The sequence below is a fragment of the Antechinus flavipes genome, chromosome 4 (genome assembly GCF_016432865.1).
Source record: "Antechinus flavipes isolate AdamAnt ecotype Samford, QLD, Australia chromosome 4, AdamAnt_v2, whole genome shotgun sequence".
NCBI classification, from domain to species: Eukaryota; Metazoa; Chordata; class Mammalia; order Dasyuromorphia; family Dasyuridae; genus Antechinus; species Antechinus flavipes.
The window spans coordinates 26,908,136-27,044,224 of record NC_067401.1 but is presented as its reverse complement, the minus strand read 5'-3'; the positions used below and the strand labels follow the sequence as shown (position 1 = coordinate 27,044,224).

General features: G+C 46.7%; 3 protein-coding genes across 8 annotated transcripts; all 3 read right to left on the bottom strand.

The window, feature by feature from the left end:
• Positions 1-14,498: 14,498 nt before the first annotated feature.
• On the bottom strand, positions 14,499-56,821 carry MYO1C (myosin IC). 3 transcript variants are annotated; one of them, XM_051992194.1, is made up of 32 exons: positions 56,727-56,821; positions 36,852-37,010; positions 36,617-36,732; positions 36,136-36,334; positions 35,911-35,991; positions 35,286-35,465; positions 35,043-35,141; positions 34,689-34,802; positions 34,533-34,604; positions 33,678-33,797; positions 33,398-33,480; positions 32,689-32,794; positions 32,430-32,510; positions 31,980-32,071; positions 28,011-28,105; positions 27,814-27,860; positions 27,237-27,317; positions 26,875-26,980; positions 26,179-26,296; positions 22,834-22,947; positions 22,676-22,752; positions 22,000-22,068; positions 21,699-21,783; positions 20,970-21,129; positions 19,685-19,768; positions 18,585-18,678; positions 18,330-18,385; positions 17,635-17,770; positions 17,264-17,334; positions 16,732-16,829; positions 16,183-16,282; positions 14,499-15,901 (listed from the first exon to the last, which is right to left on the bottom strand). In XM_051992194.1, the coding sequence occupies exons 1-32, from the start codon at positions 56,799-56,801 to the stop codon at positions 15,875-15,877; spliced, it is 3,195 nt and encodes a 1,064-aa protein (XP_051848154.1). In that variant the 5' UTR covers positions 56,802-56,821; the 3' UTR covers positions 14,499-15,874. The 3 variants fall into 3 exon arrangements, with proteins under 3 accessions (XP_051848154.1, XP_051848156.1, XP_051848155.1); XM_051992196.1 differs by lacking the exon at positions 56,727-56,821 and adding an exon at positions 55,269-55,394; XM_051992195.1 differs by lacking the exon at positions 56,727-56,821 and adding an exon at positions 42,376-42,487.
• Positions 56,822-59,945: 3,124 nt separating this feature from the next.
• Positions 59,946-76,368, bottom strand: INPP5K (inositol polyphosphate-5-phosphatase K). 4 transcript variants are annotated; one of them, XM_051992190.1, is made up of 13 exons: positions 76,059-76,368; positions 75,803-75,866; positions 73,381-73,488; positions 73,007-73,115; positions 69,929-70,045; positions 69,451-69,626; positions 68,805-68,916; positions 67,864-67,973; positions 63,543-63,729; positions 62,454-62,591; positions 61,964-62,047; positions 61,566-61,670; positions 59,946-61,348 (listed from the first exon to the last, which is right to left on the bottom strand). In XM_051992190.1, exons 2-13 carry the CDS (start codon positions 75,844-75,846, stop codon positions 61,283-61,285), a joined length of 1,356 nt encoding a protein of 451 aa, XP_051848150.1. In that variant the 5' UTR covers positions 75,847-75,866; positions 76,059-76,368; the 3' UTR covers positions 59,946-61,282. The 4 variants fall into 4 exon arrangements, with proteins under 4 accessions (XP_051848150.1, XP_051848148.1, XP_051848149.1 ...); XM_051992188.1 differs by lacking the exon at positions 76,059-76,368 and adding an exon at positions 73,638-74,047 and having other exon boundaries at positions 75,803-76,038; XM_051992189.1 differs by lacking the exon at positions 76,059-76,368 and having other exon boundaries at positions 75,803-76,034.
• A 761-nt stretch (positions 76,369-77,129) lies between these two features.
• PITPNA (phosphatidylinositol transfer protein alpha) lies at positions 77,130-115,775 on the bottom strand. The gene is made up of 12 exons (XM_051992193.1): positions 115,584-115,775; positions 111,601-111,631; positions 105,453-105,598; positions 102,883-102,974; positions 97,393-97,400; positions 96,571-96,645; positions 95,850-95,933; positions 94,447-94,524; positions 94,152-94,262; positions 93,160-93,282; positions 81,054-81,121; positions 77,130-79,758 (listed from the first exon to the last, which is right to left on the bottom strand). The coding sequence occupies exons 1-11, from the start codon at positions 115,601-115,603 to the stop codon at positions 81,077-81,079; spliced, it is 813 nt and encodes a 270-aa protein (XP_051848153.1). The 5' UTR covers positions 115,604-115,775; the 3' UTR covers positions 77,130-79,758; positions 81,054-81,076.
• Between the last annotated feature and the right edge of the window lie 20,314 nt (positions 115,776-136,089).

The following is a 136,089-nucleotide window of genomic DNA, read 5'->3' as shown; positions in this document are numbered from 1 at the left end:
TATAAAAAGAGGTGAAGAGTCCAGGAGAGGAACAAGATAAAACAGCTTAGGATTCTAAGTTATGGGGACAGTGCAAAGGGAGAGGATGCAATTGTGTGAGGATATACTAAAGTTTGGGCTGAGGGAAGAACAGAGGAAAGCCTACAAAGTCATAGAGTGATTGGGGAGGACATACCCTATTCCCAAGCCTGGCACAAAGGTGACACCTAATTGGCTAAATGCTTTTCAGATGAATGAATCCTGTCAACATCCTGAGCAGAGCCCAAACTAATAGGGAACTAATAAGGTTTTATCCTGAGGGAGTGCTTCTTCTGGCAATGATTTCCTCCCTACTGCAAATGCACTTTCTGTACTTCATGTCTCAGACCTGTTCCTTGCAATGATTTCTCTCCTTCTTGTGACACCTTCCTCAAGGTACCTGCTTTCTCCCTCCCTCTTCCAGAATAAACTCCACAGGTGACAGTTATTTTCTCTCCACTCAACTATACCCACAATTGGATTGCTCTCTGTTGACAATAATCCAAACTATTTTTGGCACAGACATAAAAATTTCTAGTTACTTAGTAGTAGCAATGTCATGTTACTTAGAATTCCACAAAATCCTCAGCATTTTCACACTGTTGCCTTACCAGACCTCCCCAGGAAGTTCTCAAGACACAGTGCTGTAGAGTTCCTTCCTTGTACTTGAGAAATTGACTTTTTGAACCCAAGGGTAGTAATTCATATTTGTTCCAATTAATTTCATCTTATTAAATTGAGTCCATAAAATTAAATTCCAGATCAATGAACTCTTTTTGGATCCTCATTCTATTAGTTGTGTCTTCACGCTTTATTTCATTCTTAAATCACATAAATAAGCTTTCATAAATAAAAATGGGTCTGAACAGGACCAAGGACAGATCCTTGGTGTGCTCTTTCAGAGACCTCCCTCCAACTTGCTTTGGATACATTCATAATTATTTGGGGAGTCTAATCATTCAGTCAATTCTGAATTCATCTACTATAATGAGGCTGAGGAAATCTTGAGATGGGCAAGGGGAGAGGGTTCTAATGTATGAGGGTATATTGAAGTTTGGGCTGGATAGACCAAGACCAGAATAGAGGAAATTGCCTTATAACTTTCCATTTTGTCTGGAGCATAAGGAACTTTATTAAATGCTTTGCTAAAATACAAGTCAATAGTATCTATAAATTTCCCCAGTCTAGTAACCATGGAAGAAAATGAAATAATGTCAGGCTGAAATGACCTGTACCTAAGGAAGCTATTTTGGCTCTTAAGATTTATTTTTTTTCTTTCCTAAATGCCTGCAATTCATCCTTTTTATTGATATATTATAGAAATTTTCCAGGCACCAGTGTCAAACTCATTGTAGTTTATAGATATTGCCTCTCGATTTCTTTAGGAATCAGAACCATTTTTTCCCTTTTCTGGAGCTTCACAGTCCCTCCTGTTCTTCATAATCTTTCAGATGGTTCTAACAATACCTCAGACATCACTCAATGACCCACGTCATTCATTCATTCAGTCGGACCTATGAACTAGAACTTAGCAAATTGTGGCCAAATGCTCCCTTGCCAAATAAGAATACTTGTCTACCATTTCCATTTCTATTAACCTTTATGATCCCAGACTAAGAGCACTCTCCTTGACAGACAAAACAGAAAGGAAAATAAGTATTGGAGAATTCTACATTGTCTGTGCAACTTGAGTTTCTAGTCACTCCATGAGCATTTTGCATGAGACTTTCCAAATTGGTGGATGTCTGCATCTGGGACTATCACCAGTCCATTCATCCCCCAGGATTATCGCTTCTTTGATTTTTCTCTTGACTTCGATAAAGGTGATTTTTAAAATGAGTTTTTGTTCTTCTTAGACTACCTCGGGTTATCCCAGGCTTGAGGTCACCTGATGCTGTTTTTATGAGAACTGTGTCACACAGGATCACAACATTTAAGAGTAAAAGAGAGCTGAATGGCCATCTCATCTAACACAGACACAAAAGGAAGCTTCACTATAATATATTGCATGAGAAATTATCCAGCTGCTGCTTGAACACCCCCAAAGAAGAGTAATCCACCACTTTTCAAGGCAATCTATTCCACTTCTGGACAACTTTAATTGTTTTGTTTTGTTTTTTCTAATATCAAACCTAAATTTTCTTCTTTGCAACTTTCATGCATTGGATCTGCCCTATTACTCCAAATAGAACTATATAACCTTTCCTTCAAATGAGAGCCCTCCAAACATTGAAAGATAATTCTCCTCTCTATTGATCTATGTACACACACACACACAACACACATATATATATCCTGTCCCATCATGTCATATCATAACAAATCTTCTTTTAGCCAGACTGAACATTCCCAGTTATTTTAGCCAGTTTTCATATGATATGAACTTAAGATTGTTCACTATCCTAGTTGTACTCTTGTAGTCACTCTCCAGGTTTTTAACATCCTTTATAGATCCCAGAGGGGAACAAAATATTCTTGATATAGATGCAAGGCAGAAACGAGGGATTAAAATTCCTTGGAGTAATGGAAAATTGGAAAGGAGATGAAATTCATAACAGGATTGTAGGCACTTAATCAGTATATATTGATTGACTGATTAATTAATTGAAGAAAGCACCTGAGTGATGATATGGGGAAGTAATGGTGTCTGGGCCAATGGCAGGTAGTAATCTTTGGGCCTGAGCCAGGTCCTTCTGATGGCCTGCTCCAGCTGCAATGGGCTTTGTGATAGGGCCCTCAGGGGCCACAGGAAATAAGACATACAGAAGATCTCCTCTCCAGTGGTCTTCATGGATTTTGTGTATACAATCTCATACAGTAATATGAACATATAAAAGCATGACAAGAGAAGCGATCTCCTGTCTGAGAGACAATTAGGAATGAGGCTGACTGAGGGAACAGCAGATTCCCATCTTTCACTCACTGTGAGTTGTGCACTTACTGAGTGGAATGACTTTATTCTTTCTCTCTCTCTTGTCTGTCTCGTTCTGTCTCTGTCTGTCTTTCATGTATAGCTGAATTTGTGTGTCACATGTACATATCATGTGATTCCAAGGAATGACTTATTAAAATCCAAGTCAATCAGTGAGTTCCCCGGACACTCCCAATCTTCCCTTTACTTTTTAATTGGAGATATTTGAAGAATTTTATGCTTGAGTATTGTCGGTCCCTTCAGGAAACAGGGAGAAGACCAGTAGGCCTATCTGAAGGGAGGGAGGGTTGTGGTAGATAAGGTTAGAAAGGGAAGCCATGTCCTATCATAGAGTGCCCAGTGCCAGAGTGAAAAGCTGACATTTTAGCCAATAAGTAAATAGGTGGTTGGGATTTCTTGACCTGGAGATGGTAAAAAGCAGCATTTAAAAAAAACCAACCAGGTAACAGCAAATCATGATGAGGACTAAAAGCAAGAAGGGGGAGTCTGAGGATAGGGAGGGAGATTTGGAGGTTATTGCAATCGTTAAAGAAGTGCCTGTACTAGAGAGGCCTTGCAAAGGAAGCCTTTCTTGTACTTGGTGATTGATTAGATATTTTGGGGCCATAGAGGAAAGTAGTAGGGCACAGTGAAAAAAGCCCTAGCTCTAGAGTCAGGTGACCTGGGTCCTAGTCCCCGCTCCCAGATGTTTGCTACCTGTGTGACTTTGGGTGAGTCATCTCACCTTTGTGTGCCTCAGTTTCCTCATCTGTACAATAAGGCTGTTGGAATGACAGCTTCTGAGGTCAATTTCAGTTTAAAATCAGAGTCAAAATTGAAAATGGAGGGAAAGAAATATTCAGCTCTAATTGCTATATCAGGCAGCTTAGAAAACAATAGGGATGAGCTAGAAAGGAGAAGACCAGCTGAAGGGGGTGGTGGTGGTGGTGGTCCTTTTATCTTTGCCATGGAAAATAATCCAGGTGGCATCAAGAGGCTCTACCTGAAGGGAATTGGGTTAAATGACTTGCCCAGGGTCACATAGCCAGGAAGTGTCAAGTGTCTGAGGTCAAATTTGAACTCAGGTCCTCCTGACTTCAGGGAGGGTACTTTATTCCACTGTGCTACCCCAGTTAGCTTCTTGAAAGAACATATTGCCATGACTGACATGTTTCATTTGTATAAGTCTATCACTTCTAAGCCATATTATAATGGCAGCATCCTAGAAAATCATTGAAACTGATTTTCTCAAGGCAATTCTTGATCATCTAATTATGATAATCTCTGGCAAATTTGTAAGACTAAAGTAGCTTCCTTATAGAACCTAACATTGTTTTTGAGCAATTGTTTTAATGTGTGCTCAACACATATTCATCTCAATAAAATAAAATAGGGACACCAGAATGCTTAAAAAAAAATCCTGGGCCTCAGACATTTAACACTTCCTAACTGTATGACCCTGGGCAAGTCACTTAACCCCAGCTGCCTCAGGGGGGAAAAAATCCATAACCAAATGAAAAGAACTGTTGGCCTTTCCATTTTTTTTTTATTACCTATGCCACAATTTTCTTCTTTTGGCACAGATAACAAAGATGACTAAAAATTCTAAAATAACAGTTAGGTATCATCTGATTCCAATGTAATGTAGAATGCTTAACTAGGTTTAAAACATAGGCCATAATTTGTTCAGCAGTTCCCCAACCAAGGCACCTATTTTGATTCTAGTTCTCTGCTATAACAAAAAGTTGTACTAGAAATTCATTGATACATATGATCCTCTCTCCCCGGCTTTCTCCCTTTCTCTCCCTTCCCCCTCTTTTTAATCTCTTTGGGCTATGTGCTAATAGTATTATTTTTGAGCCAATGGGTATCCACAGTTCAGTGATTTGGGGGGTATTATATTTCCAAATTGCTCTCCAGAATGGAGAAGTCAGAGCTCTACTATTGGTGCAGTTCCATCCTTCCAATTGTTGGAATACGGGAGCCACCTGACAGTAGCTGCTGGAGATCCAGCCCAGAACGGATCTCCTCTCGTGAGAGGATGATACAAGGAGACTGAGAGGCCGTTGCTGTTCTCTGAGAGGCCGTTGCTATTCTCTTATCTCTCTGAGAGGCCATTACATTATCTGACCTCTCTCCTCCTTCCTCTGCCTCAAATTTATCTCATTCCCAATCTGAAACACCTGTGTCATCAAAGGCTGCCCTGCAGCTCCTTCAGATGCTATGATCCACAGCTGTGAAGGCTCTGGGAGAATTGACCTGCCCCTTAACATCCAACAATTGACATTTTCCTCTTGTATCATTTTTGACAATTTGATGAGGTGAGATAGACCCTCAGTATTGTTTGAATTTGAATATTTATTTTTATTATTATTTGATATATTTTATTTATTATTAGTAGTGATTTGGAGCACATTTTCATGAGTACCGATAGTTGAATTTATTTCTTTGAAAATGATATGTTCATATTCTTTGGCCATTTATTTACTGTAAAACAGCTATTGTTGTTAAATATGTAAATGAATTCCCCGCATATCTTAGATATCATAACTTTATCAGAGGAAATTGCTATAAAGTTTTTTTCCTGTTAACTGTTTCCCTCCTAATTCTGACTTCATTGCCTTAATTTTAATTTTAAAATTTAGACTTATGTGTGGCAACTTTCTAATACAAAGATATGGCTCAGTTCTTGTATAGCATTAGTCAGTGTGTTCTGAAATTTGTCCCACCTTGTCTCCAAGGGATACTGTGATTTCTCCTTCCTTCTATGGAGAGAAAGGGAAGGTTGTACAGTATATTTGCCTCTTTATTTACCTATCTTGAAGAGGGCTGTTGGTCTAGAATTATACCTATCTGCCCCATGACAAATATTTGTTAGTCTAGATTACAATTCTGTGTGCTAAAGATAAACACTATTTCCCCCACCCTTTCCTAAGGGAAGGGTAATATTTAGCTAATGATCCCCACTTTAGTCCCTTCCTAATGAACATTGGTTATACAAAAACCATTATGAATTGCTAGTAACAATGATTTTAACCAAATAAGCAGCAAACAGAAGCTGGAGAAATTATATAGGATTAGGGAGGAAAAATAGAATATGCCAAAGTAAATGATCTTTTTCACTTGACAGCAAGAAAAAAGTACCACAGTTCCACCAAAGACAGAATGTTCTCATGGCAGGGGTTGAGGAGGGGAAGAATAAAGTAATTTGATTTTAGCAATCTCCAGGGTTGCCGGCACCAAGAATTAAGGGACATGTTAAGGGCCAACTCTTCATGTACTGTAGCTTCAGAGATTTCATGCCCACCATTAAAAAGAATCTATCAAGCTCACCTCTCCCAGTGACCTCTTGGAGTCTTTCAGTCATCTCCCAAAGTTCCTTCTCTATTCCCACAGAAATAGCCAGTAATATTCTGGAGGCAGATCAAACTGGCTCTTTATTTATTTATTTGTTTATTTTATTTTACTTCTTTCAAACTGGCTCCTGAGAGAAAACTGTTATATTTTCTACATGAGCTTTTCTACCTTGGAAATTAGAAAATACTAAAACTCAGAGCTTGAAAAAAAAACCCAACATGGTTTTGTTGACTGTCTCGACTTAAAAAAACCAAAAAACAAAGTGTTAATAATGTAAATTTAATTTAAAAGTATGTCATGCATACTTTCACCCCACAGAAAGCCTATTGTTAAACTCTTACCAGAGCATCCCAGGGAACAGTTCAGCATGGTCTCAGCCAATCAGAAGTCACATCTCCCTGTGCCTGATGCAGCATCTTAGGACTACTCCTCAGAAAGACTTTCCTAGGTTTTGGCAGAAATGAGGTTACATATAATGAAAATTTTACTGTCTCCATCCCTTATTTGGAAAAGAATACTTGCTCTATATATAGTTATGAAAGGGATCCTCTTCCATTCTCCTCTAATTTGTTTATGATATAGCCTTTTATGTCTAGGACATGTATCCATTTGGAGCTTATTATAGTATATGGTATGAGATGTTGACTTAAACTTAATTTCCTCCTAGCCTAGTTTCCAATTTGGGAAAATATTATTATTGTAAAGGGATTTCAACCACACATAAATCTGGTAGAGGTCATTCTCTGCCAAAATCGGAACATTAGTCACATTCTTCACTCTTCCTGCTTATATTTTCATCCTTCAGGAGGCAGAGAAAGAAATGAGGTGGCCTGCTATTCTGAACTTATTTGTGATTAACAAAAAAGACCAAGATGATGAAATGGAAACATTAGGAACTTTGGATGAATTTGATTCTATCTTGAGATTTCATTATAGATAAAGAGGATCAGTGTCTCAGCATAGAATAATATATTCCCTAGACTTCAGGAGAGTAGAATTCAAAACTTTCAGAGAAAAGATTGATATTGTATTATGGCTTGAAACTAAGGAAGATGGAGAGCTCATGAGAATGAATTTCAGGTTATTCAATGTTGAATAATTTAAATGATGAATGAAAAGTAGAAGCATCAAAAAAAGACTTGTGTGGCTGCACAGGGAACTCTCTAATAAGCTTTTTTTCTTTTAAAGGACACATGGGTAACTGAAGTCTGACTTATCTGCTTAGCTGAAGCAACTTCCCCACATGAAGAAGCTGAGAAATCCACTTCTAGGGGAGTCAGAATGACTTGTCAGGGACGTATCTTAGAAATATTGTAGGACATATATGGACATCCCATAGTTGGAGGCTCCTGAGTGGCTACAAAAGCATTCAGAAGGCCTATCTAGCTTCTATCTTTGCTCTCTTACCTTTCCTCTGCTCTGTTCCTTGTATGACTCCTTCACCCACTGTCTGGTGAGAGAAACTATTGCTCCATGACCAGACACTCATTCTTGTCCTCTGTATGTGCTTTTTTCCATTTTAGGTGAAGAGAGGGGTGCCTTCTTGACCCTGTGAATCTTGAAAGCTGGAGGATACCTCAGATTCTAGATTCCATAGTCTGGGCTCCAGAGCCAGTGTAGCTCTGAGGAATGATCTTTAGGACTTCTGTTCAACAGAAGAATTCATTCATGAATTGAGGAAATGACTTTTTAGCCTACTCTGCTCTGGGATGGTGGATAGGAGGCAGGAAATATTAATATGTTTTTTAAAATAATATTTTTGAAGTGAATATCCCTTTGTAAAAGTCAACTGATGGCAATCAATTAAATGGAAGTTGGACAAGTCAGTGGCAATTAATAATGAGAAAATGGAGTCAGTGAGGGATCAATCCAATAGCACTAGAGAAGAGCCACCTCTCCAGTCCTTCAAGTAAATACTCTAGAACCCTAGAAACCTGAGGGATGCTATAGCACATCTGGCTCTGATAGAGAAGGTTAAAGTGAGCATATCACATCCAGAAAATGAAGGCAAGAGAATAAAGTTGAAAACTAAAGGATATGTCTGACAATGGTAATGGTGTCATTCCTAAGGTACATAAAGAATCGATTAAAATTTAAAAGAATAAGTTATTTCCCAGTTGATACATGGTCAAAAGCTATGAAAAAACAGATTTCTAAGGAAGAAATCCAAGAGCATATCAAACAAATGCTCTAAATCATCAATGTCAAATTCAAAATTCAGAAATTGGGCCATTGAACCAAACATAAGGATCCATTTGGATGGCATATTGACTTAGAAAACTACATGTTGATATTATCTGTGTCTTATTATATTTTAAAATTATTTATCTTGTTAAATATTTTCCAAGTATGTTTTAATTTGCTGGATCATTGGGCTGAATGTCTATCATCCCTCAGCTTTAAATCTCAAATAATTAAAAAAATGAACATTAAAGCAACTCTGAGGCTCCAACCTCATGCTTTCCTCATTGGAAAAATTGACCAAAAATGGAAAATGGAAAATATTGGAGGGTTGTGAGAAAACTGGAACATGAATGCTTTATTTGTGGAACTATGACTTTGTCCAGATATTCTAGAAAGCAATTTAGAACTACGCACAAAAATCATGACCAAGATACAGCGCCATTATTCACATGTACCTTTTTATTATTATTATTATAGCTTTTTATTTACAAGATACATGCATGGGTAATTTTATAGCATTGACAAACCTTTTGTTCCAATTTTCCCCCTGCTCCCCCTACCCTCTCTCCCCGAGATGGCAGATCGACCAATACATGTTAAATATGTTAAAGTATAGTTCATACATATCTTTTTTTTTAATTTTTTATTTAATAATTACTTTATATTGACACTCGTTTCTGTTCCGATTTTTTTTTCCCCTCCCTCCCTCCACCCCCTCCCCTAGATGGCAAGCAGTCCTTTACATACATATCTTTTTTTAAAAAGAAAGAAAGACTCAGAGATTTTTTTGGGTAATTTATTGAATATTTTGTTTTTCTGTGGTTCCATGTAAAAATAATTTTTAACATTCATTTTTAAAACTTTGAGTTCTAAATTCTGTCCTTTAAACCCACCCTCAACCTATTGAGAAGGTAAGCAATTCAATATTGATTATACATATATAGTTTCCATATTATGTTTGTAAATGTAGTTTGCATGACTATGTTGTATAGCAGTTTTTTGGATTGTTTTTGGTGGTAGCAAAGAAACAGAAACTAAACAAGTACCTATCAGTTGCAGAATAGCTTTGAAAAGTTGTAGTATATGAATAAAATATTGTTGTGTTACAATGAAATTACAAAAGGACTAATTTCAGAGCAATCTGGAAAGACTCATATGAACTGATGCAGAGTGAAATGAGCAGAACCAGCAGGATGACATATACAGTAACAACAGTATAAATGAAAACATTTTGAAAGACTTGAGAATTTCCATGAACATGAAACATGAACAGAAACCCCATTTGATGGTATATGTTACCCACCTCCTGCCAGAGAGGTGATGGACTCAGAGTGGAGACTGAGACATACATTTTTAGACATAGCAAATGTAGAAATCTGTTTTGCTTGCTATTTGTTACATGGATTTCTTACTCTTTTTTTATTGTTTTTAATGGGATAGGGAGATAGGAGGGAGACAATACAAATGCTTATTAATTGAAAATATACAGAATAAATGGGAATTTATCAAAAAAAATATGGTAATATGAATGCTATGAAATACTATTGTTCTATAAGAAATGACTAGCAGGATGATTTCAGAGAGGCCTGGAGAGACTCAAATGAACTGATGCTGAGTGAAATGGAGATCATTATACACGGTAACAACAAGATCATACTATGATCAATTCTGATGGACATGGCTCTCTTCAACAATGAGATGATTCAAACCAGTTCCACTTGTGCAGTGATGAAGAGAGCCATCTAAACCCAGAGAGAGAACCATGAGAATAGAGTATGGACCACAACAGAGCATTCTTACTCTCTTTGTTGTTATTTGCTGCATTTTGTTTTCTTTCAGTTTTTCTTTTTCTTCTTTCTTGATCTGATTTTTCTTGCGCAACAAGATAATTGTATAAATATGTATATGTATATTGGATCTAACATGTATTTCAACATATTTAACATGTATTGGACTTCCTGTCATCTGGGGAGGGTTTGGGGGAAGGAGGAGAAACTTTGAAACAAAAGGTTTTGCAAGGGTCAATGTTGGAAAAATTACCCATGCATATGCTCTGTAAATAAAAAGCTTTAATTAATTAAAAAAAAAAAACTAAACAAAAAACTAAACCAAAACAACAACAACAACAAAAGACTAGGTTTTGCCAGAAAAGTATAATTTTCTTTTTTCTGTGAGGTGATTGGATTGATTAGAACAGTGAAGTATCTTAGAAGGAATCTTAAGTTCAGTGAATCATTAACATACCCCAGATGACAAGAGGGTAGGATATGGCTTTGATGACAAGACCATTTGGTTAAATTGATAATGACCTTAATTCAACAAAGATTTATTAAATCCTTTACTGAACAAGGTGCTAAGCCATATAATTTGGATTCATGGATCCTGTTTTTGAAGGCCCTCTGAGGGAGACAAGAGGAGGATTTTGAACTCTATTCTAAAATTCTATTTTATATATACATATATATAATTAAAATTATATTATAAACATCAGGATCTTGAACTCTAGGCTTAGTAGAGAAGGCAGCACCCAGTTTCAAGAGCTGACCTGTGGACAACTAGATGGTGCAGTGGATAGAGTGCAGGGGTCTGCAAGTCTAAATCTTATAGAGGACAGAGCAGGGGGGCAGGGGTCCTCAAACTTTTTAAATAGGGGGCCAGTTCACTGTCTCTCAGACTGTTGGAGGGCTGGACTATAGTAAAAACAAAAACGTTGTTTTGTGGGCCTTTAAATAAAGAAACTTCATAGCCCTGGGGGAGGGGGATAATCGTCCTCAGCTGCGGCATCTGGCCCACAGGCCGTAATTTGAGGACTCCTGGCCACCAACTAACTGCCCCAATCCATTTTCTTTTGCATAAGAAAAATTGTCTTTTAAAAAATATTTCATTAAACTTTTTATTCATTGTTATGGAAGATTATTATTCTGTAAGGAATGACCAGCAGGATGAATACAGAGAGGACTGGAGAGACTTACATGAACTGATGCTGAGTGAAATGAGCAGGGCCAGGAGATCATTATATACTTCAACAACAAGACTTTATGATGATTAGTTCTGATGGAAGTGGATTTCTTTGACAAAGAGAAGATCTAATTCAGTTTCAGTTGATCAATGATGGACAGAAGCAGCTACACCCAAAGAAGGAACACTGGGAAATGAGTGTAAACTGTTTGAATTTTTGTTTTTCTTCCCGGGCTATTTTTACCTTCGGTATCCAATTCATCCTGTGCAACAAGAGAACTGTTTGGTTCTGCAAACATATATTGTATCTATGATATACTATAATGTATTTAACATGTATGAGACTGCCTGCCATCTAGGGGAGGGGCTGGAAGGAGGGAAGGGAAAAGTCGGAACAGAAGTGAGTGCAGGGGACAATGTTGAAAAATTATTCAGGCACATGTTCTGTCAATAAAAAATTAATTTAAAAATTTATTCATGTTTTGGTTTTTTTTTTTATCATTTCATTTCCGAATGTATTCCTCCTCTGCTTTCTCCTAGAAAGCCATCTTTTATAACAATTAATAAAAAGAAGAAAGCCTATCTTTCCAAGTTGATTCTATCATATTTCCCTTCACACAGTTTATGAATCAACCAGATTCTGTAAAACTTATCATGCATGTCAACCAGGTTGTACTCACTGACAAGACCTCAATATTGACTCTGCTGCACATTTTCAGCCCACATTTTCTGCTGTGATGGCTGTGAACATGCCCACCTCTCTTTTCTATTTCTTGTTTTTGGCACTGTGGTTCAATGATACCATTGCTTCTGGGAAAGACATGTCATGCTGACTGACATATTTATTGTTCCAGTCACCATCCCTATGACTGTTCTTACCAGAACATCCTGCCCTGGAAACCATTATTCTTTATTAATTTCCTTATTTATCAATAAATCATTTATTGTGACCAGCAGGATGAATACAGAGAGGACTGGCGAGACTTACATGAACTGATGCTAAGTGAAATGAGCAGAACCAGGAGATCATTATACACTTCGACAACGATATTGTATGAGGACATATTTTGATGGAAGTGGATTTCTTTGACAAAGAGACCTGAGTTTCAATTGATAAATGACGGACAAAAGCAGCTACACCCAAAGAAAGAACACTGGGAAACGAATGTGAACTATCTGCATTTTTGTTTTTCTTCCCGGGTTATTTATACCTTCTGAATCCAATTCTCCCTATGCAACAAGAGAACTGTTCGGTTCTGCAAACATATATTGTATCTAGGATATACTGCAACATATCCAACATATAAAGGACTGCTTGCCATCTAGGGGAGGGGGTGAAGGGAGGGAGGGGAAAAAATCGGAACAGAAACGAGTGCAAGGGATAATGTTGTCAATATAATCATAAAATAAAAATTAAAAAAATAAATAAATCATTTATTGACTTAAACTCATTAAAATTATTTGTTAATAACCAACAGTCATTTATTAATTTATTCCTTTGTTCTTTTTCCTGGAATCAACTATTTTTCAAATTATCTTCTTTTATCAGGAAGGAAATTTTTTGAAGGCAGACACTATATTGCTTTTGTATTTGTATGCTGAGTGGGGAGCACAAAGCCTCTACAACCCATCTCTAGCTTTTTTGTATATTGTTATTTACACATTGTATCTGTCATTAGACCGTGAGCTCCTTGCATACAACGACTACCTTTGGCTTTCTTTGTAACCCCAGCCCTTAGGACAGTGCCTGGCCCATGGTAGCTCCTTAATAAGTGCTTATTGACTGTCTGCCTTGGAGTAAGTGCCTGATGTTTTCATTTCATTCGTTCTTTCCATCACATCTGATGAACATGTATTGTTTCACACCCGTAGTCTCCCACTTTTGCAGAGTAGGGAGATAGCTTCTCATCGCCCTTCTTTGGAACCAAGCTTGCTCATAATTTCATAGCCCTCAGTTTTGCTTTTGTTCTTTCCCTTCACAATATATGATGCATTTTCCTGTTCATGCTTGCTTTATTTTGCATCAGTGCATTTAGTTCTTCCTGTGCTTTTCTGTTCTCCCCGTACATTGTTTCTCATGGCACAATAATGACCACAATTTCTTTAGCAATTCCCCAATCAATATCTACTTTGTTTCCAGTTCACATCCGGCACAAAAGAGCTGCTTGAATATTTGGGGGTATTTATTGGCCTCTGGGGGGTATAGCAGTGGGATCTGTGTCCAAAATTATGGGCATTTTAGTCCCGTTCTTTGCACAATTCCAAACTGCTTTCGAATTAGACCAATCACAGCTCTCCCAACAGTGCATTATTAACGTGCCTGTCTTTTCACAATCTTTTTGACATGGATTATTCTCATCTTTTACCAACACGCTAGCAGAAACTTTTTTTTTTGCTGAGACAATTAGCGTTAGCTTGCCCAGAGTCACACAGACAGGAAGTGTCAAATGTCTGAGGTCAGGTTTGAACTCAGGTCCTCCTGACTTCAGGGCTGGTGTTCTACCCACTGCACCACCTAACTGCCCCAGAACTACCAACTAGAATGATTCTCAGACAGTGATGAACTCCCCACCAACAAGACTGCTGAAGTGGAGGCTGTTTGATCTGAGTTGAGCTCAAAATAACAAATGAACTTCATCTATGGATTGGATATGGCCATGTTGCTCCTCTGCTTAAGATGCTCTTAATGGCTCCCATAGCCTTTAGAAAACAGGAACAATTCCCTGTGGCACTTAAGACCTTCCACAGTTGGGTTTCAGCCTCCCTTCCCAAGATGATTCTTATTTCCCCTTGTACATTTTACGATTTAGCCAAATTGATAGACTTGCTATTCTCCATACATGGCGTTCTCCCACTTCTGTGCTTTTGCCCATTCCTCAAAGCTGCCCCTTCTCCATGCTGCCTCTTCCCCATCCCAACCCCCCCAAAGCAGGGTGTGAGCAGATCTCCTATAGCCCACTGGCAGAGAGACCCCTACTCCCTTCTCTTCCGGACCCCATCTAGGGAGAAGTCCTCAAACCCAGCTCACCTCCCACCCTGCTTCGGGGCTCTCCACAACCACAGGCAAACGTTTGCAAAAACATAATCGTTTTATTTAGTGTTGGTTGGGGTTGCAAGTGTTGGCAGTGTCCCCAGGATCCCAAGGGAGAGCACAGGCTGCTTCGAGGGCCTCCTGACCCTCAGTGGGAATGGGGAGTGGGGTGGAGAAGCAGCAGAGATAAGTGATAACCCCCCCTTTCCTTCTTATCCCAAAGTCATTCCTTATCCTACAGGATGAGGGTGGATTGGGGGAGGGGGAGCAGCAAAGCAGTGAACAGAGTCACACCGTGGACCCCAGGACCATTTTTCCCAACCCAACTCTCACAACTACCCATCTTGGCTACTGATTCTGGGGGGGAGGGGCTTTGAACAAGGAGCGTTTTCCATTGGGCAGGGGCTTCGGAATAAGCACCATTGGACCCCCATAATCACAGATGTGAGTTCAGAGGGGAGCTTGGATGGCCCCTACAATCCCTTTGAGTAATCCTATGATGCTGACTGTGCAGGAGAGGAGGGAGAAGCCACGGGACAAAATGATTTCAATATCACACAGGGAATAAGGGCCTTTAGAGCCGGGCCAAGTTCTCTCCGCTACCCACCCAAGCTGCCTGTCCCTCCCTTCTGTCACCTCCACCCTGGTCTGTTCAAGACCTCTTCCTCCCCCGCAGCAGGAGCCTCTCCCAGGGACCAGCTCCTGTGTGGGGGGGGTGGGAGTGGGGGTGAAAGTGCCTCGTCCTCCTGGGAAAGAGGTCTTGGGTGGGCGGGGCCTCACTAAGGCAGAAAGGAGCAGCAGACCAAGGACGGGTCCCAGCCCCTCGTGGCCGGGGATGACGGGCCTGGGTGGGACCCCGAGGGGGGGCAGGAAGAGGGAGGGAGTAACTGGTGCTGGGGCATGGAGGGGGCGGCTGGGCCCCAGGCCTCCTCCTCCTCCTCCAGCCCCCGACTGTTTCTTGGTGGGACCCCTGCCCCCCGCAGGGCTGGCCAGAGCACATCCAGCGTGTCTCGGTGGCAGGGAATGAGTAGCTTAAAAAAATGATCTCATATAAAGCATCAAAATGACTCAGCAGGAAAAAAACCTCAGCAAAAGGTGTCCTCCCCCTGGTTTGGCGTCGGTCACGGGGCTCTGCCCTGGCCCCCGTCATCCCTCAGCCCCGCTCCCGGTCTGGCCCCCCACGTCCACCAGGAAGCCGATGGGGGGCCGGGATCTGGGTGAGAGGGAGGGCTCCGGGAACGCGAGGCAGGCGCCACGTGGGCCCCCTTCAGACCCGGGACGCACCCAGTTCTCCAAGCATGGAAGTGAAAGTCTTTGGTTACCATGAAGGGGGATGGGGCAGCAGCAAGCGGGTGGGCGGGTGAGCAAAGCGGGCGTGGAGGGGCAGGAAGTGTCCGGACAGATGTGGTCCACCATCATCGGGAGTTCAGCCGGGGAGCCACCTGCAGGGGAGCAGAGGACCCTGAGGGGCAGCCCTTCTGCCCCCTTCCCGTCCCCGCGGCCCCTTTGGAGGGTCTCCCCGGGGCTGGGGGAATGGGGAAGAAGCCCCACTCATAGGTAAGGAAACTCAGCAGAGGCTCAGTGAGCGCTCGCGCGGGTACGGGGCTACTTGGGTTTGAGCCCAGGGTTCTGTGCCGATGTTCTGCGTGTGGCTCGGCAGCCACTTTGTGGAGCCTGACCCGTAGGCCCCAGCCTTGCCCCCGATCCCCAGCCCTTCACTCACCACGGCGAGGTGCCCATTCTTGGCCTTGGAGATAAGGAGCTCGGAGCCGGGGGTGAAATCAATGATGCCATCCCTGCCCGGACCCCCGGCAAAGGTGATGCTGAAGGGGGAGGAGCAGGGCTCGATGAGACTCAAGGAGCGTGGGGGGCCCCGATTCCTGCCTCCTTCCCCCCCATTCCTGCCTCCTCCCCCCCCCCCATTCCTGCCTCCTTCCCTCCCCCCCATTCCTGCCTCCTTCCCTCCCCTCCATTCCTGCCTCCTTCCCTCCCCCCCATTCCTGCTTCCTTCCCTCCCCCCCCCATTCCTGTCTCCTCCCCCCCATTCCTGCCTTCTTCCCTCCCCCCCATTCCTGCCTCCTTCCCTCCCCCCCATTCCTGCCTCCTTCCCTTCCCCCCCATTCCTGCTTCCTTCCCTCCCCCCCCCATTCCTGTCTCCTCCCCCCCATTCCTGCCTTCTTCCCTCCCCCCCATTCCTGCCTCCTTCCCTCCCCCCCATTCCTGCCTCCTTCCCCCCTCCCCCCCACTCTGGCTCCGCTGAGCCCGCCCTTACCTGCCCTGGTTGATGTTAATGCTGTTGACCCGGTCTGCGTTCAGGGCCAACTTGGTTATCGTCTCAATCACATGGTCGCTTTGGAGCACCACGTCCCCCTGAGACGCAAGGGAGGCAGAAAGATGCTCAGCTCCTCCGTCCGGCCCCGGAGCAGTCGCCCCCACCCCTGCCCCTAGTGATTACAGAGCGCCCCGCAGATATGTCAGCCCTGGGGAGCCCGTGCTCCGGCCCCGAGCCAGGCCGGAGGAGAGGGAATTATAGAATCCTCGAGGGAGGAAGCTTTTTGCCTTTCTTTGCTGTATGGAACCTAGTATAGCAACTAGCAAACAGCAAGCACTTAATAAATGCTCACTGCTGCAGAAAGGGACCACTGCTCCCCATGTCTGTGGAGGAATTCTCATAGGCAGGTTGAGGAGAAGGGGACGGAGCAAGCCTAGCCCCCAGCCCAGCCCCCAGCCCTCAGCCCCCAGCCCAGCCCCCAGCCCAACCCCCAGCCCAGCCCCCAGCCCAGCCCCCAGCCCAGCCCCTGTACCTTCTGCTTGTTGTCCTCTCTCTGCACATGGAGGACAAAAAGGCTGTCACTGAGGCTGCTGACAGAGATACCTGGGCAGGGGGAAGGTCAGGATGGAGAGAGGGCCCCACTCCCACCCATCCATCCCCACACAGGGCTGGCGGACGGGGCCGAGCTCCCCGAGCAAAGGGAAAAGGGCCAGGCCCCGAAGAGGGAGGCTGGGCTGCAGCCTTCTGGGCTTCCTCTGCACAGATCCCTCAGAGGCCACAGCCAGGCCAGCCGCCCCATTTCTCAGATGCACAAACAGAGGCTGAGCAAAGCGAGAGCCTGCCCCCCGACCCCGAGCCCCGGCCCGGCCCCCAGAGCTCCCGGCCCCTCCGCCGGCCCCTTACCCGTCAGGTTGGCGTACTCGATCCTCTGCTTGATCTTCGCCTCCTCCACGATGACCGCGGCGCTGGGGGTCAGCAGCAGCTGCCGGGCCCGAGGCTTGTAGCCCTTCCGGTCATATTTCACGACAGGCACTGCGTACTGGAGGGGAGGGCGCCATGAGACCACTGGCCAGCGGCCCCCGTCCTTCTTACAGCCTGCCCACTTCCATGGAAACCTCCAGGACAGTGTCTGACTCCTGGGGTCCAGGTCTCTCCCGCTATCTCATCTGGGTCATTCCTATCGTCACTTCACGTTCCAAAGAGAACAGAAACTACCGCAGGCGATGGCACTGAAGGGGAACACTGGAGGAGGGGGCTTTCGGGGAGCTAGCGCAGGACACGAAATGCCGGACTTCCTACGGTCCACTAGGACTTCCTGCTTCTTCTCTTCCCAGATTGTCAGTTATTTCCCTCTCCTCTCCCGACTAGAATATCAGCTCCTTAAGGGATAACTTCCATTATCTCTACTTGTATTCCCAGGAACTAGGCTGGGGGAGGAGCTTAATAAGTACTTTCTGATTGATTCTCCTGCTGTTCCTTTTGACTCCCATCCCGAGGTCTTAAGTGGGCTTCTACCATATTTCTGAATTGCCACCATCAGTCCCGATTCCACAGTCCCCTCCTGCTTCTCTCTTCGGGGTCCCAAAAAGCAGGCTCACCTGGACGGGCTCATTGCCGAGGGCCTGGAGCACTTTGGGGCTGATCTCATCGGCAGCTAAACAAAGACACAGGTTGAAAGTTGCAGAATTGCTGGACAAAGTCCAGGCCGGAAGGAAATGAGGAAGGGGTAGGAGGGAGAAGAAAATCCAAGGGGAAGTGCAGGAGGAAGTTACCCAAGGAAGATGGTGGGCAAGGGAAGAGGGGCAGAGGAAGGGGCACCATGGGGAAGGGGGCCCAGGATGGTAATGTCATACCAAGTCGCGTGTTGATGAAAAGCCTGGGGACACTCTGGGGGTAGTTGTCTTTCTTGCCCTTGAAAACTTCACTGGCCACAGCCTTCTGATGCAGCTATTGAGACAAGGGTGGGGCACTGACCAACGGCCCAACCTTGACACCCTTGGTAGAGTGTAAGCTTCTGTTTTTTAATCCTTACTCTTGCTTCTCCAGTGCCTAACGTATTGCCTTGCACACAGTAGGCATTATAGTAATTGCTATCATTTATATAACTGTTTAAAGTTTGCAAAGCACTTAACATTATCTCATTTGAACCCCAACAATCCTGGGAGATAGATGCTATTATTATCTCTATTTTACAGATGAGGAAACTGAGGCAGATCAAGGTTAACTGACTTGACCAAAGTCTCAAACCTAGCATGCGTATGATACAGGATTTGAACTCAGGTCTTCTTATCTCCCAAGTCCAGTATATTTCACTGCTCCAATAATAGCAAATTATTCACACTAAATGCTCTAACCAGGGGTCTTCAAACTTTTTAAATAGGGGGCCAATTCACTGCTGGAGGGCCAGACTACAGTAAAAACAAAAACGTTGTTTTGTGGGCCTTTAAATAAAGAAACTTCATAGCCCTGGGGGAGGGGGATAATCGTCCTCAGCTGCCGCATCTGGCCCGGGCTGTAGTTTGAGGACCCCTGCTCTAAACTCTGATTCTCAATAAAGAAATGCACCTTCTTTCTGAGATGTCAATGGGGAAAGAGACAAAGGATGAAATCTAGGAGCTCTGGATTCATCTATATGTCCCCATTATAATGGGATTCAACCTTTTTTTTGGGGGGGGGAGAATTCAATATTTGAAAGTATCAATAATATCCTAAAAAAGCAGAATGGCTTAGAGAAGATAGTGTTAGATTTGGAAGCAGGGAAATCTGTCTTAGACATATATATCCCTGCATGAATATGGACAAGTAACTTAATTTCTCTGAGCCTCAGTTTACTCATCTGTAAAATGAAAGGACCAAATGGCCTCGAAGGACTTGCCAGCTCTAAATTTATGACCCTTCCCTGTGTTCAGCATCGCTCTTTCTCTTGATATCCATCCCCAGCAAACCAAGTTACCTGCTGCTTCCACTCAGAACTGATGTTGCGGCAGTATTTCCACACCATGTTCCTCATGCAGAGTTCCCTAAGCTGTTCGGACGCCTGGGAGGACAAGAGACAAAGTCAAGGGGAGCAGAAGGGAAGGAGAAGGGGCTTTAGAGAGATGCCCCTGGGGAAAGGCCCCAAGGATGGGGCCAGGGACTGTTCTATGGTTTTTATCCACGACTCCAGTCCACAATGTGGACGTGGACTTGACGTTACTATCCTTGTGACCTCGGGCAAATCCTTTCATTCTCAGGACCTCAGTAGGCTACTTGTAAAACAAAAGTCTAGAACAGAAGTTTAAATGTAACTGGGAAATACTTAACAAAATAAAAATTAAAACATAAAACATGTCAATTTGTAGTTTTCAACGTCAGTACGCAAGAGATCTGGTTTCTACTTGAGTCTGATCCAGTGATCTTTTAGATCTTTTAGATCTCTAAGAACGCATCCAGCTCAAAATCTTTGATCCTAGGAAGTTGAAGTCAGAAGGGCCTGAATTCAAATCCTCTCTTTGCTCCTTAATATTTATGGGATCTTAAAAAAAAGTCATATAACTTCTTAGGATCTCAGTTTTCCCATCTGTTAAAACAAGAGGATTGAAATAGATGCCTGAGGTCCAATATGGTCATCTGTTTCTCGGTTTCTGAACACCTTTCCATGCTCCTGCAGGCCTATTATTTTCTATAGCATGGTGTGTTTTGTCACTCCAAGGAGTTAGGTTTTTTTTTTTTTTTTTGGGGGGGGGGGGAAGGGGTTGAGGCAACTGGGGCTAAGTGACTTGCCCAGGATCACACAGCCTGGAAGTGTTGTGTCTGAGGTCAGATTTGAACTCAGATCATCCTGACTTCAGGGCTGGTGCTCTATCCACTGAGCCACCTGGCTGCCCCCACTCCAATTAATTCTTGAGGTGAAGGACTGGACTTCAGCAGTGCTGGGTGCAGAGCTGGGTCAGTGCTCACTAAAGGACCAAAGGATCAATTATCAGAGGAACATAAGATCAGAAACTGAGAATTTAAGGAATCTTAAGAGATCATTGAAGAGGAAACTGAAGCCCTGGGAGCCTGGGAGGCTACAAGTTCAGATTTCTATCTTGGAGGTCTTCCATTCTAACCTCTTCACTTTAGAGATAAGGAAACTGAGGCAGTGACTTGCCCAGAGTCACACAGTTAGTGAGTGTCTCAGTTCAGAGTGGACCCAAAGCATTTCCTACTTCCCCTATCACAGTGACCGGCCTCTATATCATCCAGTCTCCTCAGACCTCATGCAGGGCAGGGGGAGGGGTGGGCCACGTTTTATCCAACACGTTCCGGGGCAAGTGCCGCCGCAGATTCAGCAGGAAGGAGCACCGAACGAAATCCAAGAAGAAGGCATTTTCAGGGCACCTGGGTGCACGGCGAAGGATGAAGCCTTGGATGAGCCTTGGGGAGAAAGGAAGGGAGGGAGGTCAGCGTGCTAATGAGAACAGTTCACTGAGGATTTTCCTCTCCAAAATCTCGGGTTCAAATCCTCTCTGATTGCTTTCGTCCAGTGTAATCGGGGACAAGGCATTTGTCTTGTTCTCTGCGGGCCTTAGTTTCCTCCTTTGTAAAACGAGGGGATCAGATGCCTCTGAGATCATCCCTAACTCTAGCGCTCTGATTTTGTGATCCTATGTCCCCTCTCTAAGGAGGGCAGTATGAGTATTATTAGACTTGTTTTACAAATGAGTAACTTGGAGCTTTGCCCAAGGCTATGCAGCTGATAAAGTGACTGCGCTGGAATTTAAACCCAGCACACACCATTCCATTGTCATGGGGGGATGTCTTGGGGATCCATCACCAGGGATTTGCTTTCATTTGCTGAGATCACTCCCAACACAAAGTCAACATGTTCTCCCCATTACCTAATACACAAAGTCAACAAATCCTCCCCATCGTTCCCAGTACATAAGGTCAACACGTCCTCCTCGCCCCGACAGGGCACACTAGCAGGGGCCCTGCAAACTCACTGTCGGATCATGCCGGCAGCCCATTTCCTCTTGGCTGCTTTCCTCCGGCCCAGGGTCCCACGCCACCATGATTGGATGCAGATAGCTGTAGGATGATCAAGTAACCGCTCACCTTCAGTTTCCCCCCATTCATTGTCTAAAGACAACCCTGAACTGGACTTTGGCTCTCCCCCTTCACTTGTCCCATAAGACCTGAGTCTCTGGCTTCAGAAGGCAGGAAAAGATTTTAAGCTTCCTCCTCGAAACTGCCATTCTCGTCTCCTCTCCCCTCCCTCCAATTCCCTCCCCCCAATTTACTAACCTGCACGCTTCACTCGTAAGAATTTCTGTCTCCAATGGTATCCCCGCCATACTGCCTGGATCTTTGTGGCTGTGGTTTCAGAAAGTCAATGAACAAATATTCATTCATCATGAGCATCATCTTAGACTGTCCTGGAGTCAACAAGAGCTGGGTTCAAATTCCACCAAAGGGCTGGGCAGAGGAGGGCAAGGCATTTCTCTAAATCTGGGATTCCCAGTAGATTAGAGAATCGAGGATACCCACATTCCCAACACCTCAGGATGGTTACAGGGAAAGTCCCAAAGTATGAGAACGTTAGGAATCCTCTTGTTAGTGCTGACAAAAGACACTATGGAAGCCAGAGGAGAGAGCTCAAAGGGAAAGACCAAATTGAGAGCTGGAAGGGATGGCTGAGGTAATATTCAAAAGCAAGATTTGAACCTGGGTCCTCTGTCTATGGTTAGTGCTTGATCCATGTACCCAAGAGATACTCCCTGATACCACTTTCCTAGGACTAAAGAGGCCATCAAGTTCAGCCCTCCATTTTACAGAGAAGACAGAGACCCAGGGAAGTGAAACTAAAGTGATCCAAAGTAGGGCTTTGAACCCAAGACCTTTGACTCAAGAACCAGTACAGCACTGAGATGGCAAGACTTGATAAGGATGAAGTCCAAAGGAAAGAGACCCCAAATCTTACCCAAGCTCTGCTTCCTCACTTCCAGAGCATCTTCTGTGGCAAAGAGCGTCTTGGGGAAGCGGATGAAGATCTTGGTTCTAGAGGAAAGAATGGAAAGGGGCCAGTCTGGCTGCAGCCTCCAGCAGCCCCTCTTCCCCCCAGAGGGACTGTCCACTCACTTGCCCAGCTTGTATTCCTCAGGCTTGTAGCCGAGGTGTTGGATCAAGACCGATACCCCATCCTGTGGTCGCCCGTCCCAGGTAGGCCACGTCTCGGGACACAAGGACTTGTACCTGCAGAGGTGACAGAACAAGCTCCAGCCTCATTCACCACTCTGGGAAGAAAAGGGGTATGTGACTGAGTGAGTGTGTGTTTGTGTGACTGAGTGAAGGGGATGGGGAGAGTATTGTGCATACCTCCTATTAGCATCAGAACAGGACCTTCAGCTTTAAGGGTCTAAATCCTGGGCTCCAGACCTGGGCCCCTGAGCCTTGATTTATTGAAAAGTAACCTCAAACCAGTGGGGTCAAGGGAGGGTGGTCCAATCTATGGGCTTATGATCAGTGACCCAAGAAAGCACAGTGAAGTGGCTCACCCAGGATCCCACGTGATTCAGAGTGCTGGATTTGGAGGAAGACACGGATTCAAATCCAGACTTAAGATGCTGTCTACCATTCTAATACTGGCCAAGTGACTAAACCTCTCTGGGACTCAGTTTCTGTATCTGTATCAAATTGCTTCCCATTTAAGGAGGGAGAATGATGGGAAGAAAAATTCAGAATTTAACAATTTTTAAAAATTAATGTTAAAGAGGCAACTAGGTGGCGCAGTAGATAGAATACTAGCCCTGAAGTCAGGAGGACCTGAGTTCAAATTTGGTCTCACACATTTAACACTTCCTAGCTGTGTGCCCCTGAGCAAGTCCCTTAACCACAATTGCCTCAGGGGGAAAAATGTTAAAAATGTACATGTAATTGGGGAAAAATAAGATACTATTGAAATGAGCAGAACCAAGAGAATGTTATACATAGAAACAATGGATTATGTGATGGTCAACTATGCTGGACTTGGCTTTTCTCAATAATGAGGTGATTCAAGGCATTTTCATTAGACTTGGAATAGAAAGAGCCATCCACACTCAGAGAAAGAACTACAGACTTAAATGGATCAAAGCATAGTATTTTCATCTTTTGGAGTATTTGTTGTTGTTTGTTTATTCGTTTGTTTTTTCTTTCTTGGGTTTTTTTTTTTTTTAATCTGATTTTATCTGCAGTATGACAAATACAGAAATATGTTTAGTAAAACTTCACATGTTTAACGGATATCGAATTCCTTGCCATCTTGGAGAGAGAGAATAATTTAGAACCCACAGTTTTGCAAAAGCGAAACTACCTTTGCATGTATTCGGAAAAATAAAATACTATCGAAAATAAAAAGATTGAAGGCTTTAGCCTGAAAGCCAGGGGCTGCTGGGAAGGCAGCCTTGATGAGGACTGGGAGACTACAGGGAAAACCCCAAGTGGGAAAGCACTTTCAGAATGCCTTTATACATACACAGAGACAGACACACACACACACACACAATCTACACACATGCAAGCATATACACAATTACAAGTATATCTATACATACCACACATACAAATACATGTATATACATGTGCACAATACATATATACACACATAGAATACATACACACATACATAAGCCCGTCAGCCACAGAATTGTACAAAACAAACTGGATTTGATTCCACAGACCTGGGTTTGAATCTTGCCTTTACCATTACCCATGGTAATTATTCATGGGCCAACAGAGAACAAGGGAAAGAGTACTGGCTGGAGCTGGGCTTTCAGATCCTGGCTCAGCCATTACTCCTATGTAATTCTGGGCAAATCCCTGAGCTGGGGCTCAGTCAGCTCATTTAAAAGCTAGTCACAAAAACACAGGCTAACATAATGGTTGGCATTTACTCTAAGAATGTCGGTTCCTTTTGAGTAAGGGCTGCTTTATTTTCACCTTTGAATCCTTATCCAGGCAGCTGAGTGGGGCAATAGATAGAGGCACGAAGATCTGAATTCAAATCTGGCCTCTGACACTGCCTGTGAGAGCCTGGGCAAGTCACTTAACCCTGACTTCCTCAGTTTTCTCATCTGTCAAATGAGCCAGAGAAGGAAATGGCAAACCATTCCACCGTCTTTCCCAAGAAATCCCCACATGAGGTCATGAAGAGTCAGATGTGACTGAACAATGACTGAATAACAACAAAACTCCTTAGCCGTCTAAGGGCTCAGTGACTTGGGTTGTAATTATTATCCTCAGTTTACAGAACAAGAAGGGGCTAAGTGACGTGCTTAGAGTGCCATAGCTGCTAAGTGCCAGAGGAAGGATCTGAACTTTGATTTTCTTTCCTTTTTTTTTTTTTTTAATAATAGCTTTTTATTTTTCAAAAATACATGCAAAACAAGATAATTGTATAAATATCTATGCCTATATTGGATTTAACATATATTTTTACATATTTAACACATATTGGATTATATGCCATCTAGGGGAAGGGGGGGATTGGAACACAGGATTTTTCAAGGGTCAATGTTGAAAAAATTATTCTTGTATATGTTCGGAAAATAAAAATCTTCAATAAAAACATACATGCAAAGATAGTTTTCAACACCCACCCTTGCAAAATCTCCTGTTTCAAATTTTTTCCCTTCCCCTCTTCCCTAGGGAGCAGGCAATCCAATATATGTAAAACATATGCAATTCTTCTAAACATTTTTCCACATTTATAGTGCTGCACAAGAAAAAAGAGATCAAAAATGAGAGGAAAAAAATGAGCAAACAAACAATAACAGAGAAGAAAATGATATGTTGTGATCCACACTCAGTTCCCACAGTCCTCTCTGTGGATACAGACGGCTCTCTCCATCCCAAGTCTATTGGAATTGCCCCAAATCCCCTCATTGTTGAAGAGTCAGGTCCGTTACAGCTGATCATCACATATCCTTCTTGTTGCTGTGTATAGAGCTCTTTTGTGAACCCAAATTTTTCTTGACCCCAGTCTAACACTCTATCCAATATGCCAAGCAAAGGACCTTAAAGGCCAGCAGGTTCAACCCTCCCATTTTCCAGTTGAAGAAACTGAGGCTCACAGGGCTTGTCCAAAATCATAAAGAAAACAGAAGGGGGCAGCTAGGTGGCGCAGTGAATAGAGCACCAGCCCTGAAGTCAGGAGGACCGGAGTTCAAATCTGACCTCAGACACTTAACACTTCCTAGCTGTGTGACCCTGGGCAAGTCACTTAACCCTAATTGCCTCAGCAAAAACTAAAAACCAAAAAACCCAGAAGAGCTGGGTTTTGAATTCAGATCCTTTGGATCCCAAACTCAGAACCTTTTCAAATATACTCTGCTCTTCCCTCCCTGCCCTCGAAAGAAGGCTCTCACTCCGAATCTCTGCTCCTCCCACATCTGTCCTTCCCATGTACTCCCCTTTGCCCTGGTGCCTCCCCTGTTCCACACACACCTCTGGAGGAAGTTCTCATATTTGCGCCTGTAGGCAAAGCCAGCTCTCCGTACCCGCAGATTCTCCATCAGCCCCAGGTATTTCACCTGATGTCGGATGAGCACCTCGTCAAATCGACCTAGGAGAGAAGGAGCAAACTACTTAACCAAACTTCTGCGTCTCAGTTTTCACACCTGGAGGATGAGAGGTATATATTTGGCTGAAGATCTGGGAAAAAAAAACCATGATATCTGGAGTAATCCCCCTTCCCCTGTACCCTGCTAGACTGGTGGGATCCCTTACTGTCAGTAAGGAAATGGCTAGGCAACAACAGATGTCACCCCCAAGATGGATTCGGCAACTAAGACTTGTTAGGGCTGGGACTTGAAAAAGGGCCCAATCTAGGAAGTGAGGGCTTCTGGGCTTTGCCCAGGGCAAGTATCCTTGGTGAAGAGGAAGCCAAAAAACAAACAGCTGGCAAGAAAGCATTGACGCCCATGGCCTTCAGCTCCAGAGCAGTAGAAAAAAAAGCACTGGGGATGCTGGGTGAAGTCCTTCTCCCTAAGCTTCCTTCTTTAAACCCTTTGGGGGTAGTGAGAAGTGGAATCTTTTCCAGCTCTGGCATTTTGTAATCCCAGTCTTCCCAAGAGAGAAACGAGACAGTGGGGGAGGAGGGTGCACCCAGGAGGGAGATGGGAAAGGACTGCCTCCTCTTACCAGGCTGTTTGGCATCATTGGGCTTGATACAGCGAATATAGGCGGGTTCTTTGGACATGAGGATCTCAACCAGTTGGAACAGACTTGTCTTAAACTGTGTGGCCGCCTGCAAGTCAAGTCAACAAGCATTTATGAAGAACCTACTATGTGCCAGGCTCAGTGCTAAAAGCTAGATTCGGAAAGGTCAGAAGGAAAGGGGAAGGCTATGGGTTTGGAGACGGGGAGGTAGATGGAGTCACTGGGGGGAATACCGTGGGAGGTGGGGGGAAGGGATATAGTTGGACATCCCATTGAGCCTAGGGGAGAAGGACCCCAGCCCTGCAGAGTCCCAGAGACACACACTCTCCCTGAAGGGCACACACCGTCTCTGGCCTTTTCTTGTCTGTGAGTTCATTCCTGTCAAAGCACTGGCTCAGGATGGGGTTTTCAGAGCTGCACATGGTCTGTGGGAAGGAAGAGAAGAGATTGAAGAGGGAGATTTCCTGTGGGAGATGGGGAATTTTCCTCCTGGAGCATGAGGGAAAAAAAGGAAGAAAGGGTTGCCTCCCCCCTAAAACAAATCATTCTGAAATGAGGGGGGAAAAAAAGGAAAAGATTTCCCTCTCGGTATCAGTGGGAAGTCAAGGTATCCTCTGACAACAACCTCAGTTCATTCCCCTTTTAGGGGAGCCCAAGGCATGGATGAGTCAAAAGGACTCTGGGCAATGGCAGAAAAATGGGGCCCCTCGAGAAGTGAACTGTGTACTTGGAGCGCAGAGGTGCTTTCCCTGTTTGCTTAAGAGTTCCCATGAATCATTACTTTCCGTCCTCTGCATTTTTGTTTAATGAAATAAAAGCTGTCCTTCACCCAATGTGAAAAGATAAAAAGCCCTCTCTTCGGTTTTCCCCAGCCCCAGAGTGCCAACCTGTCTACCCTCGCCAGCGGCCAGCCCCACTTACCTCCTTAAGATTACGAAACAGGAGGTCATTGTTCTTGTCCAGAAACCCTGGCGAGAGGAAGAGAAGAAACAGGGTTTGGGAGGGAAGAAGGTCACATCGGAGCGAGTGCCAAATTTCAAAGGGAAAGCCAAGAAGAGGGGATGAGTCAGGGGCAGGAGGGAGGAGTTGTACCCTCTGGGCCCCTGCCACTCATGTACCTGTCACACTGTAGGTCACCTCCCCAGCATAGTGCAACAGACGGAATTCACCTCGACCCAAGGATTTCCTTGTCCGCTGGTCAGCCAACTTGTGCCTAGGAGAGGGGAAGGGGGAAAAGGGCAGCTGTGTGAAGCTGGCTCGCGGTTCTGCTGTTCGGAGCCCGGGTTTCCCAAGGAGACTTCCGATGAGATTGCTCCTGGCCAGTCCTTGGAACCAAGGCCAAGTTCCCAGCCAATTAATCAACAAAAATTTATTAAGTATCTCTGATGGGACAAGACGGCCATATGAAGCCGAAACAAAAGCCAACAGCTTCTGCCTTCCAGGAGTTTAGGGCTATTTAGGGGAGATGCACACGTGAACGTGTATCGGTAGATACGTGGCTATTTTTGAGGGGGAAAGCACGACCAGCTGGGGTCGGGGAGAATTGGAAAATGTCTGTAGAATATGTGCTTGAGGAAATCTGGCATTCTGAGAATGGAGATGTATCTGCATGGGAGAGAATACTATATGAAACACGAACATCTCAAAATGGAGAGGAAAAAGCTGAGTCCAAAGAGACCAGCTCTGGTAGAGGGCAATGGGGTATATAATTTACAGAGAGGGAGGAACTAGCCTCACTTCCCAAATTTGTTTCCTGTGTGGGTTGGAAACAAGTCATTTTATCTCTAAGCCGAGTTTACCTTTCTGTAAAATAAAAGGATTAGGCCAGATGGCCTCTGAGGTTCCTTTCAGCTCTATATCTGTGAACGATGATCCCTTGTTTCCGAAAGCAAGGATTACACGATGATTCTGTGGGCTCTCATTTAAGCATGATAATAATTATGTGGGAGAGCTAGGGCAGACAGAACCAGGAAATCCTCAAGGCTCCAGTAACCCCGCCTGGACTATGGGGCAGGACTAGGGCCTTGATGTCTACTTCCCCACTTGCTCTGTCTGCCCTATCTCTGCCTCTTGCTTGGGGATCGATAATCAAACCCGAACGACCACTGCTACTCTGAAGTATGATACCATCTGTGCAGTATGATGTATCTATGAAGTATAGATACCATCCAGGCAATTCCACAGTCCCTATTCCTGACCCCCACACCACTCCCTATCACTATCACACCCATACCTCCTATTTCCTATTTCTATTGTAACTTTTTGTAGTGCCCTCTGCAGTTCCTGTTCTATTGTTAATAAAAATATAAAATGAATTAATTTTAAGCTAAGGTTCACCATCAGAAACTGCTTTGCGTGTATTTTATATATATATATGTATGTATACATGCATATATATATATATATATATGCTGAGACAATTAGACTTGCCCAGGATCACACAGCTAGGAAGTGTTAAGTGTCTGAGGCCAGATTTGAACTCGGGTCCTCCTGACTTCAGGGTTGGTGCTCTATCTGCTGTGCCACTTAGCTGCCCCCTGCTTTGTATATATTTATTAAAATTTCCATATACACATTGCTTTCCCCAACTAAATGTCAGCTCCTTGTGTCTGGGATCTGCTTCATTATTACCCTTCTATCCCTAGAACTTAACATAACACAGACACTGAGAAGGTACATAATAAATGTTTGTTGAATTGATTAGTAGTGATCACATCAGTAATAATTACTAACCAAAAAAAAAAAATCTGAGAGAACTATAAATTTCAGGTCAAATAAAATAAATATCTTTTCATTCCTTATCTATGAAAAAGCTTACGCTCTGGTATCTTGTTTGTCTTCTCTAAGAAAGAGAGTAATGATAATATTATTAGTAATAATAACAATAACTTAGATAGATATTTTTATTTTCAAAGTAATTATCAACAAACAAAATTCAAAATGATCATCCTTTAAAAAAAAAAAAGCTGGATCATTTAAAATTTGGCTTTTTAAAAGTACATGTTGATGTAATGATGCCCCATGTGCTGCCGTGTCTCCTCTGAGCTGCTTATTCAGTGCATATTTTTGTTATTTCAGATCTATTGCCTCCCCTCTCTTTATTTTTACAGATGAGACACTGAGGCCCAGAGAGGGGAGTGAGTGACTCGCCCGGAGCGTAGAGGAACGTGGCCCTCGGCTGGAAATCAGACCCGATTTCATTCCGACTCTGTCACTAACATGTCCTCTGACCTTGGACAAATCACTTTTTTTTTTTTTAACTAAGTCAGTCTGGCCTAATGGAAAAGAGTACTGAGTTTCAAAAAACTCAGATCCCAACTCTCTCCTCTCAGTCAACCAAGAAACACTTAATACAGTTACTATATGTTTACTAATGAGTTACTATGTTACTATATACGTTTACTAATGAGTTACTATGTTACTGCTATGTATCAGGCGTTAAGTACTGGGGACAAAAAGAGGTAAAAGATTGTTTCTGGCTTCAAAGAAATTACAATCTAACTCTTGCTGTGACCTCAAGGAAGTTATTAATTCTGAATGTAACTTTAGTCTTTAGTAGATTAGTTGGGAAGTGAGTTAGTTCTCATGCTAAAAATTCCCCTTCATACATCTAATTTTTTCCTTTAAACAGTCACTATTAGCATTGCTAATGACAGTTCCATCTGTGCATTTTTTCTTTATTTCAGATTCTGTTGCCCTCCCTCCCCCTTTATTTTTACAGATAAGTAAACTGAGGCTAAGGGAAGTGAAACGAATCGCTGAGAGTTACCCAACAAGGTACTGGGAAAACTGGTAGGAGAATCTAGGGAGAGCAGAGGAGTTATATTTGAAGGAGGAAGTGATTTAGGAGCAAATCAGAGCACGTCTTCTCAGGAGAAGAGAGAGTGGACAACAGCCCATTAACTTTTACATAAATAGGAAACAAAAACTTGCAGTTCTCTTGGGAAATGATTTTTTTGTTGATGTTTTAAAATCCTTTTGACTTTTTACATTTTAAATTCAAATAGCTCTTTGGATTCCAAGCCAGCGTGAGAGCTTTTCCGTTATTACTGCTTCTGTTTGTCCCATTCTCTCACCTCCCCTAACCCAGCCTGGCCTGGCGAGTATATCCTCCTCCTTGCTTTGGAAATAGGGCATTTGTATAATGCTTGTTAGCTTTACTTATTTTTTTAAGTTTCAGTGATATCTTTTGCTTTTATCACTTCCTAATCTAGCAAGGTATCCTAACTGCCACTGAAGCCTTCCTTGTATATAATTTTTAAAAAGCGTTACATATATTTCAACATGTATTAACATATATTGGATTGCTTCCCATCTAGGGGAGGGGGTGGGGGGAAGGAGGAGAAAATCTAAAACACAAGGCTATGCAAGGATCGATGTTGAAAAATTATTGTGCATATGTTTTGAAAATTAAAAAGTTTTATAAAAAAAAAGAAAAAAGAAAAGAAAAAGTGTAAAGCCACAGAGAGTGGCAGCACTTGCCACATTCTGCATGGGAAGGCTCCCACTTCTCTTTGTAGTGAGAAGTATCTTTCCTCCTCTGCCCTCTGGGACAGTTTGCTCACAACAATATTTCCTTTTTGTCATTATTGCAGTCACGTGTTTCTTGGCTTTAATTAAAACTTTAAAAGTTTTAAAAACTTTTAAAGCCAGTGTCTCACTTACTTCTGTCCATTTCACAACATTATGGGAAGGAGCATAATACTCATTTTACAGCTGGTGAATGTCAGCCACCAAAGGTTATCCAAGGATGAGTTAGTGGTGAGTCTAGAATTGGCCTCCTGACTCCCAGTCTGGGGTCATTTTCCAACTCCAGACTCAGTTTCTTCTTCTGTAAAATGGGAAGTTGGCCTAGCTCAGGTGTAACAGTGCTCAGGGGTGCTCTAGATATGAGGGCAGCATTTGCAAGTGACCGGGCGGCTTTTCTGGTACAGTCACCAAGCTCATGGGAGCTCATTGTTCTTGTCCAGAAATCCTGGTGAGGGGATGAGAGGAAATGGGGTTTGGAAGGGAAGGGAGCCCAAGGTGGCCCCCTGGGAAAGCCAAGGGGCCTGACCGGCACTTAGCAGTAGAGGCCATAAACTTACGTCACGAAGTGTGGGTGGTGCTTCACCGTGTCCTCAAGCTTTTCCAGAAATGTCAGATCCGTGGCATCCCCAGGGCGAAGACACTCCTCATCCTAGGGGAGGAAAGGGAGCGCTTTGGTTAAGGGCAGAGAGTGTGGGGGGTACAGACGGCCCAGCGGGGGAGCTACAGGGGACCTGAGGAAGGGGAATAGAAGGGGGAGCCTTGCAGAAGGCAGACAACAAGGGGATTCTACTGGGAGGATATATAGGAGAGGGAGGAAAGGGCAAAGAAAACCCCTTCCAGACCCAAGACAAAAGCCCACCTCCCTCTGCCCTGGTCCCTTCTCCTCGTCCCTTGATATGTTCCTCCCTGCCCAGAGCTCAGTCCCAGCCACTGTCTGCTACTCCCACCATGGATACGTTAGAGCAATGGGAGAGAGGAGAGAGGGCCAACATAGGTCAGGGCCTCACCAGGATGGAGATGATGCCTTTGAACTTTTCCTCCACCAAGTCACAGATGATCTTGTTGTTGAGATACGGCACCGGCTCCCACTGCGATCAAAGAAACACAAGGAGTGAGTCCATTCCCTCCTCGGGGACTGGAGACCCAGACAGGCACTCGATCACATTCACGGTCACGCTGTCACCCTGATAGCCCAGGGACCCAGCCGGGGCAGTAAGCTGGGACATGGAAGGACCAATGGTCACCCACAAGAGGCTTCCTACTCACAGCAATACCCTCTGCTTCGTATTCCTCCTGTTCTGACTTGAGGGTGAGTTCGATGAAGAGCTGTTGCAGCTTCTCGTTACAGTAATTAATGCAGAATTGCTCAAAGCTAGAGAGACAGAAAAAATCCCCAAGAGGGATTGATGGGTGATGTAAGAAGACCCCAAAATAATCAATAAGGAGACTATGAAAGGGACAAATGGGAGGTGCTGGGGGTCTCTAAGAGTGACCGATGGGATATGCTGGAGGAGAAAGACCAGTGGAAGGATATTAGCAAGATCAGTGAGGCATTCTGGGGGACCACAAGAGCAACCACTGAAAGATACTTTACTGAGTGATTAAATGGGGATGTTGTGGAACCCTGGAATATCTAAGGGGAAATTATGGGGGTGACCTTGAGAGCAAGCAATAGGAGATGCTGGGGGACAGGTTCAGGGAAAATACTGGTGGGACTTAGAGAAAATAGAGAGTCTGTGGAAGAAATAAGAGAGAAGAAGGGAAGAAAATGAAAAGAAAAAGGAATAGTGAAGGAAAGGGGAGGGAAAGGGTAAGGAGAAGATGGGGAAGAAGAAAGGGAATGGAAAAGGGAAAGGGGGAGGGAATAAAAATGAGGGGTAGGGACAAAAAGGGAAGGGAAGAATACAGAAAGACGGTCAAAGTTGGAGAGAAGAGAAAAAGACAAAAATAAAGAGTGGTTTACAATAGCACCAACCTGTTGTGCTGGAAAACCTCAAAGCCGTAGATGTCTACCAGCCCCAGAACCGTGGTTCCTCTCCAGCTGGGGAATTCTGGGTCCTAAAGTGGAACCAAGGTCATTCACTCACTCACTGCCACTCAGAGCAAAGCATCTGTCATAAAGCAGCCCTTGGCACTTCTCAACAGACGAATCCCCTTCTGCCTGATGGACTGGGGGGGATGGTGAGGAATGCCATGGTACGGCTTGTCAGGGCATGGGGTAGGTGGGAGATAGGAGGCCTCGGAACCAGCCTTACCTTGAAAGCCAGTGACCTATTGATCTTGTTAACCAGCCAGGAGAAAGTACGGCTGTAGATGGCTTTTGCCAGGGCATCCCGGGCATATGCAGCCTGCTCCAGGTTCAGGGGGCTCAGGAGCTGTTCAAGGACAAGTGAATGATAGGTAAAGATGTGCTCTTCCTTCTACCTCCCCCATTCTCCCTTGTTTTTTCTTTTCTTTTTTAACTGTTCTATTTTTGGGGGGAAGGAGTTCTCGGTGAAGGACCCTCTCAGATTTTAATTTCTGAATTTTGAGGGCAGAAAGAGAGAAGTGACTGTCCTAAAGTTACATAGCCAGAATGTGTAAGAGATAAGTCTTGAACCCCGGTCTCTTTCTTACTCTGAGGCCTTTTCTCCAGAGACCCTCTCTGCCTTGCTGTCTTTCTTCCCTCCCCCATTCTTCACCCTTAACTCACAGCCCAGTAGGCTACAGAAAGGACTGGGCTTAGATGGGGAAGCACTGCCTTCCATGCTTCCCCAAAGATGGTGGGACATCTATAAAGACACAGCCGTGACCAAGTTGTTCTGGCTCTTCAATAGAGCATTTAGAAAGTAGAACTCAGTCAAGCAGAAGGATCCCTTAGACTGGGTTCTCGGCCCAGCTTTGGTGACCCTGACTCAGTTGACCATTCCTGTCAGATGGGACAATGAGTAATCTGTATCCTGGGTACATTACAGGGCCCCCTAGGAGAATCGGGTAAAACAGTCATGTTTGTAAAGAGTGTTTGAACAGTGAAGAGCCTAGACAATCCCTCTGGCATCATGGGCAAATGGGTGCTCAAAGAAAGGGTTGTCCATCGACCAAAGCATAAAAAGTTTTTTCCTTGCTCTCACCTCCTCACCCTTGGCAATGATCTTCCTATGGGTCAGCGCTTCCTTCAGCATTGAGCCATCCACCTGTAGCAGCTGCCAACAGGAAACGAGGCAGGGTTAGGGACTGAGGTCAAAGCTGGTCTCCCCTTCCTTTGGGAAAATGGGTCGCCCACTTACCCGGGTCAGGTACTTGACCTGGTTCTCTGTGGTCACCTGGGCATTGCTCTGCTCGTCAGCGGCAAAGTGGATGTTGCCCAGATGCAGCACGCTGGCCACAATGCTCAGCAGGTCCTGGGGAGAGGAAGGGTTCCCATTAGGGGAAATGGGATAGCTGAGGGTTCCACGACAGTCAGGGGCAAGGGCCATCGGGAAGAGGAGAGAGGAAAGGAAGGAGAAAGGGGAGGAGGAGGAAACTGGGGGCAAGGGAGGTCATGGCAAAGGTGGAAGGTGAAGGAAGTTTCAGGAAACTGAGGAATTTCTGGCAAAGAGGAGGTTTGGGGGGGAAGAGTGCATTTCACCCAGCCCTCTTACCTCAATGTCATCTTCATTGAAGTCAATGACAGAAAGAGCTTTCCTCACCACTTTCCAGTCACTCTTGTCATTGATGGATGTGACTTTGGCACACTGACCCTGCAGGGGGGAGTGGAGGGTGGGATGAGCCTCTGCTAAATACCCAGACCAAACTCCTTGGTTCGGGCGCCCACAGAATGGAGGAGAACTTTGGCCATCTCTTAGCCCCCACCCCTTGGCCCTGTTCTTCTGTCCCCATTTCACCTTCACCAGGTACAAGTAGCTCTGGGGATTCCTCTCCAGGCCCAGCCTTCGAAGAGTCTCTTCCTCCCCTCCTTCTAGCAGCTGATAGAAGATATGGAAGTTTCTCTCCCCGTGATTTTGGTGAACGACTCGGGATTTCTCCAGGAGGTAACTGAGGATGTGTCCACCTACAGGGGCCCCCTGAGGAACAGGGGAGGGAAGACGTGGTTAGGGCCAGAAGCAGAGGATAATGTGGACTCAGACAGGATCAGGGATTTTGAGCCAAAGGGATCCGGGAGGCCCCTCATTGTATGAGACACATACCCAATAGATTTAGGGTGATTGGAAGGAGGAGAGCAAGAAAGCCCCAGAGGAAGTTGGAGGAGATAAGGAAAAGGAGAGAGAAAAGTGAAGAACTGAGGTTCCCTCAGTCATCCACTGAGTCTATTATACACAATACTAATTATGCAAAAATAAGTCAGCAGACTGCCTGCCCTCAAAAAGCTTCCAGTCTAGGGGTAGCAAGAAAAGGCAGCAAGTTCCACTTTATCACTATGTGGCAAGAGACCCCCAGGAGAGCCTCCCGCTCCTCCCCCCGACTCCCAGGGCCTCCCCTTGCTGGTCACCCCCAGCCCGAGCCACACACCTTGAAGTCAAACTGGACATCCATGTATTTGCCAAACCGGCTGGAGTTGTCATTCCGGAGGGTCTTGGCGTTTCCAAAGGCCTGGTGTGGGAGAGAGGGGAGGATCTCTGGAGGAAGAGTGTCCCTCTAGGGGAGATCGATGACCCCTTCTGGGGACCCCGAGGCTCCCGTTCCTCCTCCCCTTTCCTCCCCCCATTTTGCTGCTGCCCCTGGAGTCCTTCCTACCTCCAGCACAGGATTGCTCTGGAGCAATCTGTCCCTCACAGCGCCTCCTCGCTCGCTGGCTGGGCAGGTCTCGGCGTAGAACTGCAGCAACCTCTTGGTGGCCTCGGTCTTCCCTGCCCCGCTCTCCCCGGATATCAGCACAGCCTGATCCCTTCTTTCGGTCCGCAGGGCCCGGTACACCGTGTCAGCCACGGCAAACCTAAAGGGGTGTGGGGGTCAGACTGGGGGTGGGGATGGGGAAACACTGGGGGGAGGGTCAGACTGGGGGACACAGGGGGAGCAAATGTGAGGGAATGGGGGTCCCACGGGGGCAGGTACGATTCATGGGTGGGGTTCACAGGTAGCTGGCCGGGGATCACAGGTCAGGAAGTTACTCACTGATAGTCACCAAGGAAGGGGTCATAAGGGAGGTGAAGAGGTTGGGGGTTCCAGATCTAAGGAATCAGGTCAGGACTCAGGAAAGGTCAGAGAGGTCACTCACAGGTGGGGGGGGACCTCATAGAAGCTGACACCCCGGTAACGTTCCATGTGCTGTCGGCTGTAGATCTGGAGGTCCCGATAAGGGTTGACGGAGACCAGCACAGGCCCGATATAAGTCTGCGGAATGGGGTACGGGACAAGAAGGTGAATGTTCTCTCAGACGCTCCTGTATTTCGCTGGCCCCCGTCCCCAAGTGCTTCCCACCCTCACTCCCCTCCCCCTCCCCGGGGTCTTACATAGATGAGGTTTTCCCGGAAGCGCCGTTTCAGGTTCTCGATGAACGCAGCTTCACTAGTGAAATTCTCCAACAGCACAAAGTCCTGGACCCCAACCCGGTCCCTCGCGGTCAGGGCGCTCTCCATGCTGGTGATCCGGACTCCGTCACTTCCCAAGGCCTGAGGAAGAGCAGGGAGAGGGTCAGTCAGAGCTGCCTCCATTGACAGAAGAGGCCACGGGAAGACTAGGTATCATCCACAAGGCACAAAAGGTAGAGGAAGCCCAGAAGGCTGGGACACAAAGGTCATTGGATGAGAGGAAATGCCTTGAGCTTGCAGGAGGGCTCCTCCTCCCCAGTGTCACCGGCCCGCAGAATCTCCAACTAGGATCTTAACAGATTCTCGCTCTCTCTGATTCTCATCAGCCTATCTATCTCTTATAGTTGTCAAGATAAACACACACACACACACCTTGAATCGAGAACCTTCAGTGGCTCCCCAGTGCTCACTGAACAAAACAGACTCAAGCCTGGCGTTCAAAACAGTCTCACTCCCCCTTGGCCATTAATTATTCAACAGTCATTTATTAAACATTACCATGTGCCAGACACTGTGCTAAGTGCTGGGGATACAAGACAAAAGTGAGAAAGTCTCTAACCCAAGCAATTTACACCCTATCAGAGGAGACAACAAGCAAGCATATAATTCTATGCAAAATAAATAGATAAATACAAGATAATTTGACAGGAAGGCACTAGCAATTGGGGACAGCCCAAAAGGTCATCATATCAAGAGACCCTTGACATAAACTCTGAAAGAAACTTGGGATTCTAACAGCTCATGTAAACATAGTCCTTTAAGGTTTGCAAAGTATATATGCAGTATACATAGATGGGCAATTTGCTCGTATACACATATGTATGTTCACAGCTGTATATACGCACACATTGATCCTCTTGGTAGGTAGGTGCTATTATTATCCCCATTTTACAGATCAGGAAACTAAGGAATAGAGCAGGGTCACATAGCTCTCAACATCTGAGACAGGATTTGAACTCAAGCCTTCCTGATTCCAGGTTTAGCACTCCCCAGCTTCTCTACATGACCCGCCTGCCCCAAAGCCTCATGGTAGTCAAGGAGAGAATGCGATCCAGATACGGGAGAGCCCATAAAAAGGCAGGGAGATGATGTGCGCTGTGAATAACGGCGAAAATGGCATTTAGTAAGTATAGAAGAATTGCATATGTTTAACATATATTAGCTTACTTGCCATCTAGGGGAGAGGATGGGGGAAGGGAGGAAAAAATGAGAACTAGGGTGTTTTTGTAAGGGTTTGTAAGGGTGAATGCTGAAGATTATCCAAGTATATATTTTGAAAACAAAAAGCTTTAACTAAAAAAAAAAAATGACATTTAACCACATGGATAAGTTTGTGAAGGGCAGTGACGTTGAATCAGGCTGCAAAGGTAATCTGGAATCAAGTTGTTGAGAGCCTGAAATGCCAAACGGAAGAGTTCCCTGTAGAAGGAACAAGAAACTGCCGGGGTTTGCTGCGAAGCAGACCGATGTGGTCAGACTTGAAATTCAAGGAAATCACTTTGGTATCACCGGTGGCAGGGCCAAGGATTGGACTTGTGACCAATCAGTCATATTTGTTAAGTATCTATTATGTGCCAGGCACTGTACTGAGCACTGGGGATACAAAAAGAGGCAAAAGACAGTCCCTGACCTCACGGAGCTTCCGATCTAATGGAAAAGATGACATGCAAAAACAAATACATACATACATACATATAACATATATATAACATATATATAGAGAGAGAGAGAGACAGACAGACAGACAGACACAGACAGACAAAGCAAGCTCTGTCCAGAATAAGAAGTAATTAACAGAGAGAAGGCACTGAATGAAAAGGGGTTGATAAAGGCTTCCTGCAGAAGATAGAATTCTAGTGATGATGTCATAACTCTAGGGAGCTCCCAGAAGAGGAAAGATCATCCCTGCAATACCTGATATGAATAAAGGTATCCAGAATGCTGAGAGGTTAAATAATTCAGCCAGGGTCACAGAGTACCAGGTAGGGGTACCATTTGAGGTCATTTTTCTGGCACTAAAGTCAGCTCTCTCTCTTCCCTCCTCTTCCTCTCTCCTCTCTCTCTTCCTCTCCCCCCCCTTCCTCTTCCTCTCTCTGTCTCTCTCTGACACTGCTGCCTCCCAACTCTAGGCTTACAAATAAACAATATGGTGCAAAGATGGAAGGACTTGGGGTCAGGAAGTCCTGAGTTTGAATACTGCTGGAGTGGAGAGAGGAGGAAGCTTATTGCAATTTTCCGGGTGTGAGGGAATAGCCGGCGCTACATCACAGAACTGTCTACTAGGGACATTCCACTTAAGTCAGATTGGGCTGCTCCCGCTCCTACCTTCTCCAATAGTAATTCCCCACACCAAACATGGTCTTCCCTGTCTTCTATCTCTTATCAGCATCTTTTGGGGGCTCCACTAGACCATTGCCTCCAGTAGCCAATCAGAAATGATTCCTCGCCAGCTCCAAACTCTTGGACACCTTGGACCTCTCTTGCGAATGGAGCTATTTTCCAATCTGTATTAGTTAATTGTTTACCCATTTCACTCTCCTCCCAGCAGATGGAAAGCTGTATCGAAGCAGCGTGGGATACTGTGACAGACAGACAAGACAAATTTGGAGTCAGGAGAATTCTCGGGTTGTGCCCTGAGCTCGACACTTGCTAAGAGGAAGGCACAAGACTAACGTGTTAGAGGAAGTTTGGTATAGTGGGCAGAGCTCTGGACTGGAAGGCAAAAGAATCCTGGCTCTGCTATTTACAATCAGGGGGACGTTGAACAAGGGAGTTGTCTCCTTCTTGGTAAAATAAGGCTTTAACGGACTCTCTAATTTCTTCCTGGGCTAACCGCGTCTCAGTTTCTTCATCTGCCAAATGGGGATAAATAGCTCTAGGGACAGCATCTACCTCACAGGGTTGTGATCGTCAGATGAGATAATGTATATAAAGGTCTTTACAAACCACAAAACGATATAGAAATGTCAATTATTACAATCACCATGATCTCCTCACGTGACAGGAATGAGCACAATCCAAATCTTTCACTTGACAGAGAAGGGAATTGAGGCTCAGGGAGGACAAGCTACTTGCCCAAAACGGAATGACCAAGAGCAGACACGGTTCAAAACTAGGTCCTCTGACGCGCCAATCAGAGCTCCCACCACTGTTCTGGGTCACATAGGTAAGAAGCGGCAGAGTCAGCTCCGTGCCTACAAGTTCAGCGGTTCGCCTACTGTACAGGATTGCTCTGGACACTCCGTCAGTTCCCATATGCTATCAAAATGTGAGCTCTGGCTGGGATCTTTGTTCCTCCAGCATGCACTGCGCTCCCTTGCATACAGTGCTTACACTTTATAAACGCCTGTCGAATTGAAAAGGATTTCAGAGACCATCTAAGTCCCCTCAGTGCCTGACTTAGAATCACCTCCATATGCTAGAAAAGGGGTCATCTTTGAAGACCTCCAAGGAATCCATTCTTTTGGGCAGCTGTTAGGAAGTTTCTTCCCTCTCCAAACCAAACCTCAATCTGTCTCTTTGCATCTTGCCCCCATCCAGATTCCCGGATCCATTCGGAGGGGACCAGCAGAACAAAACGAATCCTTCTCCCTCCTCAAAGTTCTCTCCCATCCTTTCAATGGACCTCAGTAGACATAAGAGCCACTTTAGACAGGTATTCAAGATGGATGAATAGCACAGTGATGAAAAAGCCTCCAAACAGGGAGGCAACTCCCTCTCTCTAGCCTTCCCCCAAGCATTCCTGAGGACCAGCCTCAGAGCCTCTCCCCAGACAGGAAACTTCAACTCCATGTTCAGGGATGAGGAATATAAAAGTCCAGCTCCTACCTCTCTTTAAGCATTTTGGGTAAGTCAGGGATCCGAAAAATAGGCAAGTTAGCCTCATTTGTCAGCCGAGACTCGGTATAATGATTTTTCCAAGGTTACGCTGGCAGTAAGCGGCAAAAATAGGCAGGGGATACGAGGTAAAATTAAAAGTTACTGTTCTCTAGACTGTGTGGGGTTTTTATGAAGGGGAGGTTCACAGATCCAGCCATTGAGCATATTTACCCAGATACCCCAGTATTAGGCCTTGGAAATACCAGGAAAAAATATGTATGTGGAGAATTATATCCAAACTATATACAAAACGAATATCAGATAATATTGGGTAGTCAGAATCGGGAAGGGGTAAACTATAGCTAAATACAGAATATATACAGACAAGATGGATACAGTGGTCTGGGAAGAATGAGGAAAAGTCTTGAGGGCTTTCACCTTCTCTCCCCAAATCTGTACTTAAAGTGAGAAGCCCTACCCTGCCAGCCACCCAGCCCAGGCTGCCCTTCCCAGGGAATCTCTCTTCCCTGAGGGGCTCCCCTAGAAGAGCAAAGTCTGACTCAACAAGCTTTCCCTGCCCAGGCTGTAACCACCCCCACACAGGCTACAGGTGCCCCGGAATAGCCCTGGGGGCTATTTCATCAGAATGCACAGCTGCCTCCCAGCCCATCCCCAAGTCCTGAGGGGCCAGCAGGAAGCACCCAGGTCTAGCAAGGGGCCAACGGAGATGTGCCACTGGCTTCTTTTATTCTTTTACCCCCTAAAGCTGGGTCTTGAAGGACTCACAGGGAGCAGGGGAGGTGCAGGGCCCGAGAGCTCCAGGTTTGGAGCCAAGGACTTGAGTTCAAATTCTAACTGCCACTTACTGCCAGCCTAACCTTGGAAAAATCATCAGCTGACAAATGAGGCTACCGAACTGTTAAAAAAAAAAAAAAAAAAATTGGAAGGTGGCTTCCAGCGCAAAATGCACGGGCTAAGGAATAGAAGAGAAGGAAAAGGGGGAGAGAAGTGAGGCAGGAATGAGCGGGAAAAGAGGCTTCCCCTCAGTCCGCCGGCTAGATTTGGGGAGAAAGATTTCGAGAAGGATCTGAGTGAGAAGGAAGGGTCTTAGGATATATAAGCTACTTCGGCCCAGCTCCTAAAAGAAGTGACCTCTGACCTAGAGTAGGGGAAGACGTGCACATCTGGACAGAGTAACATCTGGACCTGGGAGCAGCTGGCAAGTTTCAGATTTCTGCTCCCCAGTGCTAAGGAACGAGCAACGTCCCCTTCAGACAAGCGAGCCCAAGTGGGCAGCGCTCCGCGGTCCGGCCTACAGCTAAGGTTGCAGCCCCCGCCGTCAGAGGGGCACTGGAACGTGTGGGGCTCCCACCACCGCCCCCAGCAAAAGTCGGGGCGGGGGGTCCCAAGAGGCGCCCCCTGCCCCGGCTGCAACCGTTCCGGGAGCAGGGCGTCCTCCCCACCCCCATCCTCTCCCTACAACTTTCCGGGACATTTTTCCACCCGAAATTCCTGGGCCCCGCCCGCTTCCTGCCCAAGCTACGGAGCTGGGGCGGGGGTTGGCGATGGGGACGGGGGAGGGCAGTTCCCCGGACCCCCTCCTCGGCCCCTCCCCCGGCCCGCTCACCGATGCTCGGTACCGCATCTTGACCCCCCCAGGCCGTCCGCCTGGGCCGCCTCCCGCACGCAAGCACCCACTCGGCTCAACGGAGGTGTCGGGCACTGGCGGGAGGGGAGAGAGGGAGGGCAGGCGGGCGGTGTCAGCTAGGGAGGGGCTGGACCGCCCACTGCCCCCTCCCCCGCCTGCCCGAGAGGCAGGGACCCACAAGACTGGGGGGGCAGAGAGGGGCTCCGGAGGCCTACGCCTCTGAACCCTGATTACGAGGAGGGGTTTGGGGGACCCCGGGAACCGCGAGCCTCTCCACTTCCCCTCCGGAGGGGCTCCCTAATTCCAGAGCCCCGGAGGCGGAGCTTCCAGGCCCCCTCCCCTTTTTCTCGGCCCCTCCCCCGGGCGGGGGCTCCGCCTGAGTCAGGTTTTCCAGGAGAGCCGTAGATTCCAGGGTGGGGCGAGCTCCACACCATTCCAGCCGGAACCAGGGAGGCGGCCGAGTCTCCGCGAACCAGGAATTCACTTCCGGACCCTAGTCTAGACCGCTACATTTTAGAGAGGGTTCGAAATGGGTCTCTATAGGACTTTGGCTACCGGTCCTCAAATAATGGAAGACAGAATTTCCCTCTGGACATCCCCTTTCTCCGCCGTCGAGTTCCGAGAAAAAGCTAAAAATAGAAATGTCCAAATAGGGCCCGGAGCAGCCGGAGCAGGGGGGCGGGACGTGCTTTGGAAGAATGACCCTGTCCACTGACACTCCCACCCCCAGCAAGACGCCAGGAACCCTTAAACTCACATTGAGTGGGGTGGGGGAGGGAGAGCTGAATTCCGGGGGAGGCTCACTCCAGCGCATTGAAAGTCCCACTGATCAAAAAACTCCCAGTTTCAACGTAAAATCTGGCAGGAGGCCAGAGAAAGGCAGCCAGCCAGCCCCAAGTGTAGTCTAGACAAAGCCTAGCAGTGTGACCTTGGACAAGTCACTTCTCTCAGATCCTCAGTTTCCTCATTTGTAAAATGGAGTGGGCTCAACACATTCTCTCCCCACCTCTTTCCTTTCGTCTACTCAGTTCTAAACTTCCGAAGCTCCCCTCGCTCAAGAGAGTAATATCTTCCCTCTTCCACTTCCCGTTTTAAGTCCATAGCTACCCAAATTTCCCTCCTTCGGATAGTCTCGTAGGCTAAACAGGAGGCCCGGATTCAGGCCCCAGACCTCAAGCTCACTCAATCCCGCAGCCTTTATTCTCACTTCCAGTTAGCCCTTCAAAATCAAAACAATAATCCCAGCCGCCACCACAGGGCCAGCGAAAGGGCTCATGGCTCCGTTGTTGATTTTCAGCTACTCCTCCCCCACCCCGGCCCTAGGACAACAAGGGGCTCTCGGGGGATTGGGGTGGTGAGAACAACAGATGCAGGGCTCCCCTTAGGAGAAGCTAATTAGCTACAGAGCAACGGGCGGGGAGAAGGGGACCCAGGTAGGCATCCCTTCCCACCCAGCTATGAGTTAACTTCCAGCAGAGTAGAAATAGGCTGACAGCTGGGATATGGGGGACAACTTCCCCCAACCCCCTCCACACACATACATATACCAGGGGAATGGAAAGCGCAGCTGGGGAATGGGCGGGGCTGAACAGGGATCAGGAAGGGGGGAGGGAAGAATAGTCAGAAGAAGGGGAAAGAATCCTCCCAGACACTTCAGCTCAGTAAAAATGACAGAATTCAGGGCGAAAAGAGACTATGGAGGTCATGTGGCCCGAACCCACCATTTTATAGATGGGGTTCGATGGACAATTAGTCGTTCAAGGTCACAGATTAGCAAGTAGCAGGATTTGGATTTGAACTCAGTTCGGCTCCCAGGTTCATTCCTACCCACAGCACACTTGGTCCCGCAGACACTCAACTATCCCTGGGAGGCCAGGACCCGATCAGCGCACATATCCCGCCCCCCCCCCCCACACCAGACTGGCTGCCTGGGCGGGGGTGGGGGTGTCCCCCACAAGGGCAGCTAAAGAGCGGGGAGTCTTCCCGTAACAGAGAGGGCAGCGCGGCTGGGGGCTGCTGGGAATTACAGACCCTCTACCCTCTTAAAGTAATTGCACCAAACTGTGGCAGCAAACTAGTTAATTACGGAGCCGAGGAGCCACGTGGTGGCTGACTGGAGAGAAGGGGAGTCGGAGGAAGTCAGCAAAGACCTTTAGGAGGGGGCGGAGACTTTGCCCTTTCCTGCGCAAAACCCGGGGGAAAGAGCCCGAACCCCTTCCCTTCCCTTCCCCCAATCTAGACCCCAGTCTCAAGGCCCCGCCCCCTAGGGCTCAGGCTCCGCCCCCTGAGACCACCCCGCTCCCGCCGTCTTCGTGGGTGGAGCTTCTTCCCGGGGTACTGGGGTGGGGAGCTGGACCCAGGCTTCGGCCACGATCCAGAAGGCAACGGAAGCCTGGAGGACCGAACTTACAGGGGTGTGCATCCGAGAGTGGAAGAAGGTGCCCCCCCCCCCAGACCCGGCCCGTCCAGTCCCGTCTCGTCCCTTCCCCCTTCCCACTCCCACTCCTCCCAACCTCCGCAGCCAGGCCGGCCCCAACGCCCGCGTCAGGAGCAAGGAATGAGGGGAATCCGAGGGGGGAGGCGGGGACGTCACGCAGCGCTCGGGGGAGGGGTACGGGTCTGAGGGAGGGGATTCCTGCTGAGGGAAGCCGGGGGTGGAGTGGGATGGCACACATTCCCGGGATTCCCACCCCGACCAATCTGCAGTCTCGGGAGAGGGCCGGGACCCACACCAGGCCGTGCGCCCCCAGGGACCACGAGGGAGATTTTTTGGGAATTTTCAGGAACTTCCCCGACCCCCAAATAATAACGTCCGGGCCCTAGGTGGGTGAAAAGGGCCGAACTCGGAGTTAGCTGATGGCTCCCAGGCGTGCGAGCCCAGGTGGCAAGTAGGATATGCTGAAGCTCAGGCGGAAGGCTTGCTTCGGGTGGGTGTTGTGTCCCGACCTCGCTGCCAACAGCCGCCTGGCACACCCGTGCCAGCCCTCGCTTCCTGCAGTCCCCTTTGGCTGGGCGGTTCTGACACAACAGGGGGTGCCGGGGCTCTCTGAGGAGAGAGTGGAGGACTGTAGGGAAAACCTGGGGGAAGTCATGTGGAAAGCGGGTTTCGAGTTGGAGTTATCCCATCAATTACCGAGCAGCTATTAAGCACCTACTATATGCAAGGCTCCTTCTGTAAAAGTCAAACTCTAAGCTCAGCCTGTTTACATTCTCAAGTTAGGAGGGGAAGGGGGTGGATCCTGTACATCCATTAAGTATAGAACGACATCTACGTATCAGATTCTAGGGGGGAAGGTGGCCCAGCAGCTGGAGGGAAAGAGAAAGCCTTCTGCATTAGATGCTGCTCGGAAAGCCCAGAGGAGGACATCCACTCCTATTCTAATATTACAGATCAGGGCCAAAGCAAGAAACGATTTACAAAGAGCAAGGAGGCAGAGTGCTGGCTTCAGAGGAAGAACTAAATTCAAGCCCCACCTCCATAACATGAGCTATATGATGGGGAAGTCAATTAACCTTTATGAGCCTCAGATTTTTTATCTGTAAAATAAAGATAATAATACCTTTTACATCTCTGAGGTCAGGGAGTGTTTTTCTGTTTTCTTTTTTGTCTTTGTATTCCCAGCATCTAACACAGTACCTTGCATTTAGGTGTTTAATTAATGCTTGCTTAATTGAATCAGGCTGATCCTGTAGAATAATTTGCAGACCCTGAAGTGCTACAGAAGTGGATGTTGTTTATTATTTGAATCCAGGTCTTTTATGGCCAGATTTATTTTCCAAAAAAGGGGGCATTCAAGGCTCTTCTGCTTAGGGAGAAAGACATATATAGGATCAAGAATTCTTTCTACAAGCTATCTGATCACTGGGTCATCCAATTTCTGGTCCCCTGGAGCTGTGATAAGCTCCACTCATCAGAGTGGAGCTGAAAACTTGAATCACAGCTTTTCTACTTTCTGCCTGCTTGAATCTGCCAAACTCATTTCCTCCATTCTGGGCTTTGGTTTCTTTCTCTATAAAATTGAAAGGGGAGTGGTGGAAGTAAGTGGGGGGAGAGCTGGACTCTTCCATTTCACAAGCAGGGGTCTTTCCCAGCCAGCCACAGGGGACCTTTGCAAATTCGTTACATCTTGTTCCCTTTCCCAGGCTTTGCAGACAGTCCAGCCCCCCTGGCCTATCTGTTGCTCCTCACCTGAAGCAATCATCTCTCCATGCAAGGGTGGGTCACCATGCCTGGAATGTGCTTCTTCTTAACTTCCTCCTCTGAGTCCCTACCTTCCTTCAAAGCTCAGTTTAAGGGCCACTTTCTATCTGGGACCTTCCCAGATTACCACCGCTCTCCCCCAAAAAGCTACTAGGATCCCCGTAATTACTTTGTATTTATGAGTCACGTGGTTTCATTTGACAGAATGGGGACCATTTCATCTTTGCCTCTGCAACCCCAGCTCCTCAAATAGCATCTGAGACTCGATTCTGATTTCCTGTGACAGACAAGCCAGATAGCCCTGATGAGCCCCAGAGTCCTTTGGAAAATGGAGATAATACTACCTGTAGTATCTGCATCTCAATGTTGCCATAAGGAAGATGAAGAAGCTGATAACATAATTATTATAATAACTAGCATTTACACGGAGCTTTCTGGTTTCCAAAGCACTTTATTTGATCCTCACACTCCAGTGACAACTGATGTAGAAGCTATTATTATTCCAATTGAGGTAGACAATTAAATGACTTGCCCAGGGTCATACACCTGGTAATTGTCAGAGGATGGACTTGAATTCAGGTCTCCTCAACACCAGGCCTGGTGCTCTATCTACTTTGTTACCGAATTGCCTCCTCAAATGAGATACTATTTCAAACCTCAGCACCCCAGGTACAGGTAACAACAGCTATCTCTATTATCTTGATCAGGACATATGATTTCATCTGGTGTGGAAACTGCAGATGCAGATGAGATACCTCCATAATATATAGATGTAGAGTTGCCTGAGGCAGTGAGAGATTAAGTCATTTCCCCCCTGGCTCCTGGAACATATGTTAGGAACAGTACTAGAACTTAGGACTTCCTGGTTCTCTATTCACTATGACACACCGTCTCTCTATTAAGGATAGACAATACTTAACAAGTATATAATACTTTATAATATATATTTCTCCATTTCTAAGTCTCAATGTCCTCATCTGTGAAATGAGGATGATAATAATAATAGCTCACAGAGTTGCTGTGAGAATCAACTTATATATATATATTATTGTATATCTTATATATTTTATTGACAATTATCTTTTTATTTTATTATATATTATTATTATCTTCATTTTACAGATGAAGACATTGAGACCCAGAAGGGAAGTGATTTATTCCTAGTCACACAATTAGTATACTTGTTACTTGATTGTGAGCCCCTCCTTCTCCCTACTTCTTCATATCACATCTTCTCTGGATCATTCCTCATCCCCATCTCCTTTGCTCCTATTTCTGATGAAGAGGTAGTGCTTTTTTTTTTTCCCACTGATGCAGTTAGGGTTAAATGACTTGCCCAGGGTCACACAGCCAGGAAGTGTGAATTGTCTGAGACCAGATGTGAACTCAGATCCTCCTGACTTCAGGGCTGGTGCTCTAACCACTGCACCAACTAGCTGCCCCGGTACCTCTTTTTCATAAAGCTTCAACATCATACAGCAACGCTGAGAGGCAGATTCTACAGGTGGTAGAAGGAATTTTTCAAAGAAGGAATCTGGGGCTCACTGGGATTGCATGGATTGTCTGTTACAGGGAATTGAGTCTGTGTCTCTCCTCAGTGGGATCCAGAACTCTTTCCAGTTGCTAGTCGATCGCAAGATCATTAGACTAGTCAACAGGCATTTATTCCTCTTCTTGTACCCCCAATCCCAACCCATTCCTTTTCCTAAAGGATGACTAAAGAGAGCCATCCCAAATCGGAGATTCCTGCCTTGCTGTTATTCCTTCCAGCTACTGTCCTTCTCCCTTTTGCCATCAGGCTCCTAGAAAAAGCTCTCGTCTGCCCTCGTTGCCTCTACTTCCTCACATCACACTTACTTCCCAAACCCTGGGAAGCTCAATGTGGCTTCCAACCACACCACTGAATGAAGCTACTTTACAAAGATTTCTCAACTGCTAAATGCAGTGGCCTTTTCTCAGTCTTCAGCCTTCTTGACCTTCCCAAGCAGCATTTTGTATTGCTGAGCCCTCCTTCCCCTCAGCTACTCTCTCCACCTTCAGTTTTTTTGGTCTCCGTTCCCTCTGGATTTCTCCTTTCCATCTGATCACGCTTCAGTCTTTCTGACTGGATCAGCACACATCCCTTCCTCTTTATGGGAGCACTGTAGGTCTTTGCCCTGGGCCCTCTCTTTACACTTTCTCTCTGGGTGATCTCATCAGTTGTCACAGGTTCAATTATCATCTCAAATCCACATAATCAGTCCTCACCTCTCTTCTGCGCTCGGCTTCCTTGTTACCCACTGCCTACTGCACTGCTCCACTGGGAAATCCCAAAGGGACCTCAAAATCAACATGACCAAAAAAGAACTCATTATTATCCTTCTTCTCCAATCCATCCTTCTTCCCAACTTCCCTGTTTCCATCAAGGGCAATACCATCATCATTTATCCTTTGAGTCACTGATTCACAGCCTGGGAGTCAGTTTCACCTCCTCACTCTCACTCAGCATCTAATCAGTTGTTAAGTCTTACATCCAAGTCAACATCCAAATCACTTCCCCTTGTCTTCACCAACACAGCCTCCATCACCCCTCAGCCAGGTTCTCGTTAGCGCTTTCCTGGACAATCACAATATTGTCCCTGCCAACCTCTACAGCCCTGTGTCCATCTGACTGCCAAATGACTATCACCAAGGTGCAGGTCAGACCCAGTACATCCCGCTGCTCAAGAAGCTGCCAATGGAACAGAATTTTTCAAAATGTCTGTTTGACATTTAAGGTTCTTCACAGTCTGGTTCTTCACAACCAACTTTCCTGAATTGATTTCACATGATTTTCCCATCATGCATTTTGTTTTCCAGGCAAATTAGCTGTTATTTCTTATATATAACATCTTCTCTCCTGGCTTTCCCTTAGGCCTCTTATCTCTTAGGAGACTTAGTTCACTTCCCCTTCAAGCTGAACTATCATCTCCTTCAAGAAGCCTTCACTGATCTATTGCTAAGAATAATTAACAACAATAATAGGTAGCATTCATATTGTATCTTACGGTTTGTAAGGTGGTGTATAAATATTCTCTCATTTATCCTCCCAACAACTCTGGGACATATCATCACCATTTTATAGATAAGGAAACTGAGGCAGATAGAGGTTTGTGAGCCAATAACCATTTATTAAATGCCAATTATGTGCCAGGCACTGTGCTAAGTGCTGGGAGTGCAAAAAGGGGCAGCAGACAATCCCTGTTCTCAAGAAGCTCACAAATTAACAAAGGTTAAGTTACTTGTCCAGGCTCACTAGTTTCTGAGGCCGTCCCTACTCCACGTCAAGCGCCCTGTCCCCGGTGCTAGCTAGTTACTAATCTTGCTCCCAGAAACATATTGTATATTTTGTATCTCAGATTCCAACATTAGTATCCACAATGCCTTCCTCTGTGAGGTGATTGTTATTTCCCAATGGTGTGTGTGTGCTTCTTGAGAGCTAAGGCTCTGAATGGTTTATTTTGGAACCTAGAATAATGCTTGTCACATAGGAAGCCCTCAGAATTGAATTCCTAGGATGTGAGATTCTAAAGCCAGACCTCCACCTACTACTATTAAGCCCTTCTGCCTCTCATTAGTATCCCAAAGGAATTAGCCATTCCATGACTCCGAAGTCCCCAGAGAAGCACCTGGATTGCACCAAAAAGGAGACAAGTGATCTGTTAAATGGTGATGATACTTCCCAGAGTTGTTGGGAGGATAAATGAGAGAATATTTGTACACATTTTACAAACCTTAAGATACAATATGAATGTTGCTGTTATTATTGTTAATTATTCTTAGCAATAGATCAGTGGTTTCTCTTTTAATACTTCCATCCATAGCGTTGAGGAAAGAATACTCAACTTAGTTCTGAACTTGGAATCATGGGCTTGAACTCCAATCCCTTTTAGAAATAAGATACAAATGCTACTAAGAGTAAACCACTTGATCTCTCTGAGCCTCAGTTTCTTTCTCTGCAAAAAGGGGATTAGAAGACTCCTAAAATTCCTTCCAGCTCTATAACTGAGGCCATTCTAGATCTCGGTCTGGTTCTCACTAGTATTTATCCATTGCATCCTAGCCTCTGCCCACCGCTATCATTTTTCCTTTGAGCAGATGAGTCCCTCATTTTATGGGAATGGTTCCCCAAACACATGATACATTATACATAGAAAATGTATTGAGATGGAACAGCGAGGTGGCTCAGTGGATAAAACACCAGCCTTGAACTCAGGAGGACTTGAGTTCGAATCTAATCTCAGACACTTAACACTTCCTGGCTGTGTGATCCTGGGCAAGTCACTTAATTCCAATTGCTTTTGGAGGGAAAAAAGAAAAGAAACCGTATTGAGAGGATATTATTAAACAATGTAGATGGTAAGGTAGAGAGGTGGATAGGTCCTAAAAGATCAATTTTCAGTACAAGATAGGAAAAAGTGGAAATTGCAGGACAGATTTCACCTTTATGTAGGGGAAAGAACTATTATCCAAACGTGGAAGCAACTGCCTCAAAGGTACTGAGTTTCTCCTCACCTGAAATGTTCAAGAGAAGCCAGAGAAAGGATTTGATAGAAATCAAACAGGGTAGCTAGGTAGCAATGCAGTGGATAGAACACCAAACCTAGAAAAAGGAAAACTCATCTTCATGAGCTCAGATCTGGCTTCAGATACGATATGACCTTGGCAAGTCACTTCAACCTGTTTGCCTCAGTTTCCTCATCTGTAAAATGGAAAAGGAAATGGCAAACCACTCCAGTATCTCTGCCAAGAAAACTCCCAATGCAATCATAAAGAGTGGGATAGGACTGAATAACAAGAGATCAAATGAGGTGACACATATAGAGCTTTGCAAATCTTACAGGGCCGGCCCAAGAAAATGCCTTTCCTTCCTCTGAACAAGTAGAAGGAGACTAGCTGTAGAATACTACTATCCTGTCAGACACAGCAGATTTGTTGGTTTTGCTAAATTAATTTCTCTTTTCTTTCTTAATCTTCCTAACAAAGAATGGCTCTCTGGGAAGGGGAAAGGAGAGAGAAAGAGATTCAGAAAGGAAGGAGATGTTAAAAACAATAAGCCTCAATAAAAAGATTTATTTCTTCTGAAGCATTTGGGGATAAGTTACTTGTCTGGGGTCATACAGCTGGAAAGTGTTAAGTGTTTGAGTCCTCCTGAATCTAGGGCTCATGCCCTGTCTACCGCACCACCTCGCTTCCCAAAAGAATATTTTTTTTTAAAAAGAAAGATCTGACAAATTGTAGAAAATCCCTTCAAAATACTAGTTAACTATATGATTATTGTTATTAGAGGGCTTTTTGATCAGGGACGGATGGGACTAGATTCCAGCTATTCCCAGTACCTGACATTCTCCATCCCACCTCCATGCCTTTGCTCAGGCTGTCCTCCATGCCTGAAATGCCTTCTAGCCTTCTCTTTGAACCCCAACTTTTCCCTTCAAACTTCAATTAGATCGAAGTAGAGAGGAATGAACAAGTCCTCTCTTTCCTGAGCATCCTTCCTGCTCCGTTTGTTAGTGCTTTCTCTGTTCTTTCCCCTCCCCCTCAAAATAATGACCTTGTATTTGGTTTGGCTAGATTTTGTATTGACTTATCAGACATATGTTGCTTTCCCATAATATAGGGTAAGGTTCTGGGGACAGAAGGTAGGTTTTTTCCTGCCATTGTCAGTCTTCTCCCTACCCCACCCCCCTCCACTTTCCCAGCCCAGTGTTAGGGACAGGGCTAGGGGGTGGGCTTGTGATTTCATTGGTGTAAGGAACTCTTGGATGGGACAACTCCCTTTACTAATATAGATCACCACCTCTACTACATAGTATCTTAGTGATTTGCCCACGGTCACATAGCAAGTGTGTATGTCAGGGGTGCAAGTGGAACAGATGGGGCAATTTAACCAAAGCTTAATGAATCAGATTAACTGGATGGTCTCAAAGATCCCTTCTGGGCAGACACACCCACTGAGCATCCCCTGCCCCTCACTAGCTCCCAAACTACAACCTCCTCCTATCACAGAGGAAGAGCTAAAAGATGAAATCACAAAGGATTTTTAAAAGCAAAATTTAAAGATGAAACCAGGAGGGATTTTTATAGTAAAGTGGGCTTTCTAGCCTTCTGGCTCTTTCCCCACCACAGGCTTAGCTTATTTTGATGAAGCCAGCCCACTACTATCACAGGATGAGGAATGAGAGGTCAATGATCCTCCTACTCGATTCTCCAGGAGTCTCTAGGACTTATTCCCAGGCAAAGAGTGCTGAGTCTTCTCCCTCTCCCCAGGCCTCTGGGTGTGTGAGAGCACAGGAGATGCCTTAGTGACAGATTGTTGGGGGCATGAGGGAGGGGCAAGACAGCTGGCCAGAGCTAGTGAGAGCTTGAGACCTCCATCTCTCTCTAGGGAGTAAAAACATATTTGCCCTGTGGTCCAGTCCCCTCTTCAAACCCTTTTTTGGACCCAGGCCAGTCCCCAGTGGCAACTGCTCAGACACATTCCCTCCTCCAGCATAATTGGAGGGGGTAAATCACTGAATCTGGAAAAGGCTGGGAGGAAAGGAACCAGACTGGGGAGCAGGGTGGGGAAGGGGGATGGCAGTAGGGATAAGGGTGAAGCCAGGAACATGGAAGGAAGATGACATTGGGAAAGGACTTTTTTAATAATAGCACTAGAGTTTGGGTTAGAAGGCCCTCTCTAATTTTGACATTCTGGACTTAATAGCAATAACTGGCATTTATGGCTTAAAGACTTGGAAAGCATAACAGGAGAGAGACAGTGGAGTATAATAGAGAAGAGAATTAGCAGTTGAATCAGAGGATCTGGGTTCCAGTCTTCCAGATACTTAACTAACTGACTGAATAAGTCATCTGATCTCTCAATACCCACACTAGGCAATGTTCCAAGGTTAATCAGCAAAGAAGGTGCGAACTAGCGTTGTCTGACAAGGCAATTTCATCACCCAGGAGTTCTCCACCGCAATGAAATCACAGGACTGCTTCCTATCTTTTTCCAGTCCTTATCTCAGACAATTCCCATATCAACCTTGTAAGGTAGGAAGAGGGAAAGCTCACGGTGAAGAAACTCCTCCCTCTGCCAATGTGGATCAGCACCTCCCGGGGAAATTTCTGCTTTCAGAGAGTTGCCTGGGGCCACCGAGATACTAAGTCCACGTTGTTGAGTGTTTCAGTCCTATCTGACCCTTTGTGACTCCATTTGGGTTTCCTTGACAAAGATTTTGCAGCAATTGGCCACTTCCTTCTCCAGTTCGTTTTATGGGTGAGGAACCGAGGCAGACAGGGTGAAATGACTTGCCCAGAGTCACATAGCTGGGAAGTGTCTGCGGCTGGCTTTGAACTTAGGAAGATGAGTCCTCCTGACTCCAGGCCCAGCACTCTATCCATGATGGCGCCACCTAGCTGCCCCCCTCATTCCATAGGGGCATAGATTCTGAGTCCTCAAGGAACTTTGGTGATCACTGAGTTGTCTCCTTAGGTAACAGTTGAGGAAACTAATTCCCCGGGAGAAGGGAAGTGACCCGTCCTGAACTACCCTGCAGCTCTCCATTGAGCCTCCCAAGGTTGGCGCTACAAGTAGGAAGAAAATCGAGCTCAGAGAGATCAGAGAACTAAGAAGTATCAGTGGCAGGATCCAAAGCTGGATCCCTCTTAGCTCCAGGGGCTCTCTTGGCACCGCGAGTGGGGGGGTCTGTCGCTAACTAGCCCTGGGACCATGGACAGGTCACTCATGTTCTTAGCTTCAGGTTCCCCGGTTGTTAGAGCTTCACTGTGCTTATTGGGTCCCTGGGGTGGGCAGAGTCCTGAGCAGCAGGTAGGCAGGGGGAGGTGCAAAGTTTGGAGGGCACCAGATGAGGAGATGGGCTCTGAGGGCCTTTCAGCTCCTACAGCCATCCCATCATTCCCTGATTTAGCAACTGGGTGGGGGGGATGGGGAGAGAATGTCTAGAAGAGCCATAGCAAGAACAGGTCATAGGGAGATCAAGAAGATAGGAAAGGAATGAAGAAAAATGGAGATAAGAGACAAGGGGAGGAAAAAAGGATCCGGAAGTCTGGCAAGAATGGGATGACTGGGAGAAAGAGGGAGTGGATAGCCAGGGGGCAGGTGGGGCGCTGGGAAACCAGCCTAGCCTAGCAAAGAGGGGACACGAAGCCAGGGGGTCGGGGTCGAGGCAGGGGAGAGGAGGAAAGGGAGAGCAGGGGGCTCACCGCTTTCTCCCCTGACAGCCCCAACATCTCCCATTTTATGGCCAGATAACTAAGTCTCCAAAGTGGCACTAAGTCCAACGAGCAGGGTAACGCAGAGGATCTAGCCAAGGCCGGCCTGGGCAGACAAGTAGAGAACCCAAGTCTGGGTCATGGGGTCCCAGCCCGGGGTAGGAGGGGCGGCCGGCCACACCCCACCCACCCCACCCCACCCGGGGCCTGCCCGGCGCACTTTCCCCTACATTGGGCGGGCAAGAAGGCGCTCCCCCCAGCCCCGGCCCTCCCCGGTAGCCCGCTCCAGCCCTGCCCACCCTGCCCCCAGCCATTGCTGCCCCAGCCCGCGTGGCTGCTCCCTCGGCGCAGCCCCCGGGCCGGAAGCTCCCCACGATCACCTGCAGCTCCCCGGCCCCGGCCCCCCGCGAGCCCGCTCCCCCTGCCTTGTACCCACCGGGCTGGCGCGGCTGGCTAGCAGCGGCGGGCTGCGGGGTCCGGCTCCGGGCGCGGTGGGGCTGGGGGCCGCCGCAGTGTCCTGTAGCTCAGGCGCCCGGCTCCGAGAGTCAGCAGCCCGGCCACTCCCCCAGCCAGGGCCCGGCGGCGGCGGGGGACAGCAGCGCTCCGCCTGGCGTCATCCCGGCCAGCTCCCCGGGATCGGCGAGCTGGCGCGCGCGCGCACTCACACACATACACACATGTACGCACACACACACACATACACACACGGACTCGCACCCCGCCCCCCGTCCCACCCCTCACCAGGCCCCGCCCCGGCCCGGCTCCTCCCGCCCTGCCCCCCTCGGCCCTGCCCCCTTTCCCCTTCTCGGCTCCATTCCCCACATCAGGCTGTGAACGCAGAAAGGAAAGCGGACAGACTTGTACTCGGCCCCCGTCCTTCCCTGAACAGTCGCGGGGACCCCGCACCTACCCTCTCCCCTCCCGCCCTCAGTAGTCTCAGGGCCCAGAGTTACACAACCACACGTAGAAAACCCTGGAAAGTCCCTCGAGCAACCTTCCCAAAGGGGCAAGGACCCAGCTTCTCGGGTCCCCCACCCCCTCCCCAGTCTTGTCCCACCCCATGCAGCCCAGAAGCCGGGGCCCTTCCGGAGAGGATTGGCCTTGGGGTCCAGGGCCAGGCCGGGGGTGGGGTGGGGGGGCAAGGAGGCTACCATTAGCTTTTCCTCCCAACCCCCTCTCACCACCATACACAGACCAAAGGGCAGAGGTGAACTCCTTTCTCTATCCCACACTAGGGGCAAACAGGTTAGTTCCCCCCACCCCCCAACAGACCTCAGAAGGATCCAGCCTGATCAACCCTAGAATCTCTCTTGGGCAGAGGGAACAATGGACCCAAAGCCAAACACGTCCATCCGGATCCTAGGTATGGAGCGGGAGGGCACCTTAAGGCTCACCAGGTTTCCACACTCCCCCCATCCCATGTTGTTAAAGATGAGGAAACTGTCCTAAAGGGACAAGGTATTTACAGAGAGTAAATGACAACGCTCGGGTCAAGCCCCGGTCCCTGAGTCTGAATCCAATGTTCTTTCCCCTGCACTGCACTGTCCCTCTTCTGTCACCGTATTCCAGCCCTTTTCCAGCTTTGGACAGACCCTTTTCTGATCTGAAGAAGGGCTCCCTCCTTTTCTCCTCTCTTCCCCTCCGTCCTACCCCCAATCTCCTAGCACAGAGGAGTTTCATTTCTGGACTGGAACAGCAGCAGAAACCGCTTTCCACCTCTCCGCATCCCAGCCCCATCCTTCGCTTCATGTGACAAGAGCACCCCTTTCCTTCCTCCATGAGGGCGGGGAGCCCCTGATGCCCCTCTGCTTCGTTTCCATCCTTCTCTGAGTATGACTGTGGGCTGTTAGTGGCTCCCCCACCGCCCATCCCTGCATCCTCTCCCCAGACTTACACTTTTGCAGGTGCCATGGGGGTAGACCACCCGAATGATCTCCCCTGTGGGGATGAGTTCCACTTGCAGCGCCATCTCGACCCAGAGATTGCTCGGGCCTCCGAGCCGAGAGCCGGGGCCAGTGCCCACTGCTTCCTGCTGCTCCGGCAGCTAGGAATTTATGGCCTCAGGCAGGGCTTGCCACTTGGGCTAGGTTCAATTCTGGCCCCAGGGGACGTGACCGAGTCCGCTCCTCAGGACGCAGCCGGACAGTGGCCCCAGGGCTGGGGCTGAGAGCAGGAAAGGGAAGAGCTGATAGGGGCTAAGGAAATGCCTGCTGCCCCAGGTAACCAAGGGGAATGATGAGCCCCCCTACCCCCCTTCTCCAGGATTCAGGGCTTCCGGTCAAGAGGAGGGTGGGACATCCCTCTCTCCAGCTCCCTTGCCACTCCTATGATTTGGGTCTTTCCTACTCACTCCCAGAAGTCCAGGCGATCCGAAGCTTTCCATTCTTATCTGGGAGGGAAGTGGCCTAACAGGGTGGGACAGGTTAGCCCAATGCGGCCTCAGAGGGCAGGCAGGCTGCTAATTCCCTCCCGGACTCATACCTGCCTGATGAGCCACAAGCACCGGGACCTCCCGGCTGAACCTCGATGCTGGGGCTTGGAGAGGCAGCCTCAGAGGAATTGTGCCAGGTAAAGGGCACGTTACAAAGGAGAAGACGGAGAGACTGTGGCAGGCTGTACCTGAACCCGGTAACCAGGGCTCTGTCCAAGCAGGGGCGGCTCATTCTCCCTCCGGGGGCCTTAACTTTGAACCTGGTTCTTTGCCATCCTCTGCTGTAGGGCATCAGCCTGTCAGCCTTTGTCTGTCCCTCTCCCGAGCCTGCTTTCTTCCCCTATTCTCTCAGGAAAGGCTGAACATCTGGGTTTAGTGGGACCCCATCTCCCAGCACAAATATACCTGGGGCTGGATGAAAATCCAGGCCTCCTATCTTCACTCGCCCTTTCCCCCCTAATTTAAGCCACCCCAGTGCCAGGGCCAGAGCTACCACCACCACTACCACCACCACTGATGTCTTTGGCTTGGGGGAAAGAATTCCTAAAGCTGCTCTGGCAGGAGGGAAAAGCTTCAGTGGAGGGTGGACATCTATTCTCTCCCACTGAGTCCCAGGACTTCATCTCTTCCCTCCCCACCCCACCCCCATTCTCTGGTGAGCATCTTTTAGTTGTGTGCTGCTTCTTCCCTCCCCTGCAGGCCCACACCCCAATGTTCCTGTTTTCCCTCTCCATTTTCATTGTTGTTAAATCACAGCTGACATTTTCCTGGCCTGAGTTGGAGCCCTTAGGACTTTTGGCTGTTCCTTGTAGGAAGTGAGAAAAGGAAGTGGAGAAGGAAATCACCTTTCCCAGATGGAGAGGCTGGAGCCTGGGAGATGGTGGTTCCAGCAGCAGGGAGACATTCCTTTCAGCCCCATCCTTCCAACCACCACGGGACACCCCACTCTGTTCCTTCACTCTCCTCTGCCGCTTCTCCCTCCCAGGAAAGGCCAGTAGTTTCCTTCCTCTGGAAAGCACATCCATCCAGCAGCAGGTTCACTTCTGGCGGCCACACAATGGCCCTTATCAGGCTAGGGAGTCAGGTCCCAGAAAGAGTGAACGGACACCATGTCTCGGGCACTTCCTGTTTCCACAAAGGAGGCAGGGCTAGGTTCATAGCCGCCACATATCCTGATTGGGGAGGGAGGGGGATGTCACCCCCCTCCAGCTCTCCCCTACCTCAATTAAGGCGAGCCTTCCCCCTTCCATCTCACCCCGCTAACAGAAGGGATGTCTGTGTGCAGGCTCGTTCTGGTGACATGAGGGGGTGGGGTCAAAGAGCAGAGAAAAGGAAAAGAGAAGACAGGCTAAGAGGAGACAAATAGAAAATCCAAATTAGAAAATCTAAAAATATCAGTCCACTGGACATCAGGTGATCCGCTTCTGAATTCTGTGTCTACCAGAAATTAGCCAGGTGACTCTGGGCAAGTCATTTTTCTAGACATTTCCCCCCCAGTAGGCTCATGGGATCACTGAAATTTCTTCCAGTGTGGATAGTTTATGAACTATGAGATGGACCCAAGCAAAAGAGGCAGAGCCGTGATGGTGGAAAAAAGATCAGGCTCCACAGGGCCAGAGGCCAAATCCCCATTCTGCTACTTAAGGGAGAGATGTCAGGTGGTTTTCTTACCTGTAAGAAAGGCTGGATTAACTCTTTAAGGTTCCTTGCAGCTCATGAATAAGCTAGAGGCAAGAGAAAGCCTTCAGGAGATCCTCTCATCAGTGCCATACAAATGGCAATTAGACCAAAAAACCTGGATCCTTTCCCAAAATGGGTCTTTCCCTTTGGGGCCAACATAATATTTTCCCGCAATTCCCCAGGAATTGGAACCATGTGGGGTGAGACTTTTTTGATTTAGATCTAGGAGAGGTAATTGAGGTAATTTCAAGGTGGAACAACACGAAAAGGTGACATGGGGAGATAAGGACACATCAAGTCCAAAGAGTGGACAGGCAGGAATGTAGGATGTCAAGGGGAACGTGGCTCCTTGGGATAGAAGGTGGTCATCAGGGGAAGGTGGGCATGGGACAAATAAAGCTTGTTTCAGCTAAAGGCTGGACTAAATACTGGGGAGTGGGGCAAGAGGCAAAAACAAAGGTGTGGTGCAGGTCAGCTCTCCGAGAACCCCCACAGCTGTGGATCAGAGCATCCGAAGGAGCTGCAGGGCAGCCTTTGCTGACACAGGTGTTGTGGACTGGGAATGATATAAATTGGAGGCAGAGGGAAGAGGAGAGAGGTCAGAGAACAGCAATGGCCTATCAGTCTCTTGTATCATCTTCTCACACGAGGAGATCCATTCTGGCTGGATCTTCAGCAGCCACTGTCAGGTGGCTCCCGGCTATTCCACAGTGTGGGAATTCAGGGTATCCCTGGTTTTCTAAGCTTCTAGAGCTACAACACCCTCATTTGGAAGCTGACAAACTTCCGGTTCCAGGGGATGGGATGCTTTGGATTGAATGATTGGTCCAGAAGTCCAGTCCACTTCCGGACTTTCCCACGCCCTGGCACCACCAGGAATCAGAGGGGACTGATCCCCAGGCCCTTCTATCCCAGGATCAGAGGGGCTTTCATCCATCATCTTCCCCTGATCCTGGGTCAGCTGCTTCCAAGCACCATGAACAAAAACACATTAAGCCACTCTAAAAGCCATATCTCTATTCTCAAATATAACAGACACAGATACCCAGTGTCAGGTCGCTGGGCTGGGGAGCCGGGGCAGAAACAGCAGAAGCGAAGGGAGACATCCGAGACTTCCAAAGGGGAAATGTCAAGCAGCCACAAGCCTGGAGCCCCCCTCGGCGAGCTTCTCTGCGGAGAAGGGGCTCTGTGGTCACTGAATCGACCCCCTCCGGGGGACTCTGGGTAGGAGGGAGGAGAGAACCGCAGTGATGTCCCAGAGTGGGCTCCCTGAGATGGTCTTTCCTAGGAGACTAAGGCAGAGTTGCCAGTGACCCCCAGAGGCTGGGGGTGTTGAATGACTCAAAAGTTTCATGATAGTACCTAGAGAGGAATGTTTTTTAAAGATCCCCAGATGGCCTTAACTATCAGCTTGCTCAGTCCATGCAGAGGGGTCCCAGTGTTGCTTCCTGTGGGCCGGTATCTCATAGTTCAATGATGCTAAGTGAGTTGGCTTGTAAGGACCTAATTGTTAGGGGGTCGGACTATCCCAGAAAAACTGAAAGGCGGCGAGATGAGGAGGCTCAGGGCCAGCTCCTTCCGTTCCCGTGACTCTGCCCAGAGGGAAGGTTGGAGCCACAGCTGCCTCACAGCCAAGATCAGGAGGCATCAGAACTGACTGAATGCCCCCCACCCCATGACCCGAGACTGCACCTTATTGCCAAAGGGCTTCCTGATCCAGGACCCTCTTGATGAGACAGTTAGCAATGTGCTACTCTATCGACGCTATAGGCCTAATTCTCCATGCTGCAAGGGCACATTAGGACACGGCCATCACTATGTCACCCCTGCCCTGCCACAGAGGGATACGATCTGCCAAGATTCCTCCTAAAACTTGGGGGCCTGCTGCCAGCTGGTCAGAGGACCCCGTACAGCTCTGGCTGCCCATCCCTGCCAGCCAGAGCCCTGGAGATGGAATCACAGGAATGTGGGGCAGGAGCCAGTTGGGGCATGTGGTAGCAGCCCCACCGAGGACATTTCGAAGGCAATCGGCCCTCCCTAGGTAATGGGGCAGGGCAAGAGGGTGGGAGGAGGAGACCCGGGGAGGAAGCAGAGGAAGTGGGGAGCATCGAAGAATCCCCCATCACTCAGTTGATCATTCTTGAGAATCCGCTGCAGGTGGAGCAGCTGGCTTCATCTATATCCTGGGAACTGAAACCTAATCCCAGTCCTGAATGAGGAACCAGGAGGTGATTAGGAGAGGTGGACGGCTCTGCAGGGGCTGCCCTTGAGAAAACTGGACACACAAGCAGCAGCCATCCCGGGGAGCTGTGACCCCCCATTTAGGCATTCACCCTGGCTCAATACATCAGTGGATCTCCATTCTTTTCTCTCCAGTCTTCTGGAGTCATGTCATTTCTAGGGATCTGAAAGAAGAGAAAAGCTGGTCAATTAGTGCTCGAGGGTGGGAAGGGGGCAAAAGAGAGGCATTTCTGCCCAAACTCCTCACTGTAATTGAGTTTTTCAAAGCTCCCCAAATGAAAGCCAATGACTGCAGAACAGACCTCTCAAGGTGACTCCCTATTCCCTTTGCTTTGCCCATTCCCCATGTTGACCCGCTCAGTGACCAGTAATAGCTCTTACCTGAAAGGGTTCACTCAGCCCCACTACAGCCTGAAGGTCATTACTATAGTAACTGAGAAGAAACTCTCCCCCTTCCTCTGCGAAACTGCTGGCATTGATATAAACCTGAAAGAAGGAAGGAGATAGGGAGAGGAATGTGTCAGCTGGAGGCCCGGACCCTTACCCATTTGCCAGCCCAGTTCCCAGCCTCTCTTTCAAGAAAAGTCTCTGGCTCTTAGGTAGCAGAATCAGCATCTGGCCCTCTGCGCCTTAGTTTTCCCCTGCTCACTAACTCCTGCCAACCACGCATCTCTAGTACCTCTGCTGGGCATGTGGGAAGGAAATGTAGGTTCTGGGGAGCGAGAGCTACTGATAGGGTTAGGGCCAACTCCTGAGTGGGCTCAGTGGGTCCCGGGTACCTTGTTAAGCCCTTCATTTGAGGAGACCAAGTTGTCTTTGACCCAGGCATAGGTCACGTAGTCCTTCAAGTGGCGTATCACGACCTAACAGTTAAGACAAGGTTAGTAGGGGTTAGTCAAGGGCCTGGGTGCTATAAGACAGACCCATGTCATGGTCAAGGGGGCTCACGGCTTCCCAGCTCAGGCTTGTTGGAGGTTCCACAGGAAGAAGCATCCAGAGATAATGGAGGGAGGTGGGGCAACTGGGTGGCGCAGTGGATAGAGCACCAGCCCTGAAGTCAGGGGGACCCAAGTTCAAATCTGACCTCAGACACTTAACATTTTCTAGTTGTGTGACCCTGGGCAAGTTACTTAACTCCAATTGTCTTTAAAAAAAAAAAAAAAAAGAGATAATGGAGGGAGTCTCCAGAATGGGGCTGCCATGAACAGAACCTCCAAAATGCTCCAGTGACAGAGTCCTATTCTTACATACATGGTTCTTCCTCATTACCTTGTGGAGACCAATCCAATCCCAGGGGCTGCTGCTGAAGTCAGGGCTCTGGATGTAGCTGATCACCAAATCATAAGGCGTGATCCACTGACTCTCAGGAATCAAAGTGATCGGTGTCGTTAATTGTTGGGACTTCAGCTGGACGTGACAAGAGTGAAGTTCTGATCATTAAGCATTCTCCTAATCTCAGGGATAGGGTTGAACTCTATGGAGTGGGACAGGGGCATCAATGTGGGAGGCTGTCAGGAATCCACGGCTGTCCTTGAGGGAAGGCCCTTGCCCTGAGACCCCGAGAAAGGGTCAGAGTTTGGCTGGCTAGGAAGATGAAAATATACTGTATGACCAGAGCCAGCTCACCTGCAAGGGAGGACCAGGAGACTACTCTCAGCTATTTCACAAGAAAAAAATGCTACTTTAAAAGGAGGGGGAAGCCCTTCACTGATGGAGCCTGGGGGACGGAAAGAGGAGACAGTCCTCTGAGGAGATAGAGGGGCAAATAGGTAGTACCAAAGGCCCAAAAGGAGATAATGTCAGTGAGGAGGGAAGATGTCAACTTGGATCAGCCTTCCACATAGGTTCCAAGTGTTCCCAAACTTAAGGGTAAACTGCAGGATTAGAGACTATAGCCTTAATTGTTTCTCTATTTCCCCGAGAAGGGCAAGTAAAATAGTTGGCAGTCTTTATTTTGGTGGGAAGGCCCTGGCTCTGAGCACAGACTAAAATAATTAAGACTCTTCTACTGAGAAAGGCAAAAAGCGTGATTGACACTTATGAAATCAAGAACAACCCAAGTAAGGTCATTAGGTTGAGGGAGACTCCTAATAAAATCTGAGCAGGTAAGTTTAGAACGAACAGGAAGAAGTTCTCCTTCACAGAACGGCCAACAGGTAAGGAATGCCTGATCTTGAGACTGACAGAATCCAAAATGGCATTGAGGGAAGAAGGGGAATCCTGAATCGGTGAGGACAGGCTGGACAATGGAAATCTCTCCTTGCCCATTTCTTTGGGATCTCTATTAGCAACTAAAGATCAGGCTTCAAGTTCCATGGGCTAAGTCCAGGGAGGGTGTGCAGGAAGGGGGAGACTCACCTCTAGCTCAAAGGTTGCGGTGACTGGTTTGTGGTCACTGATTTTATATTTCATATGGCTTTTATAACTTTTCAATATCAGAGAGAAGAAGGTCTCACATTCCCCAGGCTCATCAGAGTTATCGAAAGGCTCCTGCTTCAGCCTCCAAAGGATGCGGTCGGTCCACGCTGGTTTTCGTCTTTTCTCACTGAACTCGTAAGGAAGAAGGGGGAAGGAAGGATCAGAATAGTTCGGTGTTTATGACATCAAGAATAAAATGCTGGACCATCCCAAATAAGAGTTTATAATGGCCTCTAATGACAGGAATCAACAGGTACAAGGCGCCTGTGGTAATGGATGGGGAGGGGCAGCTAAACTGATAGGAAATGCTGCTAGTGGTCAATCACAAAGAAGCAAGTCAGAAAGTAGGAACTCTTCTAATTTTCCTGCATTGCAAATGAATGCAATCCCATGATTCGAAAGATTCTGACTTTGCATGTAAAGTATTAAGGTGCAATTCTAAAATCTCCTCCTTTTAAACTAAAGCAGCATCCATTGCCCCTAGGAGCCAAGAATAGTCCCAGAAAGGAGTCCTGATGGGCATTCTCATCAAGGGCTGGCCCAGAGTGACATCATGGACCAGATTGATTCCTTTTTCTTAAGGCTACTTCTTGTCCTTCCCTGACCCCCTCAGTAGAGCACTGAACTTAAAACTTTACAGAGAAAATAAAGGTCCTGTATTCTTCCTTAGTCTGCATCTCCAAAGCCCTAGATGTCATCTTCCATTCTCTTCCTTTGACTAACATATGAGGAAGAGGTGGCCTTTCTCCTCGATGAAGCCAAAATCTGAACTTGCATCCTTGGTCCCAGCCCCTCATTCTTCTTTCCATAATCATCATCTACTCCTGATCTCCAATCTCTCTTCTCTATATCCCTTCTTTCTCTCTTCCCTTTCATAATCAAACTCTTAGAAAAAGCTGTCTATAATCACTATTTTCTTCCCACTTCATCTCCAAAGAAAGAATTGTTAAACTCTGAGGGAAAATTCCAAAAAAATATGGTTAATATGGAAATGTTTTACATGTTATCACATGTATAACTGATACCTGATTAATACAATTGGTCCAAAATGATTACAAAGGATTCATAATGAAGAAATGCTATTATTCACTTCCAGAAAGAGAACTGATGAACTCAGTGCAAAATGAAGTATAATTTTTTCCAATATGGTTAATATGGAAAAATGTTTGACATGATATCACCTATATAACTGATATCATTATTTGCTTTTCCAGTGTGTGGAGAAAATCGAAATTGAAAAAGAAAAAATGTTAAAAATCAATAAGAAATACTTTTGGAAAAAGTCTCCTTAATTTTCTTCTCCCTGCATAAATAATCCCCAGAAAGCCACAGGGCACATACTAAGCCCTACCTTCATCTTTTGGAAGAGCTGTACAATGAATTCATGCTCAAGTTTAGCTCTAGAGTTTTCCTTTTTTTTTTTTAATTAAAGGTTTTTTTCCTTCAATAGTAGTTTACTTTCCCAAATAGATGTAAAAATATTTTCCAAAAAAATCATTTTTGTAAGATTTTGTGTACCAGTTTTTCCCTCCTTCCCTACTCTTCCCTCTTCCCAAGATAACAATTCTTTTAAATTTATTTTCATATTTGTCGTGTTATACAAGAAAAATCAGAACAAAAGAGAAAACTACCAAAAAAAGCAAACAAATAAAAAAGCTGAAAACACTGTGCTTTGATCCATAGTCAGTCTCCATAGTTCTCTCTCTGGAAGCAGATGGCAATTTCCATCCTAAATCTATTGGAATTGTCTTAGATCACTGAATCACTAAGAGCTAAATCTATCATTGTTGATCATCACAGTCTTGTTATTACTGTGTACAATATCCCCTTGGTTCTGCTCACTTCACTTAGCATCAGCTCACAACATCAGTCTTCCTCATTTCTTACAGAACAATAATATTCCAAACTTATTCAGCCATTCCCCAATTGATGGGCATCCATTCAAATTCCAACTCCCTGTCACCACAAAAAGAGCTGCTACAAACATTTTTACACGTGTGGGTCCGTTCCCAAGAGTTTTGACTCTGCAAATGAAAATACTTCTCTTGTCTAAAAAAGACAAGTTAGTCCTTCTACATGTTTTTTCCTCTTTCAGTTGTGTAGAAAATCCAAAAGCCAACTTTATTGCCTAAATGTAACAAGTGGATCAATTCTGATGTCTGAAAACATCCTCGCTTCTCATCTGAGATGTATTCTGCTTAAAAATGCCAGCTACTCCATGACTTTAGGAACAGGGAAAGAATGAGTCTTAAATAAAAACAGATTGATCTTTCCACAATCTGCTTGTCATTCCTCTGCTCAGAAAACTACATTGTCTCTCGTGCCTGTTTCGTCAAAACCAAACTCATATTTGTCCTAATCCTCCCCAACGGCTGCTGTTCTTCCTTCTTCCCTCCAAGCCAGCTGCCTCCCCTTTCACTTTCCCCGTATGGTCCCACCCAAAGTTGGCAAGGGATTCTAACCTGCTATGGCAGTCATATCCTGCTTGTACTATACTTACCAACCTCATTCTTTCTCCTGCCTTCTGTTTATTTAACCAGCAGAATTAAGGCCCAGACTTCTGATAAGCTGCTGTCTGTTCGCCCAAAGTGACTTTGTCACCTTATCTTTAAACAGAGCTAGGAACCTTCTGATGTCTAAATACTGGGAGTTACAAATTAAAGACCCAAAATGAAAAACACTGTACTCTAGAACAAGCACTACCTGAAGCAAACACAGCCCTGCTCCTGCAGGCCGCTACCCCACACATACAGACATATGTCACTCCTCAGTGAAACTTCTAAAAGGCCAGAAGACCCTTTAGTGCACTGATGGAGACCCCTAACATGTGCATGATTCTTTCAGATACATCTTCCATTTGATTTGATCTTCACAACAATGCTATGTATTATTATCTTCAAGTTCTGAGCAGTGAAATGGCTTATTCTAAGTTAGTTAGTAAATATTAGAGCTCATATTTAAATCCAGGATCTCTTCTGACATCAAGTCCAATATTCATTCTACTATATCAGAATTCTCTGGATGGAAAAAAAATCAACCTTTGTAGGCCTCCAGAGATTTTCTTTAAATTAATGTTCCTCCCTAAGTAAGGGGAACTTCATCTTCTTAAGGAGTCAGAATCCTTTTGCCTTTTTATTTATAATTAATCTATAACTTAGCATGTTTTTTTTATAAAATCACCACATGCTGCTGAAAAATGTGTATTCTTTACTATTATTCCTTTCAAAGGATTCCCTAGGACTTTCAAATCTAACTTTTCCAAAAGTCTATTCAATCAGTTTTCTATTTTCCACTTATGCTTATTTTTCTGTTTATCAAGCTCTGAGGGAAACATTAAAGTTTCCTATAATTATGATGCTGATTTCTTTTCACAATCCAGTTAAGTTTTTCCTTTATGAATTTAGATTCTATGTCATTTACTGCACACATTTAATGTCATTTAAGTAGAATGTAGTTTTTACATTCATCTTCTCTGGATAATGTAAATTTTTACATTGTCTTGTCTGATAAAAGGATTACAACTTCTACTTTTTTTGAATTGCCTCTTTTTGAACTTGCTACTCATTCTTTTTTTTTTTTTTTTAATATATATATTATAGCTTTTTATTTACAAGATATATGCATGGATATTTTTTCAGCATTGACAATTGCAAAACCTTTTGTTCCAACTTTTCCCCTCCTTCCTCCCACCCCTTCTCCCTAGCTGCTCATTCTTATACTTCTTTTGTTAGCATCTAAAAAGGTGGGAGGCACAAGGTGAATGTTCAACAAGCCTCCCCAGCCTGAGCTTCCACTTCTGGAAATTCCTTTGTCCCTTATTCCTCTGGTGGGTAAAAAGGCTATATGTGAACTGCCCTCCCTGATGCACTTTCTCTTTAGAGATATTTAATCTGTTGTCTCACTGGGTCCTCATCACTTCCTCCTCCTTTTTCTGAGAGGAACAGGACCTTTGTAAGTCACTGATTTCTTTCTCTGCTTCTACTTTCTCCCTGTGGATAAATCCGAGGCAGTTCCTTTTGTTTCTGGGAGGCTGCTGGTTTATGAATTGGGAAGGAAGTAAAGCTTCCAAAAGATGGCAATTGTTTCTATTTTTTTTGGGGGGGGCTGCTTCTCCTATCCTTTGCTCCCCTCATTCCCCATCCTGGATCCCCCAGTCCCTTCCTCCAAATCCTCTCATCATTCCCTCCCAACCAGCACCTTCCTGACCCACATAATGCTCTCCCAGGTCTTCCTACAGCTAGTCCCGCCCTTGGCCCCTCACCTGGAATCATAATTTTCTGAGTTGATGTCAAATTTATAGGTTGGTTGGAAGAGCAGGGGACCCTCCTGGAACTGCTGGAGCAGTGAATCTGTCTTCTTGATCATGTTGAGCTACAAAAAGAAGATGCCTCATTGCCACATGGCCAACAAACTGGGCACTGGCTGAACACCGAAGCTTCAGGATAGAATGAGAGCGGGGACAGGCGGAAACATGGCTGGAGGAAGAGTTCTCAGCCTCTCCTGTTCTCTCTGCTGTCACTGTAAATATATTATCCAATGCCCTGCCAAGGAAGGCACCAAATCTCTCAAGTGCTCCCCACTGCTTCCTTCATTATCCTTTTACTCTACAGGAAAGGAAGCCGGAACCCTTTTGCAAAACCTATCTGCTGCCCCAGACAAAAGCAGCTGATGAGACTCTCAATGTTTTTCTGGGGACAAACAGTTGGCATATCTTAAAAAGGAAGGAGGTTGTCAGGGCAAGCCCCCCACCCCCAGAGTTAAGGAGATCATGCACTATAGGAAAGACATGCACTTGAGAGGCCTTGGGGGTGGTTAAGGGGAAAAGGGAAATCAACCCAATAGAGAGGGAGGAAGGGAGAGAGGGAGAGAGAGAGCAGTGGCCGAAGTAGCCTGATAACGGGACAGTGGGGCTGCTGGGGGAGACCCCTCAGAGCTCGCAGACATGTGATTTAGCCTGGGCAGAAAAGCTCTGCAGCTATGGATTTTCTACCAGTTAGAACTCTCTTAAAGTAACAGGAGTGGTACACGGCAGATAATCTCTTGGACGTAGGCTGGGACACAGGTTCCCAAGGGCCAATCATGGGAAGGACAGTGACAGGGACAGAAAATGAACACCGAGGAGGTCTTGGTCCTCCAATCCCTTCAGACTGGCCTTCCTCCAGACTGAGCATCCAACAAAGGGCTCGCTTTCTTTATTCCTACCTGATCTTTCTTCCAGAGGACGCTGTAGTGCTTATTGTTGATGGATTCCTGGACGAAACACAACCCGTAATCCTCAATGCGAAAGTTTAGGTCACCGAACCACACGAGGAGGCTTCAGAGAGAAAGTCAGAATGAGCATCACCAAAATGGAGCCTGTGGGCACCACTAGGGATGTCAGCTCAAGCCATTTATTATCAAAATGGAGGGCAATGATGAAATCAGATGTAGAGGTCATGACCTCCCTGGCACCCATAGCTGGTCATCTGGCAAGGCCCAAATGGAGGGAGGGAAAAGCAGCTTCCTGGTACCTGGAGGTGCCTGGTACCCAGAGGCACTTTCACTCTTTCCAGCCCAGAGGGATGGGGGTTGATTAAACAGCCGTGCTCTAACCCTGGCTGCCTCTGAACAGGAAGAAAGGCCCCAGCCAAGAATGGAAGCTCAGGTTCACTCCCCGGGTTAGCCAGGGTTCCCAGGGCCTGCTTCAGGAAGAGCTCCTAAGGCATGGAGCTCTTCTCTGCATTAGACATTAGGGCACAGTTTGGGGGAAAGAGGCAGGGAATGGGACCTCAGGTAAACGGGCTTGGTGATTTAGGGCTAAGCTGGAGGAAAGTCGGAAAGCTCAGCTGGCAGCTTCCTTCAAACTCACTCATGGTCCAGGATATTGGGGATGTCTTCCTTCTCAAAGTTCTGCATCTCCAGGATCCTGTCGAAGTCGTTGAGCCGCTGGTCAACATTAGAAACGTGGGCTGGCAGGTGACAATTGAGGAGGCAGATAGCATAGCCATATAACCGGAAGCAGATGGCGACTCCCCCTTTGTTCCCCTGTCAGGGAAGAGGGGCAACAACGGTTACCTGCCTGTTTCTGGGCTCCCCCTGACCTCCTCAGAGGGAAGTCAGCAGAGGGAAGGCTGAGCCACAACCCTCACCCATGGGAAAGCTTCCCCGCCACACATGGGCCCGCCCACTCTCCACAAATCCTCTAAGCTGGAAGGGGCTCCACTGCCCGGGGCTAAGTTCGGGAAAGGGCCTGGCAAATTCACTTCATGCAGGTTTATCTGTCCTACTACAAAATCTTTTGTCCGTTTTTACTCCGTGAGGCGGCCCAGACCCCAGCCAGGCGTTACCCAGAAGCCACCGAGGCCAGTACGGGTGTAGTTGGTGTAGATGCCAGAAATGAAGGGCACGTGCTGGCGCTTAACCAAGACCAGTAGGAGGAGTCCCTGCATCCTGATGGAAGACACCTGTGAGACAGTGGAAGATGCGCCCCCAGTTATTTCAGAGCTAATCCAATGCTGTGGGTCTTCTAGTGCCTCCAGCTTCAGCCTCAGACCCATGACCTCCCCTCTACCCACCGATGCCCATCTCTATGTCAGGCTGACTTGGTCTGATGGCCTGTGACCCCACTTGAAGACCTGGGGAGAGGGGAGAGTTTAAGAAACCCATTCATGGTCATCTGTGCCCATTCTGAGCAACAATGGAGAACAATGACTCTCTTCCATCTCCTCCTAAGGCCAGCTAGAAAATCTGTGGTCACAGCTGCCATTTTTCTTGGAGACTCCCTGAGACTTGTTAAGAGGAGCCTCTCACTCTTACAACGTAAGCCCAAGATGCTAAGAATCTCTGATGCTCCCTAAGGCCCTTGCTGCTTGGGGGAGGAGGGGCAGAGAAGGAAACTTTTACTTAGGGCTCCTCAAATGTATAATCTCAAGGAAATAGGAGATGGTCCAGGAGGCTAAGGGGTGGGTGATGTTAAAAAAGCAGAGCAGAACCCTAACATAAAATGGGAAATATCAGTGATGAAATATCAGGATGGAGGAAAGGACACCCGAGGAGCTAAAACATGCCAATCTGGGGACCTGAGGGAAGATTCTCTGCTCCCCCTCCAAAAAAGACCGCAGTAAAGCAGAGGCCTCAATCGCGCTTTCTAAGTGACCGTTTCTGGAGCACTCAGCTCTAAGCTGGAGGAGGAAATCTCCTGGGTGGGAACATGTCCTAGGGCCTTCCAGGAATTATGAAACCCGAGCCCTGGGCTCAGGGAGTTCCAAGGTAGAAGACACAGCAAAGTGGGGAAACCCCAAGAATGGGTAGGTGGGGTCTGAAGACAGGAGGCTGGACACTGCTTTCAGCTGATATTTCAGGAGCTCTGAAATATCCAACAGCTCTGGTGGGGAGCATGTGAGTCAGACTGGATTCAAAGAGTGAATGGGAGCCAGTTAACAATACATTCTGGTTCAGGATGTTTCCAGTTTAATCCCATACTGCCTGGCAGGTTTGAATGCTGGCTTCATCCCAATGGCAGCCACTCCTTCCTGGGTGGGTGTCCTAGACAAAGGGCTCCTCGCAGGTACCCAGGGCAGGGAGAGACATGTTGAAAATGGGTGGGGCAGTGGCTGTCCTAGGGAGAAGTCAAGGGGAAATTTTAAAGTTTGGTAGAAAGAAAGGAGCAAAGAGGACGCTCACTGATTATGAGTTAGGAGGAAGGAGAGACAAGATCTGGTGCTGGTGGGCCCTGGTGTTCAGGAGGAGTCCTGGCCTTCCCTAGTTCCTACCTAGGTTCCTGCCTCCTAGCCCAGGTAGCCTGAAGGTGGGTGTTTTCCACGGGTTCCTCCTTGGTGCTGACTCCCTATTTCTTTCAGGGGTCAGCCTTGGGGTCAGCATGCAGTGGGGTGAAGTCATTTCCTTAGTATTGCTCTCTTACTAAGTTGCTGCCCACGTAGCCATGGGAGAGTCCAAATAACCCCAACTTGGCGGGGGAGGGGAGGGGAAAAAGAGAGTAGGGAAGCGAGGTGGGAGATGCAGAGAGCAGCTCCACCCTGGGGCTGGCAGATGGTGAAGCACTGGCCTCATCTGAAGGGGGTTAGCCCTGATTCTCAGGAAAGTGGCAAGGAGAGGGAAGGATCCAGAGGCTGACTTGCCCCTTTTGGTTTTTGTTTTGTTTTTTCCCTCCTCCCTAGGAAGGAGAATAAAGAGATTCAGATCTAGATCTGTGAAATCCTCAGGTCAAATGAGTGGAAGAGCCAGGGGGTCTGTTTGGCCTGAAGACATCACCAAGATAATATCCCCTTCCAGTCCAAGGAGCTTCTTGTAGGGCCTGTTGAGGTTAGCCCCCGTGCCCAGCCCTTCTCTGGGCTGTTCCCTCTCCCAGGCCATGAGGTAGAAGTCCCCTGGGGCACCAGCATGCTGGCCGTCGCACCCATCCTCCTCTGGTGTGAAGTGCGTCCTGGTACACAAGCCAGCAGACCTGGGAAGGGCTGTGTCACAGAAGGAATCTCTGGGGGGAGGGAGGGCAGACAATCTAAAATCAAAGGGTCAAACTGCCCTTTAGACTTGGCTGGTATCTAATGAAAAACCAGACAACCTTGAAAGCCTTACAAAGAAGGCGGGTCCAAGACCAGGGTCTTGAGGGAAATCTAAGTTTAGAGTTTTAAGTAAACAGGAGATAAGAGGAGAGATGTCGGCCAGAGAAGGTGAGGGAAGGCACTAAGGGGCCCCACTGGTTCTGGGAGCCACAAGCCCTTCCCAAACAGCAGCTCTTTGATGCCCGATAAACCCGGCCAACTACACCAAGCGCCGCCCTTTTTGCATCTGTTCCCCCACCCACTCAGCTCCCAGACACAGAGAGACCCCTTTAGGATGGATGTCAGGAATCATCCAGACAGAGCCAGGGCCTCCTCCGGCCACTGTTGAGGACAAAAGCTTCCAGAGGATGCCCAGAGGAAAGGGAAGTGTTTTTCAAGCTGAAGAGACAGAAATAGCTGATGACCCTGGACAATACCCCATACTGAGAGGCCACAAAGTACAGCCCACTGGCTTCGCCCCTAGTGCAGGGGGGTGAGGGTGGGGCAGGGATTAGGAGGCTCTAGTTTTGCTGTCAGAGGCACGGCCCAGTCCCAGGCACTAAGGCTGACTGGGCAGAGGGAGAGGGAATGGTCTCCACTCTTGGAAAGATAAGGAGTGTGTGGCTGGTGCAGGGAGATGTCGTTTCTGTGAGGGGTGAGGGCAGGGCGGCATGTGGCCAAGTTTCCTGGGATCTTGCCTTGGAAGAGATCTTCCTGGCTTACTCACTCAGAACTAGAGGGGAAGCAGGCAAACTAAAACCTGGAAGGAATGGAGGGAAGGAGGAGGGGGAGTCCTCAGGTAAAAAGCCAGCGAAGAACATTAACCCTCCCACCCGAAGCCAAATCCCAGGATCTCTCTGTTACCTTGATATAACTCAGGGGGGAAAGAATGTCCATGAAGAGCTTGCTCCATGGATCTTCAAACGCCAGCTCAGAAAGGTAATTGATGAGGCCACACTTTACTTCCTGTAAACTGACCATTCCAGGGGTCACTGTCTTTGCTTGAAACACCATCCTTTGTTTACCAAAAGCCAGCCCTGATTCTGCCCGCCATAAGTCCCTTGTTGGATCTGACCCAGGGCCCCACAGGAAGCTGGAGGCTCCTGCCTTCAGATGGAGCACGTGGACAAATGGGACCCTGTGGCTATAGAGACCCATCTCGCTCTGCTTTCTCCTGTTACCCAACCCCCGGTTAGGTTTACCCGATTTCCAGTGAGGGATCCCCAACAGAAACTTACCCAATGACATATATGTCTGGGGTCGAAGACTGGTTGTCAAGCAGAAGCAAGTCAGTGATGTCGGTGGGAGGCGATGCACATGCCACGTTCCAGGTTATGACGTGCAACCTGGGGATGAACGCACAGTGAGGCGACAGAGAACGAGGGGTCAGGGAATGGGACGGGGCCCTGGTCTCCACTCAACTGTCTTTCTAGGTGAATGAGGACAGAATAGGAAACGGGAAGATTTTATATCTGACTGGGAGAAAAAATGAGACCTAAGTTGAAGATATTTCTCCTTCAGCTTTTTCTCCCACAGCAGGAAAGCCTTATCCAGCGTGTGAGCCATCTCTTCCTGAATGTCCTCATCTGAGCTGATGTCCTCCACACAGGTCAGAAGCTGCACCACTCGCTGCCGGAGGGGCGAGCGACCCACAGAACTGGTACCGCTCACGCTGGCAGAGCGTGAGGAGAACGATGGGGTCTCAGAGTCAAGCGAGGAAGAAGACAGGCTGTTTCGTCTCTCCATAAGCCTAACCAACCACCTGGCCACTCAGCAGTCACCGACAGGCCACCACGAGCCTCTGAGGTCCAGGAAGAACCAAGAGCCTTAGAAATATCCTAAGGAGCAGCTTCTACTTGGTAGGGTAAAGCGTTGGGCTTTCATAATTCAGGGAAAGTCCAGAGACTGAAAACAATAAATAACAGAGCATTCATTTTTTTTTTTTTTTAAGAGACTTAACTGCCAATCCTGCTAAGTCTTTGAAAACTCTAAGGAGAAGCATGTGATCACTGGTTGGTATATCTGGAATTTTCCCTAAGAGTCAAGTGAAAGAACTTTCTATTCTTCCCTTCCTCTAAGCCAAGTCACCTTTTGAGTCCTACCCCATCCCTCACATATCTTGGGGGACAATGAAATAACACTCTTCAATCTTAGGGGATTTGGGGTTCGCTCCTCTGAGGCTTGGGAGAAACCTGGGGCAAAGGAAGGAGGAAGCAGGAGAAGCACATCCCAAAGCTGTTATGGGGCATGGGACTGAGCCCCACGCTGGGCTAGCTGAGCCACAAGCGGCCAGGACAAATAAGTCTCTAGGAGGGATAATATCAGTTCACATATATTAGTGCTTCAGGGCCTACAAAAGTTTTCCCTCACAGTTCTGCGGTTATTGACATTTTATAGCTAATGAAAAATGGAGACAAAGAGAGGTTAAATCCCTCCTCCCAGAGTCATACAGCCAGGAAATGGCAGAAGGGGAAACTATACTGGGGTCACTTTCTGATTCCAAGTGTAACCCAAGCTCCAAAGACCCTTGGAAGGGGAGAGAGCCCAAAAGGTTGTTGGAAAGGGGCCCTGAATTCACCTTCTACAGACTTAATACATGTTTTGCACATATACGTATCTATACGCACTCACAGCTTTTTCAAATGTCTGTGGATGCTGTTGTGATTAATAAAACAAAAATTCATCAAAAAGTACAGCTGAATCCACAGAAGCTTTTTGTCATCAAGTGTTTTCTCAACCAATGGTTACTACTAACATAATTAGTACCGTATGGGAGAGGGTCTTCCTACGGGAAGATAAATCGGAGACCCAGGGAGGAGGGACAGGAGGGGGTGGCTCCGGAAGGGACCTGTTGCAGATGGCACCCGAGTGTGGCAACTCCTTGCCAAATACCGGCTAGTTCACTTTCCCCTGGCACCCGCGGGCCCACTTTGGGGCCCCAGAAGCTTCCTCGTCTTCCAAGCAGGTGAAGAAGCTTCCCCAGGTGGCCAGTCCGTGCTGATCGCGGGTCTCTGGTGGAAGATCTCCCCCTGGTGTCCACCTCGGAGCCAGGGACGCGGGCTCCCGGCTTTTTTCTCCCGCCCTTTGGGAACCGAGGCCGGCTCCCTCCAGCTTTCTCTCCCCTGGGGCTTGCTGACAAATCCTCGCTCCAAGCTCGGGGTCAGGCGCCCCTTTACCTGGGAGCTCTGGAAGCCGATCACGGCAGTCCTGGATGATGCACCCGCGGGCTCGGGGATGCGCAGACCCCGATGTTCCACTCCGGGACTGACACGGGACAGAAACCCCGGGGAGGCGGGGCCCCTGGGGTGCGCGGGGGAGGGATTGGGAAACTAGCGAGCCTCAAGCCCGTAGTGGGGGGTGGGGCAGCCGCGTCCCTCAGTTTCTCCATCTGAAAAATGGGGATTGTGGTCCTCCCCCGGTACTACCAGTGAGAAATGAGTGGGAGGAGAGGGGAGTAAGGGGAGAAAGGAGGATGGAGGGGGAAGGGAAGGAGGAGGAGGAGCAGGCACCTGGTCTCCCCGCACCCTCTCGCTCCCCTCCCCCACACCGGTGACAGCTAGCATTAGTGAGGATCAATTCGGCCGCTAGCCCACTGCCGGGAGGGGAGGCCGCCCCGCCCTGCCCCGGCCCAGGCCCCCGCCCCCAGCCCCCGCCCCTCACCCGAGACTCTTCAGGTGCCTCATCTTTTTGACCGGCAGTTCCATGGCCTCGTTGGCCTGAGGGTCTGTGACAGGGGAGGGAGCGCACGATGAGCCCAAGCCGGAGCCGCGCCGAACCCGGGCCGGGCTGGGCCCAGGCCGCGGCAGTTACTCCCACGCCCCCCTCCCCTCGCCGGGCCCAGCCGGCCGAGCCTCGCAGGGCCACAGACAGGCGGGTGGGCGGCGGGTCCCGGAGGGCGTCTTTCTATCTCTCTCGCCTGTTGTTTGTTTCCTTTCCTGCTCGGCTTCCGTAAGAGGCGGGTCTTGAGAGCACGAAGACTCCTGGGTGGGTGCGGGCAGGGAAAGGGGCGGAGCTTCCAGAAAAGCGCAAAACCAGAGGTAGAGGCGGGACTTGGGGAAAAGGGAAGGGGACTGGGGCGGGGGAAGGGGAGGGAGGGGAGGGGGAAAAGGGGACGGACCTTTCCTTGTCACCTAGATACGACGCAACACAGCCGCCGCCAGCGTTCTCCTGGCTCGGGACCCGACTCCCCAAGCCCAGAACGTAGAGCTTCTCCCCCGCTCCCGGACTACAATTTCCAGCATGCCTCGCAAAGCCGCGTATTCAAACGAGAGGGGGAGCCAGAGGCGGGGTGGGGCGGGGCGGGGCAGCGCAGCTTCCGGCGCTCGCCCAGCCCACACACCCAGCTCTGGTCTAGGGCGCCCCTGCGAGCCTGGGAGCGTTACTGCAGGATGGTTCGGGCCGACGCTCGCCCCCCCGGGGGTTGATTTCAGGTGTTCGTGCACTTCCCGCCCGACCTCATCCCTTAAGTAAAGCTTCTCCACGGAACCGGTCCCGGCTCGGGGTGCGCGTATTGCACGAAGGTTTCGTCCCCCCAAAGTCCACCCCCGCTGACTTGGACTGGCCGCCGTCCCCTCGGATCCCTGACCCCCGCTGTGCCGGAGAGCCCGGACAGCCCAGAAACTAAACAAAAAACTGAAACAATTGTAGCCTTTGCCTTCCCTTAATAAAAGGGATCCCACCGATCCCAAAAGCTTCTTAAAACCAGAATTAACTAAATAAGTTAGGGGCTGTTTTAGGAAGGATTCCCTAAAAATGAGTATTTATACCATAAAATCGGGTGTTTCCCCGTCATCAGCTACTTAACTCCCAGTTAAACACGCAGTGAAAATCAACGGGAAAATAGGATCGCGTTTGAAAAAAATCCGTCCGTACACATTTATCCGGAACCTTTGCAAGTGTGGAGCTGCATGATTCTGACTGAAATTCGTTTGCAAAGCACTGACAGGACCCTGCATGTGAGGACACCACCAATCTGGACTCCAGAGAGCTGTGTCTATGATTTTATTAGACTTTTCCCCCAATAGATCTGTATTGGAAGATTAGGAGACAAAAAGGCACAAACTCACATTAAAGAAACAACAAGGAAATCTAGTTAATTCTACAAAGTGATTTTGTAAAAGGAAAAGCACTAGGAACCAACCAAAACATGTCGGGGGTCCCAGCAGGGACAGGTAAGAACCCAAGGAGGTGCATGGGCGCCACCACTGGACACTTCCCTTCCACTGAAACGCCAGAGCCCAGCGCCCAGTCCTGGGCTATCCTAGCAAGGAGGGTCTGGCCGGACCGCGGCGCCGGGACTCTAATAGCAGCAGCACATCTGGAGCAGAGGCCTCCTGGGAGGATGGGCTCCTCTAAGAGCTAGCAAGGGTGGGGGCAGGGCCGGGGGCATGGGAAGGTGGCAGAGGGCGGGGCTGGGAATGTCTTAGAGAAGCCAACACCTTCGCCCAGCGGCAGCAGCAGCACCTGGAAGGTGAGACGCGGCCTCCCTTGGCGAGGGAGCATCCCTGCGATGCTCCGAACCACAAGGTCAGAGCGGATCCTAAGGGATTCCCCAGCCCGGGTCTTCCGGAAACTTTCACTCTGGGTTAAATGGGAGGAGGGAGGTGGTACAGACAAAGAGGAGGTAGGAAATAAACATCTCAGGAGGATCTCAAGTTTTGTGCATTGATCTTATTTAGAAGCTGGCGAGCCTGGTCTTGGAAGGACTTTCTCCTTTGTGCCTTTCCTGACTGCTACTGTTTAACATTCATTAGCTCTGAATGTCCGTCTTTCCCCAGAGAGGACAGATGTCTAGACCCCACCTTCCAGGTGAAGGTGGGAGAAGAAAACTGTTGTTTAAGCACAAATATGGCTAATAGCAAGAGAATGATAAGGGCAACACCGACGTTTTCCCGGGGAGTCAGCGCACAAAGGGCGGCTTGCAATGCCCCAGCTGTCTATCCAGGGGACTCACGAGGGGCTCACAGGAGGTGTCTGCCACGGGACATCTGCTGGAGCCCAACGAGGCGGATCGTGGCCAGAAGGAACTCTCTTTTGAAACCCAGGGCCCGGCTTCACCTTGGGTGGCTCTGGGGCTACCTCCCCCATTCCCCCAGAAGGGTCCCAGAGAAGGGTCCGCCAGAGTCGCAGGTGAAGTCCTACACTCCTTTTATTGCACTTAGAAATAAGTAAGGCAAAGCAAACTACCAGAGACCCGCAGACAGACTACCTCCTCCCTGACGATGGGGATCTCGCTCTCTCTTGGGCAGTGCGAGCACGGGGCAGCTTGGGCTTAGAACACTGACGACTGGAGCAGCTTTGGAGAAACGGTGACATCTCAGCTGCTTCGGGGACGCGCCCGTGGAGGGATGACAGCCCTCTCAGTTCTGCTGAAGAGGAGGAGGAGGAGGAGGAGGAAGAGGAGGAAGAGGGCACTCCAGCAGCTGGCTAATTCTAGTCAGGGCCCTGCCTGGAAGGCCAGCTTGGCTAGAGGCTCCACCTCCTCCCCAGGCCCAGCCCGGGGAGTGTAGATGGAAGCATCCCTCTGACCCTATGGATTGTCTAGAGCTGAGCTCAGTGTGGGCAAAGGAAGGCCCGGGGCCTCTTCCTAATCCCTCTCCAGCAACACTGGGGGAATGAGAGGATTTGGTTTAGGGCAAAGGGGGTTTCTTGCATGCAGCATGAAAATACTGGGACCTCGCATCCTCGCCAGTCTCAAAGCCAGGGAAGGGGGCTCCGAGAGAACAGGGGCTTATTGCTCAACAGAAGCACCGGCCTGACTGAGAGGCAGCGCCCAGGCAGAGATAGCACCCCAACGGGTCACTCAGAGTAGGTGAGAGAGAGTTACGAGGGCCGAATAGGACAGAGCCCCTCTAGCTGGAGACTTGACAGGGAGGCTATGGGCGCTGCAAACGGACTGCAGACAGAATGAGTGACAGAATGGTTTCAGAAGCTATTAGGTGTCTCCAAAGATAGGGACTGCAAGTGCTGGTGCGCAGGGCGGGGCTTGGTTCTCTTGCTAAACTAGGATTGGCTAAGCCCTGGCCACCCTGGTATGAAGCACCAGAATACTGGGATGCTAGAAGCAAATGTTAAGTCTTGAAGCTGCACTGCCATTCCAAGGGCCAAGGAAGGGGGGGAGGGAGCAGGGTGGGGAGGAGGAGGAGGAGGAGGAGAAAAATCCATCAGTCCATCCAATAGCTTCTTTCTCTCCACGTTAGCACTCAAAATCATGAGGGTCTGGCCAGGATACAAGAGGCCTCAGTTTATCCCAGGTTTAAAACAGACAAACTTAAATCATTTAAATCACATCACAAAAGACAGCTATTTCAGCTAAAAATGTCACTTGGAAATAGGGGCCACATGGAAATGGGTCAGAACACAATGGAGAGAGGAGGGAGGAGCTGTCAATCCAGCAACCTATACGCCACACATCTCAGAGGCGCCAGCTCCCGCACACATGTGCTTAATAATACCAGACGGTCTATTTGTTCACAATATTAAAGGGCATCTAGAATTAGCTACGAGGGATTGGAAATCGCCTGTTGAATGGGCACAGAAAGGCTGGGTCCGAAGATGGCCTGTCACTCAGGAGGGTGGAGCTGCTGGGCCTTCCTGCTGACCACTGTCTTGCAAAACTAGAAAAAAAAAGATGATCATTAGGGAAGCAACAAAGGAAAATAGAAGTACACCATGAAGCATCCTCAGGGGCTGCTCCAGTTTGGGAAGGAAGGCCGACCTGGATTACACTCAGCCTTGATCCCAGGGGGACCATGACCACTCCCTGTACCATATGCCTTTGTACCCCAGAAAAGCCACATCCGTGAGACTGAGGAAGGGAAAGCCCCCTCTGTTAGACCCCTCGCGTTCCTAGAGATCTCTTGGATCATCTGCTATCACTGCTAATCTGAGAAGAGGAATAAAGTAAGATTTTCAATAGGCAAATGGCACCTCTGGGAGAGAGCATCTCCCAGGCATGGAAGCAGCCCAGAAGGGTCTTACAAAACAGAACAAGGGGCAGGAACTACTGAGAAATTTTTTTTAGTGGGGGCAAGGCAATTGAGGTCCAGTGACTTACTCACACAGGAAGGTTGGATTTGAATTCAGGTTCTCCTGACTTCAGGGCTAATGCTCTATCTACTGCGCCACCTAGTGAGAAACTTTCCATGGCTCCAGATTTTTAAATTTCCTTTTTTACCAGGTCTCTCATGTTATCAGGGATGGGGAACTTCTACTAATGCAGGCCCGCTGCAGCCTTCCAAAGTCACTGGGAGGCTAAGTGGTGGGAGGGGTCACCCAGCCGGGGCGGGGAGAGGAGGGACTCCCAGGCCACTTCCCTGTCCATGATTTCAGGCTGCCAACCCTAAGGACAGCTTACTTCCAAGTGGCTAAAGGCTCCAGACTGAAGGAATAACCACTGAAGCAGAACAAGGAAGGGAGATGCCCAGAGTCAGGCTATTGCCAGAAAATGCTCCTGAAGGTCATTCCCCCAGCAGGGGGCAGGAATTCGGATGCTGGAAAAGGCCCAGACGCTCGACACCGTTGGTTGACCCAACATCACGGCTTCTGCCTCGCTCAGGGAGTCAGTAAAAGGAATTCATTACGTCACTGAGCCGAGGCTGACAACTCCAAAGGGGGAATTGGCCGGGGTCTGGGGAAGAAAGGATGGAAGGGGCCCAGAGGCAGGCTGGACTTATCACGCACTGACCATCCGGTAGCTGACTTTTTCTGGGTGGTTCTCAGAGAGGGAAAAGTGCCCAAGTTCATAAACATTTTCAATGATATCGGCAGCCCAAGTGCTGTCAGTTTGGCGACCACATCGTTGCTGCCATGGGAAGGAAGGTTCTCTTACTCCCCAGCTGTTAGGCCTTTAAAACCCAAGGGTTTAAACCTTAGCCATTATGTTACACCAAATGAAATAATTGGTCCTTACAGTGCTGAGGGGAAGGGATGGCATTAGTCATCTGCTGTCATTCCTTTCACGGGGTCTTTTTCTCTCATCTGGAAAAGGAACAAAAAGAAAACAAAAGAGATTTCAGTTAGTGGTAGAAACTTGCCACCAATACCATTCCCTGCAGGTTCTTCCATAAGGCTCGGTCACGTCAAAAAGCCCAGGCTGAATGGTTTTGTGAACGAGAGGGCACATTTGCCAAGGGCACCTATCAGAGCCCCTCTGCCCCCGAGGCTCATTATCTCTCCCCGCAGCCACACTGTGTGAATTCTCACAAGGGGTCCAAGGTGAAGGGAGGGTTCTCAGCTTCTGCTTTGGGAGCTCTCCTGGGTCCTGCCTGGATCCTCATCTTGGCCACAATCATATTACTATGCTATCTACTACACCTTCACACACACACACACACACACACACACACACACACACACACACACACACACACACATCTCTGACCCTGCCCTCACATAAAGGTTCTTGACTTTTTCGCGAGTCCCGGACTCCTTGGGTAGACAGTGAAGCTAGAATCGTGTTTTTCAAAGCCCCAAGTAAAATATGTAGGCTTACCAAAGACACCAATAATTCTGAAATTCATTTGTCGAAGGATTTTTAAAAACAACATTACGGGCCCCAGGTTAAACTCTTCTTGAAGACTTCCTATTCAGATCTCCAGAAGCTCAATTCTCTTTCCCAGCCCTTTCATTCCCTTTAGCCATTGGTTGTGGGATTGGAGACTCCAGCAAGGACCAACTAGCCATACTCTTCAGGACCTTCATCTCCTTATTTATAAGATAAGGGTCACAATACTTGTAATATTTTAGAGCTTCAGGAAAGGGCTTTGTAAACCTCAAAGTGTCATAGAACTCAGGAGTTGTTACTATTATTTCTAACATTCTCTATGTTTCCAGAGACCCCTCACACTCTTCAGCTTTGCTTTAAAGGCCTTTCTAATCCAAGTTCCCTTTACAAACCCTACCCATAGGGCAAGGTCCATCCTCAATGTCCCATCTTCCCTGGGAAGCTTCTTAGTTTCCCCTAGAATTTAAGTCAGAAGTGATCTTTCTATTCCTAGCCATTGGCCAATTCTTATATTAGCCTTTATTAAACTTTTTTAAAATTAAATTTATTAAATTCTTTATTAGAATTTTTGTATATTTATATAAGTTTTGCATTGTCCTTCCCTACACCAGAATGCAAACTTCAGGAGGGTTCATAAAGGAACCTATTTTACATATTTTCATCTCCTTTTCAGGGTTTTTCACATAGTAGGCTCTTTCTAAAAGGACAGTCAGTGAAATGAGGAGGCTGGGGAAGGGACCTGTTTCTTAAAGCACTTTTTAAAAGCTCATTTTTAAAGATCAAACAAATCTAGTATGTCACACAGGAAGCAGGAAATAGACCAGGATATGAACATTCTCAGAACACTAAAAATAATAATTGTCCATCTCCTCCCAGTCCCTGCAACTTTCTGAATTACAGAGGGACTATTCTATCTTTGACAGCAGAGAAGACAGAAGCATTAGCAAAATTTTAACTGGATTTTCGTAAATAAATCAAAACAAAACTTTGAATGATCATGTATCAAGCTCTGATTGAAGTCCAAAGAACCTCCAAGGTCAACACCAAAGATGCCCCAAGTGTCGAGAATTCGCTTGAATGACAAATCAGTTGTGTCTATTTGTTAAGCATTTACTAGCTGTGGAGATAATTGACACAAGAAATAGAAGACATTATTATTTTGTCGTTAGGAAGAAGTTAAGATCAAAGAACACACTACCAATGGAGTGACAATGATAAGAGAATGAAAGGGCCTTCCGCGTTGAGTGAAGTCAGTTAGAGAAGACTTTCTGAACAGAAATGAGTTTTGAACCAGACTGTACAGAATGTGAAATGGAGGATAGAGTAGAAAAATACTAGTCAGAACTTCCAGTTCAGCAAAATCCAACATTCTGAGCTATCACTAGCCAAGTGCCATTGATGGAAAAGTTTGGTCTATGTCAGCAGAAATTATAGAAGCAAAAGAAAAGGAACCAATGTCATCCGCCATGAGCACCCATCCCTACAAATTTCTACGTTCTAGATCTTCCACAGGACATTCTGAAAGTTTATGTGAAGATGGTCCTAGGGTTCAGGTAAGTCAGGCACCTGCTTGCCTAACACTCAGAAGCTGGGGAATAGTTAGCTAGAAGCAGAAGTTTTATGGGGCTCCCCTGATCAGAAAGGGGTGTCTTACAGACCCATCATTCCATTCTGGAAACTCAGGAGGTCTTTGCCTAGAACTTCACTGTTCCCAGGACACATAGTCATGGGGTCTAGAATAAGAGAGGATTTTATAATCTATAGTCTACAAGAGGTGATGTATTCAACAATAAAAAGGAAGCTAGGGCAGCTAGAGGCCTCAAGCCCCAAGGAAACCCTGGTTATCAAAGAGAGGGAACTCTTCCTATCTCCTAATAAAGAGATAGAAAGACTAGCCAGAGAGAGCTTAAGGGACCAGCCCCAACCCAAGGTCACCAGAAAGATATAGGGAAGTTCTGACACTCATCCCCAACCTAGGGGGCTAGGGCTTCATGACTAACAGGCTGAGTTCAGTGCTGAACTCTAGGATTGAGAATTCCCCAAAATTCATGAAGATGGATCGAAAGAGAAAATAAGTTTATTAAATAAAATGCTGGATGTAGAATCTGGAAGACTTGAGAAAGCATCCTGCTTCAAATATTTACAGGTATGTGACTTTTTTGGGGGGGAGGAATTGGGGTAAAGTGACTTGCCCAGGGTCACATAGCTAGTAAGTGTCTGAGGTCCTGACTTCAGGGCCGGTGATCTGTCCACTGCACCAAGTAGGTAGCCCTAGCTACCTTAGAAAAGTCACTCAATCTGGGTTTGCTGATCTATAAACCAGGCTCATAGGGTTATTTGTAAGGCACAGGGGAGATAATGAATGCAAAGGGATTGCAAATCCTGAAAGCACCACTTGAACTTCAACATTGGAAGATTAAAAAATTAGACAAAAGATCTGAAATTTAGATTAAAGACAATGAAAAAGAGAGTCTGATAATCTGGAAGTAGGGGTTATTTCAGACATTCACAAGGGATACATCCAGGATGTATCTGGAGATACGCAGGAATGGGCAAATGGGCCTATCTTTGCTAACCGATCATCTCCTTAATGTATCCTGGATTTGTTTCATTTCCTGAACTCAGCCCAAAGAAATAATACCAGTAGCTAGATTATGGAGGACCTTACTAAAAAGGCCTACAGCTCAGGACCGGATGTGGATGTGCTAGCTCAATAAGCACAGGTAAATCACTCAGCCTCAGGTTCCTCAGTCTTAAATGAAGAACCTGACATAGGGGACCCCTGGTGACCCATGAGACTCAAAGGAGATGACACAGGAAATTATTTTGCAAATTTGAAAGTCTTATGACTCTTAGAACCTTATTTTTCTCCTCTTCTTCAATGGGGAACAGACCAAAAATATCCCTGGAGTCTTTCTACTTAATGTTTATGTACTCAGGAGGTGCTTTCTTTGGTAGGAAGTATCCACGGATTCATGGGGAGGTTGTGCCCCTTGTCCTGTGCCAGGCATCCCATGTAGCCCGGAAATCACTCTCTGTGTCATGGTCACTTTGGGAAGGGATCGCTGATGCTTCTGGACAACTGGTGGCAAATCTGGTTGATAAAATGGTCTGGATTCAGCTTCTAGGCTGAGTTCTCCAGGATGAATTGGGTTCTGTATTTATAGTATGGAGACTGATCTGGTAATTCACTAAAGACATCAAGCTTCTGATCTAGAACTCTGGTTGCTAGGTAGTCAGTAGGTGCTCAATGTTTACCGCCCGAGGTTATATATCACTGTTCTTCCCCTTTCCCTGCCTAATCTGCATTGATCTCCAAGTCTGGGCTTCTTACAGATAACCCTAGTGTGATTTCTATTGGCAGTGACGCGAATGTCCCTGACAATCCTCTCTCCACAAGGGAATCTGCACGATTTCATTACTTCTCTGCAGACGTGGTTTTGGCTAAGTTTCACGTGGATGTGCCCAAGGTCCACGCTGCGATTTTGCCGTTTCATCAGTTCCTTTCGGAGGTAAGCTACTTTAGGTGACATGAGAGAACTGGGGTATGTACCCGATAGCAGCCATTATGAGGTCTAGGTAAAATGTTGTTGTTGTTATTATTACTTTTATTAAATTCTAAGCTAAGGCATTTGTCTCTTATCCTACAGGCGGGGGGGGGGGGAGAGGGACAGTAAGAATTTCTAAGTGGAGAAATGACACAATCAGAAGTGTGATGTAGGAGGACTATTTTAGTAGCTGTGTGGAGGACGGACTGGGGAAGGGAGAGACAAAGGCAGCAGACTAATTAAGAGGCTATTATAGCAGTCCAGCCAAGAGGTAATGAGTATCTCCACTAGGAGGGAGCCTGTGCGGGTGGAGAAAGGGAGACAGATGTGAGAAAGGTTGTAAAAATAGAAGAGACAAGAATCGGCAATTGACTGGCTATGAGAGGTAATGGAGAGGAAAGAGAATGCTTCATGGGGGGGGAGGAATTTATTAGGGAAAAAATAAGAAAGAGGGTGGTCCTTACTATTTCTCATAATCGGAGTTAAAATCCTAAGGAGGAAATTGAGTGTTTCAGAACCTCAGTCTTACCTGAAGCAGGAAAAAGATAGTAAAATACACACACACACACACACACACACACACACACACTCACTCACTCACTCACATACAAAAAGTCACATACTCACACATACTCACACACATCACATACTCACACACACTCACACACACACAAAGTCACATACTCACACACACACATATATATACACATGTCACTACACATTAAAGACAGAGAAAGAAAGATTTGGGAAGGGAATAGTATTGGCTACAGAGGTCTGATTATAAGGAGGAATGAAATAGAGAGAAAGAAAAGGTAAACGTCCATGACTTGGGGTGGGCTTAGACCACTCCACTTAGAAGTGACTAGTAATAACAGAAGAAAAGGCAAGAGGGAAGAGTGACCTCAGAGCCTGCAGATCACAACCATAAGGGTCTCGACTCACTGATGGAGCCGGAGAGGGAGACGGGGTTCTGAGCGATGACGGCAGAGAAGGCATTTACTAGGGGCAGCAAGGAGAAGTATTCTTACTCCTCCTCCTCTTAGTGGTCCAATATGTTGAGGGACACAAGAAAAGTGCAATAAGTTCTAGAGAGAGTGGACAGGAACACAGTCTCTCCTGGGGGCAACAAGATGGAAAGATTTGCTAAGAGACCAGAGGGAAAAAAGTTTCTTAATAACTGAATAAGGGGTTCCAGACGCCATATTGGAAAGGGACTTGAGAATGGAATCGTCAGTTATACGGAGATAAAGAAGATGTATAAAGACATTGGTTCTGAATTGATTCTGAATTGTGATCAGGGATGGAGGAGATGGAAATTTGTAGGCCATGAGTACTAGTAGGTTGGAGCCTCTCATTTCTAAGGGCAGCATTCATGCATCTTCCCCAAACTTCAGGAGGCTCGGAAGGTCCAGGTCCCCAGGGGCTGGACTAAAATTACACATGGTGCAGAATCTGCCAAGATGGAAAGTATGAAGTGCAACCAAAAGATAGCCCACGTGTGGAGAGCATGGACCCGTTTCAGTGTCAGGACTGCCGCTGGAGGTCCAAGTGGGGCACTAGGCTTTTGCCAGTGGTCCCAGTCTTTCCTGTTTGGGCTGGATTAAAGCCTGGCTGGCACAGCTCCAGGGCTCTGTGGTCATCTTCTGGCCTTTGCTTGAGTTTCTAGCCACTGACTTGCAGTGTGGTTTGCAGCAGGTCACTGGTCCTCTTTTAGGCCCCAGTTTCCTCATCTGCTCAATTCTATCTCCTTTCCACTGGTTCTGATTCCGGGCCTGAAGCAGAACAAGCCTCATCTCTCTGTGACACGTGCATAGAACCGGTGGCTGTGGCTTAAAAGGGCAGGAACATTCAAACCTATGAATACTATGAAGGGGTTTCATGGATGGTGGGCAGAGAAGAGCTCACTCCCCCGTCCGCACTACAGAGGGAACGTGCGGCCACGGGTGTCCGCCACAGCTGGAGGAGGTACAGGAGGATTTCTTTCAGACTCCAGTGGCAGTTACACCCACTGGAGGAAACCGGGCAAACTGGAATGTCTAGCAGGCATTAAAAGGGATTAATTCTCATCTGTTTGGGATGGTTTTGACAGATTCTGCCTGAAGACAGCAGGATCAATGAGGCAGCTGGAGGGTCCTTTCAGCTCCAGGAGCCCCAAGCCCGCTGTCCACGAAATGAGGTTACCAGGGAAACACTTTGGCAGTCACAGGAAGCTGCTATCAGATGCTGCCATGCAATTCTCATCATGTGATCTGCCCAAAGCCTCAAGCCCAGGGTCTGGGGTCTGACCTTGCCGGGGTCACTACCACAAAGTCTACCTGGAGGGATTACAAGGCATCCCAGGCCGCCATCTGCAGCCGGTCACCCACAAGCCAACACCGGCATCAAGCCCTGGCGCTGTCTCGACTTGTTCCCAAATGGTCTGCTGATTTCCACTCCCTCTTAGTGACAACGAGCTCCTAAACTGACAAAGACCCCCCCCGCCCCAAACCAGCTATCTGCTTCTACATCCCCATCAGAGGCGACGTGGCGGCACAGGGGATAGTGTGCTAGACCTGGAGCCAGGAAAGCCTGAGTTCAAATTCAGTTCACTGGCTGTGTGATCTTGGGCAAGTCACTAAACTGCTGTCTGCCTCAGTTTTCTCATCTATAAAATGGAGGTAATGATAGTACCTCTCTCTGGCTGTGTGATCTTGGGCAAGTCACTTAACTTCTGTCTGCCTCAGTTTTCTCATCCATAAAATGGAAGTAATGATAGTGCCTATCTCCCAGGGTTATTATGAAGAAGAAATAAGATAATAATTGCAAAGAATTTAGCTCAGAGCCTAACACATAATAAATGCTCATTCCTCTCGTCATCCCCCTCCCCCATCCCATTGTTCCACTCCAGGTCTTCCAGCCCTCTGAAGTTCCTGCTCAATACCTAACCCATCTCCTTTCACTTCAGACTTCCTCTTCCTCTTGCTCCTGCCATCTCCTGGCACTCCCTGACACCTGGTTCCCCCAGAGGGCTCTGCATCCCTGGCTAGTCTCTGCAGGACTGGCTGAACTTCCCTGCCCACACCCTGACTCACTGGTTCCAAAGGGGAATCAGTGTTCCTAATGCTCATCCGCCACTCCCGTGGCCACACTCAGTGATCTCTCCTACCTCCCCTCAATCGTCTTAGTCATCTGCTAACTGCCAGGCGTTCCCGTCCTTTCTCAGTTCAGCGCCTGGCTCACAGTCTCCTTGGCTACATGCTTGCTGTTGTAACAAGGGACTTCCATATTCACCCTCGTGCTCCTTCAAACTTCTACTCAGCATCCATGTCCGTCTCACACAAGATGGCCTTAGCTTGGGTCTCCCCATCACCCACGAGGTTCAGTGTTCCCATCTGAACCACTGCAATTCCTTTAACTAGTCATAGTTTTCTTATTCCACATCATTCCATGCCTCCCTGCTTGCAACCCTCCCCTTTGTCCTTGTCGTGCCCTCCGCTCCCTGCCCCTCGCAGGGCTCTCCTGGGCCATCTGGCTTCCTGGCTCTGGCTACATTCACCTTCCCTCCCAACCCCGACACCTTGATGAGCCAGTTCAACCTGATTCACTGTGGCAGCAACAATTATTTCTTGTTGAAACTCAACCTGGGATTATTCCCGAAATGTCTCTCCTTTGCTCCTACTCACATCTTGTTGAATGAGCAAGAAGACCGACTGGATGCATTAAAAAGCTGTTAGCCAATCTTAATCCATCAGGTCCATTCTTCTATTCCGCCCTAAACAAATCCTTATCCCGCTCCCTATAACGGCTGTTCTAAATCTCTTCTCTCAAGCTTCCTTTAACAGCCCCCCTCTTCAATTTTTCAGTTGAGAAGCTCATCTGTCATGTGGCCAAAACAGATGACCATTCTCAGGAACTCTCCTTATCAGACATGCCCGATATCATCCCCCATGATCCCTTACTCTCCTCTTTGCCAACGCCAATTCTTCCTCCATCCCACCCCTCTCATCTTCTCCAGCAGACTGCCCCCATCAGCATCCTCCCTGCTCTGATCTTTAATCTCTGCTACTGGCTCTTTCCTTGCTACCTACAACCACACCCAAGTCTCCCCGATTCTATGAAAAAATCCTCATTAGATCTTTTTCTAGAAGCCATCCACACACAGTGTGCCCACTTTATCTCCTCTCATTCTTTTCTAAATCCATGGCCATCTGCTTGTGACCTCTCCCATTTCTCTGAAATGCTCTTTCAGTGACAAGTCTAAAAGCTTTTTCTCAATGTTCTCCTTGGGGAACTCTCTGCAGCACTGGGCCCAAGTGACTACCTTTTCCCCCTTTGGATACTGCTCTTTCTTGGTTCAACCTTTTCCTCATGGATTCCCACCAGGGGTCCTCTCTAGAGATCTCATCACCTCCCATGCAGTCAATGAGCCCTCTGCAGATTATGCCCAAATCTATGGCACTAGTGATTCTTTCTGATGACTGACTCTCTGCAATATAGTTTTAGGTCTGGTATGGCCAGGCCATCATCCTTTACATTTGTTTAATTAATTGCCTTGATATTCTTGATCTTTGTTCTTCCAGATTAATTTTCTTATTATTTTTCTAGCTCTATAAAGTAATTTTTTGGCAGTTTGATTGTATGGCACTGAATAAATAGATTAATTAAAACAGAATTGTTATTTTTATTATTTTAGTTTGGCCTACCTATGAGCACTTGATATTCTTCCAATTGTTTAGACCTAACTTTATTTGTGTTTTGTTTTGTTTTGTTTTTGCAATTGTGTTCATATAGTTCCTGGGTTTGTCTTGGCAGGTAGACTCTCAAAAATTTTATATCATCTACAGTTATTTTCAATGTAATTTTTCTATCCCTTGTTGCTAGGCTTTGTTGGTAACATACAGAAATGCTGATGATTTATGTGAGTTTATTTTATATCCTGCAACTTTGTTTAAATTGTTAATTCTTTCTAGTAATAATTTTATTTCCTCATTGGCTATTGTAATTCCTTCATTTCTTTTTCTTTTCTTATTGCTAAAGCTAACATTTCTAGTACAATATTCACATGTTTAACCTGTATAGGATTATCTATTGTCTGTGAAGGGAGGTGGAGGGGAGGGAGGGAGAAAAGTTTGGAATACAAGATTTTGCAAGGGTGAATGTTGAAAATGATCTTTGCATGTATTTTGGAAATAAAAAGCTATTATTAACTAGTACAATACTGAAAAACAGTGGTGATAATGGGCAACCTTCTTTCACCCCTGATCTTAATTGGAATGCTTCTAGCTTATCCCCATTACATTTAATGCTTGCTGATGGTTTTAAATCAATGCTACTTATCATTTTAGGAAAATTTCATTTATTCCTATGCTCTCTAATGTTATTATCAGAAATGGGGCCTGTATTTTGTCAAATGCTTTTTCTACATCTGATGAAATAATCACATGATTATTTCACATTAGATCACATGATTTGTTACTTTGGCTATCGATATGTTCCATTATGCTGATAGTTTTTCTGATATTGAACCAGCCTTGATTTCCTGGTATAAATCCCATTCAGTCGCTAGGTATTATTCTGGTGATAAGGTGCTGTAGCCTAGTCTGTTTTCTGACCTTCAGGCCTCCACCACCTAGCTATAAACTAGCTCAATCTGTCCAAAACTACTCATCAAATTTCCCCTCCACATCCATCCTTCTTCCAGGCTTCCCTGCGTCTATCAAGGGCACTTCTCCACCTTTGTCATCCAGGGTAGCAATCATAACTCCTCACTTGCCTCAAACAGCAGTTATATATTGTTGTTTCTGTAGCTCTCTTTTTTTCCTTTCTTTTTGGAGGGAGGCAACTGGAATAAAGTGACTAGTCTAGCAAGCACAGCTAGTAAGTGGTAAATGTCTGAGGCCAGATTTGAATTCAGGGCCTCTTGACTTCAGGGCTGGTGCTCTATCCACTGTAGCTTTCTTAACATCCCTGTCTCTCCACATGTTGTCACTCCTCTGGTGCAGGACCTCCCCAACTCTTGCCTGCTTGCACTAGCTTTCTAGCCTCCTGACGGGCCTCCTTGTCTCCAGTTTCTTCCCACATCAATCCATGTGGTTTCCACAAGGTCACCAAAGTGATCCAGATCTAACCATGTCTCACCATCCCTAGCGAGTTCTCCAAGTGCTCTGTTTCTTTGGAGATCAATACAAACTCCCACTTTTAGGACTGAGATCCCTGCACAGTCTGGTCCTTTTCTCCTGCTCCAGGTGACATATTATTGCCCTCCATGCACTCTGCAGTGCCACCACTGCAGCCTGCTTATTGCTCTTCACACGCTGTATTTCTGGGGTCTTTAGTGTGTGCTCTCTGTAACATACCCCAAGACTGACACAGGCTCCCTTTTATCTTGGTCTCTTTGACACTGACTTCCTTTAGAACTCAGTTCACAAGAATTTTCTCTAAGGAACCTGAGCCATTTTATCCAGATGTTAGAAGGTTGCTCGTTTAAGTTATTATGTATGTTCTTTGTACATATCATGTTTATACATAAATGCAAAAGTTAAAATTGCCAGTGTTCTCCAAAGTTAGCAGTGACCTTAACTGACAAATCTAAGGGCTTTGCCCTTATTTGGAAATGTAAGCTCCCTGAGGGCAGAGGTTGATTTTGCTCTTTATTTATTTATTTATTTGCTGAGGCAGTTGAGGTTAAGTGACTTGCCCAGGGTCACACAGCCAGGAAGTGTTAAGTGTCCAAGATCAGATTTGAACTCGGGTCCTCCCGACTTCAGGGCTGCTGCTCTATCCACTGCGCCACCTAGCTGTCCTCTTTTGCTTTTTATTTATACAATACCTGACCCATATGAATGCTTACTGACTGAGGGAAAGAAAAAGGAAATTTCCATTTTTGTATACTTTTTTCCCTGGCTAGGAGCTCACAAGACCTGAAACTACAGTCATAAACACACGACTTTTGGTAGACTTCTAGCAAACAAATATGGGCTATGACCCAGAGCCTGGCAAAGAGCCAGCAGGATGCAGTCAAATGAGTAACCAAGATGGCAGCCCTTATACAAGGACTAACTAGGGCATTGGGTGAGTCACTGCAGCCCAGGAAAAACACAGCAGGGCAGAACCGGTGATCCCGCCCTCCCCATCCCCACCCCAAGCTCAGAAGGGAGGAGTTCACAGAGGTCCAAGAGGTGAAGGAGGATCTTAGTGTGAGGGGGGCAGGACAGCTGGGGCCCAGAAAGGCTTTTTCTACTTGACTGTGAAGTGAGTGTGCTGGGAGGTGCTTCCGCCATGGCTGGGGCCCCATCTCCCCCACCTGAGGGAGCCCTTCCAGGACCTTCAGGGAAAACAAGCCATCCTTCCTCCTCAGGCCCCATTTCAAGGTTCAACAAACCTGAAACTTAAAATTCTCAAGAGATCCAGGTGAAAACCAACTAAAACTAAGAGCAAGCCTGGAAAGTGGGCGGCTGATGCGGGTTCTGTACTGTCTGTGGGGCCTGAGCGATGCCCTCCTCCTTTGCCCCCCAGTACATGGCCCTGCTCCTGAGCTGGTGCCCGCCCTTCCTGGGGACCCCTCAGTGCCTCTGACTCGGCACTTGGTGCACACTGCCTAGGCCTCTGCTCCTGAGCGCTGTCCCCGGCCCCCCCAGGGGTCTGTCCAAGGTAGGTGAGGGAAGGCATCATGTATGGTTGGGCCTAGTGCCTGAGAGCAGATGTTACATAACTACTCAGTTTTGCTGATGGGCAAGAAACCCGAAAACTTCCCAGAATTTCAGGACAAAGCTCTCGGGGTCTTCAGCCTCTGAAAGTCTCCGCCCCACTCGTCCCACTCGCCCAGAACTTTGTCAGAAGAGAATCGGTCTATTCAGACTGGGTAATACTGGTCTATCCAAGCCCGCATCCTGATGGATGCACCTCTGCTCTGATAATCAGCTGCTATGGATTTAGCCTATGGATTAACCTTGAGTTTCAGAGCCTCCCCCTAAGCTCCCACTTACCTCATCCAGCTGTCTCTTGGTCTCATCTTCCATCCTGCGAATGTCATCCATAGTCAGCTCAACCCACTTATCGAGCCAACAGAACAGCTGCCGGTGAAAATTTGTAAACAGACGCTTCTCTTGCTAAGAAAAGGAGGGGACAAGTTGACAATTCAGCAGGAAGGACGCTACTGCCCTGCTCCTTCCCACAGTCAGAGCTGATCCCAACACTTTGATACACAGACAGGGGCTGCTGGCTGCAGGCGTTTATTTTCTTTGCTGGCTAGGAGGTGGGAGACCAGGGGCCTTTACATCAGTTTCTCAGCGGGCCCCAAGGGCCCCAAGACAGAGGCCCAGAGACAAGAGGGACATCAGGATGGTGGGGGATGGAGGGAAGACAAGCCTATTCACAGCTGGCTGTGTTGCCTGGATACTAGAGAAGTTCCTGGGCCCCTGACCAGACCTAATTGAGCAGCAGAGGTTTCCTGGTGAGCCTCACCAGGATATGAAGCGGAGGCACGCAGAGCCAACAGCAGAACGCTGCAAGGGGCAGATTTCTCAGGGGCGTCTCCTTCTTCTCCGGGAGCCACGAGGGACGGGAGGTGAGGACGGTAAACGTGAGTGGGTCTCCAACCTCCCAGAGAGCGGACGCCAAGATTAAGAGGCACGCGCTCACTTGTGTTGTCCAGCCCCGTGACTGAGGACCTGAGACATTCAGACTACGAACTTCCTGCCTCTGGCTTTTGAAGAAAGGGGACAAATGTCTGAGTTGAATCCCAGCGGGTCACCTCCCTTTCTATGTCTCGCCTGCCCCGCCTTCCATAACTGGGGTTTCTTCCTGACCGCAGGTGAAGAAGAGCTAAGAGAGTCAGGAGTCGGGGGCCAAGGAGGGGAGGGTGACCCTGTCGGCTCGAGAAGCGAACTGGACAGATCTAAGCGGCCGCCTGCGCGGCTTTTCTCAGCCAATAACAGCCGAGCCGCTGAGGGGCTGACCTCCTCCCCCAGCCACTCACCTTCTGTATAAAGTTTTCCACTTTGTTCTGGAGGCCCCACCACTTGAACTTGACGGTTACCAGTTTGTAGGCGCACATGTACGGCAAGTCTTTCTGATTTGCCAATTCTTTCTGTATAGAGAAAACACCTCAGTCAAGTTCATGACTGAGGGGACAGCTAAGGGACTCCCTCTAGCCCAGCCTCAGGTCCCCCAAATCCCTCCTCCCCCCCGGTCCACCCCCTCTGGAAGCCAGTCGCCCCTTAGTCCACAGGATCCCTGGTCTAGCCCCCTGGTGGCCAAAGAGTGAACTGCACCTTCCAATTGGGACCCAGTGGTCCCCGGCCTGTCTTGATGGATTTAAACTTTGCCGGATCTTCTTCTTGCTTGTAATCCTGTGAAAGAAAGGTGATGAGCGTGGAGGGCGTACACACAGTACCATCGAGCTGGCAGCCCCTCCAGAGAGCAGAGGAGCCCACCAACCGTCCTGCTGTCCAGTAACCGTCCAAACCAAGGACAGAGATGGCCAGGAGCGGCTGAATCCGTTAGCCAGAGTGGGTGGGAGAGGAGTCACCCCAGAGCTATGTAAATATTGAGGGCTGCCTCAGAGAGGACTCATTGTTATTTTTGCTGCCACGGTCTGCTTTAGACTTTTCCCTGTATATACCCATGAGCAAAGAGCTCAAAAGACACGATGTTTCCACTGTGGCCGCCAAGGGCCCATATGTTAAACTTCTTTGGCCATGATCTCACTGCCTTGCTTTCCGTAACTCGTTTTTAATGGCACAGGATGGAAAGAATTCCAAGTGCAGGCTCTGTGCTGCTCGGCCAGTAACAGTCAGCCTCACGTCATTGGTTTGCAAACAGTCGATTCCTGAGCATCTATGAGTGAATAAGCCCCAGTAAATTTTTAATTCTGGCTCGCTGTGCCATCTTTCAGCTGTCTGAGACTCAGGAAGTGCAAATTCTCTTTAATCATCTAAGAAAAATATACTTCTGAGGGCGAGTCTCCTACAGAAAAAGAAGTGGACCCAAAATCTCTTCCAAAGTCAATTAGAGATGGTTTATGTTCTCCTCTGCCATCTTGGATCTGTCATAACAAACCCCTCCCCCCCATTAATGTGGAATAACTGAGAATCTACTGTGCACTTAAACAAAGAACTCCCCTGAAAGCTCCTACATCCTCCTTGGAGGAACTGGAGGAAACAGGGGAGGATAAAAGTAGAATTCAGATCTTATTACTGACAAGACGGGAATAGACCTGTCTGAGGTCGGTGCCCGGATCATGGCAGGGAGAGGAGAGGGTTACAGTCCCTCCTATCCCTGATCCAAAGCCACAGGAAAACAGAAATCTGTCTTTCCCACAAAGACTCTGCCCTGCAGGAGACTTGCAGGCTCCGGTCCTAAAATCCAACACCTTCTCTAGGAAATCGCCGCTTTCGGTGTGGAGTAGCCCTTGCTAGTTGGCCTGGGGAAACCCAGAGCAGTCACTGTTTCCTGGGGTGAAGACTTTCAGGGTGGGGAGACCGAACATCTGACCACGTGATTTCTCTAGCAGCTCCCATGCCTAGAAGAGGGAACTTCTGAGCTTAGTTAAAAGGCGCAGAGGAGAGGCCCCATTTTGAGCCAGGAAGGCGCTCAGTTCTCCTGTTTCTAAAAGGCTTCATCACGTCCCAGCTTCTTGGAGGTTCTACCTCCTCTCCTTGAAAACAATTCCTACCTTGCTAAGCACTTGGCTCCGATCTGCGATATCTATAAAAACGGTTTCCACGTGTTTCCATACATCTGGCTCCAGTTTGTGCACCTGCAAGATGGAGACGAGTCAGTCCACAACTCCCCCAAGATACAAAGTCGCTCTTTCCCTACAATGGAGGCTTGGAAGAAGGGTTCCCAAAGCCATTGATACTAAGAGGAATCCCTCAGGGGGAACTCTCCTTGCAAAAGCAACATAAATACAGGGCTGATGTTTCCCATGACATAATTAAAGCATAATCATTCAATTCAGTCTGCAGAGTACTTTAGTCCTTGGGACGCTGGATTTTAAAAAATTCTCTTTGTTTTACTAAATCCTTTATTTCAGTGATTTATTTTGAATGTTCACTTAAAAACTTTTAAGAGCTCCAAATCCTTTCCCTTCCTGCAGCCTCCCTTACCCCCTGAGAAGACAAGCACTATGTGGGATCTGTCTGAAGGGTGGTTTTGTTGTGTGTGTTTCCCCACAATCACTACAATTCTGTATAAGCTGAGCTCTGAGGCAGCCCGAGGACTACCAAGAAGACATGCAAGTCCCCTGGGGGTCATCTCGAGCCTGAGGACCAGGCCCTGGAGAGGCAGCCAGCCCCCATTCTGGCATCTGAGGAATGGTAGGGCCAAGGGCTGAGGCCCTAGTGGGCAAGTCCAGGTAGGGGGTGCCCCGTGGAGTCCTCGACAGCTGTACTTACATTTTCCAGTGTTCCAAGGTCAGGTTTGTGCCAGGTTTCAATTTTAATCAGGAAGTCATCTTTCATATATTCATTCTGCCGACATAGAGGAGAAAGAACCACATAAGATGATCTCTTCATTACCAGGACAACATGACAAGTCTATGCCCCTTCTCCTGAAGTCCTGGAGCAGAGGGCTGCCCGGAAAAGGGCCCACCTTCTATGGAGGATTCCAAAGGTAGCCAGGGCAGTGATTCGAGGGCTATAGGAAAGGACTGTGGGGGAGGCACAGGGGTACAGGGGACATAGAGTCACTAAGATCTGAATGGGCATTGATGGTACCAGACTGTCCTCAGCAGGGTGGAGTTCAGGCTACACTAAACTAACATTTTACCAAAGGTCAGTGCTGACTCGAAGCCCCAAACTCTTCAACAAAGGGATCATGGATTTTTGAGTCAGCTAGACATGAGACCTTACTGTGAAGGCCCAACCAAGGGAAGGAAAGGTCTCACTTGACGTGCAAGACCCCTTTTAGATGAAAACAAACTCTCTGATGACGCAACTCAGTCCTAATCTCCTGTATCCACATACTGAGAAAGGCTTCAATTTGTAAATCCAAATGCCAATGCAGCTTAATTAGGGAGCAATTGGGTCAATGAACACATGAACCATTATGGAAGGGTCACAGGAGGATTGAGCCTCCCTCCTCCAGCTCCACTCCCCAGGAAAAGGGAAAAAAACTACCCAGCAGCCTTTTGTACCCTCCATTGCCCTTTTCTTTTTCCTTACAGATCTCTCACATACACACACCATCCACATTACAGACCCCTGGAAGATACTTACTGTAATAACTGCTCCAAGGTTAGGGCATGGAAGGAAGAAAAACAAAAGATTAATAAGGACAAATGAGCAGCAAGGTGGCTGTCAACTCCCAGCCTCATTTCCCAAAGTCGTCCCACCAGGCTCTCTAGCCAGTCAGGAATAACTAGGCTTCCCCCATCCCCTTGAGTTTCGCTAGTCATGCAGAAGCCCAGAGGAACAAATTCTGCACTTAATTAAAGAGATGCCACTCTCTGTTGTCTGGATCCTTTCCAACTGGGCAGGGAAATGGAACAGAGTCTGGTCAGCTGAGCCACTGCAGCCCCCAACACCCCAAGTACAAGATCATCAATGGCTTGGGGATTTGAGGCGAGGCAGGAAGGCGTCCAACCACTGTCCACTCAGTCTCGGCATCCCTTCCATCCACTGTAACCAGACCCCATCCCCTCTGTACTCCTATTCGTTGTAATTAGACCCTTTCGGAAAGCAAGGCTCAATTATTCATCAGAGAAAAATGGCTGCAAGATCCTATGTCACCGGAGAAAAGACAATCTCCCAACAGAAGCCTTGTGTCCTTGAAGTGCAGGAGCTGCCGTGTACTTCTGATGGACACCATACTTTACATGGAGTTGGAAGGCTTAGAAACTGGCTTGCAGTTAAAGAACAAAGAATGCTACACGAATGAGGATACTTTAAGCTAATTTTAAACCAATTCTTTTGGACCAAAGGAGTGATCCAGCTTCTTTCCTCTTCCCCGAGACCAGTCTTAACAACCAGTCACTTCAGAAGTTAAGAAGAGAAAAAGAAGCTAGAGTGATTGTGGGAAAAGCTCCAAGCAACCGAGAGCATGAAATCATCCTATAAACTTAAGCTTTTTTTGTGTCATCTAGGTCCTCGCAGCTGCGGGATCATCCTTTTAATCATTTTTCAGCTACTCTCCGATTCTCATCTATTTCCAGCTTCTCTTCTCTCCCACTTTGGCCCCCCTCGCTCCCAGCAGATGACTTCACCTGCTCCTTCATGCCAGGCTGACGCCCTCCAGCTCCATCAAGGGGCCCTGGGTTCCTTCCACTTTTCCTTTTGAAACCCCACTTTGTCTTAAGTAATTCTCCTTCAGCGCTCCAACTTCAGACAGAAGCCAAGCACATCCCTTCCTCACAGTCTCATACATTCTCAAATCCCCTAGGCCTGGCTTTGGTCAATCTCACCTTCACTGGCTCCTTTTCTCAGTCTACAAATATGCTCAGGTATCCCCTGCCCTAAAAAACAAAACAGAAACCTTCCCTTCGCCCTCCCAGCACTGCTTTTCACTCCTCCACTGTCAACTCCTAGAAAGAGTAGTCTATACACTCACTCCCCCTACTTCCTTACCACCTACTCGTTCTTCAGTTTTCCTTGCAAACTGACTCCAACCCCCATCATTCTATTGAAATGACTCTGATGTCACTATTAACACTTTATGGCTAAACCCAAAGTTCCTTTCTCTTTCCTTTTGCTTTTTGACTCTTGTGGTACGATGGGCAGCATAGGGCACTGAGAGCCATACCTTCTTCATGATGTCCTTCTTCCCCATGGCTTCATGACATGGCCCTCATGAGCTCCTCTGACTGCTCTTCATCCCCTAAATGTGGATCTCCCCTTTTATATGTCTCTAGCAAACCATTCCCAGAGCTCCATTTCTGACTTCTATTTAAATGAATTCCAGATCGCTCTTGAGTTGTTCTTGTCCCCCCAGTCTCTCCCCTGCAGCACTCTAGTTCCAAGGACCTGGGCCACAGCTCTCTCGGAATGACCTTCAGCTCATCATTTCCTAACTGGAATTCCACCTGTTTCCTCAAACCAACCCCCTTTCCACTAATTTCTCTGTTTCTGTAGATGGCCCTATCAGCTTCTAGATCACCCAGGGTCATGACAGTGAGGTCATCGCTGACGTTCCCTTCTTCCCTGATATCTGTATTTTGTTCCAAGTGCTATCAATCCTCTGGGTCCGGCAGCTCTCCTATCTGCACCTCACCGTCTCCATTCAATATACTCCCCTAGCTCCAGCCCTCCCTTTTTCTGGTCCACAATGTTGTAACAGTCCCCTTAATTATCTTCCCTTTGATTTATAGTAGGCACCATCATCCTGATGTAACATTCTGATCATCCCACGACTCCAAAATCTTCATTAGCTCCTCATTTTCTACACAAGATACAAATCCTGTTCCTGGCATTTCAGAGCCTCCATAATTCAGAGCTCCAATTCATTTGTAGCCTTATCTCCCCTAAATCCCTCCTGATACTCTTTCTAACTTGATGCAGTTACAGAAATCTGCCTGTCTCCAAAAGATATTCTTTCCAGGACCAGCTGACCCCAGCGCAGTGGGTCAGGAAGAGCTGGTGTCCTCCTGACTCCTCACAGCCACTTCCAGATCCCTTCACCATCACGACTCAACAAGCTTTCCTTCTTGGAGGTTCATTCCATCTGCTGTTTTCAGCCAAGTCATCTTGCTGCCATGGTCCGCTGGCCTCTGGGTTGCTGCCCTTCCTCCTTTCTCAAGCAATTTCACTACCTGGGCTTTTTTCGTCCAATTCACACACACCCTTGTACTTAGGGACCTGAACATATATCATCAAGGGACACAACATTTAAGACTCTTTCCCAATCTGGCTGCTGCCTCTCCTTTATCTAGGCCATTCTACCTTATTTATTTGGTTTTTCTTTTGCTGAGACAATTGGGGGTAAGTGACTTGCCTAGGGTCACACAGCTAGGAAGCATTAAATGTCTGAGACGAGATTTGAACTCAGGTCCTCCTGACTTCAGGGCTGGTGCTCTAGCCACTGTGCCACACTAGCTACCTCCATTCTACCTTCTTAGAATGCGTTCCCTTCTCAACTTTCAGAATCCTATTTCTTCAAGACTCAATTCAGGCACTTCATGAAGAATTCCCTCATTCCTGAATTGTCTATACTCTTTCCAATATAAACATGTGTCCACAATTTTCCTTGTGAAATATATGTATGCATGTGTGTATGTGTACACACATATGATATATATTCTAAATATGTGTTTATTTGCGTATGTGTAGTGCCTCCTAAATAGAATGGAAACTCCTTATGGACACAGACTTTACCACTTTATATGTTTTTATATATTTTTTATGTTTTTATATGCAGGATCTTACATGTAATTGGTCATAATAAACATTTATTATTCTCTCCCTGTATACTACATTCCAGTTACACTGGACCAGTCTCCTCTCCATTCACCCTTTTTTCTAGTCCTAACACATCTAATCTCCATGCCTTCACCCATGTGAGAGATGCACCATATGGAATGAATCCCTCTCCCTGACCTTTACCCACTGAAATTTCTACCTCCAAGGTCTGTTTCAGGTAAGAAACACCTCTTCCATGAAGTCTTCCCTGACCCAACCCAAGAGGAAAAAAGACATTTTCCTCCTTCTCGCACTTCTCCCATGCAATTACCTTGGTACCTTTTGCATATAAACAATTATTTGTTTATAGGTCTTGTCCGTGTTGGCAGGACTTATGTCATCCAAAGCCTAGCACACTGCATTACCCGTAGTAGGCATTTATTGTTTGTTGAATTGAATTACATTTGTATTCCTCTCATGAAAGGAAAGGCCTTCAGAAGGAAAATAAAATGTTGGGCCACACTAGCTTAAACACCTTGCTTTCTCTGTGCACTAAATTAGAGTTAAATGTTTAGATACAGATTTGGATCTAAAATCCATCTGTCACCAATTCCCAGAGAGCTCAGAGAGAGATAGCACAGAGCTCTCTTTATTTGTTTATATTTCTTCTTTCCAGAGAGGATGTTTCCAAGCTAGATAGGTCTGAGCCTTAATTTCACCAAGATGGTCTCTTTATATGTATGCTCAGTATCCCTACAGATCCCTCTCCATGTGCATTCTGGGTTCTCCGGGCCCTGCCTGGGCTACTGGGAGACAAAAACATTTTCTCCAAGGAGCAAATCAACATATGAGCTAATGCTCAGACCTTCAAGGCAGCTTCCACTCCTTTAGGAAATAAGTAGGGGACAGGGCACTGCTATGCCTGGGCTAAGTGTACCATGCCTAGACATGGAACAGCAGCCCACAACACTCATTCTAAGAAAAGAGCCTGGGCTGTTCCGTGCAAAATTAACTCAAGTTAACTACAAAATATGCTCAGGACAATGTTCTTGGATGCCAGGAAAATTCACCTTTGGCCCAAGACCAGACTCACTAGTCACGTTGCATGTCATCTTTCGAGAAAGCGTACACATGGCTTGTTTTCTGGAATACAGTCACTACCTGTCCACAGGTTAGGCTGAAGGAATGATACACTCTGAGTCATGGGTACTTTTCTGTTCACAATAGTGAGCTCCTGAGCTGGGTGTGCCCTCTGAAGACCTCACCCAACCAAGAGTCCATCTGCAGAGCCATCCCTTCCCCAGTAATAGCCAAGTTCTACCCCGCCCATGAAGCCTGGAGCCAAGAACCTCAGAGGACAAAGAGCACTTAGTTCTGTGATCCTTTTCCTCCCCAAATGTGTAAAATCAGACTTTGCCTGCATATAGTAGAGAAGCCAGACAGGATACATCAGCAAAATCCAGAAGGTACAAACCAGCACGAAGCACCAAGCAAGGAAAGTACCCAAGACCAAGAAAACATTCTTAATGGCAATACTTGCCCTCGTCCACACCAGGATGAGTGTTTGGAGGCCAATGAGGAGTTACTGCTCAGCACTGTGGATGAGGGCTGGTATATAGTTGGCCATGGGTCAGGCCGTAGTGGAAAAACAGGCTAGTTCCTGAAGATCCTGAACTTCCTTAGGAAGATTCTAGGAGACCTAAACCAAACTGCAACCCTGACCCCATGGCCCAGGGTCCCTTAAAAAGGGTTTTGTCCCTTAAAGAGGAATATGCTGGACCCAGAGCTGACCAGAGTCAAGATCAAACTCCTCTTTGATCATTATGAATCTAGAGTGCCCGTGGTCTTATCTCCTAATTGAGACCCGTGGTGTACAGTACAGAACACCAAGGTGGGGCTCTCCCCGCGGCAGGGACACGTATGTCTATCTGTATACACAGCGGCTTCCTCGCACTAGCAGGTCATCTGTTCTTAAAAGAAGAAATAGAAACCAATTTCTCTTCTTCCTTTGTCTCTCTCTTTAGTCCAGGACAGAGACAAGAAACTGTCTTGCTGATGAGGATAATCTCTCAGAGGGTACCTGACCTATAGCTCCTCCTCAAAACAGAAACAACTCAAATTGAACCAGAGATCCAGATGTACCAACTCCAAAAAGATTATGGGCCACGATGACTTTAACGATCTCTACCCATCTAGTCATCCACTCAGTGTTAACCAACCAATAATGGCACACCTTGCTCTGAAGCCAGTCTCTGATCCCAACCTTTGGTCTCCTCAGGGCCAAAAGAGCATCTACAGAGGCCTGATGTCACCCCCATGTCCACTGCCCCCATCTAAAACCGTCCCTGCTTAGCTACTAGTCCTTCTTATACTCACCTGTTCTACAGTAGGGGTAGGCGTTCCACGCTTTTTCATGGATATTCAGGGCTCCCTCTGGGGCCAGCATACGAACAAATGTCGGTACTTTGCTGTAGGAGGGATGGGGAAGAGGAAGGAGAGAGGAAGAAGATAGTGGACTTTTACCGTAGATTCTTCAGACCAGTTTCGACTTCCTGGGATGAGTACTCGAGCACAAGTTACCTTGACAGCTCAGATCACTTGGCTTTAGGACAAGAGCTCATTGTCTCAACCAAGTCTCGTCCCCCAGATCGATACCCAACATCTACCCCATCACCAGAGGAAGACAGTGACTGCTTGGGCTCTGCTTCTCTGCCAAATCCCTCAAAAGCACAAGGTGCCTTTGGGCCACCTGCTTTAGTGGATAAACATTTACTTATCCCCGTTCATGCTTCCTGCGTCCAAAACATGGTTCTAGATATTCTGAGGGTTGGGATTTAACAAACACTTATCGTGTTGAGCTCCTACTGTGTGTGAGGCAATTACACTGGGCACTATAGCATACAAGGAAGAAACACAGGATTTTTGCCATCAAAGAAACTAGAATATAGAGGAAATATCACCCAGTGATATGCAACACAATGGGGTAGCAATATGAAGAGAGGCATCGCATGTGGAGCTCTTCTCAGAGCAACTGAGAAGGCTTCACAGAAGTGATGCTTGTTCTGACCTTGAAGGAGGGCCAGATTTCCTCAGGGAGAGAGAAGGGAGAGGAGGGAGGGCACATAACTGGTTAATCATGTGACAGGGCAGGAAATAGAGGACAGTTTGGTTGGAGGGTAAAGAACCTACATGGATCGCTTGGAGTCAGACCATGAAGGAGCTTGAATGGTATTCTAAAGAGTTTGGACTTCTTTCAGCAGGCAGTAGGGAAAAAAAACCTCAACAGTGCAAAAGCCAAGGAAACATCGTGACCAGAATTAAACTTTAGAAAGAAAGGTGAAAGAAACTGCAGGCACAAATACAAAGCAAATAGAACCTAATCCTCCAGGATCTTCCAGGCTAGCAGTGTGTTGGGAGAGCTGGCAATCAGGAAAGGGCTTGGTTCCACACTGAAACAGCCCAAGGGAAGTGGGGCCCAATATGCTCTTATGTTCCTGTTCTTCTAATATGGCCGGTTCTTTGCACCGTTTTGGAGATGATGCAGGGATGCTCTTGTGTGCTTTCCATTATGGAACATCCTGATCTATTCAATTCTTCTGATCCTACTCCTGGGGCATGGATCTTCTTCCTTGGCTCTTTGGCCGATATGACAGCTCATTCAGGCTTCAGGAGACTGGCCACAACAGCTTGAGAACCTTGGGTCTGAAACAAGACCTCACAGGTAACCCAATACACAGGCTAACAAGAGGGTCAGCAACCTCTGGAAGGTAGCAGGCCAAAATGCCAAATATTCCTTTATCCATGTCCTCGTGGATGAGAGAAGCTGTTGAAAACAATTTCTCCTTTTGGATCTCTCCTTTGTATTTGAGATGAAATTATGCAAATTGAAGGGAGTAATGGCATCCACTTGAGGACCAAGCAAATACTATGTACAATCCCAACACAGGCCCTACATCACTGAGAACTCCCAAATATCAACCCCACTGCTTAGCTTTAGAAGTCCCCTACAAAAATGCAAACAGTCGAGGACAGGGAGAAGGATGAGATGAAAGCATCACCCCATGGAATCAGTCAGCAACATATCAGGCCCGAGATCAGTAAAGGAGGTAAGAACAACAACACCAGCTCAATTATAGTTTATATTTCTATAAAGCATTTTAGTAGCATTATTGTCCCCATTTTACAGAAGAAAAAACTGAGATTAGTGACTAAGATCAAAAGGCCAGTCAGTGTTGGAACCTGTGTTCTGACTCTATGTCCACTGGCCCTTCTTACCGGCCCTGGGAGGGTCATAGGGTGGAAAGAAATGTCTAAGGGAAGGAGGAAGTGAGTTGATCAGGAAAGTGGGAAGGCAACAAAAATACACTTAGCCTGCCTCCCAAATCTTGCCGATGACTGACTAGTCCTGGCTCTACTCTCAAAATCTTCTCCCTAATATGTGTGCCAGATGCTTTATAACACTGTCCCAGCAGCTAGACCACTTTAGGTCAGGAATTGAACCAAATGAAATAAATTTAGATTCAGCTATTGATTTGGTGTTGATTTCGTTCCAGTTTAATAGCTGTAGAATAATGATAGCCAGGTCCATTTCAGACTGATTCAATAGACATTTTTAAAAAGAATTCTGGCTCAATACATTCAATTCAAATTCAACAAACATTTGTTCAATACCTACTATGTGCAAGGCACTAGTCATCATTCAAGAAGTTAAAAGGGTTTAGAGTTCAATGAATTTGTGGGGAATTCACGTTTTTGATCCAAACCGATTCCAGTTCCCACTATAGATTCCCACTCTAGGCAGCCCAAGATCACTCCAATGCTCCTAAGATTTCTCCTCTTGCACCAGGCCAGCTCTCAGATTCCTTGGAAGGCTCTTCTCTTCAGACTAAGCAGAATCCTTCCGAGACCCTCAGGAGAACCCTGAGCCGGGGCCGGCTTCCACATACCTCTGTAAGTGGTAGATCTTGTGGGTATACTGGCCCCTCTCTCCATCCTTCTCATAGGGCTCATTTACCAGGACTTCCACGCCTTCACCACCACCAGTTTCATTCTTACTGGCCTCTGCCACTGAATACAGCTGTCCTACCTGGTACTAAAGGAACAGAGAAACAGGAATTAGCCGGGGGCTAACGGGGTTAACGCTTTTTGTTAAACCCAATCTAGTGCCTGGTGCCCAGAAAGGCAAAAGGCCATCTAAGCAGATCATCCCACAGCCCACAAGGCTGGGGAATGTTACACGAGTCGTTCAAGAGTTCAACGAGGACCCTGCCAAGAATTCTTCCAAAGTAACTGAGACGAGTTGCCCCAGAGACTCTCAGGTTGGCACTCCTGCGGCAGTTATGTATCTCAGAGGACGACTTGCTCACTTCCCATCTTCCTATTTCTCCAATAATCCACCACAAGGACCTCCATCTCACTTGATCCCGAACCACCACCCGGTGAATGGATTCCTGGCACCCAAGGGCCGTCTGCCCGGGGCAGGGAGGGGAGTGGGGTTGCTCTAGAGTTCAGCTCCAGACTCTGGTGGATCTCACTCCAACCACTTCCACAGAATCCCAAGGCCTCACCTCCTCCCAAAGTGCTCTAGGAATGTGATAAGCTCCTTCCCACCTGACACACCTCTTTACAGTCTCCTCATCCTGGGAAGAGCCCAAAGAATACCCCCAGCAACAAAGAAGCCTCCTAGTCCTTTTCCAAGTCCCTGAGGCTTTGCTAGAAGGTACTAGATTGACTCTTCTGCTCCCCACAATAGCAAAGCCCCATCAACTAGCACCTGCAGGTTGTACTCTGGGCTTAATATCCTTCTGGCTGACACTGAGGAGACGGCAAATGCTTCGTGTCCCCTTCTGAGGTCACAGGCTACACTGGGCAAGGTCATTTGCTTTCTCTTGCGACCGTGAGGCTGGATTTCAGCACTCAGGTCTGAGGCAGTGATTCATTCAGACCTCAGTCCTTCTATTCTCTCTCAAGGGAACCTGTAAAGGGGTTAGAGGGGAGAATGAGGAAGGCCTTCCTCAGCTAATGAGGCAAGCTCTCATTTCCTACATTCAATATCTTGGCTGTGGCCAAACTAGCAATAAAACTGCTCTAAGGAGAACAAGAAAGGAAGGCCGGCTAGCCATTTGCTTACGTATTGGGGGTGGGGTGGGAGAGACCAAACAAGATACTCCTTCTTTTATCCTGTTCCCTACAGGAAAATAAGGGATTTCCTTCTCAGATTAGAAGGGAAGGAATGGGTCTGTGGAGAGTTACCAGTGATACTACAGTCCACCGTAGCATCCAAAATAGTGACTGATCACTTTACCCTGAGCTAAGGCAGGGAGGGCAGCTGCTGAGAGAGGGCTCAGCAGTGAGGGGGATCCCGGGCTAGGTTTCTCAGCACATCTGGGGCCTACCGTGCCTGGGAGACCCCCGGTACTTGGGCTAAGCTGTAACGCAACCTGTCCCTGACCCCCAACCTCCAAAGTTGCAGGTGAAAATTCTACAAAAAGCCAAGAGTGGCTCCAGCGGGATCATGAGATCCGTTAATCTCACAGAGTCCCTTCCTCCGCTCACCCTGGGTAAGGTCCAGCCCTGCCAGCTTTGCCAACCCTAAGCCAGCCCAGCACTGCCAGCGTGCCTCATGATACCCTGGAGGTCCCACTTGGGTCACTCGCGGAGTGGAGGAGAGTTCGGCTGAGCGGGTGTCCCGGGGCCTCAGCTGGAGAAGAGCTGAGAACGTTTGCCTGGGCTGCTCCCTCGGCAAGCCGGGAACTGCATGGCTGGCCTGACGGGCCGCGCCGGGGACAGGGTTCCCAGGCACAGACTAATCTCCTTTAGTAACAGAGTTTCATTCATTTGGTTCCTCTTCAACGGCAGGAGTCAAAGGTCGGCCTCTAAGAGGATCAGCCTGTTGGGCTGGCATCTTCGCCCTATAATCTCCCTTGATATTCTGATCCCATAATCCCGATGAGACAGGGGAGGCAGTTCTGGTAAGGAGGCCTGGTCAATATGACTCGGCTCCTACCAGCGTCGGTCAGGGGGCGCACAGCAGGGGGCAGGGAGGGGGAGGGGGGATTCCACCCCAGGAGTCCTGGGAGGAGACCAGCTCCCTGCTAGGACAGCCAGGCTCGGGTGGGAGCCGCTACACAGGGTATCCCTCTAACAGGGTCAGCTAGCAGTAAGCCCACAGGGACAGCCAGGCTCCAAACCACAGTCCCCGAGGGCCAAGGGGAGCCCACGCTCCTGTCTGAGTTATGTTCCCGGATCCCAAAGACGGGCTTCAAAACGTAGCTAAGAAAAACAGGAACTCTGCTGTATTTAGCAATCCTATTACAGGAGGAGGGTGGGGGACAAGGGTGAACACATAACTCTGAAAAACACGGCACAGCTGCTAGTTCCACCCACACGACAGCGCGAGGCTGGGCACCCAAAAAGGCATGGAGCCTGGGAGATGTCTCTGGAAACAAGAAGTGAAACCGCACTACCCACAAGGGCAAAGGGCAGGCCTTCCCTGCGCTGACACGCCCAATGGAGAGCGGCCCTGGGGCTGTGCAGAAACCGGGACAGGTGATGGCTGTTCTGTACAGAACGAGGAAGGGGACAGTTTCAGAGAAACTTGGGAAGATCTCAATGACCTGATGCAGAGTGAAATAAGCAGAACCAAAACAATTTCCTTTTTCCTTTTTTTTTTTTTTGCTGAGGCAATTGGAGTTAAGTGACTTGCCCAGAGTCACACAGCCAGGAAATGTTAAGTGTTCAAGGTCAGGTTGGAACTCAGGTCCTCCTGACTGCAGGGCTGGTGCTCTGTCCACTGTGCTACCTGGCTGCCCAACAATTTCTATAATAACACTAACATTGTCAACAAACAAACAAATTTTAAAAAAAAGAGTAAATGAATGAACAAATAAAAACTTAAAAGTTAAAAAACCTCAGGAGCTCTGATCAATGAAATGAATGACCATCATTCGAAAGACTCAAGATGAATGAAGTTTGTTCCTGTTAGAGAGTTGATGGATTCAGGTGCAGAATGAGATAGACATTTTTGGAAGAAGTCAGTGTAAGCATTTGTTTTGCTTGGCTGTGCATATCTGCTACAAAGGCTTCTGTTTTTGTTTTTTTCAATGGAAGAGAGAGGTAAGAGGGAGAGAAAACAGATCTTTGTTCATTGAAAAAAATAAATAAAATTAATTTTAAAAAACAAGACAAACAACTTAAAACAGGAAAAGATCCTAACAGTAGGAGATTGGTGCTACAGCACATGAATCTACTCTTCCTAGGAACTCCTCAGGGAAGATGAAACCCTGAGACATACAACTGGTAATTTGGGGCCCCAGCTCCATCCCACTGGCAAGGAGCTGAATCAGGCTATTGGGAAAGAAGGCATTACAAAAGTATCACTTCTCAACATTCTTCCTCAAACTTATAAATCTGAGAGTTCCCAGCCCATGATTCAGGGCAGCCTCTCACTTCAGAAAGCAGATGTGAGATACCACATGGGCTCAGTTGAATTCATGGGATACAGCCACTTATCATCAGGATGGGCAGTGGACTTTGGCCCATCTTGGTTCTTACTTCCTTCAGGTTCAGTTTTAACTGTGCTTCCTTATCTTCTCCAATTGGGACTTTCTCGGGCTTTCTAAGTGACGTTCATGACTAGCAAGGGGGGAAAGAGGAGGGCAAAAAGGAGCTCTTTCCCTCCCCCACTCCCTCCCTCCAGGCTCTGGGCCATCACTGCTCTCATTTCTGTAGCTTGTTACCCACATATGCATCAAGACACCCCCAAACCAAACCAGAGCAAACCTGATGATGCTGCCCTCTCATCTCAATCCTTTTATTTTAACCCCTTTTTTACTCCAGCAGATAAAACTAAATGCCTCCACAGCCAATCCTGAGTGGAAGAGGGAGTCCTTTAATTTGCCTTATAATCAGCAATTAGCCTTTGGGCAGCAGTAAAGCAGTACAGAAGGAGCACTAGGCTTGGAATCCACATGGGCTCAAATCTTGACTCTGGGTGATCCTGAGAAGCCTGTAACCAGTGTGACTGTCACCGTCCTCTTGTGTAAGAGGACAAAGTTGGACTACTGGCCTGTCAGGTCCCTTCTAGCTCTAGGAGCCAATGATCTCCTTCTGGCTCCTCTTCAGAGGGAACAGAAGCTCTAGAGCAGATTCAAACCCTTTACAGATTGTGGTATCAAGGAGCTGGAAATAGTTCTACTGGCCATCTGGCCAAAGGACCAATACAAGGACTCAAAAACTCAAGTATCTCTGTCAGTTCCCAGCAGAGGATGCTAGGACTTCTGGTTCCTTCAGGAACAGATTCTAGACAAAAGGTTGTTACTGGACAATCAGGGTTAAGCTGTAAGTGATAAAGTGATAGCCTCTCTGATCCCCACCTGGCCCAAGGCTTGGCCATTGCCCCTCCTTCCTCCTCCCCGGAGAAATCACTGCACCGTACCATACAGTTTACAAAAGACATTCCCCAGGCACATGCCACGTGGCCAGTGCCTAAAAACTCTGGAGCAGGACATGTTTTTATGTCCAAACCAAAATGTTTGTGGCACAAACTAAGGTGGCACAATTCTTCTTGCAGAATTGAATAACAGCCACTCATTATAATTCTGATGGAAAAACATGAATGGATCTGCAAACAACCATTAACTACACCATCCCTCTTCCGGGCTTAGCACCCCATTCCCTTAACCCAGGGAAAGGGAGTGACTTTACCTTTCTGTGTGTCCCGGGCCCTTGGGCAGCAGTCTGGGGAGTCCTAGGGAACCCTTCTCAGAATAACATAAAATATATAGGAGTACAAAGGAAACCAATTCTAGTGAAATCAAAAATCATTTTTATTCCTGCTGAAGTTCCCAGACCCCTGAAATCTCTCCATGGATCCTTTGCAAGAATTCCTGCTTTGACCTCCGCCTTCATAGACTCCAATCTCTGTGACTGAACTGTCTCTAAGTTTCCCACAATGCTTCTCATTTGTGTAGTCTGACAGTGAGCCCAGTCCTCTGGGAGAGTCATATTAGTACTCCTCATTCCTTTCAGGGAGCAGGGAAACTGCAACTGAGACAGGACATTTGCTACAGATGAAAAGTCTCTTCCTCTTTTTTTTTAAAATACTGTTTCTATATACAAAGCAGTTTGTTATCAGTCAAAAACATTTATGATGAGTATCATCCAAAGGTAAAGATGGGTGGAGTTCTAAGATGTCAGCACCAGAAAACAAACTTGTGCAACTGCCCCCCCCCCCCCCAATCCCAGCCATCCCCTGTGGGGCTGGCAGGCTTACATCCTCCAGGCGTGTTGAAAGCAGTAGCCTCCCAAGAAGCTGTGTGCACAGTGCTCAGATCTGGGAGGAAATGGGAATGACTACAAGGCTCTCTGCCTTAGCAGGAGGAGGGCAGAGGAGTAAGACTCGGGGAAAGGGCAGGTGAGGCAGCCCCAGAGATAGCTCCCTTGAGGACATATGCTGAGTCAGTACTCTGACTGAAATCTCCTCAGGCTGACTTGGCCAAAGCATCCCATCACCAGAAGCCAAGTGGGTAAACCAAACATTTTTGTTTTCATTCTCTTCTCTTGGAGATAGACTTTTCCACTTTCATTTCATCATGAGGGCTCTGGGGGGATGTGGAAGGTCATTGCCATTCTTTTCTCAATAGGCTGCCTTGGTTTGTCACACAAGGACATAAAGTTCCTACAGACTTCCTAAGTGACTGACATCTCAGGGAGAACGGCCTGCCAGCCGTTCGATGTGACCATACACTTAAGGAGGTGACCCTCTATTACCCCAAGTTTGTAATACAGGTTAGCTTTAGTTTAGGAGGGGAAAAAAAAAAACTCACAGGCCACAAGCTAGGACAGCTCCCAGATCAAGTCCTTAGAGATCTGTAGCTGGATGCAAAGTGACCTTTCTTTTAAGTAAAGCTGGTCTGGCGACAGAATAAGCATAGCTCATTCCTACTTTTGGACAAAGTAAAAATCAAGGTGGCAGGAAAAGTATCAATGTGAGCAGAATTAGCTGACCAGAGAGAAATACTTCAAAAAGAAAAAAAAAGAAAAGAAAAGAAAAGAAAAGAAAAACCACAGAGGAGATCAGGAAAAAGAACTTACCTCATCTACAGACACAGGCAGGATAACTCGACTGTAAGAAAGGGAAAACAAGGTATCAACTTCAGGCACTGGAACCTATACAGGCCTCTTAGATCATCATCAAAAAGCATTTCTTAAGTCCTAATTTAAGTGGCACTGTACTGTAAAAGGAAGCAGCTCTGCCCTTGGGGAGATTACAATTTAAGTTACAGGGTGACCTCCCCGCACATTCATTTGGAGCTCAGGGAGCCTCATCTATGATTCGATGGGAACCCCTCCTGCTAAAACATCTGAAGGAGCCTCCCTCCCTGGGTGAGCAATTCATCAGAGTCAGGAGAGGCTGACTTAGGTGTGCTGCAGACCCCAGAGTGAGAAGCTTGACTGCTCCCCAAGGTCAGGGCCTGCAGGTCCCATTTATTAGATATGAACCTTCTACATCTGATGCTCCAGAGCAGCAGCTCTGAAATCAACCCCAAAGCAGCCCATTCTATGTCTGGACACTCGGTTCATCCCCCCAAAAGCTCAGAAGCAGAGCTACATCTCAAATCAAATGTTTCGGTGGGCTCTTCATTCTCAAATATCCACTAAGCAAATACCTCTACCAATCAATCAATCTGAAAATAGATCACAGTACGAAGTGGCTAAGGCTAATTACACACTGGTAATTGTGTGGGATCCTGTGGGATCCACCTTCCAAGAGCTGTCCAGAAGTGATCAAAGCCATTCCTTACGTTTTCTTACCTCTCCCATCCTGCTAGTGAGGATGGCAATGAAAGAACAAAAGGAAGCCAGAGGCCTCCATAAAGTTCTCACACCAGCTAAAACCCACCCAGCAGCTAACCAAGAATCAGAAGTTATCCGTGCTTTCCTGTGCAGCTTGTAGAACTCACATTTGTCAGACCATTTGAGGTTTATAAAGTTCTTTACAAGCAAAGTCTCCTTGGAGGTGCAGGGAAGCCCAATATCTACTTCAGGGGGAGGCAGTTGGAGGCTAATGGCTTGGTAATGGGCAACACATGCTTAGACTTAACGAGTCAGTTACAGAGCCCCAGCTTTCATTTTCTAGGGGTCGGAGGGAACCACTAAAATCTTCTGCACCGTGCCAGTGTCTCATTAAACCCCATCAATGAGAGCAAAGAGCAGGGGTGTTCTGCTTCCTGTGCAGCATTTCTCAAATCCTGTCCCTTTCCCCAAACCAGTGAACGGTCTGGGCCAGGAGGCCTCCCCAAGAAAGTGGGAAGCACACATGGGGTTGGGAGGGCAAGGAACTAAGACTCCAACATTAAGTAAGAATGGCAGACTAAACTAGATGGGCTCAGAGCAGCTGCTGCAAGGTAGATAAAGAACCTAGAATGATTCAAATAAACATAAATAATCCAGTTTATTGGATATTCCTGCTGACACTTCCCTCTTCTTAGAGAAAGCAAACACCATAGAAATATTCTTAACTCTGGGGCAAAAATTCCTACACCCTCAAAGGAAACTTCCTAGAAAACAATAAGCCTTTTAAATTCAAGCACAGAAGGGGAAATTATATTCAGAACTTTTTAGACCAGGAGGACTTCCTTTTGAGAGATCATCAGAAAAGTCCAGAGCAGCTCTGAGAGTTATCAGGCTCCGGAGTCCCGCCAGAGGCAGGTGGGTCTGCCTGAGCCAATTCCTACTAGGACAATCCAAGCTGCGTCTGTTACGGCTCTAAAGCCATTCATTCTCCCACCGCTCCCTGGAAATGAAGCCATCTTCCCAGCCCGGGAGAGGAAGACAAAGGAAACTGAACATGCAGCGCCAAGTCTGAGACTTAAATCGGTGTCCAGTTAGTGTGACCTTCACTCTTCCCCTTCTCAAGAGCTGCAGCACTGCAGTTATGGCAAAATATCCCAGACCCCTCCTCCTCTGGGCATAAGGATGCACATGCCCCAGCGCATGGCACACGCACATACATGCCCACATGCAGAGCACACGTCTGAAAGGAAATGTGCTGCTGGCCTGCGGAACCAGAGGAGATCAAAGAACAGAGAGAAGTTCTCTTCGGAAAGCCTTCCAGGCTCACCCTCCCTCCAAAACTCCCAACTGCAGCTGACTGCAGATTCCTGCAGCACTTTATTATGAAAAAGACCAAGGGAAAGGCTGTCTCCTTGAACAAGAAGAGTTAAAATTCCAAAGTTACCACAACCTCCTTACAACTAACTCCTTCTCTTATGAAAAAACAACCTAAGAAACACTTTCCTTCTTTTCCTCCTCTCCACAAACACAATGAGACTCTCCAAGATCATACTGGATTCTGCCCCAGCAAAGCCTAAAGCTCAGTTTCAACACCCATGAAGCCCTGTGGCTGGAAAATGCTTCATCCAGGCTGGACCTTGGACAATTTCAAAGTCTTGCTGTGCAGATGAGAAGCAAGGCTTTTCTTGAATAGCTTCTAGGTCCCTGATCTCTTAAAATCCATAGCACCAGTCTCCCCTTTGTACTACATCCTGCATAGAATGAGAACCAAACGGCTCTCCCGAGTGGAGGGAAAATACCCAGCGTAGCTACCTGGTAACATAGGCAAGGAAGCTGCACCAGTCCCCCTTCTTCAACATCAATAATTTCTGGACTCCTTGGAGACACTGACTCGTCCCCCACAATCCTCCTTGTTCTCCCCTACCAAAGATGCAGAGTTCTCTTAAAACTGTCCCCGATTTCCCCATCTATCGTCTTTGAAGACGGCCCTGTGACATTTATTCAGGATGAGAAGAAAAAATACTCTTCCCAATGCCTAGGAGACCGGAGGATTTTAACATCCTCACCTATCATGAATCCCAAATGAAGAATTACTTCCCTTCCTTAAAGTACCCACAAGGGCCACGAAAGCTCAAGAATTATTGCTGTCTACTCCCAACTTCACTATACAAGGGCTCCCCCTTCTCATCCCTTTGGGTGCCCCTCTCACACCACTTGGGCCAATGAGCCCCTCCCAGTCCTGGGAACTATATTTCAGTCCCTCAGATCAATCCCTCACCCCCATCTCTTCACAACATTGGGTTTAGAAATCTCCAAATCCCTTCCAACCTTTGCCAACCCCCTCCCCCCACCTTAAATTCCATTACACTCCTGATTGTCTTCCAACATCTCCATCATCTTAGCTATCTTTCTTTGTCGCCCCTCCAGCCTCTCAAACTATCATCTCTCCTTATTTCCCATGACCCCCCCAAAGTCCTATCATGTCAGTTTTTTCCATAAACTCCTCCCACCCCTCCTTCTCTGTGACCCCAATCTCCCCTCAGCCTCTGGGGCACCTCCCCACCAAACCTCTCCGTGTCTGCCCAACCCCCAACGACCTCACAAGTCTCCTCTAAAGCCAGACCCTTCCCGGTCCCCCTCAATCAGACGCTTGTCCCTCCCTCTCCGTCAGAGACAGGTCACCTCGGATCCCTCTTGCCAGGACACCTCTCTATCTCCTTTATCCCTGTCTCCATCCCAATCGTGCTCTCCTTGCAAGATCCCATCTGAGCCGGCCCCCCCTTACTGTCCTTCAGCACCCCTTCCCCTCTCCCGCAGGACCCTCTCCCCACTGTAGCTTTCCTCTAAGTCTCCAACCGTTCGCCCATCCTTTCCTAGCCCTCTCGGCACCCCTTCCTCTCGTCAGTGCCCCCTCCCCCTCCTGGCCCTCTGCACCCCCTTCCTTCCCGACGTCCCCCTCCCCCTCGTCTGCACCCCCTTCTTCTGGAGTGTCCCCTTCCTCCTGCTAGCCCTCAGCATCTCCTTCCTCTCCGGTATCCCTCATCCCTCTCCCAATCTGAGAGGGCTTCCAGACCCCTGGACACCGGACCCCGCCGGCGGCTCAGCCCCTCCCGGCCCGGTCCCCAGGTCAGCGCCCATTCAGTCCGCCCCCCCTCCCCCTGCGGTCCGGGCACGCGCGCGCCCCCGGGCTCCCGCCCCCCCGCAGCGCGCTCCCGGCGCGCGCCCCCGCCCTCGCCCCGGGGGGTCCCCGCGCCGGCCGGCCGCCTTCCCAGGACACTCACTACTCCTTGATCAGCACCATGTCTGGAGCCCGGCGTCCGTGCGGCTGGCCCGCTTCGCGGCGGCCGCTCTCGCCTCAGCTCGGCCCGGCTGCGCTCGTCTTCGTCGTAGTCGTCGTCCTTCCCTCACCCCTGGCCGCCTGTCCAGCCTCGGCTGCCGCCGCCCGGGGCTCCTGGTTCCGCAGCACCGCGCGGGGGGCGGGGCGTCTCTGCAGCAACCAGCGCGTCACACGCACGCGAGCGCGCTGACCTCACCGCGGAGGCGGGGCCTTCGCAGCCTTAAAGGGGCCACAGCCCTGCGGGGCGTCCCTCGCACCAGCGCCCGCTGTTGGCCCGTAGCCGCTCCCGCCCCCGCCCCCTCCCCCGGCCACAACCGGAGTGCACGCGCGGTGCGCCTTTCCCGGGTCGCACGTGCCCGGCGCGCGCTCCCGGGAGGTGTCCCAGGGTCGATCCGCTGTCACCGCGGAGCATCCTTCGCGGGAGGCGGAGCGCAGCGTCCGGGCCAGGGTCGCCCCCTTGAGCTCTCACTTTGCCTGGAAGCTACCTCTCTCCGAGCCATCCCCTCGACAGCTTCGGGTGCCTTAGTGGAGCCGGCAAATGCCAAAAGCTCTGCCTCTGCAGTGCCGAGATGTGGATTCGGATCTCCCCGTGCTCCTGAGATCCTGGGTGGAACTTCTCTCCTGGGCCCGAAGCTTCCTGCTCTGCAAAGCGAAAGCGTTGGACTCCTTAGAGAGATGCTGAACTTTTCCAGCTCTCTACGCTTACTTACTTGTCGGCTCCCGGCTCAATAAACTCCCCCTGGCCTCCTATTGCCTCCAGGATCCGATACAAACTCCATCCACAACCTGTCTCCAACCTACCTGTCCAGCCTTAGGAGAGAGTTCCTGTACGTTAGGGTCTGAGCCAAGCCAAACTGTCTTTGCATTTCCTCATCCGCTACGTCCATCTTCTTTCTCCATTATCTTTGCCCGGGTCTCCCCCCTTACCCTTCCACACCCCCCCCCCCCCCCGCCGCCAATATCTGAAAAAAAAAAATAATAAGGGTGGTAATCAAATTTAAAGTCCGGTCTTCCTAATCGCAGGGCCAGCATTCCGTCTAATATGCCAGGAAAATTCTTCCTCTGAGAATCGCTTCCTTTTATAATCGCTAGTTTTTTTCTCCAGGGTTCTGTTCACCTCTAACATGATGAGACCTTTCCTGGTCCATTCATCTACCAGTCAGTGTCTTCTTCACGAAATCACCTCGTATTGATTGGGCCCTGCAGAGAGGCACCGGCGTTGGGGGTAGAGGAACTGTCCCGTCTCTTACAAACAACATGAAGTGGACTCATCATCTTTTTCATCTTTTTTGGTCTTCACTAGTTTCCTCACCTGCAAAATGGCTTCTAACACCCCTTTTAACTCCGGATCTATGGTGCTATTTTGTATATAACTGTCTGAGTACATGTTGTTTTCTCTGATAGATTTCTAAGCCTTGGATTCACTTTGTATCTCTTTTGCATTTACTCATTTATATGCGTGTTGTTTCTTAAGCTTTGCATTTACTTTGTATCTATATTATATTTGTTTAACTGTATGCATAATGTTTCCACTCAGGAAAATGTAAACTTGTCACACTCCATCGAGAAACTTTTGTTTAACCACATCCAGTGTATCAAGCACCATACTAGGCTCTGAGGATAGAAAGAGAAAGCCAAACAGTCCTTACCCTCAAGAAACTTACGTTCAAATTGGGAAGACAGTGTACATATAATAACTCAGGATTTAGATAGAAAGTAGCCAGGACAGAATCCCAGAAAGACAGCTAAAAGGATTGAAAAGGGCTTCCTGTTTATTGTTTAGTCAGGTCCCACTCTTTATGACTCCTTTTTCTGGGGAGGGGATTTCTTGGCAAAGTTACTGGAATACTTTTCCATTTTCATTTTAAATGAGGAAACTGAGGCACACAGGGTGAAGTGACTTATCCAGGGTCATACAGTTAGGAAGTGTTTGAGACCAGATTTGAGTTCAGAAGGATTGAGTCTTTTTGACCTCAGGTCTCAGGTTCTCTCTATCCACTGCCACTTATCTGCCCAGGGCTTCCTGTAGAAGGCAGGATTTGCCATTGTTGCTGTTGTTCGCCCTTCCTTCTCAAAGAGAACACTGAATTGTGGTTTGAAGGAAATTAGAGAAACTAAAAGGACAGCATGGGGTAGGGAGGGTACAGAGTGCGCAGAAGATGGGATGTTTGGGGAAGTACAAATAAGCCTGTGGAGCTGGATCACAGAGTACTGAGAAAGGAGAAGGGCATAAGAAGGCAGGAAAGGTAGGAAGAAGGGCCCAGATTATAAAGAACTTTAAAATGCTAGTAGAGGACTTTAGGTTTGATTCTGGACCTAAGAGGGAGCCACTGCGAATCACTGAGCGGGGAAAGGGGCAACATGGTCAGAGCTACAATTTAGAAAAATCAACTCGGCTGCCCAGTGGAGGATGGATTGGAGTGGGAAGAGATGAGACAGGAAGGTGAGAGGTAATGAAGACCTGAACCAAGGATGTTTTAGATGAGTAAAGAGAATTGTTCATATATGTATATGTGTTTATGCATGTACATGTAGGTGTGTGCATGTATATATATATCTTACATATAAACTTTTATATATACATACAGTACAAATGTATACATTGTTATATACATACATATATTCACATGTGTGTATATATATGTATGAAATGTGCTCTATATGAGTAATGTAATGAAGGTAAAAAAGACAAACATTGTCTGCAGATCAGTTATGTGGGATGAGTGAGAATGAGTAGTTGAGGACGCCACTAAGATTGCAGATCAGTAAGAAGGGAATTCAGAAGAGAGAAAAGTTTGGGGGGGAGTTCTGTTTTGGATTAATTAAGTTTGAGATATCTAGGAAGCGTCTAAAGGCAGCTGGATGGCACAGAGGATAGAGCACTAGGCAGACCTAGAATCAGAAAAAACCTTGAGTTCAAATCTGATCACAGAAATTGTTTAGCTATGTGACCCTAGCTAGTCACTGAATCTTATTCGCTGCAGTTTCCTCATCTATAAAATGAGCTGAAGAAGGAAATCGCAACAACCACTCCAGTATCTTTGTCAAGGAGTTAGAAGAGTCAAACACAACTGAAATGACTGAATGAGGGCACATCTCATTTAATATGTCCAGGAGGAAGTTGGAGTTTGGGGTAGGATGCTAAACATGGAGAACTAGGGCTGGCTGGGTTTACAGGTTAGAAAATTATCTGCAGGGACAGCTAGGTGGCGCAGTGGATAGAACACCAGTTCTGAAGTCAGGAGGACCTGAGTTCACATCTGACTTCAGACATTTAACATTTGCTAGCCAGGTGACCCTGGGCAAGTCACTTAACCCCAATTGCCTCAGAAGAAAGAAAGAAAGAATGAATGAGCAAAGGAGACTGAGGATTGATGAAACAGATAAGAGGAGAACTAGAAGAGAAGAATGTTCTGAAAGGCTAAAGAGTATACAAAAGAAGGGAGTGATTGGCACAAAATTCAAATAGGTTCAGAACTGGGAAAAAGTGATTACATTTGACAATTAAAAAGTCACTGGTAACATTGGAGAGGGCAATTTCAGTTGAATGAAAAGGTAAAAAAGCCAAATTGCAGAGAGTTTGGAAAAAAATAAGAGATGAGGAAGTAGAGATCCTGAATGTAGATGGCTTTCTCAAGAAGTTTGGCCACGAAGAAGAAAATTATAGACTGGTAGCTATCAGGGATAGTAGGATCCATTGAGGTTTTTAAGAGTGGGATAGACATGGGTATATTTCTAGACATCAGGGAAGAATCCATAGGTAGAGAGAAACTGAAGATGAAAAAGAGTGTGAGTGATAAAGGGAGCAATCTGCAGAAGAAAACAAAAAGGGTTAGAAAACAAAGGGTGTATTTTGAAGGGTTTGTTTTGGCAAGAAGACGGGCCACTTCTTCAATGAGAGATGGAGAAAATCATAAAGGAACACAGTGGGATATGAGGAAGAGGGGGAAAGGGGGAGCTCTAGATGAATTGTGGCCATTTTTTCAATGATTTAGAATTTCAAGTGCTCAGCCAAGAGGGTGAATAGAGAAGGTGCCATGGAAGCCTTGAGGGGAAATAAGGTTTGGAACAATGGCTGTGATGAATTAAGGAGCAAATCACTTATTAGAAAGGATTTGTGCCCTTCTCTCCATTTCTTCGAGGAGCATACCCCTTAAATCTTCCCCTTCCCCCCAATTTTCAATCTTTTTTAACACTGTTTCCTTCCCTAATGCTTATAGATGTGCCTAGACCCCATCTAGCCTTTTAAAAAATCTTCATTTTATCCCACCATTTCCTTAAGCTATTGCAGTATCTCTCATTCCTTTTACAAAGCAAAGTTCTAGAAAAAGTCAGTGAATAAAGGGAAACTAAAAATTAGAGAAAAGTGTGGGGGATGCAGGGCAAACTCAGAAAAGAGGTAGAAAGAGGAAGGATGGTGTTAGGGTTGCTGGAACCAAGTGATGGCCCAGATGGAACACTGGAGTTGGAGTTAAGAATACCTGAGTTCAGATCTAACACATCTTAGCTGTGTGACTCTCAACAAGTCACTTATTTTCTCTCAGCCTCAGTTTCCTCAATTGTAAAATAGGGCTCACAATAGCATCTTTCTGTGAGCATAAAATGAAAGAATATTTGTAAGGCCCTGGGCAGATCTAAAAATTCTATATACCTGCTAGCTATAATAATATTGTTGCCACTGGAGAAGTTGGCAACCACCTCTTCCTCTGGGACTTCACATCCCACTCACTTCTCAAGCTTTTGTAACTGCCTTCCACCTGGATCACTCGGCCAACTCTGCCCTCTCCAAAGTTACCAATGACCTTTTCAGGACTAAATCCAACCATCTCTTCTCAGTTCTCATTCTTGAATTCTCTGAAACACTTGACACTCTTGACTGCTCCCCAAGTATATTTATTTAGCGCCTGCTCTATGCCAGATATTTGATCCTCACAACAACCCTGGGAGGTGGGTGTTATTATCACCCTCAATTACAGCTGAGGAAACTAAGTCAAACTGAAATTAAATGATTTTCCCAGGGTCACACAATTAGTAAGTATCTGGGATTCGGACACAAGTCTTCCTGATTCCAGGCCCTAGTGTTCTGTCCACTACAGCATTCAGCTGCCTCTGCTTCCTGCCTGTCATTCTATTCCTTCTATTTATCCCTTGTGGGTAAATCCCAGGATTCTATTCTGAGTTCTCTTCTCTCTATATACTCTTGTGATGATTTCCTCAGCTCCCATAGGCTCAATAATTATTCTTATGTTGGTAATTCTCAGATCTACAAAACCAGTTCTTGTTTCTCTCCTGAGTAATAGTATCTAATATTGGACAGTTCTACCCCAAGTAGAATTTATTTCCTTTATTCCCAAAGCCTCCCCTCTTGCTAATTTACTCTGTTTCTGTCAATTCTACCTTCAAAATATCTCTTCTATCTGGCTTCTTCCTTCTCTTTACTTAAATGGTCCCTACCCTGAGTCAGGTCTTCATCACTTCTCACCAGGACTATTGAGCCTCCAAATTGATTCTTTTGCCTCTAATCTCTCTCCCTTCTTTAATCCATCCTCAAAAATTCACCAAATTGATATTCTCATAGCAGAGGTCTATGTTACTTCTCTGCTCAAGAAGCTTCAATAGTTCCCCATCATCTAAACTCTTGCTTGGTGATCAAAGCCTCTCCTGTCTTTCCAGATCGTATGTTCATGTGGACTGTTTATGTCTGAGGGCAGTAGAACCTTCCAAGCTCATATTGGTCTGATCAACCACACTTCAACACACCATGCCTTGATTCCAACATAGTAGTATCACTTTGGTCCTCTTTGAGAATAATGGACAAAAACCAACTGTGATCTTTCTAGATTAAATTTACATTATTTCTTTCTCTTATATGTTCTACTTCCCAAGGATTTTTTGAGAAAAGTTCTTTGTTATCCTTTAAAACAATAGAGAAATGAAATTCTATTCAATTTAACAAGCATTCCTTAAACACCTCCTATGTGCCAGGCCCTCTATTAGACAATGGAAGCACAAAGACAAAAAAGAAATAGTTCCTGTACTCAAGTAGCTAACATTCCCCTGTTATGGGATATTATTATTATTTGACAATAAGAGGTGGTAGCAGAGAGACAGAGACAGAGATACAGGGGAGACAGAGTCAGAGACAAGCAGAGACAGAGAGTTAAGAGACAGAAAGTTAGAGATAGAGACAGAATCAGAGAGAGTCAAAAATAGAGGGGAGTCAGAGAAAGAGAGACAGAGGGAGACAGAGAAAGACAGACACAGAGGGACACATTGAGAATTAATCTCAGAATCTTTTATTCTTTACCCTTAGCCCTTCTCCCTTACCTTCCCTCTGGTAGAATGTAAGTTCCTTTGGGGCAGGGACTGGTTATGTAATGAGGAGTGGAGATTCTTATCTAGTAACTTCTGTACCATTCAACCAGGGAATCAGGGGAGGGACTTGTGCTTCAGGGTAGGAAAAAAAAAATACTCACCTAGGCACTCATTCTTGCAAAAATGTAAAATAAATCTTTCCTTCATCAGAGTCAGAGACAGAGAGGGAAGGAGAGAGGAAAGGAGGGAAAAGAAAAAAGGGAAGGAGGGAAAGAAGGGAGAGAGAGAGAGAGAAAGAGAGAGAGAGAGAGAGAGAGAGAGAGAGAGAAGAGAGAGAGAGAGAGAGAGAGTCTCAAAGACAAAAAGCCCTAAAATAAAACCCTGCTTCTGTTACAGACTAAGTGACCTAGACAAGTCAACCTCTCAGTGCCCCAGGCAGATCTCCAAAATCATAGATAAACTGTGGAGGGAGTTTCCTGCATTCGTGAAATTAAAAATCCTGAACCAGGGGAGGAGGCTGTAGGAAGTGCTGAAGTGCTGAAGCCTCCTGAGTCCTGCAGAGCCAGCTGAGTCAGCATCAGCCTGGCAGTTCTATGTTTGCTTATACTCTACAGACTCTCTCTCTCTCTCTCTCTCTCTCTCTCTCTCTCTCTCTCTCTCTCTCTCTCTCTCTCTTTTCTCTTTCTCTCTCTCTCTCTCTCTCTCTCTTTTTCTCTTTCTCTCTCTCTCTCTCTCTCTCTCTCTCTCTTTTTCTCTTTCTCTCTCTCTCTCTCTCTCTCTCTCTCTCTCTCTCTTTCTCTCTCTCTCTCTCTCTCCTCTCTCCTTTCTCTCTCTCTCTCTCTCTCTCTCTCTCTCTCTCTCTCTCTCTCTCTCTCTCTCTCTCTCACACACACACACACACACAACACACACACACACACACACATATGTCCCCTCCCCCATCTCAACTGGGTACCTTTCTCCCCCCACCCCCAGCACATATCATGACAGAAGAGGAAGTCTGGCTCAGAGCTTCTGGATGTACTTTCTGCATGAGCAACCAGAAAGATTTGGTCATGGCACTTTACGGAGATCAGCCCCCCCAAAAGAGGCAGCCTGGGAAGGCCATTCTGAAGAGCATCTTTCTGGCCATTCAAAGGAAACAGTGTCTTCTTGACTAGATGCCCCCACCCAGGGACAGCCAAAATGCCCCCTTCTTTGAAGTTTTTTTCTTCTTTTTTCTTTTTCTTTCTTTCTTTTCTTTTTCTTTTTTTCTGGCTGAGGCAATTGGGGTTAAGTGACTTGCCCAAGATCACACAGCTAGGAAATATTAAGTGTCTGAGGTCAGATTTTTGAGATCAAGATAATCCCCTGGCAGGAGGGTGGGACCTGACCCCCTCCTGAATTGGATCCCATTGACTCAACCATGCCGTCAAAGCTGATCTTCTCCCTTTGGCCCAAAGCTCATGTGGCTATACATTAAAGACTTGCATACATACAGTCTGAGACAAGGGCAAAGAGATCCTAAAGTAACAATAATAATAGCTAGCATTTATATAATATTTTAAGGTTGGGAAAAGGTTTTTTACAAGGATTATCTTATTTTATCCTCACAACAGGTGCTATTATTTCCATTTTACAGATGAGGACATTGAAAAATGGAGGTTAAATGACTTGTCCATGATCAGAAAGCTAGGGAGAACCCATGGGTGGATTGGAGCTCAGATCTTTCTGACTCCAAATCCACCATACAACCATTTCCCTTTATAGGTGAGAAAATGTGGCCACAAGTGAAGTGATTTGCCTAATAGATGTCAGAATTCAAACCTAGGACTCCTGACTATAAGCCGAATGTCTTTTCCCCTATATCTTGCTACCTTAGAGTGTGGGGGGAGGTCCTCTTCTTCATCATTAGTTATCATCTTGGTTATTATTTAAATGAAGTTTCCTTTTGTCCTTCAGCTAAAAAAGATGATTTTGGGGGGCAGCTAGGTGGCGCAGTGGATAGAACACCAGCCCTGAAGTCAGGAGGACCTGAGTTCAAATTTGACCTCAGACATTTAACACTTACTGACTGAGTGACCCTGGGCAAATCACTTAACCCCAATTCCCTGGGGATGGGGTGGGAGAGAGGTGATTTTGTCTCTAAGCTGTCCAGCAGCTACAGAATAGTGTAGCTTCACACAGGTGATGTTGTTCTGGAGGATGTGCTGAAATAATCCCACTAACAATGAATGCATATGTATGCACGTGAGTATCACAACTACATACAAACTGTGTATGTGCATGTGTGTATGGCAAGGAGAGATGTTTTGCTCTTCCTTGTTCTTGTGCAGAGAAAGAAATAATGGAGTGGCTTCAGGCCTTCCTCTCAGCTTGATTTTTGTTGCTCATGGTATCTCTAAGCATCTCCCTTTCTGCTTCTTCTCAGTATCTCCCTCTCTAATTTCATTTTGCTTTTCATTTTCTCCTTTTATTTCAGTCTTCTTTTCCCACTGTTTCTCTCTCTCTTTTTTTCTTTCTTTTTCTCTCTCTCTTTCCTATCTTTGTTTCTGTTTTGGCCTTCTCCCTTTCTCCTGTCTTTTATGTTTGTTTTGTCTATTATGGCTTCTTCTGTTTTCTTTTTTTCCTTTTCTTTAAAAAATATATTGATTAGACTTTGGAGAGAAAATGCTATCTGCAACCAGAGAAAGAGCTAAGGAGACTGACTGAATGTAAATCAACACATACTATGTTCACTTTTTTTCCTGTTTGTTTATTTTTTTAATCTCTCCCATGGTTTTTCCCATTTGCTCTCATTTTTCTCTCCCAATATAATTCATAAACCAATGTGTATTAAAAATAAACTTAAAAAACTGTATATCCATGAAAAATATATTGATTACTCTTATTCTTATGTCATCTTTATGTACAATCTATTTTTCCCCTTTCTTACTTAGAGAGTCACCTCTTTTAATAAAGAAAATCATAGAAAGGTAGAAGGGAACTTTTGGGTAAACAAATCAACACATCAACCAACTATGAGCTGAAAGGGTTTATGACCTTAGAACTCCTGTAATATAGCACTCTCTTTTTTTAAAAAAATTAACTCAAAATTCCTATTTATTTTTTATTTGTTCATTCATTCATTCATTTGTTTATTTATCCATTCATTTATTTGCCTGCTTCCTTATTTATTCATCCATCCATTTATCTATCTATCTATCTATCTATTCATTCCTTTATTTTTTACATCGAGGAAAAAGTCACAAGGTAGTAAATTGCCCCAGCCTACATATGTATATATATTTGTATATACTTCCCTTTGATCCAGATGTACCACTACTGGGGTCTGTATCCCGAAGAAATAATGAAGGAATGAAAAGGACTCATATGTGCAAAAATGTTTGTAGCAGCTCTTTTTATAGTAGCAAAGAATTGGAAAGTGAGCAAATGCTCAATTGGGGAATGACTAAATAAGTTAAAGTATATTAAAGTAATAGAATATTATAGTTCTATAAAAAATAATGAACAAGTTGATTTTAGAAAGGCCTGGAAAGATTTATATGAGCTGATACTGGGTGAACCAAACAGAATCAGGAATACATTGTACATAGTAAAAGAAGATCGTGTGATGATCAACTATGACAGATTTGGTTCTTCTCAGCGGTTCACTGATCCAATTCAATCTGAATAAACTTTGGGTGAAAAACGCCATCTGCATCCAGAGAGAGAACTATAGAGATTGAATGTAAATCAACACAGTCTATGTACTTTTTTCTTTCTTTTCCTTCTGTATTGTTTTTTTCTTGTGATTTTCCTCTTTTGTTATGATTTTTCTCTCTCAACATAATTCATAAGGAAATATATTTAAAAAGAAGAATGTACATGTATAAATACCCCCCATGTCATTTTTATGTGTAACTGGAGAAAATAAAAATAAATTGAAAAGAAACCAAAAACCAAGATATGCTGAGAAGACCTGGGAATATTCCACACTCAACCTTTCTTCTAAGCTAAGCTTGGGCCATAAGGATCCTAGAGGATGCTGTTTTATTTTTTCTGGTCCTTTCTGTTTCCATTGTTGCATTCATTGTGTGTATTATTTCCTTGGGTCAGTTTCATCTCCTTTTGTCACTCCTCATTTTTTTGTTTTAGCTTTAAGTGTGTCTCTCTTCATGGCTCTCATCTTAGTCTCAGCCTCCCTTCCTTCTCTTCCTATCAGTTTCCCACAGGTCCATAGTTTCTTGAGTTCTCAGAAAGTTCTGTGTCTCCTCTTTCTCTCTGTGATCTTATTTACTTCTCTCCCCACAAACCCTCTCCTCAATTATCACCTCTGTACAGATGCTTCCCCAAAACAGCTTCAACTTCTCTTCTGAGCACCATCCCCACATCTCCAGATGCCTAAAAGGTCTTTTGTGTCTGGAGGTGTCATGAGCAGCTTGAAGTCCGCATGGCCAAAACTTTAGCTTCCTTCCCACTAAAACTGCTGCTCTGCCCAACTTCCCTGTTTATTTTTGATACTAACACTTAATAAATCATTCCCCAATTGATAAATGGCCAAAGGATATGAACAGACAATTTTTAGATGAAGAAATTAAAATCATTTCTAGTCATATGAAAAAATGCTCTAAATCACTATTGAACTAGAAAAATGCAAATTAAAACAACTCTGAGGTACCATTTCACTCCTCTCAGATTGGCTAACATGACAGGAAAAGATAATGATAAATGTTGGAGGGGATGTGGGAAAACTAGGACACTGATACATTGTTGGTGGAACTGTGAACAGATCCAACCATTCTGGAGAGCAATCTGGAACTATGCCTAAGGGCTATCAAACTGTGCATACCTTTTGATCCAGCAGTGTCTCCCCTGGGCCTCTATCCCAAAGAGATCATAAAAAAGGACCCACGTGTACAGAAATGTTTGTGGCAACCTTTTTTGTAGTGGCAAGGAACTGAAAACTGAGTAGATGCCCATCAGTTGGAGAATGGCTGAATAAGTTATGGTATATAAATGTGATGGAATATTATTATTATTTTTAAATATGAAATCATGGGAATTTATTGCATAGTAAAGGCATCATAGTCAGAATTGTATGGTAAGGGCTGAAGAAATAACAATGAGAGATTTGCAAAATAAACACTCAGAAGAACCTCATTAGAAAACGTACAAACACAGACTCTAACAGCCTTGCCTAAAGGTTCCTGAATCTTGTTCTTTAGTTCATACTGGCAGGATTTTGACTGAAGTTTGTGAAGGAATATTATTGTTCTATAAGAAACGAACAGCTGGCTGATTTCAGAAAGGCCTGGGGAGACTTACAGGAACTGATGCTGAGTGAGGTGAGTAGAACCAAGAGAACATCGTACACAGAAACAAGGTCATGTGACCAACTGTGATGGACTTGGCTCTTTTCAACAATGAAGTTATTCAGGTCAGTTTTAATAGACTTGTGATGGAGAGAGCCATCTGCACCCAGAGAGAGGACTGTGGGAATTGAACATGAATCACAACGTAATATTTTCACCTTTTTTGTTGTAGTTGTTTTTTGCTTGCTTATTTTTTCTTTCTCATTTATTTTTCCATTTCTAACTGATTTTTCATGTACAACATGATAAATGTGGAAGTATGTCTAGAAGAATTACACATATTTAATCTATATTGGATTACTTGCTGTCTGGGGGAAAGGGAAGGGGAGAGGGAGGGAGAAAAATTGGAACATAAGGTTATCAAAGATGAATGTTGAACACTATCTTTGCATGTATTTTGATTTAGCAATTTTTTCCCCTGAGCCAATAGGGGTTAAGTGACTTGTCCAGGCTCACACAACTAGGAAGTGTTAAGTATCTGAGGACAGATTTGAACTCAGGTCCTCTTGACTTCAGGGCTGGTGTTCTATCCACTGCACCACCTAGCTGCCCCTTTGCATGTATTTTGAAAGACAAAATGCTATTATTCTTTTTTTTTAAAGACATGAACATCTAATCAGTTTCCCATGTTAATAGCCTTGCCCTTGACCACTCTTCCTCAGTTCCTATATTCAACCAATTACCAAGTCCTGTTGAAATCTTGCCTTAAAGAATCTACTCCAGCCTATCTGGTACCTTCCATTTACAAACTTTAAAACACCATGTACCCCTGGCCAAGCATATAATCCCAGAGAGGCTAAGCCCAGCACCTAGTTTGAGTTTCAGAATTCTGAGTTGTAATGGACCATGCCAGTCAGGTGTCCTCGCTAAGTTTAGCATTAATATCTTGAGCCCTAGCAGAGGAACTTGGCAGGGGCAGGGAGGGAGGGGGGGAAGTACCACATTGCCTAAGGAGGAACAAATCTCCTAGGTTAGAAACAGAGCAGATCCTCAGCCAGAGATTTTTGTGAGGAACACACACACTTTTGGCCAGGAAGAAATGGGGAGACATAGTCTCATAACAAAACAAAACCAAAAATCTACTCTATAATGGGAGTGATCTAAAGAACCCATTGATCTGCTGGATTGGGCACCTCCCATGGCATGGTAGCAAGCACACTCTCATACTTTCTGGTCCCTTTCTGTGGGATGTTTACTAGGGTTCCTTGTCAAAGTTGTTGACGTAGTAGCTCTTGAGTGGTGGAGCTAATCAAAGATGATTGGGTAGAGAGTTATATAGAACTGCCCATTCATTGTGGGCAATAAGAGAATCTAAAAGGAAAACATCACATTTGGGATGTATCCAATGCTTTCTCTCCCTTGAATTTCCAGTAAGGGGAAATGAGGGAATTTCTCTCCTTTTCCCCTAGTAGCAATAGTGGGCAGACACATACTTGCCCTAAGAAAGTCACCATTCCCTGACCACAGACTAGCAATCATTTCCTGCTCTGGAATAATGTCATGTCAGGGAAGTTGACTCAGATGGTAGCTGCCCAACAGGAAGGATGCGCCAAAGGCAAAGAAGCAGCCCCATCATCAGGGCTACCACCAGAAGGATGCTGCAACTAAGAAAACCCAAACCGAGTCCCAGCTGGCCAGGCAACTACCGCCCCTCCCTTCCCCCCCTCCCCACACTGTGTGTCTGAAGGGACCGTCAAATCCCTTGGTAGCTCTTCAGTGGGCCCACAAAGTTGTCTTTACCTCCCGGGAGAATATAATGAGGGAGATGGCTTATTCCTTTGTGGATTTCTGCATTTGTTAATGCATGCCTAGGGTTCTTCTGTGTCCTGAGCATTTTTATTGTGGAAAAAATAAACCACTGTCTTGTAACAACAGACATCTCTATTGTACACTGAGGACCTCTTTGAAGAGAGATTTTGGAGAGAGCCTAGATGTAAGCCAAATTTTGTTTCAGAAGATGTCCCTAGAAACACTCCAGGATGAGGATGATGAACGAGGAAGGGGGTCCGGCCCCCTTAGGATGAGTTCAGAGCATTGGAGTCCAGAGCAGAACCCCTTGAGGGAGAGGGCTCCTGAACTAGGGACCATTGTGACCTAAATGTCAGCTGTTATCATTTCCTTGTTATTACTGCTATTTTTAGATATTTGTTTGTTTATTCATTCATTCATATTCCCTTGAGCATTCTTTCTCCTTGGATCTCTCAGAGGATTTTGGTTTTCATCTCTCTGACATATTGTTCATTGGCATTGACCTCCTTATTATTAGATGGAACAAGAAACTCCATCTCTGGACTTCAAGTATGGACTATCCCCCATGGTTGTAATGCTCTCCACTTCATCTCCACCTCCTGGCTTTCCTGGCTGCCTTCCAGTCCCAGCTAAAATCACACAAAACCTTTTCCCAATCTTTTTAATTGCAGTTTATTCAGTTTATAGCTTGTTTGTGGGGTAGGTAGGTGACCCAATAGATAGCACACCAGGCTTGAAGTCAGAAAAAGTTCAAATCTGGACTCAGTGACTATCTGTGTGACCCTGGACACGTCACTTCACCCTATTTGCCTCAGTTTCCTTGTCTGTAAAATGAGCTGGAGAAGGAAATGGCAAAAACCACTCCAGTATTCTTTGCCAAGAAAATCCTAAGGGGGTCCTGAAAAGTTAAATGTGACTGGAAAAAAACAAAAAACAACTCAAGAACAAGCTTGGTTATCAAGCTCTTTGAGAATAGGAGCTGTCTTTTGCCTTTCTTTGTATCCCCAGCCCTTAATAGAGTGACTGATTCATTGTAAGGCATAATAAATGTTCACTGACTGATCAAGTAAAATTGTAAATTCTGATTATCTCTGTTGACAACCTTTCCCATTCATAGACTAAGCTTCCCGAGGGCAGGCCTCTTGTTTTATTTATATTTTGTATCTCCCTTAGCATCAAGAATAGTCTAAGTAAGTAGTTGGCGCTTAATAAACAAACAAATAAATAAATAAATGAATAAAACCAGACAAACGTTTCTCTTAATCAGTCGTTTCTCAGGTTCATTCTGTCTTAGTTTCTGTTCCAATCTTTTTCTTCCTCTGGGAATTTGTCATCTTGGGATATTAATGAGGCCAAAATCACAAGCACGAGCCCTTCCTGACCAGATAATTTTGTTCTTTTCCCCAGAAAGGTACAATTACTCAGAAGGGAACTGCTTTAGAGAGTAAGAAAGGCTCAGCGTAGCCTATATCCAAAAATCTCTTGTGTTTCCCCATTTCACTCACTCACATGATCATTCCATGCGTATAGATCACACACACCCCAGGGCAAACCCTTATCCCTCTCACCTCAGAGTACTGAAGTAGCCCTCTTATTGGTCTCTCCCTGCTCTCAGTCATCCTCTACACGGTCACTAAAATGATATTCCTAAAGTGCTGACCTGATCACGTCACTTCCCCGTTCCCCATTACCTCTAGGAGCAATTGTAAACTCCTTTTGGGATATTTAAAGCCCTTCATCACCTGGCCACAATCTATCATCCAAACATTATTACATATGATCCCCTTTGTGCTCTCTATAGTTGAACGAAACTGGCCTTCTTACTGTTCCTTATATCCAGTCCCCTTATTTCCCACCTCCTTTGCATTAAGCTGTTCCAGATGCCTAGAATATACTTCCTTCTCACTTTTGCCTCTTAGACAATTTCTATTTTTCTTTACCAGTTTCTTCTCTCCTCCCCCAGCTGCCAGGTCCCTCCCCTACTTACTTTGTATCACTTTTGTATATTTATATATGCCTTGTTACATATTTCTATATTTACAAGTTGTTCCCTCCAATAGAATGTACGCTTCTTGAGGGCAGAGACTTATCACTTTAGCCTTTATTTCCCCAGCTCCTAGCACAGAGCTTGGTATACAGTAGGTGACTAATAAAGGCTTGTTGATGAATTCAACTCAAAACCAGTTAGCAGCTGGCTAGCTGGTTTCCCTTTCCCTTTTATTTCCCAAACTCCTACTGATCTCCTCACTGGCACATTTTTCAAGGGGGGAAGGGGGAAAGGAGAAACAAGCATTTATTGAATATCCCTCATGTGCCAGATACCTTGCCAAGTGTTTTATAAATTTTAATCCTCACAAAGAACTGTAGGAGATATATGTGATTATTATGATCTTATTATAGTATTATGCTCATTTTACATTTGAGGAAATCGAAGTAAAGATTAAATGACTTGTCCAAGGTCACTTAGCTAGTAAATGTCTGATAGCACATTCGAACTCAGCTCTTCTGATCCTACGCATAGAGCTCTAACCACTGCATTACCTAGCAACTGTGTCTCCTGAAACTTATACTTCTGCCTATGTTTTACCATTCTTTTACCCCTTTTTCTCTGCTTGCTTATTTCTACCTTCAAACTCATATTTCTTTTCCCTTTTCTCTTTTTCTCTACTTCTCAGTTTAGACAAATACCTAGTTTTTTTTTAAATGACCAATTAATAACTTTTATTTATTTCTATTTTTAAAGCTCAGAATCATTTCTGTTAAGGGACAGGTCAGTTCTCCGAGAGCCTCCACAGCTGTGATCATAGCGTCCGAAGGAGCTGCGGGGCAGCCTTTGCTGACACAGGTATTGCCGACTGGGAAGGAGATAAATTGGAGGCAGAGGGAAGAGGAGAGAGGTCAGATATCGCAAGGGCCTCTCAGTCAGAGAGGTCAGAGAACAGCAACAGCCTCTCAGTCTCCTTGTGTCATCCTCTCACAAGAGGAGATCCATTCTGCAGATCTGGGCTGGATCTCCAGCAGCCTCTGGCTCTGTGTATTCCAACAATTTCCCAAAATACTCGCCTTGTTGCAAAGAAAAATTCAATGATTGTGTCACCGGGTCCATATCCGTTGTCCCCCATCTCTATAGCCACACAAATTTTGGTCATTAGCAAAAATACAGTTTCTTTATGTCCTTCTTTCTAAATCTTTCCCTGCTTGTCTTTTGCTCTGAACTCAGTTTTCTCATCTGTGAAATGAGCACATACCCACAGCAGTATTTATTCTGTAGATGTGTTGGGAGATTGTTTGCGTATGTTCAATCATTGACATTGTGGCAGCTGTGCTTGTTTCACTGCCAGGCTCTCTCTCCCTGGTGAGGTTGATTTTCTGGTTTCTCAGAGTCTTAATCTTCCTGCTTTTTTTACCCCTACTAATTCTCTCAGAGGCCCAGTTTATAGAGCTTTTTTCTTAGAAGCCCCCAGCTCTTCCCACTCCTGGTTCTTCTGTCTGTCTCTGGTTGTTCATTAGGGTCCCGCTCCCTATCCCCCTGTCTCCAGCTGAAGACTCCATTGCCTCTCCCAGGCTCTCACTCGTCACCTGCAGGAAAATCAGCCCCCATCCGTACGTCGCCCACACCACGGGTCAGGCTGCCCATCCGACTGCCATGGAAATGGAGACGTGGCCAAGGAAAGGGAAGATGTGGGGAAGGCAAGAGGCTCGGTCTCATTCCATTAGAACTGGAAGGAACTTTAGAAACATCTCCTCCCTGCCCCCTTCATTTTACAGAACAAACCGAGACCCAGAAAAGAGAGTGGCTGGCCTAAAGACAAACAGCTCATCGGTGGCAAAGTCCAACCCAATGGCGCTCTGTCCATCACACCACCCTGCCTCTGGAGAGCCCAAACCGTCGGCCTTGGCCCTCTCGGTCCTGCAGACTCCCAGACTTTGGCAAAGGAAGGAATCCGAAGAGCCAGGTCGGGGAAGACAAGGATATGTATGGAGCCCAGGGTAAGTCACAGGTCATAGCCAGTCACTTAGATGGGGGCTGGCAGGGATCCCAGAAACCAATTAGTCCAACTCCTTTATTTTTACAAATGAATAATCAGGAGAGAAATGACTTGCCAGGAGTCACATTGAGACTAAAGAACAGAATCGGGCTTCAAATCTAAATCTTATCTTCTTGCCACCAGATTGCAGATGGGTTTGGAGATTAAGAACATAAAGTGCCCGCTGTAGGCAGGGGGCCTACCAGCCTCGAGGTAGCAATAGGAATGGTCCAGTCAGAGAAAGGAAGTCTTCCTGCTCATCCCTTGGAAGTGTTAAAGGTCTGCTAAACTGTGTTTGTTGTGGATGTTAAGTAGTTTTTTCATGACCCCATTTGGGGTTTTCTCAGCAGAGATACTGAAGTGGTTTACCATTTCCTCCTCCAGATCATTTTACAGATGAGGAAACTGAGGCAAACAGGATGAAGTGACTTGCCTAAAGTCACAAAGCTCTAAGTGTCTGAGGTCACATTTGAACTCAGGAGGATATCTTCTCGACTCCGGGTCTGTGCAAAATTGTTTTAACCCTTAAAGCACTGCCCTTGAATCCTGAGGCTTGATTCTCTAAGGAGGGCCAGACCGTGTCACATGGGATCCAAAGGCCCTCAGAAGCTATCTGCTCCAATCCCTTTATTTGATAGATGAGGGAACTGAGAACCAGGGGAAGGAAGTGATTTGTCACACCCCTTTCCCTGTTCCTGAGTTTCAACTTGTGAAGGGGATATACGTGTGTGTATGTGTGTGTGTATGTGTGTGTGTGTGTGTGTGATATATATATATATATATATAAACATTCACATTCACACACACAGACACCCCCTGCCACACACGCATATATCCTTCCACTCAACACATTTTAAAAATAAATGACAAAAACATTTTTAAGTTGACCCCAAAACAATGACCCTCAGTTTTCAAAGCACCTACCTCAAAACCACCCTGGAAAGTACAAAGTAGTAAATACTATCATCCCCCTTCCTAAGATGAGGAAATGGAACTTCAGAGGGGTTCATTGACTTGCCAGGGCCACACAGCTAGGATGTATATCAATCAGGAATTGGGCACAAATCTTCTGTCTCAAAGGTCAGAACCTTCACCATGAGGCCATAAGAATGTGTGTCCAGATCGAGAACCTGGAATGGCTTTATATGTAGATGGAATAGATGAACACCTATCTAAGGTGGGATTAATCATAGGATATAAAGGCAAAAGGGATCAGCCTGTCATTTCCTACCAAGTAATCTTCCTATTCCTGTTCCCTGTGAGGAGCTGAGTCTGGGTCAGCTTGGATCATTGTATCACCTCCTCACATCTCCCTTTCTGCCTTTTTTTCTGATTGGCTGCTTCCCAGCTGCCTTATCTGGGATGATAAATCCAATCCTGGAGTCCAAAGTTTCAGTTCTAAGGATGGGCTGAGTTGCTGTTCAGGGAAATCTCCAGGCCAAGGAGGATTTTCTTTCTCTAAATTTCTTTCATTTAATCTCACTCTGATCCAGACCTTGTCTGTTCCTTCCACTAAAGACCATAGGATAAGTTTGGGGTTTTGTTTTTTCTCTGGATATCCTTTGGTTTTTACATTCCCTCCATTTCTTAATAAATTCTCCCTCCATGAAATCCATACTAGAGAAAGAACTGATTGTGTCTGAATACAGATTGAAGCATATTTTTTTTCCTTTATTTTTCTTGAGTTTTTTTTTTTTTTTTGGAGGGGGGAGAATATCTATGTTTTCTCTTACAACATGACTTTCATGGAAATATTTTGCATGACTTCACATGTGCTTTCTCAATGAGTGGGTGTGGAGAGGGAGGAAGGGGAAGAATCTGGAACTCAATGTTTTAAACACATGTTAAAAATTGTTTTACATGTAACTGGGGAAAATACTAAATTGTGAAAAAAATTCTGTCTCTGTCCTATTGCAATGATTCCCCCCCCCAAAAAAAAAAAAGGGGATGAGGGATAAACAATTGAGCAAATCTAGTCCCCACACTGAGTCATCCTGGCCATCTCTGTGTTTCATGCACAAACCCCCACTCTCATCTGACTTTTTCAGGCCAGATTTGTTGGTGATAATCAGGACACTCCTTCTGGGTGGTGGTCTTCTTGCCATTTCCACTGGCACGTTCAGGGGCACAATGGTTCCCTGTTCAGCTGATTTCATTTGCATCTGTTCATAGAAGTCTCAGGCTTCTTTGTGTATTCATTGAATTCATCACCTCTTACAGCACAGTCGGACGTTCATAGCCCACAATTGGTTTGCCCATTCCATATTTGATGGGCATCTGCTTTCTTTCCAGTTCTTTGCGATTACAAAAAGGGCCCTCTTTTAGGTCTTTGTCTGTCTCTCTCTGCCCTCCTTTGGGCATATGGCTAACAATGAGATCCCTGGGTCGGAGGAGGTGCACAATGGAATCATTTTCTTCGTGGAATTTTTTTTTTTTTAAGATTTACAAAATACTTTATTTTTTAAAAAATTAATTCTGAATTTAACAAACACCAAATAAAGTAAAGGTTTTCATAAGTCTAGTGGGATAGAAGAGAACTGTAAATAATTCTACAACTCTCTATCATGTCAAGATTACCATTCCTTTCAAGTATATAAGAAATTCAAATGTTACTTTCAGAGTTATCCTGCTTGGGTGGGATTCTTTCTGAGCTTATTTTTATTAAACAAGTTCTTTAATGATCTTACTTTCTTTTCCTTCCTTCTTTTCTTCTTTCTTTTCTTTCTTTCTCCCTTCCTCTCTCTTCTTTCCCTTCCCTTTCCTTCCTTCCTCCCTCCCTTCCACCTTTTCTTCCTTCTTCCCTCCCTTCCTCCTTTTCTTTCTTTCTTTCTTTCTTCCTTCTTCCTTTTCCCCCTCTTTTTTCTTACTTCCTTTCTCTTTTTCTTTCTCTTCCATTTCCCTTTCTCCCTCCCTCTCACCTACCCTTCCTTCCTTCTTTCTCTCTTTCTTCCTCTCTTCCTTCTCTCTCTCTCTCTCTCTCTCTCTCTCTCTCTCTCTCTCTCTCTCTCTCCCTCGCTCCCTCCCC

Coding starts and splice junctions, on each gene's coding strand:
- MYO1C (XM_051992194.1), bottom strand. CDS start 56,801: ATGGCGCTGCAAGTGGAACTCATCCCCACAGGGGAGATCATTCGGGTG. Junction 32,795..33,397: donor GAGGTTTTCCAGCACAACAG/GTTGGTGCTATT, acceptor CTGTCTCTCTAG/CTTTGAGCAATTCTGCATTA. Junction 19,769..20,969: donor CTCCCCCTGCCCTGCATGAG/GTCTGAGGAGAC, acceptor TTGTCCTCCCAG/GCGTCCGAACAGCTTAGGGA.
- INPP5K (XM_051992188.1), bottom strand. CDS start 73,888: ATGGAGAGACGAAACAGCCTGTCTTCTTCCTCGCTTGACTCTGAGACC. Junction 70,046..73,006: donor CCCCCCTGAGTTATATCAAG/GTAACAGAGAGA, acceptor ACTGTCTCACAG/GTGTCTTCCATCAGGATGCA. Junction 61,349..61,565: donor GGCTGAGTGAACCCTTTCAG/GTAAGAGCTATT, acceptor CTCTTCTTTCAG/ATCCCTAGAAATGACATGAC.
- PITPNA (XM_051992193.1), bottom strand. CDS start 115,603: ATGGTGCTGATCAAGGAGTA. Junction 102,975..105,452: donor AAGATCTACCACTTACAGAG/GTATGTGGAAGC, acceptor TCCCTCCTACAG/CAAAGTACCGACATTTGTTC. Junction 95,934..96,570: donor ACCTTGGAACACTGGAAAAT/GTAAGTACAGCT, acceptor TCCATCTTGCAG/GTGCACAAACTGGAGCCAGA.